A 109,050-nucleotide genomic window follows, 5' to 3' on the forward strand; every position below is an offset into this window, starting at 1 on the left:
CTCAGCAACTTTGACCTGAACCCCCCAAAATGGGGTAGATCACTGTCAGTTTTTAACTCTGTGAGTAGATCGCAGCCTCTTGGGAGTTGGCCACCCCTGCCATAGAGCATATCCATCATGGCTGGTAGCCATTGATCACTCTTTTCTTCATGAAATATTACCCACAACATGCTAACAGTGTTGACTGTACAACTAATGCAAAAGATGAATGGAATATCCAACTACAAAAGATTTAGAAGAAGAATAAACAACAGGAAGAATGGTTGTAATCCTCCAGAAGGTCTTTGTTGCGGTTTTACTCATCTTTGGAAGACATTACATTATTCAAAACAAAACAAAACAAAACAAAACAAAACACATTTGCAGCAGAACTTTTTGAGATGGCAAGAGGTGTATTTGGCTTGTTACCCAGCTAATGATATTGATTAGAGAATCTTCATGTTCTAAAAATAGCTTTCTAGAGCACTGTGAAATGATATGGAAACCAGCAAGCCAAATGGTATGAGAAGGTGTAGAAAGTTTTTCCGGAAGAGGACCAAGTTGTTGTTGTTGTTGTTGTTATCAATTTAGAGAGGGAGCAACACTGAAAATATTGGCCCCCATATTGCTACTGAGAAAGCCAATCCCAGCCCTCACTCCAAATCCTCAATTTCATTGTCAAAACAGACTTCCAGTTCATGGCTTTGGGTTTTAAGAAATCTCAACATTTACCCAAGTCACAAACTTCACAATAGTGAGAACCTTTATCTCCAATGAGTCCAAATGAGTTATTCAAAAATTCTAGCCCTTAAGCTGTTCTTGCCCACCTTTCAAACTGAAATTAATGTTCCTGATCCAACTGCAATTATGGACGTCATGTATAACACATAATGGCTTCCAAGTATGGATGCACATTCTTATTCTGCTCAGAAGGTACATTTAGCCATCTCAGTAGGATTTGGGTGGGCATTATGTCAAAGGCAGCTTCCATGTCTGGATCTCCCTTGGGGGAGTGGGGCAGGGATATTTTCTGCATGATCTTGGAAGCTGTGGGCCTGACCTTGGAAGATGTTAAGGCAGAGGTGAGTAAACAGTGGCCCCAGGCCAGATGTGGTCCTGGGACCTCTACATCTGGTCTGCAGGTTCCTGCCTTACCCTACCCCCAGCCACTACAATTAGACTTCAAAACGGTTTTCTATAGTTAACATTTGATTATTTTCCACCTTAATTTGCATTTGGGATTATCTCATCTAATGTGAGTAGCTTAAGCCTCAGAATCCATCTAAAAGACTACAATTATTTTTTTGTCATTTACACAGTGGCATATCTACATATATCAATTAACAATTTTCTCAGATCCGCAGGGAAGAAACCAGATGTTATTTGAACTAGAGAAAGGGAAATACTAACACCTTATCAAAGCCTGGCAATAAAAAAAGAGAAATGATGGGAAAGCATGAAACAAACATTTATAACCCCATCAATTCAAAAGTAATTAATTTCTTCCAAACATAGGCACCCATAGACATTCCTTAGAGATTTTGGTTGTTTAAACCTATGAGGCCATCTGACCCTTAAAAAGGGGGGTGAGGGAACCTGTGGCCCTCCAGATATTGTTGGATTTCAACTCTCATCAGCCTCTATCAGCATGGCTAATGGCCAAGAATGGTGGGAGTTGTAACACAACAACATCTAGAGAGCCAGTTTCTCCAACACATTTGGTAATGCTATAGGACAGCTCATAAACATAAACAGCTCAGCTATTTTAGGAAGGATGCCTGTGAACTATATATATATATATATATATATATATATATATATGCTTTCGTAGATTTTCACGGGTACAGGAATGCAGGTTTTGGTGTCCTCGGGTGTCTTCCCGTGTAAAAGTTGGGGTGTCTAGGCGACGTTTCGACGAGGTCTCACTCGTCATCTTCAGGCTGGTGCTTTCGGCTTCTTGTTACTGGAACAGAGCAGGATCTCAGTGTTTGAGTTCCTATAAATACTGTTGAGGAGGTGTGGTGTATAGCCTCCAATGTTCTGGGCAGAGAGGAGGTTCCCAGGCTAGTGTGCCTTTTCTTCTTTTGTTCCTTAATTACTTGAGGGATATCTTGAGTGATTTCTTGAGTGATTTCCTGAATCCCTAGGACACACTATCTACCGGAAAAAAACACACACCAACCGCTACTTACATGCACAATCACACCACCACCCTGCACAAATAAACTCCGTAGCCAAGACTCTCATCTCCAGAACCAAACGCCTGGCTGACGAAGACCACTTGACAACTGAGTTACAGAATCTCTCAAATGTGTTAATTGCCAATGGATACCAGCAAAACAGGGTTACGAAGCTAATCCAAAAAGAAACACCCCCCCCGGACTTCCGGGTTGGCGCCATCGCCGAATGGCGGACTCCCTCCGAGCTCCGGAGGGAGTCTGCTCGGCAGGGGCTGGGTCCTACCGCAACGGCGATGCGGGGACCCTTAGAAACCACGGCCACGGAGGCCGTGGACATGGAGACTCGGCTTGCACCGTTAGCGCCCTCCCGACTCGTGAAGGAGCCTTTTTAAAGGCTACGGATCGGGTGCCGGGGAGAAGCGTGGTGCCTTGAGTCCTCTGCTTCCCCTGCTGAGCGCAGCCGCATGCCATCCGGCGGAGAGCGCTGACTTCTTCCATTGAAAATTCGGACTTTTCAACAATAACCCGTGAGTAAATCTGGAAATCGGGTTCAAAAGGAGGAAAAAAGAAATTTTTTTTTCGAATTGGATACGAGCGGGGGGGATTCAAAAAGGAAGTCAGTCCCCTCCCTACTGTAAATTGTCTAAAACAAAGACGGGGAAACCAAGACCCAAAAAGGCTTGCATTGCTGATAAAAATTACAATTCCACGATGGGGAACTACAAGAACTGTGCTGGAGGAGGAACTGGAGAAGGGAAACACAACCCCCCCCCCTGGGAACCGGGGCGATTGAAGAGAGAGCCTGGTGAAAGGAGTCGGAGAGTTCGACAGTTTTCAAAATAGCTGTCAAAGTCGGAAAGTGGAGTGGATTTTATTATGAGAACTTGGCTGGTTAAATTTGCTTCAATTTGCTACAATTTGTTAAAATCTGGATACAAAATGGCGAATATGGATAACAACTTGACTTTTGGACTAGAGGAAACAAAGTTATAACAATCCCCCTCGAGGAGCTTCGGGACATTACAAGGACTGGGAAAGTGGAAAAACACCAATGGAATTTTACAGAACTGGTTACCTTCTGGGAAAGCTGCAAAACGGAAACAACATCTCGTCTGCAGGGTGTTTTCTGTAGACAATAGACTTTTCTATTGAAGAAAGGAAGGGACTGAACGTAAGGTTTTGCCCCTGAACAACAACCATCCCTGCAGACTTACCAAACTTGCGAATTACAACGTTTAAGCAGCGGAACAAAAGGAAATTAGACTACAAACCGGAAAGAACAACGGAGGGAGTTTTACTACAGTTTTCTTAAAGACTGAAGTTAAAGCTTTGGAGAATAATAATAATAATAATAATTTTGATTATCAAAAAATTTATTTCTAATTTTAAAAAAAAAAGGGAAAGCCAGCTGGAGTTGGGGAAAAGTTGTGATTTATGGCCTTAAGAATTCCAGGCAGATACTAGGGGTTGATGGTCAGGGGGAAATTAAACCGGGGACAGGGGGGGGAGAACTAAAACTCCAAAGGCTTGCCAACTTTGTTCTTTTTTGTTGAATTGGTCTTTCTTTTTTATTATTCATTATATCTCTTATTTTTTACCTTTTCTATTGTTATTATCTGGGGTGCTTTTTTTATCAAAAATGGAAATTGTGGAATGAAAGGGGGTGGGTCCTGGGGAAAGAACATCGGGTTGTTTATTATTATTAAGGGTAAAACAAATTAAGCTTTAACTTGAAAGGGGAATTTGTGTGGCCAACAATGTGAAATGGGAATATGGTGGGGGTGGGGGAAGGGGGGAGTCCCATAAGTGATTATGTATTTTTTGAAAAATTTTAATAAATATTATTTAAAAAAAAAAAAACAAAAAGAAACACCCCCCAAAAACCAAGACACAGAAGAAAACAATGGCATAGCCCTCCTTCCTTATATCAAGGGCACTACAGATAAAATTAGCAAAATCCTCCATAAACACAATATCAAAACAGCCTTTTGCACCAACCAAAAAATAGCCAATATCCTCAGAAACCCCAAGGATAAAATTCAGTTGGAAAACCAAGGGGTCTATGAAATACCCTGCAAAGTCTGCCCAGCCACGTACATTGGACAAACAAACAGACGAATAAATGCACGGATCGCAGAACACAAGAATGCCGTCAAAAAAGAAGAAAAAACTTCCTCTCTTTTCCAACACATGAAAGAAACAGGACACGAAATTAATTTTGCAGATTCCAAATTGCTCTTTAACATGGAACATCACCACAAGAGAATAATCATGGAAGCCATCGAGATAGAGAAACACCCTCACAACATGAACAAGCGTGACGACACATCCCGCTTGCCAGACATCTGGAAATTAGCCCTCCCCACAAAATCTGACACCAGATCCAGAGGCACACAGAACGCCATCACCAATCAACCACACCAGACCCAAACCCAGACCCTCTCCACAGATAAATTACAGACACCATCCAGTAGCCAAACCAGGGTGGCACCTCCGGATGCTGCACCCCCCTGCAATCCCTACACAGATCTGACTGGCACAGGCCACAAAACCACAGCTCGCCCCTATACACGAAGCCAAGCCAGAGCACAACCAAGTGCAGTACAGCCATCTTCTCAGAAAAACTCTTCACAAAGTTCAAGAGTTCAAGACACGAAGGCTTTAGCAACTAATCCACACCTAATGACCCACCTAAGTGGGATTCAGGAAATCACTCAAGAAATCACTCAAGATATCCCTCAAGTAATTAAGGAACAAAAGAAGAAAAGGCACACTAGCCTGGGAACCTCCTCTCTGCCCAGAACATTGGAGGCTATACACCACACCTCCTCAACAGTATTTATAGGAACTCAAACACTGAGATCCTGCTCTGTTCCAGTAACAAGAAGCCGAAAGCACCAGCCTGAAGATGACGAGTGAGACCTCGTCGAAACGTCGCCTAGACACCCCAACTTTTACACGGGAAGACACCCGAGGACACCAAAACCTGCATATATATATATATATATATACTTTATAGCTCATTGAAACCACAAAGAGAGGGCTGCACTTAATCCCTCAGGGTCTGAGCCAATTGCTAATTTACAGAGGTGTGTACATCCTATCTCATCATCATCCATTGTTCCCTTGCAGTTGAAACAATAGACTACCTCAATAATAATAATAACAACAACAACAGTCCCTTTAGTTAGATGTTACTTTCAGCCACTCCCATCATTCATGTAAGACATCAATCTGCACCAGCAGCAGCATTTATGAGTGTGAAGCTGATGGGTCTCAGAGAAGTTCTAAGGTGCGTCTTCCAGATTCTCAAGTTGATTGCTCTCATTACTGTAGAAAGGGGCCAACTGTAACTTGAAAACTGTCATGAAGAGAAGTCTGCTTGCTCACCTGCCTTGACAAATGCTGCTTTCAGTGTAGTTTAACCTAAGCAGATCTAAAAGGATGAAATCCTAGGGACTTCACTTGCCATTTGAATTTAGAAAAGTAGGATGACTAAGCATGTTGTAGAATCAGGCTTCACAAAACCAATACTGAGTTCAACAGTTGCTTATATATCAGACAGCCCTGGGTTTGTTTTTACTTTTCATGTCAGGCCCTGCACCAGGAGGAATAGGGTCTGAAGACTCATGCAGCTAAGCAGACGTATAGGGCTGATCTGAAATTGTCCAGTTTGTGAGAATTGATAGAAGAGAGCATTTTGGTCCATTTTCAAGAGGCCCAAAATTGAGGGTGAGTTGGAAACACATCGCCTGCCTCTGGCACTCCTTTGGTAGCAGCCACTGTTTCTCCCCAAATTCCCCAGGAGTGACGCTACATTATTAAGCAGTATCACTCCCTGTCTTTGAAGATATTTTTTATTTTTAAAAAAATGGTCACCAACTCACAGCCACCATAAGGAACACCCTAATGTTGCCATGCTATCACTAAAATGTGCCAGGGAAGGTCCCACCACCACCACACACAAAAAGAACTGAGTTATATTAGCAGCACTAGTGGAAATGCAATCGGTCAATAAACAGAGTCAGTGGGCAATTTCAATTTGCATTCTCGTCCACTAGATAACGCATGTAAATAGGCAATGGCTGGGCATTCCCCGCTCAGAAAGAAGTGGCAGGTTCCTGCGGGAGCAGGCCATTTTGTTGTCCCTCTGCTCCAGGAATGAATGGATTCTCCAATTATATTCAATGCAAAGAAGAAATACCTGCCTCCCGCCCGGCAGAGGCTGGCTGAAAGATGGCAAGGCCAGAGCAGCAGACACTTAGGGCATCCTTGGATGATGGACATTTTGGGCTCACTAAAGCCCTTTGATATTTAATTAATTCTCACCTAGCAGCACTAGCATCCCCCAGTGCACACTCTCCTTGTAAGAGAAAGCTGGTAGCGAAGTAACATTTAACAGCTGGCATTTTAAAGAGGGTGTTTTTGTTAAACTTTTTTTTGCATATCTGATGTTCAAAGAATGAAAGTCTGAAGGATCAGGTCTTTAAAACATCAGATCTGTGCGATTAGAGCTCTTAAGTCTAGCCACTATTTCCCTCTCAAGGTTATCACAGAAACTGCATGTCTTAAGAGAATGTAATTCCCAGTATCTGATCGTAAAGTGAAGGGCAACCGACTGAGCAAGCTTTCATGGCTGTCTCGGTTCAACAAATCCATAGCCTGCAAGGGTGGGAAGAGTTGTTTTTCTAGCCTTTTTTCAGTTTCTGAAGCAACATCTTTCATGATAAAGGTCACGCAAGGCTTTTAATCTATGAATTTATCCAGCATTGATCTTTGTCACTGCTTCAATGGCCTCCTAGACCAGCTGATTCCAGGGCAGCCTTTGAGAAAAATGTCAGCCACAGGTAAGTTTCTCGCAGCCTCTCCTCTCGCTCTGGACACTCCCACCCCAAGTTTTGCATCTGGTCCCAACTCCCCAGCACCTCCTTTCATTATGCACTTTAATCACATCCTTATGATCAAGCTACGCAGCATTCAATGTGTCTCTTTAAAAAAAATCTCACAAGGGAAATCAGGTTTGGTATTGTGGGTGTACAAAGCTCCCCAATTGTCTCAATGACCACCACCTCCCCACATTTGCTACAGGAGCAAATTCCCGGTAAAAACTCTTCATTGGTGAGGGGTGCGTGTTCAAAAGCCCAGTGCATTGTAGATTAAGGTTACCAATTTTTTTCAAAGAACCTGAGGACACTTTTTTGTTTTGTAAAGAGGGGGGGGGGGAATTGTTGTTGTTATTATTATTAAATTAAGAAGTAATCTCTTCTGTGGTCTACTCTGTTGCATGGCCTTCCTCTGGGCCCCGGCCTGCTCTCTTGGAGTGCTAGCTGCCGTGGAGTAGGATCGGGCTGGACCTGGGCTCAGCCATGTGTCCTTGCCCTCCTGATGCTCCCCTACCTCTCCTTCTCAGCGATGGCGGCAGTGGCACAGCAAGGTCGGGGCTCCCCTTTTTTTCCTCCTTCCTCTTTCTCTCTTCCTTCTCATTCTCCTCTCCTCCTTCTCCCTGCATCAGCTCCAGGGTTTTCCTGGCCCCGGAGTGCCGCTGGGCAGTCAGCCAGGTGCTCTCACTCCCGGCTCGATTTGGGTCACGGGGGGGGGGGTCAGCAGTTCCCCCCAGTTGACGCGCCAGGCGTCCCCAATTTCCCTCGGCAGTGGTGGTGGAAGTCTCAGCAGCCCAGAGCCAGCCTGGTAGTGCAGTTGGCTCTGGCTGGCTTCAGGAGCTGCTCGCTGCCGTGGCGCCCGCCATTTTGCCTCGCCAGAAGTCCCCATATGATGTGTCTTGTGCCGTTGAACCAATCACACAACATACTTTCCCTACTAATAAATCTACAACACTTAAAATATAAATCGAGGGACATTAAATGAAATCCGGGGACATTCCGGGGACGGATTTTGTCCAGGGACAAATTTGTAAATCCAGGGACTGTCCCCAGAAAACAGGGACATCCGGTAACCATATCGTAGATGGGGCCCACTCCATGCTTTCCCTAGAATGTCAAGGCATGATTACAGAAACTATTCCTGGTTATATTATCTTCATAAACTAAGTTTGGGTGGATTGTACAGAAGGAGGGAGATGTAGTGTGTTGCACTAGGTTTGGTGGGATTTGAAGAACCAAGGCTGTTGGTGACAGTCTTTGAAGGCTATGCAAAAAATTCATGATATGCAAGTTTGCACATGTATTCCAACCAACCCTTCATTTCAACACCTTTCCCCTCACTCTATTTCTTACACAAGCAAACACACCCAAGATCGCATTAATTTTCTCACATCCTCTTCCTTTGTTTTGAGGTCTGAAGCTATTTGTGCTCTCCATATTCAATCATCAAAGATATGGCAATGAGTATAAAATGTGTAGTAATAATTATCTTGTTTGTTGTTGGCTTTGAAACCAAAAGAGGTTTTGCTTAGGTTCTGAGGAAGGGAGGAAGAGAAACTAAAATGAATGAGAAAGAAAAGTAACACTTACAGGAAGATAGTCGACAAAGCATGTGATTTAACAGTTGCACAATATGATGTTATTAATGGCACTTAAAGCTATAAGTACTTAAAAATTTTGATCATATTTTTTATCATCGCCTTCATCATCCACTTGGAATTTTGGGAGGTTGTCTGTCTCTCATACCTAAACCCTAACCACCAATAGGGACACAGAGCCCTGAGCTTTGAAAGTTGCCCTGCCCCATGACTTTACATTGTATATGCACTTATGCCTACTGTTTTAAAAAATTCAACTTCTGCTACAGAGAAGAGCAAAATGTTTGACGTCATGCAAAGGCTTCGCTCTCCGCCTTCATTGTATTACAGCATTACAACTGGAGCTCCGTCAGTAATACAAAGTGTGGATGCGAACATTTTAAAACAAGGGGCTCACTGTTTAACTGAACCAAGCGCAAGGTTATTCCTCGCTTAAACAATGCAGATCCTGAAATTTTGAAGGTTCTCCAGTGTATGATTATCAGTTTATCACAGGAATTTCTTCCAAGGGCAGGGAAAAACACCCATACCCACCCATACCCCAATTTTCCCCTTTTAAAATTTCCATTTGTTATGTGCTGTTTTTGTGTGTTTTCTTTTCTTTTTTCTGGGGGGGAAATATCCTGCTGTTAGCTTCATCAGTGTTTCAGCAGTGTCCAGGCAACTTCCTTGTGCATGGGCATTTATTTATTTATTTTTGGATTACTGAAGCTAATTCATCCATTTTTGTATGTGTGTGTATATATATATATTTGAAATACAAAATGGGAGAACAATCATATTTGGATCCTATGCCAAATCATAAACACTGCCTTATTTTAAAGTTATTTTGCCTTTCCATAAAAAAAAAAGAAAAAAAGAATTCAGCAGTGACAGAAGCAAGGAACTTGTCGTCCATTGAAAAAGTAAAAGCCTTCTTTCCTCACTTCCCGAAATGCTCTTCTAAGAGGTCTGTCTTTGCTCCCAAACATTCCCGCTGTGTTATTTGCCTTTCCAGCTGTATTACCCTGGTGTTTGGATGCTCCTCCATGGCTGTCATTGTCAATATTCCAACTGCAGACGCCATTTCCCAGTGTGATTTCTTTTGGCAGAGCAAACTTCGGTTGTTATGGCACAGTGAAATATCCCAGGATGTTATGGAACCAGACTGAATTAGGAGTCTGTATAAGGCACATGTCTTCTTGATACATATATCCATCTGTATATATATCTTGTACGTATATAAAAGACTAACATTGGTTCGTGAGAGTCAAGGGTCATTGTTTTTGTTGGTTTTCACATTTAATTCCTGTCTTCAAGTAATGCTTTGTTTTCGTGTTCCCTTTCTTTGGTTTCGCTGGGGATCATCCCATTCTCAAGGCCCATGTGTTGCTCAATGCAGTCGGTGAGAACGGCGGTGCTGGAATGTTCCGAGTGACACCCTTTTTCGGAATCTTCCTCCTTCTTCTCCTCATCCAAGGAGTAGTTCCGGAACGTCTCGTAGATTTTGCGCACGTCTTCCGGGATGCTCTTCTTCAGGTCTTTGTTTTTCCTCTTGGTCAGCTTGGAGGAAGAGCCGAACTTGTTGATGATGTTGTCCTCGGAGGCCCCCTGCCCATGCTTGCTCAACTGTTCCGTCCCTTTAAGGCGCAGGTTGTTAGGCCTGTTGTTGATGCTTTCCTGAGATGAAGCCTTGAAGTGGCCACTGTCCAAGGCAGCAAAGACGCAGCGTTTCTCCGGAGAGAGCATATCCAGCGAGTGGGCTCTCTGGTCCAGCCCCAGCCGCCTGCGCTCCATGCTCCGAATCGTCGCTGCTCTCTGGAGCTTGTCGTGGATTTCCACGCTCAGACGCCGCCGCGTTTCCCTGAACTCCGCAGTCACGTTGGCTTTCCATTCAGCCGCATGGGCTTTTATTTCACCAACCTGTGAAAAAAGTCAAGAACAAAGAGCTGAAAAAACCACAGTATTGTTTTTTTAAGGGTGGGTTGTTGTTTGGTACTTAGAAAGTCTTGCAAGTATAGTTCAAGAGGTGCAGAGAGGGGAAGCGACGCTAGTTAGAATTATTCACTTGGTTTCCAAATGGCTCTTGTCTACTTCCTACTATATTGCATTCATGCCATTTAAACCACACGGGAGGCGATGCTGGCCAAATGTCTTCTTTCACACAAGCTATTCAAGGCATAAGAGCTCCCTTTGAGACCCGTTGTGGCAAAGCTGTGACATTCAGCTTCATACAAAATACACCATTTTGACGTACAACACCAGGCTTTTGTGTGTGGTTCCCCCCGCCCATACACACACACCATGAGGTGGATTTCCAGGAAACCAGAAGGTCTCTGCATTGTGTTAATAAGTATGCACCCACCCTTCTGTTTCCCCCATGTCATTAGCTTTGATCATCAAAGTGCTTTCAGATTCAATCAATCCCTGGTCCTGTTTCATTCACCCTATAGGATCAATACCACAGCTCCATAAAGTGCCACCAGAAAGAAAGGAATTTAAATAAAGGTGCTTCTTTTCTGTGCCCTAACCAGTGGCGGAGCTACCTGCTCCGGCACCGGGAGTGGCGTACATTCGAGGTGTGGCTGGCACATGTCCCAGGGGGTGTGATGCATGTCTCAGGGGGGTGCATCTCAGGGGGCATGGCGCGTGTCTCAGGGAGCGTGGCGTGAGTCTCAGGGGGCGGGGGGCGACAGGTTGTGCAGCAAGCGTCCCGGGGGTGTGCAGCGAGCACCGAGTGTCCTGGGGGTGGGGGCAGCCACAATGTCACCCCTCCCAGGATGGCACCCGGGGGGACCACTACCACCCTGACTCCAACTTCGTCCGCCAGTAGCCCCAACTATGACTGAGGCTAGACTGGGCGAGAGCCTTCTATGAGATGACACCTAAACTTTGGGGTTCTCTTCCAAAGAAGGCCTGACAGGCTCCCTCTCTATTTGCCCTCCCTTGTTTTGTCTCAGATAGGCTTAGAATTTGCCTGCTTAGCAATTTCTAACACATGATCTGGTTGTTTTTAATGCATTCCATCTGTGCTGTGAGTGTCTTTGTTTTATCGATGCTTTTGCTAAGATATTATAACTATCATCACACGGCATGATCTGAAAGCACGCAAGGCTACCACTTTGCTAAAGCTAAGGAGGCCTGGCTCTGGTTGGTGCTTGAATGGTACATGTGTCCATCACATGTATGGCAACCTGGATTCTATGATGGAAGAAATGCAGGATATACGAGCAACATCATGGAAGAGGTGTTTCTTTGACCAAGCTGAAACTGCCAAGCTCCCGTGTTATTTTTGCTATTGCCAGGAGGTGTAGGGTCACTAATGCAATCTTGCTATATTTATAACACTGAAAATGTTGTGGGTTTTGTGTATGTCGTTATATTTGCCATTATGCCGTTTTTTTATTATGTTATTATGATATTGTTCTAACGACGGTAGATTTTGAGATGCCTTCCCGTTTTCTTTGATGTAAGCCACTTTGAGCCCGATTCTTTTTGGGGAAAGGCAGCATACCAATAAAACTGTGATGGTGATAAGGGTATTGATGATGGCATCCATCTGTCTCGAGAGACAATGGAGTTTGCCTCCGGAGGTGGACTCAAACCGCTGCATTTGCAGCACCAACGTGACCTTTCAGGAGCACGAGCCTCAGTAGAGTGGATGGAGGTCCTGGGCTGCCCCAAATGACAAGACCTTCCTCTCAGTCCTGCTAATGCAGGCCAAAGGGAAGCAGAGTGATATGTTTGGCACCAGCTTGGCTGCAGGAGTTGCCAGAATAATAATAATAATAATAATAATAATAATAATAATAATAATAATAAATTTTATTTATATCCCGCCCTCCCCAGCAGACGCCGGGCTCAGGGCGGCTAACAACAATTAAATAATCAAACAATCAAATAATCCAACATTCTAAAAACATTCCATTATAAAAATTAATTAAAATCAAATTAATGGCAACCATTAAGCAAAATTCTGTGCAGGTTGCCAGAGGAGGGAGTCAGGCTGGGCCCTGACCAAAGGCCTGGTGGAACAACTCTGTCTTGCAGGCTCTGCGGAAAGATGTCAGGTCCCGCAGGGCCCTAGTCTCTTGTGACAGAGCATTCCACCAGATTGGAGCCACAGCCGAGAAAGCCCTGGCTCTAGTTGAGGCCAGCCTAACCAATATGCCAACCAACCTTCCCCCCCCCCCCCACTTTATTCTGTATCTGGCCTCCTTATTTACTTCTTATAAGCTGTTTCCTTTATGAATAATTATTAAGATTTTTCTATAACTTAAATATCTACAAGGAAGTCTTTTATTTGGTTGTTTGTATTGTTGTATGTTATGCTTATTGTATGTTATGTTCACATTTAATGAGGGTGGATTTCTGTATTGGGGGGTTTACGTTATGTTTTAAATAAAATTTCCAATAAAAATTGAAAACAAGATGCCATCCAACCATCTTAGGGACTCCAGATTTGGGTAGGACTTACTCTTCAGCCTTTTCTTCTCCGTGATAAGGGTAAAAACAAAAAAAATGTTTTGTTTAATATTTTATACAAACCATTTTGAACACTTTTTTTTAACAGTGGAAGGTGGGGTACAAGTCTTCTAAAAGAGACTTGATGAACTAAAAAGGGCAAATTAAAGCCAGCACTTAACTGGCAAAGGAAAACCCACCAGGGTCAATCATTTGCCTGTAGTTACCTCCTCTTTAGTCTTCTTCGAAATAACTCGCAACCAATCTCCAATCATACTGAGGACAGCAGCAAAGTATGCAAGGCCCACGAGGATCCAGAACCATACTAAGGGCTTATACCACTCCCGGTAAGGAATTTCGGCATTTCCTCCTGAGGTGGGGGGAAAAACAGAGAAAAGCAAAGTGTTTGGTTTCACCCAGGAATTTAAATGCAGAAATATCAAAGGGTGAAACCATGTTTTGTCACTGTTAAGTTATCGGCCCACTTTTTATATTATTATTTTTTGCAATGATATTCCTGCATTGCAGGGGGTTGGACTAGATGCCCTTTGGGTCCCTTCTAACTCTAATATTCTATAAGCATTGCAAATGACTGTTTACAAAGTGTTAGCTTGTCACAGTGTGCAAATTGCTGCTTGATAAATTTACATTGTCCTGTGAAGGTTCAATGAGTTCTTAACCATACCTGATGCAGGATGGCAGACTTACAATAATAATATCCAAAGTACCGTATTTTTTGCTCTATAAGACTCACTTTTTCCCTCCTAAAAAAGTAAGGGGAAATGTGTGTGCGTCTTATGGAGCGAATGCAGGCTGCGCAGCTATCCCAGAAGCCAGAACAGCAAGAGGAATTGCTGCTTTCACTGCGCAGCGATCCCTCTTGCTGCTCTGGCTTCTGAGATTCAGAATATTTTTTCCCTTGTTTTCCTCCTCCAAAAACTAGGTGCGTCTTGTGGTCTGGTGCGTCTTATAGAGCGAAAAAAATATGGTATTCTTATTCAGAAATACACCCAGTTCAGTTCTGAAACCTTCGCTTTAGGAACGAAGCCTTCAATTGGTATGCTAGTGGCTCCTTTTTTGAGTCAATAGTGTTACTGAAACTGGACCTTCAACCACTCATTTCCTGAAACAATTTCCTTCATGCCAATGGCTTTAAAACAGCAGCACGAATCTGTCCTTTAAAATCAAGCTGTAGTAACCTCTGTCCCAGCAGCCAGCACTCGGCAGGGATTAGAATATCAAATTAATTGTTGCAAATCCGTAACTGAAATTGGAACTTTCATTTGTTTATTTCCTCTTTTCTTGTTCATAACTTTTTTAAAACAATAATGATCATATTAGAGCAAGCTCTGTTTCAAACTAATTGGGGTGGCAACTGGCAACCATATGCCAGGTCATTATGCAAGGGGTTTTTTCTCCTTCAAAGTTTAAAGTTCAGGAATGCAAATGTTGAATCCAGTTTAGAGTTTGAAATGTTTTTGCTGTATTCCAAGGCAGATTTCAAACATAATCAACTTGCAGTGCTGAAGTGCAACTTTCCATGCCTGTTCAGAAGCCCAAATAACATTATAGTGAATGTTTATTAGATTGCACCCTAAATTTCCCCCTTTTCCATGTAGCTAAATATTGACAGATTGGCAAAGGCTCACTTGAGATCAATGGTGAAGTTAGGGACCACAGCTCGATGGTAGAGCATCTTCTCTGCATGCAGAAGGTCCCCAATTCTATCCCTGGCATCTCCAAGTAGATCTGAGTGAGATTCTTCAGACTCCTACCTGAAACCCTGGAGAGCTACTGCCAGTCAGTGTAGACAGCGTAGAGCTCAATGAACCAATGATCTGACTCAGTATAAGGCAGATTCCTATGTTCATAAGCCTGGACTTAAATAGCCCTATGGAGCTCAGTCCTCACACCACAATATACAGTATACAATATATTTGTATTAAAAAGGTAAAGGGACCCCTGACCATTAGGTCCAGTCGTGGCCGACTCTGGGGTTGCAACGCTCATCTCACTTTACTGGCCAAGGGAGCCGGTGTACAGCTTATGGGTCATGTGGCCAGCAAGACTAACCGCTTCTGGCGAACCAGAGCAGAGCATGGAAATGCCATTTGCCTTCCCGCCGGAGCGGTACCTATTTATCTACTTGTACTTTGGCGTGCTTTCGAACTGCTAGGTTGGCAGGAGCAGGGACCGAGCAACGGGAGCTCACCCCGTCGCAGGGATTTGAACTGCCGACCTTCTGATTGGCAAGCCCTAGACTCTGTGGTTTAACCCACAGCACCACCTGCGTCCCATATATTTGTATTACCTTACTTCAAAACGAAGCAATTTCCTGGGAACCTCCTGTTCATTCAAGGCCCTTGGCTTCTGCTCAATAACATTTATGCATGTAGATGCGTCCCCCTCCCCTGTAATATGGTTCAGTCCATACCTCTCTCTCACTCCCCCTGAGCATTTCCACTCTTGCAGGCTGTTAGCAATCTGATCCATTTCAATGAAGCCTTAAAGTGCATTCTGCCCAGCCTGTCTAGGAGCGGGCTTGCAATGATTGAAGACTCATATAAAAACCAAAGCATACAATTGCTGGCAGGGATCCAAATATTGTTTTCTCTCAACGTACGCCATACGTGCTGCCCTCACTTTATGCCTTTCCCAGTATAACAAAGGGCAAGCGGTTGTGCTCTTTGTTGCTACGCGGCTGTGAGGTTATTCTGATAGCATGTGCCCCGGTGGGAATTTGCCATAAAGCAAGATAACGGCCATCTAAGCACAGAGTTAAGGAGGGAGCGTGGCAGAGGTGCCGCTTCATCCTGTGCTACTTTCTTTCATCAATCGGTGCAACCTCAATCTATCAACAGTTACAGTTCCAAACACACACAAATTACCGTATTTTTCGCTCTATAGGACACACTTTTTCCCCTCCAAAAATTAAGGGGAAATGTGTGTGCGTCCTATAGAGTGAATGCAGGCTACTTGGCTTCAGCGATAGCAACACGAAGCCTCTGGAGGCTTCGCATTGCTATCGCTGAAGCCTTCGGAGCGCAGCGCGAGTTCCCGCTGTGCTCCGCAGGCTTCAGGTTCCTTTCGCTGAAGCCAGGCGATCAGGACTCTCCTGGCTTCAGCAGAGAGGGAGAGCTGCACAGCACCCCTTCAGTGAAGCAGGAGGAGAAATGGAAGGGGCTCCGTTTCTCCTGCCGCTTCGCTGAAGGGGCGCTGAGCAGAGAGGGGGAGATTTTTTTTTTTCTTGTTCTCCGCCTCTAAAACAAGGTGTGTCCTATGGTCCGGTGCATCCTATAGAGCGAAAAATATGGGAATAAGCACAGAGAGAGCCATTTTAGTGTAAATCAACCAACGGCCACTAATCTGTGTCTCTGTGGTAATGTGTCGTTTATATTTTACAAACTGCTCTTTCAAGATCAAAGGGGAGATAGCCTGACAGGCTGTCAATACAGAGCAATGGGAAGGTCCAGGCAACTGACGCGTTATTGGATGGCAATTTCTATTAGCACACAGTGGTGCATTGATGGAACTTGTCATACGGCAATTCTTCTCAGGAGTTAGTCTCCTGAAAAAAAGCTGCCAATAGGAAGAAAGCTCCTAGCTGATAGCATTCAACATGTTACTGGATTGTTAATGGATGATCTAGATCTGCCCAGTGCCCTATGATTCACTACCAGCTCCATCCTTACAAATTCCGTATTCTATTCCATTCATAAATCTCAGAAGAAACCATTGAGACTCGCTACACTGATAATATAGGGAAACATGGATAAACTCAGTTCTATTCAAGTTTTTTGGGTAAACATTCCAGGGGCCAATAACTAGATCTCTGCTCTTATCACCTCTCCATCAATCAGCTCCCCACCCCAGAGAGAGAGAGAGAGAGAGAGAGAGATAAACTGCATGCGCACACATTTCGCTTCTCCAAGGGATCTGAGTAAATAGCGTTGAATGAGGAAGCGGACAAAGTGTCATCCTCACTCAGTTCTATGGGTGTGGTATTCAACACTAGCTGTACTCAGAGAAGGCCCACTAAAGTTAATGAGCATGGTTAACTTAGGTTCATTCATTTTAATTGGTCTATTACTGTGAGTGGGGCTTGGTTGAATACAACCCTATGTGCTTTTCGGATATGAGAAAGCTAACCAATTTTATCAACTCATCACCAAGGGAGCAGCAAGGGGTGTGGGCCCAGAGGTTCTGTGGATACTGGAGCAGACCTACAGGGCACCACTGTCCCCATGGGCACCATGTTGCCAACCTCCCTGGAATATAGGATTGCAGCCTTATCTACCCAGAATTTAGTGCATTTCATAGAAAGCAAAATGATCAATTGCCTACATCCTTTCGTTTTAACACAGGGCTTCATCTTCATTTCAAAGCACTTGTTAAACACTGATAATATTGATACAACTGAACCCAGCAATGTTGGAAGAAGAAGAGATAAAAAGAGCCATTTCACAATGATTCCCCGCTGTATATCCTTCATTCATGGCCTTCTTGAGAAAGCACACTGAAATGAATGGAATTTGTGGCAGCAATGACTGGTGGACTGCAACCAAAGATTGCAATATTATAAGAAGAGCTTGTCTGGATGAGATCAAATGCCCACCTTGTCCCTCGTTTGGCATCAAGTAATGGCCAACCAGATGCCTGCAAGAAACCCACAATTAAGGCACGAAGGTAATACCGCCCCCTACTGTTGCCTCCTCCTGCCAACTGATATGAAGCACATTATGTTAAGAGATTCTACAGAAAAACATGGAGTCAAAGCATCTTCTCTTCATCATGACAACGGGGGGGGGAGGGCACTCCCTCTTCTCTTTGACCTCCAGTCCAAAATGGTACATTTGCTTTTTGGTAATTGACAGGAACAGATATTTATGGCTCCGAATTGTAGTGTTCTCATCCCACCAAGTACATAACATCTGCACTACACACCTCATTAGTCTTTCACTTCCAATGTCAGGTTTCTATAATGGGATGGATCCAGCGCCAAGAATTCTATTAAAGATAGAGAACATAATTCTGCAAGCTAGTGCTTAAGAAGCTGTTGTCCATTTGCTTTGGTATGTGTGTGTGTGTATCCCTTTTTTCAAAGACTGTAAAACAGCTTTTTGGACAGCTATCATTTATACTTCTGATCTTACTTCCACTTTTGAATTTAAGTGTTTCTAAAAAATTGATGTTGTCCTCAGGAAGGCTGTTTTTATTAGGAAGAAATATGTGTGAAATAGAAAAACTGCTTTCACTTTTATGCATGGTTTGGACGCTGCTGATTCCCAGCAGGGGATACCACACACACCACTATTTTGTCAAATGACTTGCAGCTGTTCACTCATTTCTTCAGCAGGACATCTGCATTCTGAAAAGTTCCCTCTTCCAGATAATTTCCTTTCTTCCTCTACTAACCGCTGCACTTCTTTACTCTACCCCAAGACAAAACAAAGAAAGAAAGAAACAATTCCCTTTCCCCTCCAGGTTCCAATCAAACTGAAGATGCATGGATGGGTTGGGCTATACGTGCACCATCCTTTTAAAATGCTAAAATCCTACCAAACATGGGGAGACTTAATCTATTCCATCTCCCTCTCCTCCTGGTGGGATTTAAGTTTAGACTTTTCTTTTGAAACTGGTTCTGTTTGTGCAGCCCTAACTACTGAATCAGGAAACAGAGCTGCTGTTAGGTGCTTGGGAGATTTGCATCTGGGGCTCAGACTGAAGGGCCCAGGCATTGTACTCCTCATGCCAAATAGGCAGCTTGTGGGCTGAAGGAGTTTGTCCTGGTGTTTTCTGTTCTGAAACGCCACCATTATAATGGCCAGAAAGGGCACTGGTAACCTGAGGAACCAATGAAGGCTAGGAATTGCCATATTTCAAAAAGTGAAAATCCAGACACAAAAGTTGTTGAGCCTTTTTTTGCTCAGCCTTGGGATCTGCCCACTAGCCCATCCATGACCATATCACTTCCCTCTGGCCCTTGACTCTTGTTGATCAGACTCTTTGCCTGATCCAGTGTCTGACCTCCAACCTGATTACCCTCAACTGAATTAAAAAGGTAAAGGTACCCCTGCCCGTTCGGGCCAGTCTTGCCAGACTCTAGGGTTGTGCGCTCATCTCACTCTAGAGGCCGGGAGCCAGCGCTGTTAGCAGACACTTCCGGGTCACGTGGCCAGCGTGACAAGCTGCATCTGGCGAGCCAGCGCAGCACACAGAACGCCGTTTACCTTCCCACTAGTAAGCGGTCCCTATTTATCTACTTGCACCCGAAGGTACTTTCGAACTGCTAGGTTGGCAGGCGCTGGGACCGAGCGACGGGAGCGCACCCCGCCGCAGGGATTCGAACCGCCGACCTTTCGATTGGCAAGTCCTAGGCGCTGAGGCTTTAACCCACAGCGCCACCCGTGTCCCCGTGTCAACTGGATTGCATTACAGTTAAATTTAAGGGGAGGAAATCAAAACAAATTCTGCAAAGTACTGTCTATTTCCAAACACCAGTAGCAGAGTAGAACTTCTTCCCCCAGAATGTACCACCAGGCCAAATTACATGCCTCACCTGCCACAAAATCACCAAAGCCAACTGTGGTCAGAGTGACAACCACAAAGTAAAAGGAGTCCAGAACTGACCAGTCTTCAATATATTTGAAACTGACTGCAGGAATAGTGACAAAGACGATGCAACCAGCCAGGATGAAGAGGATGGTTGAAATCACCCGGATCTTGGTCTGACTCACTTGTTTCTTCTGCAAAAGACAACAAAATGGAATCAAAACTTTATTTGCGATTGTTAATGCACTGCTTCCTGAAACCAAGAGAAAATGAATCATTTGCCTGGGAGCACTTCAAAGCAGTCTACAGAAAGATAAGGCAATAAAAATCAAGTACTGGTAAATTTTATGGCATTGCAATTTAATGCTAAATGTACAAATGCAACACAGGCCTGTGGCCCAGATACTCCTAACTGGTCCTGCTAGCGGAAGCCCATGCAAAGAATTCCACTAGTGCTATGTCAGTCTGCATTTCTTAGTGCATAAAGTATTGGCTGATGCGTAGAGATCTTTCGTATTCTGATTAATACAAGAGGATTCTAGAAGCTACTAGAAGGTTCTCTGAGTGAGAGAAGCAGGCAGAAGCTTCATGATTGTTTGGGTTATACCTTCTGGGAAGCTGGTTTGAACTAGTTCCCTTATCTCTTCCAATTAAGGTCATGCTGACTATAAATATAGGCCAGAAGGAGCCTGGGCCTTACTTTCTCTTTATATCTCTTCCTTCTGGCATGATGTTCTATACATAGTATGCTTAGTGTTAAGTTTTAGTCTTGGTACAAGTTTTTGTAAGTGCTACAACTGGATTTTTTATGGACTGTGCCAATCATGAATGTACAGTGGTACCTCAGGTTAAGTACTTAATTCGTTCCAGAGGTCTGTTCTTAACCTGAAACTGTTCTTAACCTAAAGCACCACTTTAGCTAATGGGGCCTCCCGCTGCCGCCGGGCCACCAGAGCACAATTTCTGTTCTCATCCTGAAGCAAAGTTCTTAACCTGAAGCGTATGTAACCTGAAGCGTATGTAACCTAAGGTACCACTGTATTTGGATTTGTAACCATTAAGCTCATTTGCCTTCAGCACAAGTAAAGCTCTGCTGGATGAAATACAATTGCCTCTGGTCTATTTTTGGGAATTCTGCTGCATGTTGAAGGTTTTCCTCCACACGTATGACTGTGCCATGGTGAGGTATAAAGGAGTGGGAAGAAAGATTACAGTATAGCTACCTTAATGGGAGAGATTTAACACATATTGTCAATTTTCTCATTGAAATCAAGGAAATATTGAAGTGCCTCACATTGGCTGGCTCATGGCCTAGTTCCCACTGAGGTGGTGAAATAGTGCCTTGGCTGTACCACTTGTCTCCGGGGTGATGGATCGTGAGATGGAATTGTCCAGAAATAAGAGAAATATCCTACACATAGACAACTAGAGAGGTAGAGTTCCAGGCAAGAGAAGGGATGGAAGAACATTCAATTATATGAGCCCATATGTCAGTGATTTACCACATATTCTGAAGGCACATGAGGCCACCACCTTGCTGAATCTAAGCAGGTCTGGGTCCAGTCAGTGCCTGGATGGTAATTCCACAAACTGCCTTGAGTTCCACAGAAGAAAGGTAGGTTACCAATGAAATTCAAAACAAAAACATCCCACCTCAGTGAGAATTAGGCCTGTTCCTCTCATGCTTCCCAACTGGTTTTTTTCAAACCAGGAATGTGCTTTTATGCAGAGCTGTGATCTCATTTCAGATTAGATCACCTAGAAAGTAAATAGGGTTTCAGAAAACTCTCTCTACCTCATTCCCTATGGAAATGCCAGCTGGAAATTGGCAGTTACCAATCCCACCTGCCAACGAGCATCTCCATTGCTCTGGACTGAAGAAGCTGAAACTGCATTTCCTCAGCTCTGAAAAGGTCACCTGAATGTGAAATGTTGCAGTCAATCGCCAGGTAGCAGCTTGGAAGGGGGGGGCGGAATAATAATCCCAGAGGTCTCAGCAACACAATTTTGCTTCTAAGACAGCAAGTTATTATTCCCTCCTGTAATTTTCCTGGTTATATGTCTGCTCTGTGTCTATCTTTGAAGGAATCAAATGAACAAGGGAAACATAACCCAATAAAAAAACAGCCCATCAAATCCACGACGTGTGATATATCTGTATCTATAGTTCTCTCCAGGCTTTCCTTTAAAATAGTAATTAACACATAGGGGTGAAGCACGTGAACGTAAGCAGGTACTCGCTTGGCGTTAATAAGGATCAGGCAGACTCGGCAATGGAGAATAAGAAGGTGAAGTTTATTGCCTGGCAATAAGGACCCAGTTTGGAATCTCTTCCAAAAGGAACTGGGACCCCGATTGACAGAAATCCAGAGGTCTTTATACCTGAGCAGATCACAGCAAATCATAGATCATGAGACAACCATGAGGCAGTCACGATATTGCCAGCGAAAATTAGCCAATTAGCAAGCTTCTTGCCATGCTTCCAGCTCCTGGTCAAGCACTGGTCAAGCACAGAGTTCTAGTTCTGCTTTCCGTTGCTTGCAGTGACACTCTGTCTAACCTCTCCCCTAGTTAAGACAGGACAGGGAGTTTTGGAGATTTTGTAGTTTAGCTCTTCCTGTTCTGTGGATTAAATTAGCCTGTATCTGAGGGGATTTTGTACCAGTATCTCTGATTCACGTCTCCCCCTTGTCCAGGGTACACGGATGTTTGTAGGGGAAAGGTCGGCGCCTAATTTTGATGTTTCAAGCAGTTTGCAGTTAGCTAAGGCACAGCTTCCCTTTGATTAAAAATGGATTATAAAATACTGTAAACCCTGATTATGTGTGAGCATATATGAATATACTGATTACTGATAACTGATTATATGAATAGCATAAGGGTAGCCCTTCTTCCTTGCCTCAGGGGAAGCAATGGGGGAAATGCAGTAATTCCACAAACCCCTCTGTCACGAAAGGAGACTGCAGTGGGCAGTTTTTTGTACTGACTGCAGTTCCCTGTAGGGTTGTGCCTTGAATTCAGACAAATCCCAAATCAAGAACTTTGGACAGATCTGGGGCTCTTCCAAGCCAAAGCAGGATATCTCCAAAGCCACCCCAAGTGTTGCTGTTTTTGAAACCTTGGTAGTTGGAAACCCAGGTTGATCTATTGCAAATCATCTACCAGTAGATCCCAGTCTACCTTCTGCCTACCCTTCTTCCAAGCTCCCCTCCAAAGCAGACCCTCATTTTGGAGGTAGTCACTGTCTGCGCAGTGCACCTAACCTGCTAAAAACATGAATAGCAAAGCATGCAAGAAGGAGCCTTAGTTTGACAGGGATCTTACTGCTGACAGGTATAGAAGTGCTCATGATTTATTTTACCCCCTGCTGTGTCCAACTCTGGTTTCTGCTCATCCAAAGAAACACATAATGCAGTATAAGCACTAAAATATGAAGCAACTGCAATCCCATAAAATCGACCATGCTTCCAAAAGACTGCAGTTGCTAAATCCAAATATGTATTATTGATGGTTTGCATTCTTTACAAAAGCAACCTCTCAGCCCCCTTTTGTTTTTCTCCGAGAGATGCCAACGCCGTATGGGGTGCACAAATCTTCTGAGGTAATGGACTGCAGCTTTTCATTTTAGTTGCTGGCATGAACAACATCAGGTGAGTCATAGACTCAACTAAACAACCACACCATTCTCAATTATTGCACACACACATGCATGCTAATAGTGGGCAGTCTCCTGTAGTTCAATGTTTAGAGAAGGGTCTAACTGAAAAGAACTATGTTTAACTATCTGTCTTGTGTTTCTACCTTTTTATTTACTTCAGGGGCTGTCACCACTTTTGTGGCAATCACACAGGGCCCCCGGACATTTGACGGTCTATTGACCCGGTGCCACCACTGTGATTGCTTTCTTTGCTGCCACCAACCCATTTCTCCTCATGGGTAATCACGGAGTCCAGACAGTTGTTAACATTAACAAATAATCAAGTTTATTTATAGGCATGAACAAGCTTATGGTTTCAGTTAATTTTTCTTAGCAGTTTCTAATCTTAGTTCCTTAACTGTACTATGCGTTCCTAACAACTTCAAACTGATTATTCCAACTATCTATCTGACTCTACCTAACAATTCCTCTCACTCCCTCACCACACAACTCGTCCAACTCACAGACTTATATCCTCTCTCTTCCTTCCTCAACTCCCAACTCTCAACTCTCAACTGACTTTCACACAACACCCACTCTCACTCTAACTCCTCCTATCAGTTTCTCTGGCCAATCATATCACACTCATTTTAACCCTTTCCTTATGACCCACCTAGGAGGCAAATGCCACAGCTACCTTCGTAAAAAACAAAGCACTTTACATGCATAGCTGTCAATTTTTTCCTTTTTTTAGGGGGAATTCCCTCATTCCGAATAGGATTCCTCGCAAGAAAAGGGAAAAGTTGACAGCTATGTTTACATGTGTTATAACACAGTGACACCAGATAGCACTGTGGAGTCCCGTCTTTCACCACTGGGATTTCCCTTTTATTATTCTGTTAAATGCGTTGATCCAGCCCAGGTGAAAATCATTCAGCACCCAACATGAATACATTTTAATCTGCAGGAGGCCGCTTCATTTAAGGGAAAGCAAATGATGGGAAGGGGCTGAAAACTAACATTGTGCATTGATCTTGATTAGAAATAACCATGCTGGAAAAATGAATGAAGTCTTTTTTTCATTTCACCTTTACAGATGTTAGGCATTTTTAAAGTGCTGGTTTTTCAGCATTCTTTTGTTTCTACTTACCATGGTGATTTTGTGCAAAATGCAAGGAATGGAAAGGGGGATAATGATCATTGGTCCAGTTAGGCTGTGATTTAGCTAGCATATAGCTCTGGTGTTTGAAAAATGTGAATAAATCTTTACCCTTGATCTGAGAGGTAGCCTCAATATCAAACTGTCCTTTTCACATAGAGCGGCCCAGATAACGCAAGCGGTGCAGTAAACTCTTAATCGCGCATTCAATACTTGCTTGTTTCCCAGCTCCATGTGATGGGAATAATTGGTTTGGACTCATAAAACCATTGCAGTGAGATTTAACGTGGAGTGTTTAAACACCACATTTAGTGGGGAGCCATGCAGCTAAATCCCCATATCACACTGACTTTAAAAGCAAAACAAAACCCACGTGTCTTTGAAACAGCAGCACCCTACCTTTCTAAAGCAACAAGAGCAGATTCTTAAGAGTTGAAGTCACAACAGTTTGCAACATCTCCATAGCTAATATTCTAGAGGAGCCTGCACAGTATAATGCAGTTCACACTGCTAAAAAATATCAGGTAAGGAAATCATCAGGAAAGCAGAATGGAATGTTGTCTGAATGCAGCCGAAATGATGTGGTGGTCTCACCACTCATATAAGCATGAAATTGCTATGCACAAGTGGTACTAATCGTGATAGTATATGAAGTTGTATTTTACTAATAATTGTGTCCAGTGAGCTGCACTTTTGGAGCATCTTCCAAAGCTTACATATTCAGCTGTCAGCTCCCCACAGGAACAGAACAAGACAAGGGAATTCCTGACTCCACCCAGTGCAATCTAAAATAAATAACAACTCTATCCACATACAGTGTTCAGCTTCTTACACTGCCATATGCCTGAGCCTTTTGCCCAGGCATGGAGCCCTTTTACACTTAAGCCATGAAGCAGCTCATTAACCATAATTTCCTCTTTCATCAAAAACATGAAGCCATAATAATAATAATAAGAACAAGAATAAGAATAAGAATTTATTATTTCTACCCTGCCCATCTGGCTGGATTTCCCCAGCCACTCTGGGCTGCTTCCAACAGAATATTAAAAGCACAATAAAAGATCAAACATTAAAAACTTCCCTAAACAGGGCTGCCTTCAGATGTCTTCTAAAAGTCAGATAGTTCATTATTTCCTTGACATCTGCTGGGAGGGCGTTCCACAGGATGGGAACCACTACCGAGAAGGCCCTCTGCTTGGTTCCCTGTAACCTCACTTCTCGCAGGGAGGGAACCACCAGAAGGCCCTTGGAGGTTTGTTTACCAGCCATGGAAAAAGCCAGGATATTAATCCACAGTTTGAAATTGGTTCACTGATCTGTTTTATTTATGGTTGGCAACCATAGTTTTCCTGGTTTTAACGAAAGAGGAAACCATGGTTAATTATATAGTTTCACTGTAGTTCAAACAAAGGGGTTCTGTGTATAGGCAAACAGTTCATGGATATCACAGCTTAAGAAGCGCAATTCATTCCTGTTTGGATGAAACAGGAAACCATGGTTAAGTAGGTAGCACACAGGAAAGGAATGAAGAGTGTCCATGTTTGTTTGTACAAAACTGTCAGTTTCTAAATTATTTTAATGTTTTCTTTTTTATTATTGTAACCTGCTCTGGGAACTTAGGGTAAACAGCAGAATACTACTACTACTACTACTAATAATAATAATAATAATAGCTTAAACTGAAATATGATAACCAGAACTACCCCTCTGCCTCCAACTTGTTTCCATCCTTTGAAACCTGAACTGATCATTTTGGTAAACTAAGGAAGTTAAGAGGGAAATAACACATTCATACAGGGCAGTCAAACAAAGCACTGCTTTGAGGGCTATTTATACCCACAGCATAATACTGTTGAAATTGAATTCAGTTTGATTTTAACCTGCAGCATGCTTTATATCCCACCCCACCCCCAAGAGGCCCTGAGGCTTAAGGCAGTTTTTGATTCAGTTAAGTTTCTAATAAGAATGTAAAGCCGAGATTGGCCAGAATTCTTATCTGAAAATACAAACACCTCCCTTTGATTTTCCATTCCATATTAACATTCCCATAAATCAGGCATGGCCAAACTTGGCCCTCCAGCTGTTTTGGGACTACAGTTCGCATCATCCCTGATCACTGGTCCTGTTAGCTAGGGATGATGGGAGTTGTAGTCCCAAAACAGCTGGAGGGCCAAGTTTGGCCATGCCTGTCATAAACGGTACGAGAGAGACTCAAACATAATTGAAACGTCATATATCAAAATGTTTGCAGCATGAGAGCAGAATACATCTGGACATCACCTTGAAGTGGTTAACTTATTATCTCAGCAGTTCTGAAGCCTGTGTGCAATCAGAACATTCGAAGCTGTTTGCAAAATGTGGTGTAACCAAATTTAGCCCTTTCAAATTCAGTTCAGCTAAAGCTAAACTATAGTTTTATTCCTGTGGGAGAAATTACCCTTCTCCTTTTCCCAGTTATGCTCCAGGAGAACTGCTAAAAGTACTGTTGCTGCAGCGAGCAACCGAACTGCTCACAGAAGAAATAGGTTGGGAAGAGTTCCAAGTTGTGGAGCACATCCCATCGGCACAGAAAGAACAACCCTTCTCACACGCACACATCATCAGCCAGCAGAGTTAGAGCAAGGTTTGTGTCCAAGTCAGTTCCACCGCAGAGCGGTGGAACAAGTTAGAGGACACGGAAGCAGGAATGCAGTTTTTTGTTGTTTGAGTGCAAGAGAGAGACTTTGTGCAGACCACTAGAATGAATGGAAGGTTGCCTGGATGTTAACGGCCCAGAGATGGAAAGAGGACAATGTCCTTACCACAGAAGAATGGCAGATTAAGTTGATGGACTGTGTCAAAATGGCAAAAATGACCGGAAGAATCAGAAATCAGGAAGACCAAAATTTTAATAAGGAATGGGGAAAATGCATACCTGTAATTTATCTTTAAAAACCATTGTAAACAGCTAAAATCATTAGTAGGATTGGAATAACACTTGCAGTTTCATGTTGAATTTTGGATATGACGAAGATGAAAAAGATTTGGATTATTATAAAAGGTGTGGGAGGAAATGGTTAACGAAAGGAAGCACAAAGGGGAGGAGGGACGTTCAGGAGATTCTGTGGAATCTTGTTTTTATGTTGGTTGTTGGATAATTGATTGTAAAATTTTAAACCGAAAAACTAAATATTTCTTTATTTAAAAAAATAGAATGAAAGAAAGGAAGAAAAAATCCTTTAGTACACTGATTTCCCTTAGGGTCAAACAGGAAACATCAAAAGGAGAAGACTATAAGCTACAGCTAGCACAAAAGCAATTTCTACATACTTAGAGCTTTACAGAAACACGGTTGATTTAGTTGGAGCTCAGTAGGGGAGATTCTTCAAGTCCCAGTCAAGATTAACTTCACAGAAACTAGAGTTTTGCTCTTTTCATGGGTCCTCTAGCTTAAGGCAGGGGGTGCTGCAGTTCATCCCAGTACCTGATCTGGAGACTCACTTCCTCCCAGCAACCCCAACCCACAGGCAAATTCCTTCTGCAGACTTAGAAAAATATCCTAATAGAGGATATGATTAATATTAATTTGCATATGGTTCTGGAGACAGTCCCATGGGATCTGAGAGCTGTGCCAAAAGGAGGAAAGAGGAAGTGTATTCATCTGCAGATCTCAAAGTATTGTAGGTTTTAAAAGCATTTATAAATTATCTATAGTGATAGCCTGGCAGACTGAAAAGCCCACTGCCTTGGAGTCCAGCAGAGATAAGTGGAAGGGGGTAGATCCTGGCAAAACATAGCACTGATAACCTGTTGTCACAGATACTCTTTCAACCCGAAAAGTCCAACTTGGGTTGCATAAGAAAAATCACTCAAAGAAAAGCAGTTTTAACTCCTCACTCCTAAGAAGAAAAGAGCCTTGAGAGATCATGTTTCCTAGTGGTTCGACATCCTTTATAATGAGATGAGCATGGGGGAACATAATTTGGATGCCCTCCACCATGAACCTCCTATCCTGTATCTGTGAGGATAGAATGTATAAGGGGAAGCTCACAGAACCAGTTCCTTTGTCAAGGCAATGGCTTTGGCTGGCTACTTACAGTAAGTGCCTTGATTTAGCCTATCCAAAGAAGCTGCCCTGTGCCATAGAAACAAATGAGTGGGCCTTCCCTCACTTAGCTGCTACACAGAACAAGAGTGTTTTGTTGTTGTTTTGTTTTTGGTGTGTGTGTACAGATATATATCTTGCTGTCTGCTGGATTTCAGGGCTTCCCTGGAAACCAAATGGGGAAGCAAAATCCATTGGGGTGTTGATACTACGAGTCCCTCCATTTAATGCTGAGGTTGTATATGTGTGTCAATAAAACCATATACAGTCGTACCTTGGATCCCGGACGCCTTGGTACTCAGACATTTTGGCTCCCAAACGCCGCAAACCCAGAAGTGAGTGTTCCAGTTTGTGAACATTCTTTGGAAGCTGAACGTCCAACGGGGCTTACGGGGCTTCCTGCAGGCAATCAGAAGCCGCACTTTGGTTTCCAAACATGTTGGAAGTCGAACAGACTTCCGGAACGGATTCCGTTCGACTTCCAAGGTACAACTGTATCTTAAAGACGCAACAGTCACCACTGACCTTCATTCCAAGGAAACAAAAATTGGGTAAGCACAGGAACCCAGGAGTCTCTCACTACTCGGAGACTCATGTGGTACATAGCAATAATCTGGCACCAGATCCCAGGTACCACTCAGGATTAAAGCAAGCATTGTCTCTCTATTTTTCGTTCATGTGACTGTTAAGAAACAATCATTTGCTGCATCCAGACATTTTGTCATATGTTGTTTTGTATATATCAAGGCCACAATCCTATACATGCCTAACTGGGAGTAAGTCCCACTGAACTCATTGGGGTTTATTTCCAAGTTGACATTATGGGGCTGAGCTGTTAGAAGTCATATTTTGTTGTGTGTATGGTTATTTTTAACAGTCAATGGTCTGGTTTGCACATGATGCAAAGATATGGTTTGTTTAACAAACCACAAGTTAATGAGAACTGAACCATGCATTTTTCTACAGGCAGCCAAACCGTGGCTTGTTTCTCCAAAGTTTTGTTTCTCTACCAATTGTTCTTGCCTCATGCCTTTGTAGCTTGGTGAGCCTCTGGGGTGGGACAGTCACACAACCCATGATTAAAGAAGAGTGCAAGTTTGCACATATACACCAAGCCATAGTTAAAACAAAGCAAGGCTTATAAACCAAAAACAAACCATGTCTTCAGAGCTTGGTTTCTTGGTAGCATACAAATCACTGGACAGGGTTTGGAGTATCAAACAAGCCATAGTTCAATACACTGTATTTGAATAAACCATGATTTAGCATTACGTGCAAACCAGGTCAATGCAAGGGTAGCTCATTATGTATGTTATGTAAGTCCTCTTTAAAGCATGTACTTGTTTGCTTTCATGAGATTTTTCTTCCATGTAAGGTGGGCTTTTTCTTTTTTTTAACAACCAAGCAGTATATCAGATTTGTTAAATAAATAAAATAAAATTAATATAACACCAGTATTGGATCTTTCTACAAGTTTTATACCCAGGGATCTATTTTATACAAGTTTTATATCAAGGGATTTTTCAATATAGGCTTTCTAACCAGATATTTTCACAGGGCCACCAGTTCTGATATGACCACTATATCTATTTTCTCTTCTAGTCTACAAGCACTCCAAATTCATTCATCTCCTGATATATATATATCAGTGATTATGAAAATGAATGAATTTGGAGAGGTATAAAAAACCCATTTCCCCAAAATTTCAAGGCATATTTATGACGCAAGAAGTGTTTTTAATACCTAATTCTCACTGCGTCTTGCCACTCAAAATCTTCTAACCATATGTATGACCTGTCATTAGGGTTCAAGACTAAAAAGAGATAAAACCATTTCAATCTTACTCGAAAAACCTTTTCCACTCGTGCGATGCTCTTTCCAAAGATGGTCCCAAGCTGGTCACCAATGCCGGCGAGCAGAAAGCCAAAGAGTGGAATCCCAAAGATGGCATACAAAATACAGAAAATTTTTCCACCTTCTGTGCTTGGGGCAATGTTTCCATACCCTGTTGAGAGAGAGAGAGAGAGAGAGAGAGAGAGAGAGAGAGAGAGAATCACCATCATCTCTCATATCAGTATCTGAAGAGTCATTGAGGAAATGAAAAAGGGAGAGATGCAAAATAACAAAGAAGGTATACAAAGAAAGAGGAATTTCCCACTTCCATTGCCCCACATCTGCTCATGAGGTTATATCCAGTTACACTGCACATGTGGAATGAGTTCCTCAAATGCCACAGAACCTCCCCTCCCTCTCTTCCAACCATGCACCCCCAGATCTGCTCTAGGAATTTCTCCAAGCCTCTGGAGCACATTTGTGGGTGGTGCAAGAGCTGTAAAGCTGGAAGAACCTCTGTTGCATTCACAAAAATCATTCTGCACATGCAATGATTTACTTGGAGTTTTTAGTATCTCACTTGCTTTGTGTTGCCAGAAAGAGAATAAAAATGGGGTGTGGAGAGCATTGCATACACCTTGCCTTAATTTATATACCCTGTGGGGCTGAACTTGATGTGAATCTATAAACAAAGCATACTTGTTAGCACTCTATTTCTTTTGTTGCCATTGTTAACTTTATTGAAAGCTTTTTTGAACCTATTCAACATGTACCACATATCAAAATACTTAACGAAAACAAAAGGAGTGGTGGTTGAGTCCTCACTGACAAAGTAGAACTGAGATACGGATAAGAGTTCTTGGCAGGCAGATACTGGCATCTGATGTTGATGATCATGTGGAGATTGTTCCAGCGTATTTTAAAGATGTCTGGGTGGTATTCAACCAAGTTTTACTCACAGCAGAAATTGAAATTAATGGATCTAACTTAGTCATGTTAATTAATTACAATGGATTCTACTTCAATAAATGCCAGCTTATGTTAGCAACTCCTCAAAAGGAATAATGCCACTGGAACATCACAAGAAGAGCCTGATGGATCACGTCAATAGCCCATCAAATCCAGCATCCTGTTCTGACAGTGGCTAACCAGGGACTCAGTTATACAGCTGCAAATGAAACGTTTTAGGCAGGCATAGGCAAACTCAGCCCTCCAGATGTTTTGAGACTACAATTCCTTCCCATCATCCCAGACCACTGGTCCTGTTAGCTAGGGAAGATGGGAGCTGTAGTCCCAAAACATCCGGGGGGCTGAGTTTGCCTATGCCTGGTTTTAGGTGTGTCTTAAGTGCAATATACAATGTGACACTAGATGGCAATGGTGAGCCTTATGGAAAATTCGATGTATTTTTAAAAATGCTTTTCAGAACGGTTTTTATATGTGTGTAGATTCCACCCAGGTACTTGTGGAAGACCCACAAGCAGGATTCAAGCAAAAGAGCACTCTCCCCTTGTGTGGTTTCCAGCATCTGGAATTCAGAAGTATTACTGCCTCCAACTATGGAGTCAGGACATAGCCATCATGCTAAGAAGCAGGATGACACAATGCTGTCTTGCCATAAAATAAAAGTGAAGTGATACCTGATTACTGATTATCTGACTGCCTTTTCACACATTGCACACAAAAAACCCACTAGTCACCAAGTGTACTCAACAGGGAGCCAAAGCTAGTCCAAATTCTCTTATTGCCTATCAACAATACACATTTTCAAACACAAATTTCTCAGGTTCAAACTTCCCATTTTTAATTGTACTCTTTTTAATAATAATAATAATAATATAATAAAACCAACCCAAAAATAATTTTGCAGCCATTACCAACTGAACCTTTAACCATTCCCTGGGTAAGAAGAAATTGTAGCAAATTCTTTTTAAATAAGAGTAATGGAAATGAATACGAAGGGCTCCCAACTGATTTCTGCACAGAGATAGAAGCGGACCGTTGACGCAAATAAAAGGAACCTTACCGTTGTTCCTTTCTCTTCCTCACTGAACTGCACATCCGCCGAAGCCCTTTTAGAAGCTATTAGCACTTTGCTCAAAGTGCATTATCCTCACCTGAATGACACTGAAGTGTGTGGTTGTGCAGCATTTTGTGATTGTTTGAACTGTCAACATGCTGAAACATCCCTTTACTTAACCCACATGTAAAGAAATCTCTGGTTAAATGAATGGGAGAAGCAGCATGGTTCATTCACAGGCCTTGGACATACTGCAGGTATTGGGTATGTTGACCCTGACTTGCAAACCTCTCTGATCTCATCTGAGGTTACATTGGGTTTGTGCCCACCAAAAGAAGCTGCACAATACCCAAAAGCAAGAGTCCTGTTCCAAATATGAAGTGCTTATTCACAGGTACTTATTTACTAGATTTAATCCAGCCCTTTCCCCCGAAGGCAACCAGGGAAGCAAACAAGATGAAGATTTTTTAAAGCAATCAAATATATTCACAGTGGGGGGGAATCAAGGTGGCCAGGAATTTGGAACAGAGGAATCTACCTTCTATTGAGTTAGAAGGTAAAATAAGGTAAAGGACCCCTGAACGGTTAAGTCCAGTCAAAGGTGACTATGGGGTTGCAGCGTTCATCTCGCTTTCAGGCCAAGGGAGCCGGTGTTCGTCCACAGACATTTTTCCAGGTCATGTAGCCAGCATAACTAAGCCACTCTGCTGCAACAGGACACCATGACGGATGCCAGAGCGCATGCAAATGCTGCATACCTTCCTGCCACAGTGGTACCTATTTATCTACTTGCACTGGCGTGCTTTCAGACTTCTAGGTTGGCAGGAGCTGGGAAAGAGCACCAGGAGCTCACCCCATCGTGTGGATTCAAACCACTGACCTTCTGATCAGCAAGCCCAAGAGGCTCAGTGGTTTAGACCACAGGACCACCCGCGTCCCTATTACCTTTACATATTGAGTTAGATCACTGGTCCACCTAGCTCAGTGCCATCTACACTGACTGGCAATGGCTCTCTTGGGCTTCATAGAGGATACAATCCCAGCTAGAAGCAGCTTGCCAGCTGGAGTTGAGCCAGTCTGGTAGCTTCCTGGTAGGTAGCGCAAATGCACCAGCGGGGTGCAATCCAGCATTCCTGCAGATGTAGATGCACCGTGCCAACCTCCTGACTTCCCTACCCTCTCCCTTCCTGTAAGCAACAGCTACTGACCTGCCAGGAAACCAGCACAGCAGTTCCTTCTTACCTGACAAGCCACTTCCTTTCTCAGCCCCATGTAAAGATGCCAGGGACTGAACATGGGACTTACTGCATGCTCTACCACTCAACTGTGGTCCTTCCCCAATTGCTGGCTGAAATGACTCCAGCCTCTCAATTGAATCACAGTCCTCATTCACTGGCACTGGTGGATTCACTGGGGTACTTGGAAATCTGCCTGAGTGGGGTGAGTGGGGGAGCGCAGTTCTAAGAGACAGGGTCCTTTTATGCTGGTTCAAGCACAGCTACCCCGACCGAGGAAACATGTAAGGATAGCATCTATGTGCCAATGAATGGGGGATCCATTTCAGGGAAGAGCCTGGCAGTGGCGTAGCGTGGGGGATGCAGGGGGGGGCTGGCCGCACCAGGCGCAACATCTGGGGGTTAGGGTTAGGGGGCGCAAATCCACGGGTTAGGGGGTGCAAATTACTTGCCTTGCCCCGGGTGCTGACAACCCACGCTACGCCACTGGAGCCTGGAGCCCTCCCAGCCAGCAGATCTAATTTGAGATGTGAACTGCAATGTCTATTCAGACATCACACAAAACACACAGGACAAACATTTCCTCAATCAAGCCAAAATACAGTTCTGATTGATAATGCCCACCAGGAACTGGTGCAATCAGAGGGAGCTATTGCCAGGATCTAGCCACAGGAGCGAGATTGTGTGAACCCATCTATACATTGTGCTCATCTCTATAAGAAGTACTTTGGGATAGCAGGCCACTGCCTGGTCCTCCATTTAAATGGGATTCACAGCAGCTCGGGAGTTAATTGCCCTGAAAACCTGCAGACCCCGTCATTTCCACCATTTCTTCATGGAACTGAGTTCCTAATGAAACCTATCATTTGATTAATCTGAAACGCGTTTTTGTCAGCACGGCAGGATACAAGACTTTTGCTAAAGGAAAGCCAAAGGAAAGCCATGCTTTGTCATGCTACTGCATACGGCCTTTGCAAATTGACTCCTGATGGGAGTGTGACTCAACAGAGTAATCACATTTTCAGGCTGGAGTTCTGAATTACGTCCGGTCTTTATCTCATATTATACCTAGTGAAATGTCCAGTTCTTACACATACCGCTCTCCCCACATTTCCCAGTTTATGTGAATCTTCAAGAGATTATCTGACATTCTTACACACAAACACCCTTTTTAAAGCACTTATTTTCATGCATTGTCCAAGGACTTTGACTTTCAAGATATGTCCCCTAACTTTTAGATTAAAGCAACATCAGTCCTGCCATGATAGGAACAACTGCAGATTTTAAACTTGCCTATTGTCTCACAGATAACTCATGGAGTTTTTTCTTGGATTAAGGACACCCTTGTGCAAATTAATTGAAATGAAACAATTGAAACAATGAACTTAGTAGTACAAAAGTCACATATACATGTACAAAAGTCACATATACGTACATTAGTAACGGATATGTCCTCCGCTATCTTTAAGAAGCATTTGAACACAGTTTGTCATGGAGTCTACTAGTTTTGAACAGTCACTGTTGTTTTTCGGATCCCTGTACCACACTTGAATCAGTGCCTGAATGAGCTTCTCCATAGTCATACAGTCTACAGCACAGAGGCGACTTTTGCGTGTAGCCCACAAATTCTCAATGCGATTTATGTCCAGGGAATTCCCTGGCCAATCAAGTACCTGTATTTGATGCTCTGTCATGAATTTCTTCACCACTTTTGATGTGTGACAGGGGGCTAGGTCCTGCTGCAATATCCCAGTACCGTCAGGATACCTCTTTTCCAGCTTTGGAATAACACTCTTTCGTAGAACTTCAATATATTGTGGTGAGCACATCATTCCTTCTATTGGCTGCAGGCTTCTGACACCATAATGATCAACTGACTATTTGTGTTTGTTTTGAGTACAGGATTACGAGTAAGACACAAAACATGCTTTGTTTCAATTAATTTGCACAAGGGTGTATTTAATTTCCAAACTCTTGTTTACAACGAAGGCCAAGGAAAATGTGATGCGATTTACACAATCAATGCTACACAAATGGTGGGCAAGTTTTAAGCAAACTGAAGGTATGGGCATTCTGATCTGCATCAGGAACCTGGAATGTGGGGAGGGGACTTTAATCATTTGCCATTTGCATCCCACTGCAGTCCTCAGACTCACCTACATTCATAAAGACAAAGCGCTTTATATGCGTTATAATACTGCGACACCAGATGGCGCTGTGGAGTCCCATTTTTCGCCAATGGGATTTCCTTGTATGAAGTTTACAACGCATTTAACTGAATCGCTTTTTTGATGCGTCTAGATCCAGCCCTCATCAGGATCACCACACACACACACACACTGTCTGCAGTGAATTGGAACTACTTCCCAATGCAAATAGCTTCCAATATTTGCAATTTACTTTTTAAAAGCCCAGGGCCTTCTCCAGTGCTTTCATTAACAGAGGTACATTTAACAACAACAAAAAGGAGCTTTCGTAGCAGTGGTTCTTCAGGTATGGAATGCCTTGCCTAGAAAGAGGTTCACCTGGTGACTACACTGCAATTCAGACAAATTTATTCATCCAGACATTTTAATTTCTTGCAATAAGGATTTGGAACAACATTGACTTGATAGTGCTATGCAAGGGGCTTCACAAGGCCTCTCTTTCAGAGTGCTTTTGCCAAGGGCTTCCTGAGCTCTGAAAATCAGTTGACTGTTGGGTTTTGCAAAGCATCATATCGCATAGCACTTTGCAAGGGGCTTCACAAGACTTGGCACTCAGCTGACTGTTGGGGCTTGCAAAGGCTTTACTGGTGCTGCCGATCAGCTGACTGGCTGTGCCTGTAAACCCCCTTTTGGTTGTGTCAGATCTCTTCACCTGCCCCACATGTGACATCATATACGATGACAGGTGGGTGTCAGTTAGCCAATGGCTTGTTGGGTCAAATGGGGAGGCCTATTTAGATTTGCAGGTTGGAGGTTTCCCATTCTCTCAAATATATATATTCTAGTTACCCATAGATGCAGACAATCTAATCCAACAGATGTTCATTGATATCAATGTAGACAGACTTCATTGCTTCATTATCTGTTGTGCTGGGCTTCCTCAACTCACCCCTTTTCATTGAAACAAGAGGCAGAAATGAAAAGTATAGCTACAGCACCAAAGTTCAGACCATTTTACTGCCTACTCCATTAAAATCCATTTCATTTCAGCGGTTTGCAGCCTGGCAATAAAAATGCACTTTCACATTGGAAACATGCAGCCATGTACAGAGATCAGACCAAGAATGAATTATTCAGACCCAGAAACAAGCAAAACAAAGGATAAGCTTCTTAGATTAGATCTGTCATGCACCCTGCAAAAGACTGTAGGACCCCTGTGTCCCTCCATCACTCTCTCCTCTCTCACATACACACTTCTTAAATGGATTAGTTGCCAGCATTTCCCTTCAACACTACATCTGGAAGGATACTACATCATGGCGTAGTAGTAGCAGAGAGGCACTGTGGGGCAAAATGAGCCAATGATTGCTTTGATGTCCTCAGAAGTGTTTGATCCAGGAAGCACAGCCCTAACTCTGAATAGGTGTTGCCCTCAGTGATGTCAGTAACCATCACAACATTAAATTCCCTAGATTCTCTCTGATTGGATTGAACTGGCTCACCCATGTGAGTCAAACAGGAAAGAGAAAGCAGCCCTAACAAGGGGTGGAGGGGTGGACTCTGGCAGAATATCAGCAGCTAGGAGAAAGAATATGACTAGAACAGAGCCTGATCCATCAGGGCTCCTCTTATGTCCTTATCAGAGTAGAAACCTGATCATGTAGCATCCCAGCTCCTCAGAAGGTCTGTATGCATAGAGATCTACTTGCATAGGATTCCCCTTGTTGGGAATGTTGCATGACTATACACAGCAAGATCAGCCATGCAGCTCTTCGCCCAATTAATAGGTGGCCCCTATCCTCACATATAGTGCTGCAGTTCATTCACATATTGACCCAGAAGCTGAGCTTCCTATGAACTTGATCTCCTATCATTTCAATATTAATTTTAATTGAGATACTTATATTTTTATTTTACTCCCGTTAAAGACCACCTCATAACCCAGAGCCAAAACAGAGAGCACCATCTGCGTTAACATCAGTAGCACAATTGTAAGATGACAAGAGTTTGGATTACGATCTATGCTATTATTTTCTGTTTGTTCTCTCTCACTCTTGTCATTGTTAAGTTCAGAATGCAGGATGAAGTTTCAGCCCCTGGAGAAATGCACTCTGCTCATTCTTCCAAGAACCAAGAACCTGCAATTCGCACTCTGGTTTTCAATTTCTGCAGCTACCTACAATTCAATAAACATATACCTACAGATGTGTGAATTGTTAACTCAAACCTTGGCTTAGCTGTCGTCCTGTGCTGACCTAGGAAGCTCAGGAAGGGAGAAAAGCAGGTGCAAGCTCCTTGCCAGGAAGAAGAAGAAGAAGAAAAGTTTGGATTTGATATCCCACTTTATCACTACTCTAAGGAGTCTCAAAGCAGCTAACAATCTCCTTTCCCTTCCTCCCCCACAACAAACACTCTGTGAGATGAGTGAGGCTGAGAGACTTCAGAGAAGTGTGACTAGCCCAAGGTCACCCAGCAGCTGCATGTGGAGGAGTGGAGACACGAACCCGGTTCACCAAATTAGGAGTCTACCGCTCTTAACCACTACACCACACTGGCTCTCAAGGAGCTAGTACATTTTCTTGGATGTGCAAATCAAGACATGGTTAGGGAGATTCCAATAATAAGACCGGAGGGGGGAAGAGCAGCTCTTTAGGACCCCAAGGAGTTCCTATTGCCATGTGTCCAAACAACTCTCTTATCAATCACAGCTTTGCCTTCACTCATTAGCTAAAATACTGACAGCCAAGAGTAGCCAGCAAGCTCACGTCACTTAAATTGCTTAGAAAGCTATCTCCACATTTTGCTTCATAACTTTCTTTCTAGGAGGAGCAGACTGCTGCTTTAAAAAAGAAAGAAACCTAAGTATCGGGGTGCCTGCCTAGGGGGCACCAATGAAGACCTTTGTGGGTGCCATGGTGCCCAGGGGCACTGGATTGTTGATCTCTCTCTCTGTGTTTGTGTGTGTGGTCTGTGAGCAGAATCAAAACAGAAAGACAGCTTGTGGTGGGGCTGTGCTGCCTGCCCCTATTTTCCATGCAGAAACTGATAGGGATTGTTTGTCTACATGATAAAAAGGTAAAGGGACCCCTGACCATTAGGTCCAGTCGTGGCCGACTCTGGGGTTGCGGCACTCATCTCGCTTTATTGGCCGAGAGAGCCGGCGTACAGCTTCCAGGTCATGTGGCCAGCATGACTAAACTGCTTCTGGCAGACCAGAGCAGCGCACAGAAACGCCATTTACCAGAGCGGTACCTATTTATCTACTTGCACTTTGACATGCTTCCGAACTGCTAGGTGGGCAGGAGCAGGGACCGAGCAATGGGAACTCACCCCGTCGCAGGGATTCGAACCGCCAACCTTCTGATCGGCAAGTCCTAGGCTCTGTGGTTTAACCCACAGCGCCACCCGCATCCCTTTGCCTACATGAACAACCCTACAAAACCCCCTCTCTTTTCCATCTCTGCCTCCACCTTAAATACTATATAAATGCATACCTATAGTTGTAATGACGGTTCCAGCAAAGAAAAAGGCACTTCCGAGGTCCCAGTGACTGCTGCTGTTAACGGGATCTCCGACAGGATTGACTCCGGCACTGGTAGCATTAATGAGCCTCTGGAAAAAAATATCAACAGTAAAATTAACTCACAGAATACTTTATTGTAAAATATAGCACAGCTGGAACTGGACTTCAATGGAAGCTTAGGAACTAGGAAACTGCTTCTATCAGGTCAGACCTATTGTCCATTCTACCTCTGCTTTAACTGACAGTGGCTCTTCATTAGAGGTACTTCCCATCACCCAGGACCTTCACAACGCAGTGCATGTGTACTGCCACTGAGCTATGCCCCTCTCACCTGTTATCCAAAGCACACTGAGGAAATGTGCAGCATAGAGATCTGAACGGATACACTCAGAAAGCACAGTAATGCCTTCATCTCATTCATATCTAATCACCACCATCACCACAAACCATTTAAATCACCACAAAACATTTGTACAGCATTGCAGGCACTTGATGCCCATCATCTCAACAGCCCAGTAAAACAAGCCAGCATTACTACTGCAGATGGAGAAGAGAGGGTTGAACCAGACATGCTGAAGACCACAGGTAAAGTGCTTACCTGCCTAAGCATTCAATGTGTATCCTGCCATGTTTAAATGCATTTATTGTGTTCATCTTCCTAGTTGCATAGAGCAGTGGTAGCCAATGTGGCAACCCTCTAAATATTGTGGAATACAACTTCCATCATCCCTGACCATTGACCATGTCATGAATGCAACCTGGGATCAGAGAGGGAAAGCACAGGGACCATGGCATTGGTACCAGTTGTCGAAATCTATTAAATTCATTTATTCAAGAGCTCTCAGTCACACTCGATGGCCCTTGTGGTCTATTCCAACTCTATGATTCTATGAAATAGAAATTTAAATTGCCACCGACTGCTTGAGGACATTTTAAAGCACATTAACCACCTGGAACAGGGAAGCAATGGCAGAACAATTCCCACACTTCCCCAAAAGTTTGTTCCAAATAAGGGCCTGGGCCACACCCCCTGGGCCAGTTGGAAAAGGCCCTGGAAGGGAGCAGGCCCTGCAGTCCTCCCCACAGCCGATGGTCCCACAATGTGGAGAGCCAGGGGGAGGGGGGGAGATCTCTGTGTGCAGCATGGCTCGTGTTGGTCAAAAATATCCAACGCCTCAAATGATTTAATTACCTCTGGTTATTTATTTATCTTTGAATGTTTAATTACCCTAAAATCTAGATACTTAAACAGGGAAAAGAGAAGATGGGGAATGTAAACAGCATAGCTAAAATATAGAGGAAGGGAACTAGGATGTCTATCTACTAGGTTCCCAGTGGTGTCACGGAAAAATGTGTTTGCTACATAGCAGAATCTCAGAGTGCAGAGAGCATTCTGTTTATTTACCCAGAAGAGCATAAATCAGCTTAATTGACACCTCAGTGTGACAGGCAGGCCATGGCACGCTGTCACCTCAACTGGTGTTACTTGTGCCAGAGGATGCGTCGCCTTCTCCATTCCAGAAGCAGCACACTATGCGGCATGACCCAGAGTACGAGAACCACATCTGTGGTTCGCCCAGCCTAACGCGTTTGCTCGGCCAAAGGTGTGCAGTGCACCTCCAGGAACGAGTTGCCTGACAGCAGCGCACCCCAGACAAAGGCTGCTTTGGCATTCTGCTTGCGACGTGACAGCATTTTCACTTCATGAATTTAGGGCAGCTTTAGTTCAATCTCTAAGGACGGACTCCATCAAAGTATGGGGGTGGTTTCTGTCTTCCTCAAATAAGAACGCGGGGGGGGGGGGAGCTTTACAACCAAATGGACCAGTGTGCTCTTGTTGAACAGGGAACCTTTTTCAGCCCACGGGCTGCATTTTCTCATGCACAACCTTCCCGGGGTGGGTGGAGTCAAAGACAAGTGTGTGTGGAGCCATAAAAGGTAAAGGGACCCCTGACCATTAGGCCCAGTCGTGGCCGACTCTGGGGTTGCGGTGCTCATCTCGCTTTATTGGTCGAGGGAGCTGGCGTACAGCTTCCGGGTCATGTGGCCAGCATGACTAAGCCACTTTTGGTGAACCAGAGCAGCACACGGAAACGCCGTTTACCTTCCTGCCGGAGCGGTACCTATTTATCTACTTGCACTTTGACGTGCTTTCGAACTGCTAGGTTGGCAGGAGCAGGGACTGAGCAACGGGAGCTCACCCCGTCGCGGGGATTCGAACCGCCAACCTTCTGATCGGCAAATCCTAGGCTCTGTGGTTTAGCCCACAGCGCCACCTGCGTCCCGTGTGGAGCCATGGATGTGGCCTTTGCTTTTGCATGAAAGGCTACATTCCAGGCATCAGAGGTTTCTACAACCCTACCCCCATCGTTCCATCTCCCAAGCAAGAGGCATTATCACAGTTCAAAGTCACATTCCAACCAGAGTCAATTGGGGGGTTCAGAAAGTGTGCAGGGGGAGCAGAGGGGGGCAGCCCCATTGCACATGTAGAAGTCCTTGTGCAGGGCTTCCACATATGGGGCTCCTGAGAATAATCCTACCCTGAATACTGGGGGTGGCCTGGGGGGGAGTCCCGAGGGATAGACAGAGTGGTTTGAAGGGTTTCCAGCCTGAGGCTCCCATCTGTTGTCTGATTTGATCTTTTCTACAAAAGTACTGTGGGGTTGTTGTTGTTGTTTTTAATTATTCCTCTGAAACAGACTTTGTGTGTATTACTCACTGTGCAAATGGCTCTGTGAAGAAAACATGATGTAAGAAACAAGCTCACAAAGGCATCTGAATAGCTACAAACCTAGTGGTACAAAAAAGGGGGGTGCTACACCAGAAAAATCAACTGGTTTTTGTTGATAATTAAATGTTTCTTGTAAGCCACTTAGAGGTTTTATTACAAGGAGGAGATATACAAATCTTTTTAAGTGAAAACATATTAACACATGCAGGAAGGGAGGCAAGTCTCAAACTGATACTACACCAGAAAGTTGGTTCTTGAAGAATAAAAGAGAACCCTAACACATTTCTCTTTAAAAAAATTACACAGGACAATAGAGGCTTGTGTTCTTTATCTTTAAGGAGAACTAACTCCTATACCAGGAGTCTGCAACCTTTAAGACAAAAAGAGCCACTTGGACCCATTTCTGAAGGGGAAAAAAACTGGGAGCCGCAAAACTCGTCATTGTAAAAATAACTTTTTTGTCACTTTTTTATTATTTCTTTGTTTGACCCCTCAGAATTACTCCTCCTCATAGAAATAAACATTAAATTAACAAGTTACCTTTTTGTGTGTGTGTGTGTGTTCTTCATTCCCCTTCAAAACAGTGACCAGCGTACATGCCCCCTTTCAGTGCAGTGAGCAGCGTACATGCCCCTTACAATGTAGCGGGCGGGCGGGAAGGTGATGTCAGGACAGTGCGTGACTAACGCACGCACCGCCCCATGCGACGTCACAGCCAGTACAGCACCCGCCACAGTGGGGAGTGTCGGGGCACACAATGCGCCTCCTCCCCTTGCTAGTATCTGCCCCGGAGCCGCATCAAAGGTGTAAAAGAGCCACATGCGACTCCAGAGCCGCGGGTTGCAGACCCCTGTCCTATACAGAAAAAAGTCGCACTGAGATAAACGTGACTTAGGTGATTTCATGTGGATGCAGGGCTGTCTTAAGCATATGCGGCACCGGGGTGCAAAGATCCGCCCGGTGCCCCCCCCCCCGCCAAATTGCCCAATCCCAGGTGTGCAGGAGGGTGGAGCCGACTGGCCGCCTCAGCGTCTCGCTGGCTCGATTGCCCCCAAATTTGCGGTGCAGAGCCGCCGGCAGCAGAAGAGCCTGCCATGGCGCTCTGACGAACGGGTGGGCTCTTCCCTGACTCAACTCTCAGTCCCTGGACTCTTGGCCTGGAGCCCCTGAGAGCCCGGCGCCCAGGTGCCCCACACCCCTAGCACCTATGGGTAAGATGGCCCTGTATGGATGTTTATTGTTGAATCAGTATCATGCATGCAAGTTTTTTTGTCATGTCCACACAACATTGTTATCATCAAAATGCCAGCTCATATTCCCACTCCAAGAAGACCAACCCTTTTCTGGTATCTCAGCGACCCATTTACAATATTAAACACCCATTTAGAAGACCCTTACTCCCAATGAAGTGTGTACAGGATTGCAAGATACTTTCTTTGAACTTTCTCTAATTTTGTGTAGGAGAAATGTTGGGGGGGGGCTTAAATGGAGGAAGATGACAAAAGGAGCCTAATTGGCTATGATTACAGACAGTGACTGATTTGTAAGTCTAAATGAAACCCCAAATTGAATGAAATGAAACCCCATTTTTCTTGCTAATAGACTCCTGGCTAATCCATAAATATTCTGTCAAACACAGAGCAGGTCACCAGCTTGAAGGTCTAAGAGAAGATGGAAAGGGGCTGCAGAATTACGATAATCAAGAAGCTTTTTAATAAAGTTATAGTCCTAGACACTGAGACTGAAAACATGTGCAGAATAAGATCAGTGATCCATTTAGCTCAGCATTTTCTACACTGACTAACACATGTTCTCAGCGATTTCAGAAAGGAGTCCTTTCCAGCCCTACCCAGAGATGTTAGGAATTGAACCTTTTGTGTGCAAAGCATGTCTTCTTCATCTTCTTCTTTGGCGATCACTCGTAGCCAAGTAAGATTGTCTTCCACAAACACAGTTTTAACAGTTGAGTCCATAAGTGACTGTGGAGGCCAATTCTGGATCCACACATCCTTCCACAGTGGGGACATAGGCAAAGCATGTACCCTACCACTGAACTATGACTCTAGGCATGGGTCCACAATTCCCGTCTACCTGCACGAACTTCCCTCAATGACCATTCCCTCAATGACCTTAGGCCCAATAGTTCTTCCTCAGGGGCAGAGGGGAGGAATCAAAGAACCAACCAGAACAAAACATGAAAAGTACCTTTGAAATTTGCACTCCATTCATTAAACTTTGGTCCCTTTTTATGGATTCCACCCCGCCCAAGTCCAGAACATGCTGGGGGAAGGGTTGACAACCTTTTTGGGTGAATGGCTGCATTTGCAAACCAGGAGGAAAGGCAGGGGGAAGGGACCCTGTGAGTACCAGGGGAGATCTCTTTAAGTGCATGTGCATCCACTGGTGACACTTTGGTAACCCTTGCTCTGGAGCAGGCTTCCTCAACCTCGGCCCTCCAGATGTTTTGAGACTACAATTCCCATAATCCTTGACCACTTGTCCTGCTAGCTAGGGATCATGGGAGTTGTAGGCCAAAAACATCTGGAGGGCCGAGGATGAGGAAGTCTGCTATGGAGCATACGTGGAAGATGAAAAAGACAAGCTCTCTTCATGCACGACCCCTGCCAAAAACAGGCAACAGACCAAGAGCTCAAATGAATGGATTCCAAAATCCATTCTACCCTTTTGAATTATTTGGTAGATCACCACTTTCCCCCGCTTTTGGGAGACTGCATTGCAACAGACATGATTTAAGTTCCTATCTTGTTCTCTGGAATCATTGTCTTCATGAAAAATAAATTAGCTCCTAGCCACACTCTGTAAGAACATCTTTAAAAGAGTGAATGAAGTGTAAACAGCACTACGGGCCTGCAGAAGGCTTGGTCAATGGCTGTCAGGTGGCATATTCATCGCACAAAGTGATATTCCCTGGTGGCCAATTAATTGCCTGAGTTACTGCCATTGGTGAGGAGGGGGGAAGGAATAGGTCATGACCCATCTCAATCCTGCATAATTTTGCCAGCTAATTTCACTGGACATCATAACTCTGTTAAACTGCGGTGTGTGTTTTTTATTTCTTTTGTGGTTGTTTTTAGTACATACTTGTAGTGATATAACTTACTGTTTTCCCAATTGCTCTTGTTTATTGTGTTTTATGGCCGACTGTAAACTAACCTGGAAAAATTTAATTGGAGGGCAGTATAAAAACACATTCAATAAAATGAAATAACGAAAGCATGAGTCTGTATGATGTGTGGTGATCTGTAAATTGCTTTCAATTCAGAAGATTCCAAATAGCCAACAGTAACCAAGAAGAGCACAGGCAGGATAAAACCGAACAGAAACAAAACTAAGAGAGTGACAGCACCTCACAGGAATGATCTACCCAAAAATGACATGTTAAAATTTTTATATTACTTCTGCAAGGAGCTTGGACTTGTGGAACTTCCATAACTGAGGGACACACTCTACATGAATACAAAGATGCAGTCCTCTTGGTTATCTTAGGCAGGGTGGAGAAATATATTTCATCCAAGGCATTTGGGGCTTGACAAGTTAAAGCCCATGGCTGCAATTGCTATCATCAGAAAGTAACAAGAAGCCAGTGTTGATTCTTGATCACTAGTACAATATGAGATCCACAGGTGTTAGACGGCAGAATTTTACATTCTACTATTACGCAAATTTATGAGGAATCCTAAAAGGCAGCCCCAGAAAAATATATTACCATGGTCTACCAGGAAATTTACAAAGGCATGGATGATTAAACTGCACAAGATTAGTTTGATATTGTCCATTTCACAGTATGTAGAATACTAGGTTATTTAAGTATCTGAATGGGGAATTAATTCATCCTATTTTGATTCACTTACTTACTTATAATTCAATAATTCTTATATCCAAAATAGCTTGTGAGAAAAATCTAGCCTCTTAAAAAACCCTATCCTGCTTTGCTGAGCGAGTATCCCAACTGTAAGATGTAAGATGTAAGTGCGGGTGGCGCTGTGGTCTAAACCACTGAGCCTCTTGGACTTGTCGATTGGAAGGTCAGCGGTTCAAATCCCTGCAATGCAGTGAGCTCTCGTTGCTCTGTCCCAGCTCCTGCCAACCTAGCAGTTCAAAAGCCCACCAGTGCAAGTAGATAAATAGGTACTGCTGCGGCAGGATGGTAAAGGGTGTTTCCGTGCGCTCTGGCTTCCATCACAGTGTTTCGTTGTGCCAGAAGCGGTTTAGTCATACTGGCCACATGACCCGGAAAGCTGTCTGTGAAGAAACACCTGCTCCCTCGGCCTGAAAGCGAGATGAGAGTCGCAACCCCATAGTTGCCTTTGACTGGACTCAACCGTCCATGGGTCCTTTACCTTTACCTTACCTGTAAGATGCTACTTTTAAGTGAGGCAAAATATTTGTGGAAATAATAGGGGCAGGGGTCCTACTTTTCGTGTAAGAAATGTGAAAAAAAATGTGAAAGAGTCTTTCTCTCCCTGCCACCAATTGCCCTACCCAAATTCTAGCAAACTAGCAAGAAATCCTGTTATAGTAAATGTGCTGTTGATTATAATTTCCAAACATTTAGTAAATGTGTAACAGGCTCTAATGCTGATCACACTCAAATTTGTAGAGTATGTTCAAAGGCTGTGCCAGCAGCAGATGGTGGTGGGGCTGCTTTGCCCACCTGACCTCCATCCGGCTGAGTCACTGCAACACACTGAGATGGAGAGGAGGTTTGCAAAGTGCAAATGCGCCATCAGGAATGCCAGATTGGCTCCACCAGTCAGTTTACACCGCACAAACTTCACTATGCCATCCGCTGTTAAGCTATGGTCTTTCTCTACCCAACCTCTTATGAATGCAAGGCAGCCCTTTTGGTAGCGGTACCTTCTATTTCAGATCACCTCTCTTCTGAATTAAAGCAGACACTGACTGGCATTCTGACAACTGCTATTTATTTATTCTCTCCAGCCCTTGCTAGACATGGATACCAGTTGTTCATAAGAGCCTGATGTGCCCGTTTTGGCATAAAGTTGACTGTTATTTCATTTATTCTGCTTATAAATATTAATGCCTTTTTGTACACCACCTTTTGGTGTTTACATGGAAGGCAATATAGAAATAGTTTAAACACAATGAACTGCGTCCCTGAAATTTGCTCTTTCGCTTTTACATTCCTAAGTCTGAAATATAATTTCTTTCACAGGTTTTTCTGTTTTGCCCAGGTGATCCACACAAACTCATACTGGGAGCCAACAGCTGTCAGTCAACACTCTGATTTTTCAGTTACTATTGTTCCTTTTTTTCTGCATTTCCTTCATTTCACAAATTGCTTTCCAGCAATGAAATCAGCAATGTGTCCATGCAGTGATTACTGCGCCACGCAAGGACCAAATGACAGCACCATGCTCCCTGTGTCGCGCAGCACAGAGCCTCAGGTGTAATTACTTTAGAAAAGAGACACTGGCGATTTCATTAGGGAGGCTAGGATCAAACTGGCCCCACCAAAGCACAAACACTCCTGGCAGAATACATTAGCATTAGACAGCTCAATCTAAAAACCAAGAGTTACTGTGAGAAGCAAATAAAGGCAAAGGATTTATAAGAAGCTTTGCCCTGAACAAAGCAGTCCACTTACTCCCCCAAAGTCCACATTTCCTAGTTGGTTTATACTAGAGATCTATATATAAACTGGCCAATCCACTCGACTGGTGCTGGAGAAGACTCTTGAGAGTCCCATGGACTGCAAGAAGATCAAACGCATCCATTCTGAAGGAAATCAGCCCTGAGTGCTCACTGGAAGGACAGATCGTGAAGCTGAGGCTCCAATACTTTGGCCACCTCATGAGAAGAAAAGACTCACTGGAAAAGACCCAGATGTTGGGAAAGATGGAGGCCACAAGGAGAAGGGGACGACAGAGGACGAGATGGTTGGACAGTGTTCTCGAAACTACCAACATGAATCTGACCAAACTGCGGGTGGCAGTGGAAGACAGAAGTGCCTGGCGTGCTCTGGTCCATGGGGTCACAAAGAGTCGGACACAACTAAACGACTAAACAACAACAACAATCCACTCGAATTAATGTGTGAAAGTACTGCCACTATAGCGCAGTTGATCTCACTGGTCTGGCGTTCCCTCAGCTTACAGAACTGCTATAATTTATGCATAAAGATGAAATTCATTTGGTTTGCTTTTTAATATGAGCCTTCCAAATTCGCAGGGAGTTCTTAGTATGGGCCCTTCTCTGATGCCTTCAGTAGGCCATCTAGACTTTTTTGGCCAGGTTTCTTAGTGAATTTTAACCTTGTGTGCGTGGACCTATTATGTTGTTATTCTGGCTTCTTAGTATGTCCTGTTTTTTAAACTGCAAATTATTTTATTATGTTTAAAACCCAACATGCTTCCATCCTGGAACCCAAGATGTAGTTCCCATGCAGTCATCCGCCCAGCCTCAGTCACTGACCATACCTGGACATACTTAGCTTCAGCAAGATGGTGGCCTTGTGTGCATTCAGACTGTACCCTGGGACTTATAATGAGGTTGGAATTGTAATCTGCCATGGCTGGGGCTGATGGGAGTAGTACTCTGGTTCTAAGTAAGGAGGCAAGCAAGTGGGGGCTGGCTGAGGGGTGCCCCATTCGCCCTAATGGAGAAGCCTCCGCTGACTGAAATCGTTCCTGCCACACACTGAATCTGTTCCATGGGAGCATTCATTTGCAGAATAAAAGGAATCAGGCACGTCAGAGTCAGAATCAGAGTCGCGAACCAAGTATCCAACAGAACAGGTCCTGATCCTAGGGCCTTCTGGTGGTTCCCTCACTGCGAGAAGTGAAGCCACAGGGAACCAGGCAGAGGGCCTTCTCAGTAGTGGCACCCCCTGTGGAACACCCTCCCTCCAGATGTCAGGGAGATAAAGAACTACACAACTTTTAGAAGACATCTGAAGGCAGCCCTGTTTAGGGAAGTTTTTAATGTTTGATGTTTTGTCACTTCTTATTCTTATTATTATTATTATTATGACCATCATCATCATCATTATTATGCCACCCAGAGTGGCTGGGGCAACCCAGACAAATGGGCAGGGTATAAATAAATTATTATTATTATTATTATTATTATTATTATTATTATTATTACATTGCAAGTAAGTCTCACTTTAATTTGAATTGTTCTTGGCTATGTGCAGCTCTGAAGGCATCTAAGGCAGCCGTGTCCAAGGAAGATGCTCCACTGGCTCCCCATCATTCTGCACACAATTTCTTTTTTTACAGGCAGGTCAACACTTGCTGCAATGCAGTAAGATCCTGTGCCAGCTGTAGGGAAGCATCATTTTTTAAAATCCACATGGAGGTATGAGAGGATAGTGCTTTAACCCTTTAGCAACAGTACTCTTTAAAAAAAGCCACCCTTCACCTTCTGACCTTCTGACCTCTTTACTTACAACCAACGCTTTGGGGGCAGTTTATGTTTAAAATATGTGCTTCTGTTGAGGTATGTTTACCCATTTCCCGGCACCTAAGCAAAAAAATCTAAGAGAAGATTTCCTTTACCGGCAAAAATCCATTCCAATACTGTGCACTTGCTGGCCGTAAGCCATTTGATACGATAAGCAGCTAAACCTATTTAATTTACTTTTCAGAAACGATTCCCGTTCGAGCCAACAAAACGCCTAAGGACAAAAGTGAATTCCCCTGAGGAGAAGCTTGCTTAGAATACCTGGCTCGTACACTGACAAAGCCGGCCCGCTCATTAGCACCGAGATCATTCATTACCTCAACTGAGGTTAAAGGAGAGGAATGAAAAGGAACAAAAATGCTCCACGCCTGGGCAAAAGCAGACCGACCAGCACACAGCACAGGAGGCAACAATCCATGACAAAAGGGAGAGAGAAAACCCAGCTGCTTCTCAGGAGAAAAAAGGGTCGGGGCAAGAGTCTCCAGCCTTTGCAGGCCCAGAACTTACCTTTCACTTAACCTTCATTGTTTGTGCGCGTGTGTGTGTCTCCCTGCATGCACATTTTCATGACATCTCCCTAACTGTTAAGTTCCACATTATAGATGAGCTTTCAGACGGCATAAAAGCCACTTCTGGAACTATAGTGGGATACAGTGCAAGCTTAGTACTCATTTCCAGAAATAATCCATAACAGGGTTAAACCACAGAGCCTAGGACTTGCCGATCAGAAGTTCGGCGGTTCAAATCCCCGCGACGGGGTGAGCTCCTGTTGCTCGGTCCCAGCTCCTATCCACCTAGCAGTTCGAAAGCACGTCAAAGTGCAAGTAGGTAAATAGGTACCGCTCCGGCAGGAAGGTAAATGGCATTTCTGTGCACTGCTCTGGTTCTCCAGAAGTGGCTTAGTCATGCTGGCCACATGACCCAGAAGCTGTACGCCGGCTCCCTCGGCCAATAAAGCAAGATGAGTGCCGCAACCCCAGAGTCGGCCACAACTGGACCTAATGGTCAGGGGTCCCTTTACCTTTTAACAGCTGGAGAAACATAATGAAAATGGAATGAAGCAACATGTCAATGCAGCCTGTGTCTTATCCCTTTCTCTTCCTCAACTGCTCTTCTCCCACCTCTTCTCTCTTTCTCTGTCTCGGTTTCTCTCTCCCCCTCCCCCCATCTTTCATTATTTCCACTTATATTTCTTGCTTTCTCTCTTTCTGAAAAATTACGTTGGTGCAATTGATGGAGGTCAACTTAAAGTAAGGTGTTGTGCAGTTTGGACTTACAACCCACCAGCAGAACATCAGTGACAAACCCCTGGAACACACACTCCACTTCTGCATTAGCAGCATTCGCAGGTCATGGAAACCCAAGGCAAATGGTTTAACATGAACCCGTAGGTGGCTTTTCTGCTTTGCTCTTCCCCTAGCACAAGAGGGGTGTCAATTTATATTTTATCAGGTAACTTCATTTCTTTCTTTATTACATTTCTAGCCTACCTTTTCTCCAAGGAGCTCCTCCCCATTTTATCCTCAAAACAACCCTCTATGGCAGGCTAGGCTGAGAGACTGTGACTGGCCCAAGGAGAACACAAATGGGGGAGATTCAAGCATGGGGGGGGCATAAGAAAAGGATGGGGAGCCCACTAATGCTCAACTCGAAAACTGGCTTTTTTTATATATACAGTGGTACCTCGGGTTAAGAACTTAATTCGTACCGGAGGTCCGTACTTAACCTGAAACTGTTCTTAACCTGAAGCACCACTTTAGCTAATGGGTCCTCCTGCTGCTGCCATGCCGCTGGAGCACGATTTCTGTTCTCATTCTGAGGTAAAGTTCTTAACCCGAGGTACTCTTTCTGGGTTAGCGGAGTCTGTAACCTTAAGCATCTGTGACCTGAAGCGTCTGTAACCCGAGGTACCACTGTATTCTACAGGCTTCTGAACTCCCAAAATGCTCTAAAAATGGCCAGTTGGCAACCATAATGGCTTGATGACCTACTTTGCACAAGCAAAGCCAGAACTGACCTTTCAGGGAATAAATATTTCATTGAGAATGGACAGAACTGCCGGGTTTCATGCCACTGACTTTTGGCAGAGAGCAGAATGTCTTCCCCCCTCTCCTACACAACTCGGGAATGGATTGGAATGGCCCTGATCCAGCGAGGGGAAGGTAATAAAAACACCATTGCATTAGAGACATATGTGTGCGCGCGCGCTCACTGAGTTGTGAGGCATGGCGACTCAAACTTCCTCATAAGGAAGCTGTGCCTGGAGGGAGAACTGTGAGGGGAGAGATGCTCTCTTCCACCTGCCTTACTCCAACCTCTAGTCTCTGCTTCTCAATTTCTATTGCATTATTTTATGTACTGTGGCTTGCAGTTGTTTTATTGATTATAGTTTAGAAATTATTTATCGTAACTGTTAAGGGTGAATTTCTGTTTAACTTTTATATGCTGATATTATTCTTTTATACGATTCTAATGATTGCTGAATGTTACTTTTTTGATGTAGTTGCTTATTTTAAAGTTAGGTTTTATTATCACATTTTTGTATTGCATTCGATTGTTATAAGATGTACATTTTTTGTTTCTTCAGCTTATAAACCACCTTAAGTATTGTAAGATAGAAAGACAGTATACAAATTAAAAATGATGATGATGAAACTAAATCATTCCTTTCACTACAGTCAGGTTAAGTTAGGCTGAGAGGCAATGATTAGCGCAAGGTCATCCAGTGAGCTTCATAGTTGAGCAGAGACATAAACCCAGGTCGCTCTGGTCCAAGTGCAAGCCTCCATCCACTACTATGACACACTGTTGTGTGATAAAATGGGGAAGAAGAGAGCCCTGTGTGCTACCTTGAGCTCCTTGGAGGAAAGGTGGGGTAAAAATGTAATAAATAAGTGCATAGTGGGGCACTGAACCCATCCATAGCCTACCTTACCTCAAAGTTTATTTTATTTGTACAAAGGTGTCTTAAAATTAAAAGAGCTCAAGTTCCTAGAGTGTTATAACAATCCCCCTTCACAGGGTTTTTTGGGAACTGTAGTCCTGTGAGGGGAATGGGAGCCTCCTAATAACTCTCAGCACTACGTGACTACAGCTCCCATAATTTTTTGGGAGTGGGGAAGCCATAGTGCTTTAAATGTTTTGTATGAATGTAGCCTGAGCCAGAGATCACAGTCCACATGCTAGTAGGGAGAAGTAAAACGAACATAATCTGCTCATGCAGGATAAAGCATGCATACTGCAACATGCAAAAGAGGTCAGTGAATTTCCAAAATCTTCATTTTCTTTGAAATTCAACTAAAACCCCCTCTAATTTCTAATTAACAACCCCTTGTTTTGATCAAGCACGCTATCAAGAATACCTCTTTCATACAACTATACAGGACTAATGAGCAGTCCTGCAGCCAGTTCCTTGATGTCTGTAAAAAGAAATATCGCTATGAATGAAAGCGCCACATTAAAAGCAACAATACCAAGTCCTTTGTTTTCCCCCCACACAACACAAACAGCATGAGCAGCAACAGAGCCGCCTCCCACCCCCCGCCTGCCCCACGTTTACTGACAGGAAAGAAAACCCATTAAACTGTACAGACAAGAATCAGGTCTCCAAGGCCACTCATATACTCTGGACCCCTGCTTAGTTTGACAAAGAAAGGCTCTGGAAATAAAGTCACCTTTCAACCGAGACCTGCAGCAAGATGAAATCTATTTCATACAGACCAACACACAGCTGTCGGGTGATAACAGTTTGTGATCGCTACCCCATGCATTGAATTCAGATGGAGGGATTAGACTGGAAACCTCCACCTATTATCATTGGTTGGTCTCTGTGTGGGGTTTTTAAATCCCTGTTTGAAGTCACCTTAAAGGCTGACTTCTGATGCAAGAATGCACGCTGTTTCAGGATCCTTGCAAATGAAGTCACATACAAAGTTGATAGGACAGCTGCTCCAAAGCTTATATATGGCAGAAGTGTGTTTTTTGGTTGGGATTTTATTAATTGCTGGCCATCCTGTCAACCCATTTCCTGCTCTCTTTGGCTTCAAACCTGCCGGCTTGCAAGACAGCCAACTTGTACTGCCAAGAGGTTTATTGGTTTAAGTACAACTTCACACTTTATTGGTGTTGTGCTTTAATCTGTGTGCTTGCCAGTTCTAGAATGCTCTTCCTTAGCCAAGTGGATCTGGCTATGGATGCTCAGCCGATCAGCTGCTGTCTCCAACAACCTGCCCCAACTTTGCTGGCTTGCAAAACATCTGGCTGGGGGGGGGGTCCCTTTCCTTCCTAACCCATTAACATTCTTCCTTAACCGTGAGTAGTCAGAGACCACGGAGGCGGTGCTGAATTCCTCCTACTAATAAAAACAGAGTCAACTGGATGTCATTGTTGTTCATGTTCATATGCTGGCCTTCCTCCCAAACACGCAAACAACAAAACGGCTAAAAGCAATGTCAATACAGATGCAAACTAGGCAAGATCTCTGCATAAAAGGCTTATTGGGAGAGGAAGGTCTTCAGCAGAAAAAAAAGACAGCAGAGACTAATTCCTGTCTAAGGAATTCCAAAATGTAGCTGCCACAGCACTAAAGGCCATGTCTTTTGTATTTCTTCTTTCTAATCCCATGTGTTCCCTAAAGCAAGGATGGGCCTGTGAGTCGTCAGTCTGGGGCCAGATGAAACCCATGGAGGACTCCTCTCCTTGCCTCTTCCCCACCACACGTCACTTGGCATGAATAGAAGGGGAGGGCTGAAGCTGGGGAGGGAAAGGCAGTGGAAGCTGGTTCCTTAGGGCAAATGAGGAACTGCACCACCAACCTCATCCTGTTCCCAGCCAGCCCCCACCTGGCTCCCTTCTTACTTACAACCAGTCCAGAAGGTACCATGGCCTGTAAGCTTCCTTCTCCTTGGTTTCACGGTTGCCTTTGTGGAACTCAACAAGGAGGAGGATGGGGACGAAGATGAACTAATTGGCTCTGTCTGTTAACATCTCTGGCGCCACCTACTGTTGGCCTCCCTGCCCTAACAGGCTCACCACTGGGGAAATATAACTCCACCTCCTTATGTGCTAGACCACCCCAACAAAATCAGCTGCCTGCACCACAATTAGGCTTAGGGGAAAAGGTTGTTTCAAGTGCACTTGCTGTGTGGTGGAGAGGTGCTCTTTGCATCTGGGGAGGACTGCTGGGAAAGGTGTGTATGTGTATGAGAGAGAGTGAGAGAGCGCCCTTGATGGGGGCTCTGGCCACACCCAATTTTGCTTTGGTTCTGCCTACCACTGCCCACCAAGGCTAGCCATGAGGGAGTGTGGCCCTCATCCTGCAAAAAACTTCCTACTCTTCTAAAAGGTCAATGAGCAATATATTACTGCCGTGTTACAATAGTGCATTCAGAGAGCCCGTATGGTACAGTGCTCAGAGTGTTAGACTATGACTTGGGTTGCCAGGGTTCGAATCCCCACTCAGCCATGAAGCTCACTGGGCGACTTTGGGCCTGTCACCATCTCTCAGCCTAACCTACCTGACAGATTGTTGTGAAGATAAAAATGGGGGGGGAGAGCCATGTATACTATCTTGAACTCCTCACACCTCAAGTAAAACCACACTTTGAGCATGACACATTCTCATTAACCATAATTTTAACAAGCCACAGTTTTCGGCTTCAGGCATGACAGAAACCCGCACTTCACCTAAAACCAAAGGCAGATGCTTTTGATTTCATTCCCATGATCTTAAAACTGAAGAAAATGGGGGGGAGGAGCACCCAAGCCCGATGCTTGCCATAGTTCATTTACATCATTTCCCATAACTTCAAATCTAGAACGCAGTGTCAGTGAGTTTCATTAGTATGTTCCTTCTAGTTTTCTCACCTTAATCAATTCCTCCAACTCCTGTTGAGATACGCATTTGTTCTCCAGAAGGAAATCTGCCTTGTCGTTGGCTGTTCTGTCCTTCTGCCTGCTTTCTTCTGGCTGCTCCAGGGCACGAAACACAAGTCCCCCGGTGACCAGGTAGGCCACAACCACAAAGAAGATGGCCACCACCGTTTTCCACTTCATGACTGTCTGCAAACCCTGTGATGGGGCTTCCATGCTGGCGATCACAGTTGTCCGGGGGGAGGAAATAGAGAGTCGTGGCCCCGGATTGTGTGTCTTGGTTTTATTGCTTTCAGGTTCACACGCCAAGGGAACAGCTGCTGGAACAGTCACTAAAACAAAACAAAAAAGCAAATGAGGTTAAAACCTCTGCTTGATAACAAGAGTTTTGGTTTTCTTTTAGATTTACAGTTTTGAGGCCCTCCTGACTGCATTGCGACCTATCAAAACTTCAGCTGGCTGGGATTCAGAGGGGACCCTACTTTGTTGCAGCACCCATTCTATGGATTGAGTTCCCTATGGAGATCAGGCAAGCACCAACAATGGAATGTTTTCACAGATTTAAAGATCTTTCTGTTTACCTTGGAATTTCCTTGCTGTTGATAATGAATTCTGGCTGCTGCAGTTGCTGGAATTGTTGATATTTGTTTTAATGGCTTTTATGCCTACAGTGAACCATTTTTGGGATTCATAAATGAAAAGTGGTATATAAGTTTTTTAAACAAGCAAATAAATAAAATTATTATAACCAGGATATTGTGCAACCTGAAACGGAGAAACAAATGGCACCACTGTCCCCCACAACAAAGTCAAGGCACAAAGCACTTATCCAATATTAGTCCTATTCAGAGCAGACCCATTAAAATGAATGGACATTACTAATTTGGCTCCATTAGTTTCAATGGGTTGATTACAATCTATAATACCTCAAACTGGTCAAGCCATTCTGGTACCTAAAGCAGAAAATCCCACAAGCATATCTCCTGCTCCCTGGCACAAAGAATACACTAATGATTTCCATGATTTTTCTGTGTATAAGACGCCCCCATGTATTTTGGGGGATTCCAAATTAAGAAATCACCCCTCAGCACTACCCGTGTATAAGACGAGCCCCAATTTTAAACCTAATTTTTTGGTTAAAAAACCTAGTCTTGTTCAGAGGAAAAATATGGTAGTTTATTTGTTTATGTGTGTGTGTTTGGGAGCATTTATACCCTGCCTACTAACTGAAGTCTATAAATAAGTTGCTGTCTTTTCATGGCAATCAAAATCAGCTGCCTGAGGTGACTGCCTCACTCTGCCTAATAGGGCCAGCCCTGGTATGGATTAAAACCCTATAACAATGATCCTAGACTTCTGCCCAGTAACTGCTGTTTTTAAAAGTGGAACTTGGCATGAATTTTTATTATGCTTTTTATGAGCTTAAGACGACTTGCTGTTCTATATTCCTACAACACCAGATCTTGCCATCAAGCATTCCCATCCCTTTCTGTCCACTTGACACACATGGAGCTATCCAAGGTGCTGAACTGCAATCTATACCTTGCCCTTGCCTTGCAGTGATTGCCTAAACTGGAACTCTGATCTTAGATCACGACTCTGCTACTGATGAGGCCGTCCCTCAAAACAGAACATAGTGGCATACGTTTTTTGAGGTTCATTTCATCAGATGTACAAAGCGTTGTTCCAAGTTAGCAGGCAAATACATGCACATGGTGAGGGGTTGGGGTCATAAGAAGCAAGGTCAGAGGGAAATGAAATGCTAAGGAACAAAACAAAAAAATACCTTGTGACCAATATGATCAAGTTTAAGGCTGCAATCCTGTACACACTTACCTAAGAGTAAGCCCTATTGAACTAAATGAGACTTACATCTGAGTAGACAAGTATAAGAATGCAGTGTGCTATTACAGTGACTGTTCACAAGTGTTAACAGGGGTCAGCAAACTTTTCCAGCAGGGGGCCAGTCCACTGTCCCTCAGACCTGGTGGGGGGCCGGACTATTTTTTTTGGGGGGGGTGAATGAATTCCTATGCCCCACAAATAACCCAGAGATGCATTTTAAATAAAAGGACAAATTCTACTCATGTAAAAACACACTGATTCCCGGACCATCAGGTGGATTGAAAAGGTGATTGGGCCGGATCCGGCCCCCAGGGCCTTAGTTTGCCTACCCATGGTTAACAATAACACAAACATCCTGGCATTAGCAAGCTCAATTATACAGGTAAAGGTAAAGGTAAAGGTACCCCTGCCCGTACGGGCCAGTCTTGCCAGACTCTAGGGTTGTGCGCTCATCTCACTCTAGAGGCCGGGAGCCAGCGCTGTCCGCAGACACTTCCGGGTCACGTGGCCAGCGTGACAAGCTGCATCTGGTGACCCAGCGCAGCACACGGAACGCTGTTTACCTTCCCGCTACCATATACAGGTAGATGGTTAAAATAAGGGTCAAACTGCAAGCAACTTTTATAAAAGGGGAAATTGAACTGGAAAAGTGGCACCCTGAACTGTTTCTTCATTAAAATCCCACCACATACACCAAGGAAATCAGCCCTGCTTGGAAGGTGGTAGGGATATAGATACCATGAGTCACATTGTCTTTCACACAGATTATGAGATTATTAACTCGTTAATATTTAGCAGAATAATGATGCAGAGGGCCAGGAGGGCCATAATAAGTTTACTATCAGAGGCTTGGAATAAGAGTCTGTGATCTGGGGCCAAAACTTCCTAAGCAACTCTTGTTCCACCCTTGTAGTTTAATGGCGGGAAGTGAGGGAGCGGTGAATTAGTTCAAGTATCTGTCATAAACGCACTAAAGCCTCAGGCAAGCAGCTATTCTCTCAACCCTCAAAGCTAAAATACTTACCTACCCTGCAGAAGTGTTATAAGAATTGCTGCGATAACACATGCAATAGTCTTTCTGTATTTGTATTAATATTTTAACAAAGTTTTCCTCAGAGTAGAGCCGTTGAACTGAATGGCTCTAACTTAGTCAGGCTCATTAATTTCAATGAGGCTACTATGAGGAAGACATAGTTGAATTGCACCCGTTATTATTATTTCTCAATCGGTAAGCAGGAGAACTAAATAATTACTCAGTTTAGATGTATAAAGCCAGGAATCCTGCAAATGTTACCTCTGCCTATTTTTCTGATTTTCAGAACAATGCATAAAGATGTACAGAGTGTTCAAAAGGTCACTCTACACCTATGGACATTTACTTACAGTATAGTGTAGAGTGACTTTTTGAACACCCTGTACACATAGGACCATGCAACAGGAATGAATCTCTTGGCAGAACCAATCTCTTGGCGAACAGGAGTGGTGCCATTCACTTCAATGGGAGTTGGGTTGCATCAAGAACACTCACAGGTGTTTCTCATTCACATCAGTATGTCGGGATTGAGGCGCCGACCTGAAGTCATTAGTAACTGTGTTTGATCATTTATAAATTGCACAGTCTCCAGAAGGATCATATTATTTCAAGACTTTGAGAGAAATGGTGTCAAAAGTCAAAGGTTAATCTGCACATGTTAGACAGCATTTCCGATAAATGGTGTATTAGAATTCCCTGAAGTGTGACATCATCTTTCAGAGAACCTGCCTTAATGCCTCCCAGGAAAGCAAAGGGGTTATTTTTGCCTTTTCTCTTTGCATCTTATAAAAGGAGCAGTGTGGTCAGGTATTCTATTTATACAGTTCTGTCTCCTTTGAAAATAAATTCCTATTCACTGCAAGTTTGGGTGAACTATCATAACAAACATTGTATGTTATGTGCCCTAGCCCAACTATACCCAGGGTAGTGTTACACGTTTCATCAGCCCCAGCCAGCTTGGTCAGAGATGATAGGGGTTATAGTCTAAAACCTTTGGAGGATATCATCATGTCAGCTTCCCATTGCCCTTTGCGCCTTCTAACCAAGCACATTTTATTGAGAGCCAGTGTGGTGTAGTGGTTGAGAGCGGTAGTCTCATAATCTGGGGAACCGGGTTCGCATCTCCGCTCCTCCTCATGCAGCTGCTGGGTGACCTTGGGCTAGTCACACTTCTCTCAAGTCTCTCAGCCCCACTCTCCCCACAGAGTGTTTGTTGTGGGGGAGGAAGGGAAAGGAGAATGTTAGCCGCTTTGAGACTCCTGAAAGGGAGTGAAAGGCGGGATATCAAATCCAAACTCTTCTTCCTCTTCTTCTTCAAAACTCTAGGATGTGTGGGGTGGGTGTAGTGGTTAGAGTGCTGTAGAAAATCCAGGAAACCAGAGTTCAAATCCTCACTTAGCCATGAAGCTCACAGGGTAACCTTGAGCCAGTCACAGTCTCACAGTCCAACCTACCTCACAAGGTTGTTTTGAGGATAAAATGGGGGGGGGGACTGTGTGCAACACTTCATGCTCCTTCAAGAAAAAGTGGGGTATAAATGCAGATATCAATCACCAAGTTTATAGGAAGCAAGGCAGAAAGATCCTGAAAACTTTTCAATGTACAATTAATAATGCAAAATGCAATCCATTCACAAAGGCTGTTAAACTCTGAAAAATGATTAAAAGCGTCAATAAATTTACTAAGCTATTCCCATAACCTGATCCTAATAGCAATCAACTTCACTGGCATTTGATAATTTTGGGTACAATCTAGCTACCAGCACCAGCAAAAATTGACATTTTGAGCACTACACCTACACTGATGCTAGCGAGAGTTTTAAATATGCACACACCATTTTTAGTCGGCTCTAGTCAAAGTGTGGGCCTAAATGGTAAATAGAATAGCTGAACAAATTGGAGGAGGGGGGCTGTCCTGGGGCTTGCAAGGCTGCAGCAACGCCTCTTTTCCCTTAAATTATAATGATTTCTTCTTAACTTTCTTTTGAACCCTTACCCTAGAGCCTCAGCTGCATGGGGCTTCTTGCTGCCATGCTTTGCTTTGGCTGCACATACAGCAACTTGGACCCAGGAGTGATGATGACATTCCATAGCTTTGGGGAGGAACTGAACAGAAACAAAAAAACCATGGCTGCCACCAGGAAAGTTAGGAAGCTGACCAAGTTGGACCCTCTAGCACAGAACTGTCTACACCAGGCATGGCCAAACTTGGCTCTCCAGCTGTTCTGGGACTACAACTCCCATCATCCCTAGCTAACAGGACCAGTGGTCAGGGATGATGGGAATTGTAGTCCCAAAACAGATGGAGGACCAAGTTTGGCCATGCCTGGTCTACACTGAGCAAAAGTGGCTTTCAGGGTTTCAGGCTGGGTTCTCTCCCACCCCTAACTAAATCAGTGTCAGAAACTCAGATATATAAGCTAGGTGCCAATTGGCTCCTTAAACGAATGTTACAGTCATGAAAATGGAATGTCTAGTTGTCAATTTGGGGCAAGACGGCTCTAATGACTTATTTTTCAAACGATGGACTGCCTGTGATTGATTCTTAGTTAAACATCTGGCTAGTTCATATGACAACCTTGAGCTAGATTAAGAGCTTTGAGAACTTAAAAAAGAAAAGTCACTTGATCCAGGGACAGTCCACATATATATTGGCCTATTCTGACCTCTTTTTCTTAATGGTGACTGCATTCTGATGGTACAGATAAAATATAACTGATAGAATTCTACAGGATGGAGTATCAGTGTGTGAAACCAGCCCAGATCCAATGATCCCCAGGCACGCACCTCTGGATGGTGGAGATGTCATGTGCCAGCCTGGCGCCCAGGCATCTTCACCTGGTCACAAGTGGTTGAAAGCCAGGTGCAAAATGCACCTGGCGCCTGGCTAATTTCAAACACTGCTGGAGATACTAGAGATTGAACCTGCATGCATGCCAAGCAGATGTGCTACAATGGCCCTTCCTACATCCACCAGCCGAAGCCACTTCCTCATCCCTGCATCAAAACATCTGAAAAGGGCTACCACAAATAATATGCCTGCTTCCAACCTACATTCAAACTGTCTAGAGCCTTCAAGAGGCATCTTCAGAGTCTGCTTTCCCTAGCATGACACGTTTTCTTGTGCCTGTTTGTTAACTTGTCACGAAAGAGGTTTTAATCTCTCTCATTAAAAGCAATGACAAATCTCAGTTTATGCAACATGCACATTAAATTGGCAGATCCTTGTGCCTCATAGGGGACTTGCCAGTGTTGTGACACAGCCCTTTCCCCCGCGAGATGGTGCCATTTGGGAAAGGTATGTTCCTGTTTGTTTGGAGAGGGCACAGTATAGAAACATTAAGGAACCATTAACAAGCTGCCTTAAATGTCAGCATTTGCTTCTTTATACGTCCAGCTCATTCTAGTTTTAATATTTACGAATGGATTCTTAGCACAAAGTCACCCAAGGCGATGAATAATAAAGAAGGTAAAATAATGCAGTCATAAAAGCAATCACATTTAAAAATGTACTTCACACACACATACAAGATGGTACTAAAAACACTACCACAGAAATTGCAATGTCTGCATCAATTAAAGACCACTAAATGCTGGAGTCAGTGAATGGTCAGAGAGCATCTGAAAGCTACACCATTACGGAAGATAAGCAGTTCTGGATCTGTGGACTGGCAACATCTGGAAACGTCATATAAGGATAAGATATTGGGTAAAGGTAAAGGGACCCCTGACCATTAGGTCCAGTCGTGGCCGACTCTGGGGTTGTGGCGCTCATCTCGCTTTATTGGCCGAGGGAGCTGGCGTACAGCTTCCAGGTCATGTGGCCAGCATGACTAAGCTGCTTCTGGCGAACAAGAGCAGCACACGGAAACGGCGTTTATCTTCCTGCCGGAGTGGTACCTATTTATCTACTTGCACTTTGACGTGCTTTCAAACTGCTAGGTTGGCAGGAGCTGGGACCGAGCAACGGGAGCTCACCCCGTTGCAGGGATTCGAACTGCCGACCTTCCGATCAGCAAGTCCTAGGCTCTGTGGTTTAACCCACAGCGTCACCCACGTCCTTATGTTGGGTGGTGACCAACTAATGTGTCTTGTCAGCACAAGCATTTAAACATTTGCAATGGAAGTTTCTCCTCCTCTCCTCCCTGCCCGTGCCCCCTAAATCTGTACAAGAGGTTCTTCTAATATGCCAGAGCAGATTTGGGGAAGGCGCAGGGGGAGGAGCGTGAAGGAAAGTTAAGCTGTGCTAGCATAAATCCTTTCACTGATGGTATGTGTTGGCTGGATACTTACGTAATAAATATTATTTCAAAATCCCAAATTCTAGTAGTATAAGCTAGTGGCACAACTGCAGCTTCCATGCCCACATGCAGAAATCACTTTACACCAGGAATCGAGAACTTGTCATCCTCCAGACATTGCTGGACTCCAGCTCCCATCAGTCCCAGGCAGCTTGGCCAATGGTCCTGAAAGAGGACAGCTGTATTCCAGCAACATCTGGCAAGTCAAAGGTTCCCCATCCCTGATTTACACCACAGTCCTCTCCAAGAGTTACAAGCAGCAACATTTGTAGAAAAGGGCTCTAGGGTTGTACCAAAAGAATAAGTCTTCACTACATTCTATCATTCAAATAAGCAGGGGGTGCATGTAAACTGAATAACACCTTACTACTTCATCCAAAGGAAAGGGGAGATCATTTACTGTAACATTGGATAATAAAAGCTGCATTCAATATTTTCAGCACCAAAATAAGTTCAAAGATAGTCATACAATAATAGAATTATAGAGCTGGAAGGCTTTGCACGCTTGTAGTATGCCCCACTAAATACAGTGGGACTTACTTCTGAGCAGCAGACATCAGCAACCTTGCAAGCTATCTTTCCATTATCTGTGGGCTGCGGTGATTTCACAGGAATATAAATGTTTACATATAAAGATGATATACCTCTGACAAGTTAACAGCTATATTATGAAAATTGGGCACTAAAAATGTATCCGTTACATATTGTCTGAGGGGAATGGGTGAGAGGTGTCATACAATTGGAAGAGGACCAGATGGTCTAAATGTCAGTCCAGCTCTAATTCAATTTATGCCATCCTTTTAGGTACCTAATTTAATCTGAAGGTAACATGAACTCCAGTTTTAACCTTCCATAGGAGCAGCTCCTAACAAGACCTAACCTCTTCCAAATATCCTTTGTTATGAGTCTACAATTATGCATCAGTACACAGCTGTGGTAACTCACACTCTGCCTGCTGCTTTCATCCTACTCACCAGATGAGGCATGCAAAATATATCCAGGAATTCTTTTCTTTGAAATGCTCAATTGTTGATAGCGAAGAAAAAGGTGGTTGGCTACATTAATAAACACCGAAAGGTACTAATCTATTGAAATCTTTACTGTCAGTCAGTTAGGGCTAGCTACTTGCTCTTCAATTCACAGGGCATAGAATGACAACATGAAGGGCAATGCACATTTCTTTTCTTTTCTTGCTCAATTTGCTTTATGTTGACAAATTGAACCTGCCGCACGCCACTTCAGCAGTGGCTTCCACAGGCATGCTCTGCAGTTGTGAAACAGGATTCAGCAGAATTGTTCCTCATTAACCTAGAATAAGCTCTCCGGGAAAAAGAAAGAACAGAGCAGAATAGCCATGTGAACTGCTCCCCTGCTTAGTCAGCGGTAGCCAGCACAATGCTTTCCAGATATTGTAGGACCACAAGTGCCAGGAGTCCTGGCCACCATGGTCAGTGATCAGGGTGGATGGGAGTTGGCTACCCTTGCCCTTAGTCAACAGCTGGGACTGTCAGGGTAAAAAAAACAGGAGCTCCTGGCTCTGTGCATAGCTGTCATGTGTGGTGAATATAAGGGGAACAAGTTGAAGCATCATTGTTGATGAGGGGTAGCTCTTAGCTTGTTTTCAGGCTCTGCCCCACTAACTAAACTCCTTGCTCTCAGCTCCTGACTCTAACCTCACAGCTGCCCATGGCTCAGATCTGACAGTTTAAAAAAAGGCAATTAATTACTCAAAGGAGTGGGTTCCCCTCTGTTCCCCCCCATCCCCACAACACACACACACACCCTTTCAACTTCAAGCTTACTATTGACTTCTCCAGAGTCAATAATTTCTCACAAGGAGCCTGAATTTAGGTGTTGTGATCAGTGTATATCAGGCATCCCCAAACTCGGCCCTCCAGATGTTTTGGGACTACAGTTCCCATCATCCCTGACCACTGGTCCTGTTAGCTAGGGATGGTGGGAGTTGTAGTCCCAAAACATCTGGAGGGCTGAGTTTGGGGATGCCTGGTGTATCTTATGCACACTGGAACAAACCAGTACGACTTTTGTGAATACCCACTGAAGTCAACCCATTGAAGGAAACTACAGGCTTGACCAGAGCCTATGGTTTGCTGTCTTCTGGCCCATGTTGTGCTCTGTGCCAGCCTTTGCTAACCTGGTGCCCTCCAGTTGTTTTTGGACCACAAAAACTGGGGCCAAAAATACCTGGAGAGCACCAGGTTGGTGGAGGCTATTCTATGCAGGGCCTCCTTGATAGACCCAGTCATAAAGAGGAAGCCAATGCCAGAACAGTAATGCCCATCCATGCCAACAGATGCTACCTCCCAGGGGAAATTCATATGAGCCCGGTGGCATATTTATTGCTCACTGTGTTCCTGTAAATTGACACTGGGGCAACAGTGCCTGCTAGCATGGCGAACCCAAGAAGCAAGGAGAGTATTTTAGAGCATCTGAACAGGACCTTGCTGTTCTAAGACGTAAAGAAAGAATGGCTTGCCAAACCAGAAGAGGCGTCCGCCAAAGGTCCAGGAATAGAAATTTATTCCAATGAACTGTGGAGATTAAGAAAGTGAGCAATGGCACACTCCAACAGAAAACAACCTTACTGCACAACCCTGATCCATAGTGACCCCAAGCGTCCTCTAGCCCAACGCCCTGCAATGCAGGAATCTAAACTAAAGCATCCATGACAGAAGAAGAAGAAGAAGAGTTTGAATTTGATATCCCGCCTTTCACTCCCCTTCAGGAGTCTCAAAGCGGCTAACATTCTCCTTTCCCTTCCTCCCCCACAACAAACACTCTGTGAGGTGAGTGGGGCTGAGAGACTTCAGAGAAGTGTGACTGGCCCAAGGTCACCCAGCAGCTGCATGTGGAGGAGCGGAGACGCGAACCCAGTTCCCCAGATTACGAGACTACCGCTCTTAACCACTACACCACACTGGCTCTCAGGTGGCCATCCAGCCAACCTCTGCTTAAAAACATCCTAAGAAGGAGAATCCACAACCTTCCAAGGGAGATCATTCCACTGTTGAACAGCTCTTCCTGTTACTTACTGACCATGGCTACTCAGAAGTGCTACTGATTTCCATCAGGCTTACCCCAAGGTAAGTGGGGTTAGGATTGCAGTCTTCATCACTAAATCAACACAGCCCTTTTGGCAAGGGCTTAACAGCCAGCACTTTACAAGATAGATGCTAGTGTTCTAGTCATGCTCTCTTACCTAGAAGCCATTCCCCCACATTCCAGATTTCTGGAAGCTCTTTGTGGTTATTTATCGGTGAGATAAAGGTACTTGATACAGAATCCAAGGTTCCTCTTTTTTAATCATTATTTCATACTTATCAGGCTGAACCTTGACAGCTGATGACAGAACAAGTCCCCAGAACAATTTCCTGCCTTTGGCATAACTGCATTGCAGACTGAGCTATTGGGGGGGGGGCTTTATCTTCCACCATGGCAGAATTGCCATTATAGCAGTTGCAGAACACTGAAGAGAGGTTGTAAGAGAAACTGCTAAGGGAACAGCTGCATCCGTTTCCCTAAAGTGGATTCTGTAATGCAGTGCACAGAGTTGCTGACTTCAGCAACATTTCAGCAAGCTGCAGCAACCGCTGCTGGTGGTGTCAATGAATTTGGGGAGGGGGGATGGAGCGGTAGCAGAGGCAAGCAGGCCAGAATAAAGGCATAAACTATGGTTGACATCAAATGCTGTTGACCAGCAACAGGGAGAAATTTTGCTTCTTTGAGGCGACACTGGAATTGCTTTTCACTTTGATGCAACTTCAAAAGCAGCCCATGCCTTCAGCTTGGAGCTCAGAGTACCACAACTCAAAGTCCTGGTGTTGACCTTTAAGGTCTGGGAAACCTTTTCCAGCCCAAGGGCCATGTTCCCTTGTAAGCAGCCTTCCGAAGGTTGCGTCCCAGTGGTGTGTGGAGTCCGAGGCAAAAGTAGATGGAGTACAGTGGTACCTCAGGTTACGTACTTAATTCGTACCGGAGGTCCGTTCTTAACCTGAAACTGTTCTTAACCTGAAGCACCACCTTAGCTAATGGGGCCTCCAGCTGCTGCCGCACCACCGGAGCACGATTTCTGTTCTCAACCTGAAGCAAAGTTCTTAACCTGAAGCACTATTTCTGGGTTAGTGGAGTCTGTAACCTGAAGCATATGTAACCTGAAGCGTATGTAACCCAAGGTACCACTGTACTGCATGCCATGGGCCAAGCTTCACCTGCTTAACAGCAGCCTGAAGAGGGAAGTGGGGTGACTCCACCTGCAACTGATCAGCCTGCGCAGAGGAGAAGGCACTGATGAGAACCAGCTGGCTCTGGCCTTCTTCAACGGAGCTCTCAGCAGCAGTCAGATGCTGGAAACAACGCCTGTGGTCCCGGGCCAAACCTTGCTGCTTCCTGCTCTCCATCCAGACCATTGGCTCTGTGATCATCTGGATTCCCTGGCCTCCGGACTGCCTGACTTTGAATGCGAGTTCTGCTCTCAGGCAAGACTTCCTTGGAGACTCCAAGCCCCTGCTTACTCAGCAATAGGTCTTGGATGGGGCTAACACACTGCATTGGCCAGTAGGATACATTTGAGCCACAGGAAGTCCACGGTTTCTACATCACAGCTCACAGCCACCCGACTCTCTCTAACCTCTGACCAAGCATGCAAGGAAGCATTATCAGAATATGGGGATACATTCCAGACATGCAAAAGCACTTGAGGAGGATACAGAGCAGGACTAGTGAGGGGTGAGGAACAGAGCTATGGCCTAGGGAGAGGTTTAGCCTGGATGCTGGGCTTTAGTCTGATCCCACAGGGCTTTTATTATAACCTTGATGCTTCGTTCTTGTTATATATGGTCTCAGGAGATCTTATGATGCCACATACCATGAGGAATGAAGCTTGGTTGTCATCCTAGCAGATCTTTTCCCCCAAAAAACCCCAACAACCCTTAAACTGTCACATTAAAGCAATTCTGAAGTGGCAATTGTCAGATATTACCAGCTAGAGTCTAATAACAGGATTCCTGATAGTCTTTGAAAAATCAACATTGTTCTATTCCATCAACCTATAATTGGAATCCAAGTAATTAATAGCTCTTAGGCCGAAGCAACTCCTAATTAGTTTGGAATTTAGTATAAAGAGTAAATTTTAAAAGCCTCTAATTTTGTAGATGTTTTGTCCGCTGCTTTTGTAGAAAACAGTCGTCCAGACAATGAAATAAAGCAGGGAGATCACACTTCACGGCCAGTCATACAGATGGTTCACAAGTGGGAAATTGTGCATTAAAAAGCATGTTTGATATGATGGGGTAAGAGCCAATTGTATGTTTAAACGCCATCAATTTGTTGATAGTCCTTTCAAATGATTATCATTAATACGGGCTAGTCTGGCTGGTGCTGAATAGAGTTGCAGTCCAACGAAATTTGAAGGGCATCAGTTTAGGGAAGGCTGACCCAGTTGATAAGGACCAATTTGGATGCTACAACAGCCTACCTGTCACATCAAGCATCTTCCATGAATCCGACACAGGCAAAAATGCAACACTGAGCTATGAAAGACAGTCCGAACTTTCATTTGCCCCTACTGCAACCAAGGTCAGATTGCTCAGGGGCGGGAGTTTCACAAGTGCTCTGCAGTAATGAGAGCAGTGAAACTACAGGAAGGAGTCCCAAGGCTAGCTTTTCAGCACTGAACAAATTCCCACACAAAATCTCAGGGCTGAGATAAACATCACAGGCATAAGCAGCTGTCCTTTCTCCCTTCCCTTACGCTGCACCTCTTTCCTGATTGGACAAGTTCTGCAAGTCTTGAAAAGGACTACGACACCCTGGAGAGCGCTCTGTGAAGACCTAAAATATTTTAGAGGGGGTTGGGGGAGATTTCCTTTTAACCTTCAGGAAATGATATCTGCTGTCATTACATGAAGTTATTGTGCCTCTGATTTCTCTTGCACCACACCTCATTCCATGCACAGCTAAAGGCCAAATGGCACATCATGTTAAATGCACTGTCACATTTAACTATAGTTTTAAACTGGAGCCTGTGTGGGGTAGCGAGTAGAGTTTTGGACTAGGACCTGGGAGGCCACCACCACCATCATCATCATATTTAATTAATTAATTTGTATACCACCCTTCATCCATTTTATCTCAGGGCAATTCACAACATAAAAAAACACAAGATAAAGAACGCAAAATACATAATAAAAACAAAAAAACCAATAACCTCACTCTCCTTCACCTGCTCCCACAAACATATTTAAAAGGGTGTTGGATGAAGCTCAGTGGGCCAGCAGCTCCCAGCCTAACTTAACAACAGGTTTGTTGTAGGGATTAAATGAGGAGTGATGGGAGAACCACCTTGAGAGACAGGGGTGGAATATAAATTCAATAAATAAATAAATAGCAATTGCTGCCTGGTTGGGATGGAGGCTGATCATGAATCAGGACTCTGGATCCTGATCAAGACTCCCAACTCTAGCCTGATTCTAAGAAAAATCACACACACACAAACACATTAAATATCTGCAATCAGTTCCTTTAACTCAACCTGTAGTTTGGAACCTAATCCTGTCTGTGGTCCAATCAGCACCTGCAAGCTGCCAGTGTTTGGACAAGGCTGATGAGCAATATAGATTTCTGTCTGCTTGTCTTTATACTTGGCTCCTTCCAAATCTTCTCATTTGTTGCCTTCCTTCATTATATCTTTCTTAAGACCATGAGGGCGGCCTCGCTGGATCAAATCAACAGTCTATCAAACCCAGCAACCAGTTTCAAACCAATCACATGCCTAGTATGGGAAACCCAAGTACAGGGCACAAATACAGTTGCCCTCTTCCTACTGTTGGTCTCAGGCAACTGGCTTTCACTGCCATGCTGCCATCATGACTTATCCTCAGTGAATTTGTCTAACCGCCTTGAAGAGCTCTATATGGGACGCGGGTGGCGCTGTGGGTTAAACCACAGAGCCTAGGACTTGCTGATCAGAAGGTCGGCGGTTCGAATCCCCACGACTGGGTGAGCTCCCATTGCTCATTCCTTGCTCCTGCCAACCTAGCAGTTCGAAAGCATGTCAAAGTGCAAGTAGATAAATAGGTACTTCTCCGGCGTTTTGTGCGCTGCTCTGGTTCGCCAGAAGCAGCTTCTTCATGCTGGCCACATGACCTGGAAGCTGTACGCCGGCTCCCTCGGCCAATAAAGCGAGATGAGCGCCGCAACCCCAGAGTCGGTCACGACTGGACCTAATGGTCAGGGGTCCCTTTACCTTTATATATATATTTATATATATTACATATATATATATTATATATATATATTACACCATCTAAAGTTTTAAAGCCTCTGGATGAATATTTGGAGACTATGCAGTTCAAACAGCCTCTACTATTTGCAGATTCACGTTCAGTGTGAATAATTGTCATGTGGGCCATCTAAAGCAACAGGCAATGAACTAGCTTTGGCAACATCTGACACTGGTTGGAAATAAGTGAAAACACCAACTGGTCCATGACTGTCTGAATGAAGTAATGCCAGTTCAAATGACTGAACTTATAGTACAAACACAGCAAATGAGGCTATGGGTTTTTTTTTAAAAAAAGTTATATTATTCAAGCACATCTATGTGCACTTAACAGGATGAAGTCACACAAATATTTAATAATAATAAAAATAGTAATTTATCTATATTCCGCCCTCCCCAGCCAGGGGCGGGCTCAGGGTGGCTAACACAAAATATAAATTACAATAAAATGTAATAGAAAAAAACAACAACAGTTAATTAAAATATGGCTTAAAATGCAGCTTAAAATGCAACCTCATTTTAGTAGTAGCCCATAAATCAAGACCATAAAGGGAGGAAATATCAGATATTCACCTGAGTCAGCTATCCATGCTGGTCCTACATTGCTGGGCCAGCAAGAAAGCCAAGGGAAAATTTATATACCAAATCCCATATAAGGGGTCACAGTGAGTCTAATCCGAAGGCCAGGCAGAACAGCTTCATCTTGCAGGCCCTGTGGAAAGATGTCAAATTCCACAGGGCCCTGGTATCTTGTGACAGAGTGTTCCATCACATTGGGGCCAGTGCTGAAAAGGCCCTGGCCCTTGTTGAAACCAATCTAACCTCTTTGAGGCTTGAGACCTCCAAAGTGTTGTTATTTATGGACCTTAAGGTCCTCCGCGGGGCATACCAGCAGAGGCGGTCCCATAGGTATAAGGGTCCTAGACCGCATAGGGCTTTAAAGGTCAAAACCAGCACCTTAAACCTGACCCTGTACTCCACCAGGAGCCAGTGCAGCTGGTAAAGCACTGGATGAATGTGATCCCGCAGCAAGGACCCTGTAAGGAGCCTCGCAATGGCATTCTGCACCCGCTGGAGTTTCTGGGTCACATGGATCACTGTGGCCAGATCAGGGCGAGAAAGGTAAGGGACCAACTGCTTGATACAGCGGAGGTGGAAAAACGCCACCTTTGCTGTGGCTGCAACCTGCGCCTCCATAGAAAGGGAGGCATCAAAGGTTACACCCAATCCCTTGACAGAAGGCACTGGCACTAATTGAGCCCCCGCAAGAGATGGGAGTTGGCCCCCCAACCCCATGTCATCCCGACCCAGCCAGAGGACCTCGGTCTTCGAATATTTTAACTTCAACCGGCTCCCATGCAGCCATCCAGCCACAGCTTCCAAGCATCTGGTCAGTGTGTTCAGGGCCGAGTCAGGGCAGCCATCCATCAACAGATAAAGCTGGGTATCATCAGCATATTGATGACAACCCAGCCCAAAACTACAGACAATCTGGGCAAGGGGGTGCATAAAGATATTGAAAAGCATCGGGGAAAGGATTGCGCCCTGCGGCACTCCACACACCAAGGAGTGCCGCGACGGCAACTCCTTCCCTAGCGCCACCCTAGTTTAGAAGAAACACCCCAGAGTCCTTACCGCCATGAGCTCACCCTGGTTACATGTTCATGAAGAGCTTCAAAATGATGACATTTCCCTTTTCTGATTGTTGAAATAGTCACCAGATGTTCCAACCAAAACCCATGACATTTACCTTACCTTTCTGCCTGTGTCTATTTAGATTGCAAGCATGTGCAGAGTGCCTCTAACACTTGCTCTGCTAGTTTCACTGTCCACTAGTTCATTTCGCCACTTTATTGCTCCAGCCTAATACACCAGTGTATCAGATTTCCACAAGACCCTGCATCCCTGATGTGTCTTTTTTCCAATTTAGTTAAGTACAGTCAGTAATGTTTGCCACCTGTGAAAGTTTGCCTTCTCTGTTTCTGCCAGCAGCTATGACTAGTAATAACTTTGAAATCATTCAGATATCAGACTCTGCTATCTTAAATCAATAATGGGGGTCTCAGGGTCCCCGTTTGTCACAAAAAGGTCACATTCCTGTCCTCTAACCATGATTACACACATAGCCTTATGAATGCTTCAAGTCTTCTGAAACGTGATGAAACTTATTGAATTGTGGGCTTAGAATTTTCCTTCGTTTCTTCCTCATGCAAGTGCTCCACACATCATACTCTACATAGTACTCATATTTTGAAATGTTTGGTGATAGATAAGTGACCCCCCCCCCAAAAAAAGGATCAGCAAAAAAAGAAGAGGCTTTAGCAATAGGTGCAGAAACATACAGAATGAATGTCTTACCAGGACGTCTGCACATCCATTACAGGGAATAATCAAAACACGTTTCTTGGGTCCAATTCCATGTGTTCCTCTACTGTTTTAGGTAAGCACAATATTCATAGAATCATAGAATCATAGAGTTGGAAGAGACCACAAGGGCCATCGAGTCCAACCCCCTGCCAAGCAGGAAACACCATCAGAGCACTCCTGACATATGGTTGTCAAGCCTCTGCTTAAAGACCTCCAAAGAAGGAGACTCCACCACACTCCTTGGCAGCAAATTCCACTGTCGAACAGCTCTTACTGTCAGGAAGTTCTTCCTAATGTTTAGGTGGAATCTTTTTTCTTGTAGTTTGGATCCATTGCTCCGTGTCCGCTTCTCTGGAGCAGCAGAAAACAACCTTTCTCCCTCCTCTATGTGACATCCTTTTATATATTTGAACATGGCTATCATATCCCCCCTTAACCTCCTCTTCTCCAGGCTAAACATGCCCAGCTCCCTTAGCCGTTCCTCATAAGGCATCGTTTCCAGGCCTTTGACCATTTTGGTTGCCCTCCTCTGGACACGTTCCAGTTTGTCAGTGTCCTTCTTGAACTGTGGTGCCCAGAACTGGACACAGTACTCCAGGTGAGGTCTGACCAAAGCAGAATACAGTGCCACTATAACTTCCCTTGATCTAGATGCTATACTCCTATTGATGCAGCCCAGAATTTCATTGGCTTTTTTAGCTGCCGCGTCACACTGTTGGCTCATGTCAAGTTTGTGGTCAACCAAGACTCCTAGATCCTTTTCACATGTACTGCTCTCAAGCCAGGTGTCACCCATCTTGTATTTGTGCCTCTCATTTTTTTTGCCCAAGTGCAATACTTTACATTTCTCCCTGTTAAAATTCATCTTGTTTGTTTTGGCCCAGTTCTCTAATCTGTCAAGGTCGTTTTGAAGTGTGATCCTGTCCTCTGGGGTGTTAGCCACCCCTCCCAGTTTGGTGTCATCTGCAAATTTGATCAGGATGCCCTTGAGTCCATCATCCAAGTCGTTGATAAAGATGTTGAATAAGACCGGGCCCAAGACAGAACCCTGTGGCACCCCACTAGTCACTCTTCTCCGGGATGAAGAGGAACCATTGATGAGCACCCTTTGGGTCCGGTCAGTCAGCCAGTTACAAATCCACTGAGTGGTAGCATAGTCAAGACCGCATTTTACCAGCTTCTTTACAAGAATATCATGGGGCACCTTGTCAAATGCCTTGCTGAAATCAAGGTAGGCTACATCCACTGCATTCCCTTCATCTACCAGGCTTGTAATTCTGTCAAAAAATGAGATCAGGTTCGTCTGACATGACTTATTTTTCAGAAATCCATGCTGACTATTGGTGATCACAGCATTCCTTTCTAGGTGCTCACAGATTGTTTGCTTAATGATCTGCTCCAGAATCTTCCCTGGTATTGATGTCAGACTGACTGGGCGATAATTATTTGGGTCCTCTCTTTTCCCCTTTTTGAAAATAGGGACAACATTTGCCCTCCTTCAAGCAGCTTTGTTTAAATAACACGCTTTAATGTACTTTGCATCCCGAGATGTATGTTTGTTTAAAAGCATTTCTAAACAGCTTAATATTTTTTAAAAATCACCAAGCGCTATACAAAAAGACAACCTAAAAACATTAAAGCTGTATCATAAAAACAGAGATACATCTTGAAACACAGTTAAGAATTATAAAAACAGACAATAGCTGAAATTAAGTAATAACAGGGTTCAATTTTATGGGCCAGGGAAAGTCTGGGCAAAAAGATGTATTTACAAGTCACCTGAAGCCGTGATTGCTTTCTGTAAATTTGAACTTTAAAACTGAGAATCATGTCATAAACATACTAAAATATCTCAGCGCTCAAGAGACATAGTACATTATGTTGTGTTGCATATTTGCAACCCTCTGAAAACAGGTGTTCTAGCTTGAAACTTAGGACTGCATCCTGAACTTAAGCACCACATTTCATTGCCATAGCCCAATGGTCAAGGAAGTTATTGAGTTACAAACAAGTAGAGTCCAACATTTCTCAAGACTCCTCTTTTGTGCCTTTCCACTTAGGCAACTGATTCTCCCTTCAAACATAAAAGGTAAAGGGACCCCTGACCATTAGGTCCAGTCATGACCAACTCTGGGGTTGTGGCGCTCATCTCGCTTTACTGGCCGAGGGAGCCGGCGTACAGCTTCCGGGTCATGTGGCCAGCATGACTAAGCCGCTTCTGGCGAACCAGAGCAGCACACGGAAATGCCGTTTACCTTCCTGCCGGAGCGGTACCTATTGATCTACTTGCACTCTGACGGGCTTTCGAACTACTACATTGGCAGGAGCAGGGACCAAGCAACGGGAGCTCACCCCGTCGCGGGGATTCAAACCGCCAACCTTCTGATCAGCAAGTCTTAGGCTCTGTGGTTTAACCCACAGTGCCACCCTTCAAACATACTGGATCCATAAAACTAGCCTAATGCCAATTATATTTATCATAAACTGGATACAGTGGAGTAATGGTTAAGATTTTTCATTCCACCTTTTTGTGTGAACCTATCACCACACCCTGCCCTTCCCTGCCACTCCCCTCCCCAATCTCAGTCCTGCCCTCTTGGTTTTTGCCCATTCAGAGCCACATCGGACACAACAAGCCACAGCATTTTGACTTCTAAACAAAGGAGGCACATACTGATCGCACCTACAGAGAACATCTTTTGCAGCAACACAATGAATCTGCCATATCATGAGTACACATCAACCCACACAGAGTAGTTTATATGTGGCTTGGGTTTCATGGGCAGTGCCATTTGAGCGGCTTCTTGTTTATCCTGCTCCCCACTCCCCATATATATTGGGGGGGGGGGTGTTCCAGTCACTGCAATCAGAATAAAATCATTCACATGGTTAATTTGTTTTTTCACCCCAAGGGCATTTCAGAAGGTGCCTTCTATATAAAGACAATTGATGGCAGCCATTCTTACATCCACAGTGAAAAGGATGGCGAAAGCTTCTCCAAATAACTCCAAAGTGTAACACCTGCAGCTTCCTGCTGACCCAAACATCAATTACATGACCTCTGAAGCTTTCTTTAAAAAAACGTTTTCATGTTCTGCGCATTTATGGTGAAACTGAATCCGTCTTGTATGCTCTCTTTAAAGCACAGATTTAAACCCCCTCCCAAAGGGGAATATAATTAAATTTCCTTCCTCACATTACTCAAGGAAAATAAAGCATACCCACTTTTTTTAAGGTCCTGTTCCAGAGATCTCCTTATAGCAAACTGCATAGTTTCCTATTTATCTTCCTAGGAAAGAGAAGGGCTGAGTCAGTTCTTCGGGGATATGAACTCTGCGGCTGCAGCAAATCTCATTGTTTTATACCTGTTGCGTGAAACAGCAAGCAGGTCCTGTGGGGTTGCGTTGCTATAGTAGTGCTAATTGTTGCTTCACCACAACAAAGCATCTTTATCAGATTTACCCAACCCATTTTTTTAGGGACAGCTCCATGCTTTCAGCAGGAAAGGTAGAAAAAGAAGGTGAGGGGTCACATCTAGCCCCGTGACTGTGAAGTACAGAAAATCATGGAATCAGTTCCCGATCCTTTTCCACTAATATAGATTTCAATCACTCTGTTGCTGCTCCACTAAAGGACAGTGAGCAATACATGGACTTTGTCAAAGGGCTCCACCAAAGTCTCAGCTTTCTGCTACTATCGTTGTTCTTTTATTATTTATTTCATTTATGAATGACTTCCTGTGAAGCATTATCCTAGAAAAAAGTGGTATGTGGGGTGCCACAGGGTTCTGTCCTGCAGTGGCGTAGCATGGGGGGCGCAGGGGGGGCGGCCGCACCGGGCGCAACATCTGGGGGTCAGGGTTAGGGGGCGCAAATCCACAGGTTAGGGGGCGCAAATTACTTGCCTTGCCCCGGGTGCTGACAACCGACGCTACGCCACTGCTGTCCTGGGCCCATTATTGCTCAACATCTTCATAAAAGACTTGGATGAAGGGATTAAGGGGGGTGCTCGTCCAATTTGTAGATGACACTATTTCTCAAGGACTGATTTGCTGAAGGGTAGGCATCTCTGACTGCATGGTAAGGAAGCTGTTTTATTATGAGCTCCCCAAACTATAAAGAAGTCACCATGAATCTTGGAGGAAGTTAAAGTAGAAGCAGCTAACCATGCGTTTTTCATTAGTCCCTCTGATAATGCCAGTGACCTGAGCATCTTTTCAGGCTTGCAGATGAATGTGTGGACCCCAACATTGCCTGTAACAAACTGCCAATTTAGTGGCTCAATTGTGACAGCCTGAATTGGTGGTTGCGATACTGAGGAACTACTGGCTGACTGGCTATTGATCGCAATGAGACCAATGTGGTTTGAATAAAGGCTTCGTCAATGTTTAGTTATATGCAGCTGCTGTAAAAATAAATCAACAACAATATTATGCTAAATTATGACTGCAAGCATCATGCAGCAGTGTCGCCTTAGCACATTCTGTACATCTCTACAGGGAAATAAGTATATATGAGAGTATCTTCTAATTCATAGTAAATCAAGGCGTGTCCAATGGCATGTGATTTCTCACTCTCCCCTCCTTCTGTAGAAGAGACACAAAAGTGGCAATGCATGGAAATGAGAGACTATTCAGGGACTATCCATAAATCAATGAATGGACCTCTCTCATCCATATGTGGCAACAGTATAAAGTGTGATATTTATCATTTAAACTGCAGCCCAGGATTAACACAGTTTAACCACCAACAGTTCCCAAGAGTCCTTCCCTGTCAACTAGCCTCAATATCACCTGTGAGAGTCTCTCTCTCTCTCTCTCTCTGTCTCCCATTCTTCTTATAATCAAGCTCTGGCTATTTTCTTTTTTTAACTTACATTTCCATTTAAAACAAAAACAAAAAAAAACTATGCTTGATTGTAAATCCTTACCAAGGCTTATTTATTTATGTATTATTCTATTTAACAAAATGTATATATTATTTATTTATCTTAGGTCAACAATTTGCATTCTACTTAAACACAGTCATCTCTAAGCAGTGAACAGAAGATTTAATACAATAAGACTGAAAAAGAGTTAAAACTATAAAATCAGTTTTTAACGCCTGCCGGAATATACCGCTTTCTCAAATGAAAGACCTCTAAACAGTTTACAAAAGACAATCTAAGATATTCCTTAAAAGCACCAATAAAAGTGAATATTAAAAACAAATTACATTAAGATGGTTAAAATAGAGAACAAAACCAGTCATTTAAAAGTTATTATACTTACTGAAATCAAGTTAAAATTGTATGCTAAAATTACATGCCTCCTAAAATTACAAACCTAGATAGGTAGGCTGGGGGGGGGGGGTTGTTCCATCTTCTACATACAGCACTTGGCACTGATGTGGTTCAGAAGTGATAAATCTTGTCCAGGTTAAGGGCCACATTTCCTTCTGGGCAACGTTCCAGGGGCCACATGCTGGTGGCAGGCAGGGTCAGATTTCCTACACACAATTACACATAACAGGGAAAGTGTTTTGGGTGAATATGGCAGGTCTCCACAATTCATTGGAATCCTGCTTTGGTTTTGTATGCTTGGTCAAAGTGAGAGCATTTGGGTCAAAATTAAGGGAGAGAAGAATAACAGTGACCTCATTGTGGGAGTTTACTATAGATCCCCAAGCCAAACGGAGGACATAGATGATGCCTTCCTGGAACAGATGGCCAAGCATGCAAAAGGAAGGGAGATAGTAGTAATGGGGGACTTCAATTACCCGGATATTTGTTGGATGTCAAACTCAGCCAAGAGCATAAGGTCAAACAGATTTCTCACTGGCCTTGCAGACAACTTCATTGTCCAGAAAGTGGGAGAAGCAACAAGAGGAACAGCCATTTTAGATCTGGTCCTAACCAATGTCGATGACCTGGTTAATGGGGTAGAAGTGGAAGGATCATTAGGCGCAAGTGATCATGCTCTTCTGAAGTTTACTATACAACGGAAAGGAGCAGCCAAGCATACTAGGACTCAATTTCTTGACTTTAAGAAAGCCGACTTCATAAAACTTAGGGAAGTGCTGGGTGAGATCCCATGGACAGTAATACTAAAAGGAAAGGGAGTTCATGATGGCTGGGAGTTTGTTAAGAGGGAGATAGTAAAAGCACAACTTCAGGCAATACCAATGAGACGGAAACATGGAAGGTGCCTAAAGAAGCCAGGGTGGCTATCTAAAGAACTTTTAACTGAGTTAAGATTAAAAAAGGATGTGTACAAAAAATGGAAAAGGGGGGAAACCACCAAAGAGGAATTCAAACAAATAGCCAGCACGTGTAGACACAAAGTCAGAAAAGCTAAAGCACAGAATGAACTCAGGCTTGCTAGAGAGGTTAAAAGCAACAAAAAAGGCTTCTATGGGTATGTTCGTAGCAAAAGGAAGAACAAAGAAACAGTGGGGTCACTCAGAGGAGAAGATGGTGAAATGCAAACAGGGGACACAGAAAGGGCTGAACTCCTCAATGCCTTCTTTGCCTCAGTCTTCTCCGATAAAGAAAACAATGCCCGACCTGAAGAATTTGGAGGAAATGATTCAGCAGAGGAAACACAGCCCAGAATAACTAAGGAGATAGTACAAGAATACTTGGCTAGTTTAGATGTATTCAAGTCTCCAGGGCCAGATGAACTGCATCCAAGAGTATTAAAAGAACTGGCAGATGTGATCTCAGAACCACTGGCAGTCATCTTTGAGAATTCCTGGAGAACAGGCGAAGTCCCGGCAGACTGGAGGAGGGCAAATGTTGTCCCTATTTTCAAAAAGGGGAAAAGAGAGGACCCAAATAATTACCGCCCAGTCAGTCTAACATCAATACCAGGGAAGATTCTGGAGCAGATCATTAAGCAAACAATCTGTGAGCACCTAGAAAGGAATGCTGTGATCACCAATAGTCAGCATGGATTTCTGAAAAATAAGTCATGTCAGACTAACCTGATCTCATTTTTTGACAGAATTACAAGCCTGGTAGATGAAGGGAACGCAGTGGATGTAGTCTACCTTGATTTCAGCAAGGCATTTGACAAGGTGCCCCATGATATTCTTGTAAAGAAGCTGGTAAAATGCGGTCTTGACTATGCTACCACTCAGTGGATTTGTAACTGGCTGACTGACCGGACGCAAAGGGTGCTCATCAATGGTTCCTCTTCATCCTGGAGAAGAGTGACTAGTGGGGTGCCACAGGGTTCTGTCTTGGGCCCGGTCTTATTCAACATCTTTATCAACGACTTGGATGATGGACTCAAGGGCATCCTGATCAAATTTGCAGATGACACCAAACTGGGAGGGGTGGCTAACACCCCAGAAGACAGGATCACACTTCAAAACGATCTTGACAGATTAGAGAACTGGGCCAAAACAAACAAGATGAATTTTAACAGGGAGAAATGTAAAGTATTGCACTTGGGCAAAAAAAATGAGAGGCACAAATACAAGATGGGTGACACCTGGCTTGAGAGCAGTACATGTGAAAAGGATCTAGGAGTCTTGGTTGACCACAAACTTAACATGAGCCAACAGTGTGACGCGGCAGCTAAAAAAGCCAATGCAATTCTGGGCTGCATCAATAGGAGTATAGCATCTAGATCAAGGGAAGTTATAGTGCCACTGTATTCTGCTCTGGTCAGACCTCACCTGGAGTACTGTGTCCAGTTCTGGGCACCACAGTTCAAGAAGGACACTGACAAACTAGAACGTGTACAGAGGAGGGCAACCAAAATGGTCAAAGGCCTGGAAACGATGCCTTATGAGGATCGGCTAAGGGAGCTGGGCATGTTTAGCCTGGAGAAGAGGAGGTTAAGGGGTGATATGATAGCCATGTTCAAATATATAAAAGGATGTCACATAGAGGAGGGAGAAAGGTTGTTTTCTGCTGCTCCAGAGAAGCGGACACGGAGCAATGGATACAAACTACAAGAAAGAAGATTCCACCTAAACATTAGGAAGAACTTCCTGACAGTAAGAGCTGTTCGACAGTGGAATTTGCTGCCAAGGAGTGTGGTGGAGTCTCCTTCTTTGGAGGTCTTTAAGCAGAGGCTTGACAACCATATGTCAGGAGTGCTCTGATGGTGTTTCCTGCTTGGCAGGGGGTTGGACTCGATGACCCTTGTGGTCTCTTCCAACTCTATGATTCTATGATTCTATGATTCTATGATTTATGGTGTCTCTGCTGCCTCACTGCCCTCTATTCTTTCATAGGCCACAAATTCTCCTCAAACTCTTCACACAGTAGTTTCACTGGGTGGTTTTGTGTTTTGGGGGGGTTGGGCTTTTTTTGAGAATCTGAGAATTTCTACCCCTGCTAAAGAAATTTAAGGGTAGGTGGGTGGGTGTGTAGTTTCTCATAAGCTATAGACCTCTGTGGAGATGTGTCAGGTTCCATTTAAGGCTGTCTATATCTTGTATCTCAAAAAGCCTGTCAAAAGCAAAAGGCAATACATCATAAAGATCCAAGCTCAGTTGGTGAGAAACTCTAGAGGTGTTCAGATCTCACAAAGTTCTCTTTTAAGGCTGAAGAGCTTGCGCACATTCTCCCCAACAAAGACAGGCCCAAATGACTAGTGTTACCGTGGCAACTGTGGAGAGCTTGCGCTCTCTCTCAGGCTACACAACTATAACGCTACAGAAGTTCAAAACACTGAGCCGCAGATAAGCACCGTAAAATTAGTCCCGCAAAGTTTGCTAATGATTCTCCAGCATCTCTGCCAATCTATCTAGTTTTTCCTCATTACTTCATCGTCTTACGTTCCCGCTGATTCCATTCAAGTGAATTGAGCAGCTCTGCAATTACTATCAGTGCTTGTCTTATACACGGTGCTCTCGGGGCCATGTCACTTATCACTCAGAGCATGTGTGCTCAACAGGGAGCTCAACAGAACTTGCCATTTCTAAGTTTTGCAAGTTCCAAACCTACATAGTGCATTGTTCACACTTGTGCAAAGAAAGCAGGGAACAAAGCTGTGTTTGGAACAGTCCTAGGTCCTTCCATGAGAATGGTTGAGTTTCCCTCTAGGTATAGATTCAATCTGTCAACAACTACTCTGCAGAGTGATAATTCAAACAAATGGGAGCTACTGTCCCAATGACAGCTACTGAGTGTAAGAGTTTGAAATACTCTTGTGAAAAGGATCTAGGAGTCTTGGTTGACCACAAACTTGACATGAGCCAACAGTGTGACGCGGCAGCTAAAAAAAGCCAATGCAATTCTGGGCTGCATCAATAAGAGTATAGCATCAAGATCAAGGGAAGTAATAGTGCTACTGTATTCTGCTCTGGTCAGACCTCACCTGGAGTACTGTGTCCAGTTCTGGGCACCACAGTTCAAGAAGGACACTGACAAACTGGAACGGGTCCAGAGGAGGGCAACCAAAATGGTCAAAGGCCTGGAAACGATGCCTTATGAGGAACGGCTAAGGGAGCTGGGCATGTTTAGCCTGGAGAAGAGGAGGTTAAGGGGGGATATGATAGCCATGTTCAAATATATAAAAGGATGTCACATAGAGGAGGGAGAAAGGTTGTTTTCTGCTGCTCCATAGAAGCGGACACGGAGCAATGGATCCAAACTACAAGAAAGAAGATTCCACCTAAACATTAGGAAGAACTTCCTGACAGTAAGAGCTGTTTGACAGTGGAATTTGCTGCCAAGGAGTGTGGTGGAGTCTCCTTCTTTGGAGGTCTTTAAGCAGAGGCTTGACAACCATATGTCAGGAGTGGTCTGATGGTGTTTCCTGCTTGGCAGGGGGTTGGACTCGATGACCCTTGTGGTCTCTTCCAACTCTATGATTCTATGATTCTATGAAATATTGGATATATTTGTGGATTAAAAACTTCAAGCAAACATCATTCATCGCATTAAAAGCTAGGGTGATCGGAACTCAACCCAGGAGTCAGGCACACATTTAGTCACTTGCCAATCACAAGGCACACATCTTAGAGACATTTCATAACACATACACTCAGAAAAGTAATGTAGGTAGAAATCCAGAGAACTGGCAGACTTTTGAAGTTGTTTTTAGCACTGTAGTTACCTTGCAATGCATGCAATCCATGTCAGACGTGAAATCACTTAACAGTTGGCAATTATGTTTATCATTGCCCACCCCCCATTCTTCAGATAATGATTATTACCCCACAATTTATAGCCATGAACACTAAAATGCACATAAACAAACAAATAAGCAATCTGCCAGACCTCTTAGATTGGATTCAGGGTCAGGGTTACAGTATTCTATTCTTGCAAATACTCATCCAATTTCTCACATATAAGGGATCCATGAAGTTTGAAATTCTAAGTGTCTATCTTAGAAATTGTGCAAGGTTATGGTACCAAGTGAAACCATCCCCTACATTTCGCCATATAATGTAATTATTTACCATATTTCTATACCGCTTTTCAGCCATAATGTTCTGTGAACCGTCCTGCGATTTCCGGGTATTGGGAGGTATATAAATTCAATAAATAATAATATTAATGGTTCTAAAAGCAGTTCACATTTTAAAAAAAACAACAGACTGATAGGTGGATGATACTGCCCACCACAGGTCCAGAATACCAGTTCCTTTCAATGGTATTAAGAGAACTATATTATATCACCCCTACCTCAATATAAGGCATTAAAATACATTGTGAATAAGTCATTCAGTAATTCAGGCGTCCCCCCCACACACACCTTAAAAAAGAAGGATAAACCAATGGAGTTGTGTGTTGAAAGTTTCTTATTGGTTTCATTTGTTTATTTTATTAATTCTTTGAGTGAAATCCAAGATTTTCCTTCTGTTCACAGAAGGGACTGATATCTAGAAGCCTTCCACTTCTGGAGGAAGGAGAGAAGGGGTGGCTCAAGACATTTTGGCACCTGAGGCTGACCCCAAAATGGTGCTCCTGTCCGCACCAAAGAAGGGATCAGGGAAGTTCTTCATCAGAAACAAGGAGAGATCCACATTGAGATCTGCTGCCCTGGTAGAATCTGCCGCCTGAGATCACCTCACCTTGCCTCAAGAGAGGCTGGCCCTGAAGTAGACAGCAGCAGCAAAGGTGAATTTTCTCCAATTCACCTTTGCCTGTCACACTCTGTTCCAGAGGGTCACTCACTGCCTCACTCCAGCAGTTTTTTTAGTGGGCAGAGATGGCTACAAATGGAAAAAGGAACTGCCAAAAACTGCCTCCTCACCCACACCCTTCCTCCTTTGAGAGCATCTCGTGAGCAGAGTTCCTCTCATGGGAACTTTGGATCCAACCCCTTGTACACTGAATTATCTTTGATGCACCCAAGGCAAATGTGTAATGGAGAGAGAGGTCATCTGCGTTGTTTTAATGCAAGCTAGGAGCATTTGCAAAGAATGTGTTTGCTATGAGAGGGAAACTGCACATTGAAATCAAGCCACCAGAACCTTCTGAAAGCAAATCGTCCAATAATGACATCAAGACAGGACCATGTGCTCAAGAGATCTCATATTCCCAGATCCTGCTATGCTCACAATCTGGGGAGAAGGGGTACTCCCTGCTGAAGGATAGGTTACCAGTGGCAGCTTGGAACTTTCAGTCTGAATTGGCCCATGTTTCCAACTAGAGGGATCCCTAGTGGAGAAAACAGAGGGTATAATTCAAGATAATGTAGTTATTATTTTTATTTATTAATTACAATTATATTCTGCCTTTCCTTCATTGAACTTAAAGAAATCTAAATGGTGCCTCCCATTTTATCCTCACAACAACACTGTGAGGTAGGTGACCGGCCCCCAATCACCCATTCATATTCAAGTGGGAATTTGAATCTGTGTCTCCCCAGTCTTAATTCAGCACTCTAAGCTCTATACCAGGCTGACTCTCAAGAGTAGTGAGATATATGAATACAATACCATATTATTACTATATGACCGTATGATGTTGTTGTTGTTACTATTATTATTCATTTGCTACTAATATTTGCTAATAATGAAAATAACAACCTTAATATTTATAGCCTACCTTTCCTCCCATTGTGGAATCTGAGGTGGCAAACATGTCTCCCAGGCAGCCTCCCATCCAGCTACTGACCATACTCAGACCTGCTTAGCATCAGCAAAATGGCGCCATCATCTCCTTTCACACCATGCACAGTACCAGGTCACAGAACCAATGCTCTAATGCCCTACAAATTCACTTCAGGCACATTGTGGTCATCATGGGTGAGACTGAGGGTGACAAACAGGTGGTAAGGACCCAAGGCACTGGACTGGCTCAGGTGGCAGCAGACCTTTCAATCTCACAACAGCACTTTTGGGCAAATGTATGGAACAGTGGCTCCCATGATGTTAAAAGTACAGCCAAAGTTGTTCTAGCCCTAGTGTCTGCAACATAGCTGAAGTTTAATCTATCCTTCTACTTGGCATTACTTTGTGACTAATACGTGATGTCAGCACAGTAGCACATCACCCAGGAGAAACAAATCCCAGCATTTGAACTAACTGGCTGGCTGTCATTTGAAGATTTGAACATCTCAGGCCAATTGGTGAACTGGAGCCAGTCACCTGTTTGGAACGAAAAATCACGTCCTTCACAGCTGATTAAATTTCTGGCTCTGGCCACATGTATAAGCATCACTGCCCATCCTCACCACAGTAATCATGCAATGCCCAATTTATTTATTTTTAGACTGGAGAAACATCAAACTTTAAAAAAAATTAATGAATTGCATGACAGCCATTCTCCCAGCTGTCACACAATAAAGATTTCAGAATCGTCATCATTTTCATGATGGCAATAAATCATTCTCTGAAAGGTAGAGGCAAGCACACTTCTTCTGCACGTATCCTTGGTGAAATCCAAGTGTCTGGGATATTTCCATAATTCAGTTGTCATGCTATTAAAGACATAGCCATGCATGAAGTCAGCACTGAATTGGATATTTCTCCCCAGTACATGCACATTTTAGAGCACAAAGAATGAGGTGAGCAGGGAAAGGAAGGAGCTGAACCAAGTCCTTTGGAAAACATATAAATCTGACATGCATCGCCAACACTGAACTGTTAGAATATTTCTATTCAAGTTTATGGACATGCATTTTCAACTGGTTCCAAAACCTAAACCTAAACCTTACACCCAGATAAATATGTACCACACTCCCAAGAAGAAGAATAAACCAAAAGGATGCTGTTGGGCATTTATTTCACAATCAATACATGCTACAGATTGCTGGAAACAAGCATTTGTGTGTACCCCTGTGCTCTAAACAACTCCGACTGTTGTACAGAAAGCCACAGCAGTGACACGTACACGAGCCTTGTGTGCTATACCATCACCCACCCAAACAGTCTTCTCACAACACAACCTCCGCTTAAACACAGAGTTAATCCACCCACCCACCAAGGCAGGAGTGCTAACACAGTTGTTAACAGGGTGACGACCCAACAGCTGAAGGTCTTGTCAAGCTTTGTTATTTACCATGCCTTTATGACTGCAATCCCAACAGGAGTCTTACCACATTCACTTTTTATCCCACCCACCAAGCTGCTAAGAGACATTTGACATTGAGGGCACCAAAGTGGACAGCGGATGCTCACTCTCAGCCTCCACCGCCCCTTTTACGGGAGACAATGATCCCCAGAAGCAACAAAGGAATCTCGCAAACAAAACATAAGGATCTCCAGGACCTTATCCAACCAAGACAAGTTTTCATCCAGAAGACTAAAATAGTGTACGGGGGGGAGGGGGTGATAATTGGAGGGTGGGGGAGCGAGAAGCAATATCACGTTTGCTTTTCTGGTTCTTGGGTTTTGTTTTGTTTTTCAGTTGGACAAGTTTCTCTCCCTCCCACTCTGCACTCCAGAAAGATCACAGCAATGTTGACCATCTTCCAAGACGGGAGTCAGCAGGGAGAGGAGGGTCAATAACAAAGCCTGCGGTCCAAATCACAGCCAAAGCCGTCTCCTTTCTCCCATTCATTAGGTAGGAGGAATAACAATCGCAGTTAGGAAGATGGGCAACGAAGATAATTTAAAACACAAACAAGAAACGAGTGAGAAAGCAACACCAACCTTGAGGATCCCAGTTCACCTGTTTCCTTGGAGTCTCAATTGGAAATTTCATCGCTTCCTTTGCACCAGGATGGGGAAAAGGCTAAATGAAATCCTAACCTTTAGCTGGCTCGGCGCTGCAACCAAACAAACAAATTAATTTCAGATCAGGGGGAGTCTGCGCCGCTGGGAGCGTGTGTGTAAGGAGGGAGAGAGAACTAGTGGTTGCCAGGCAAAGCTAAGCTACACGTGAAAACAAGGCAGAGTGGGCTTTGCACTGGAGAGCAAGTGGCAAAGGAAGCAGCCGTGGAATGAGCTTTGGTACAATTTGAGAGGGAGTCGAAATCGCCTGCTGGAGAAAGGAGGAAGTCAGATCCAAGGCGCTGCCTGGTTTTATACGCGCTCCAGCAGCAGTTGGCTGGTCTTCTCACCCGTCCCTTTTTTTTGCAGATGCTCCTTTGGGCGCTGCTGAGCGTGCCCACTGCAGCATTACACGCTGGGCTGGCGCACACGTGAATGCATCGTCCAGCCAGATGCAGATCTCAGGCTGCCAGGGAAGCTCGCCAGCCAGTCACTCAGTCAAGCCTCGCCTGAGAGCCAGACAGCCACTGCCGCTGCTTCCGCCCTGCGAATGCATTTGGAGAAGGCGTTCGAGCAACCCATCACCGTCCCTGCACCGCCACCAAACTCAGCAGCCACCGAGAGGCGAGCCCAGCTCGAGATGTGCGCGTGGCAGCGGGGGGGGGGGGGGGAGAAGACACCAGGAGAGAGCAGACGATGGAGAGAGGAGGGGGGGGGGAAGTCACCCACTGCTGGCTGGTGGGAGCTGCAGCCGCATGGCTGGTGGGAGGGTGGGGGAGATCATCCCATCTGAATGCAGCAACGGCAAGCGGCGGCGGCGGCAGGAGGCGCAAGCTAGACGGAGAAGGAAGCGCAGACTCTCCTCGAACAGCTGATCTCAAACTTCAGTGGGGGCACCTTGCCTTGGAAGAGGGGTGTGTGTGCTCCGAGGGAGGAGTGGGGGAGAGAGGGGGGTCGGCTATACGTGGTAGGGAAAGGGGGCGGGGGTTGAGCTCCGGGTGGGGTGGGGGCGCGGGTGGGGGCTGGCTACTTACTGGCTCCCTTCCTCGCCTGGAGGAGGAGATTGCAATGCAGTGTTGTTAGGTGGAGTTTTGCAGCGGATGCGCGCTTGGCTGGGTAGTAGGAGCGGCGGAGGCGGCAGGAGCACATGGCTGGGGGGGGGGGACGCGCCAACAAGAGCTGCAGAGGGAGCCCCTGCAAAAGGAAAAAAGGAAACATTGGAGCGGGGGGGCGGGAGAGGGAGAGCGAACTGGCGGGAGAAGTTTTGCCAGGCACCACGAGGGAGCCAGCGAGGCGGGTGCTTTTGGATCGCGCCAAGGACTTCCCCCGTTGGCGCAAAAAGGCGAATCCAACGCTGAGCGCTGGCGAAGCAGCTGTGCGTGTGAAACGTCGCGGGGTTCAGTCTGCAAGCAGGCCTTGGAAGGACTCCCACCCTCTGTAGAGCCGTGGTCACATACCCTCCAACATTTCTCTGATGAAAATAGAGACGTCCTAAGGAAAAGCAGGACATTTCAGGATCAAATCAGAAACCAGGACGGCTTCTGTAAATCCCGGGTTGTCCCTGGAAAATAAGGAAACTTGAAGGGTCTGTGAAGCTTAGGTTCCTGGATTGCAGTCGAGGGACCCAGGAGTTTCAGCTCCGTGGATGCCCACGTTAGAAATATGCATATTGTTTTTAATTGTCTTTTTATTGCTTTTTTATTTCTCTGATGGCATTTTATTGCGTTACGACTTGAATCCCATAGAGTTCCATTAAAAAGCCTACAACATCTAGCACAGTGCATTGCCATTGCTACGGCAAGCAGAAATATCGTTAAGCGGTCGGCCAAGACCCACAGCAATTTTCTAGTGGTCCATGGAGGGAAACGTTGGGGAGCTGTTGGGGTAGAGACAATACTGAGTTAGATGGAGCAGTTTGAGCATCATCAATGTCATGGTCTGGCTGGGTGCAGAGGAGTGGTGGGAGGTGCCAATTGGGGAACCCCCCCAAGGGAACCCCCAGGGGAAGAAGGCTCAGAGCTAGGGGGTTGGTGGTGGGGCTACAGTGAGAGTTCAGAGGAAGCACAGTTGGGGGAGGAAGTGTGGGAAGCTGAAGAGGCAACAGGGTTTAGTGAGCGGGAAGAGGCTGTGGCAGAGGGCAGTCCAGACTCGGAGGCAGGAGAGGAGGAGGGCCAGGAGACAGAGGGGGGCCAGGAGACAGAGTCCACCTGCTGCTGCAACCAACTACCCTTTTTCCTGGTGTCCCAGACACACAGAGAAATGAAGAGAATGGAGCAACAGAGACAAGAGGATGGAGCTTTAGGCTGCTGCAGGTGGGAAGCTGAGGACCTTTAGTCCTTGCCACTGCTGCATTGGGGTAATACCTACTGGGAAGAGTTGCTGTGATCACTAGGCCTGCGCTGTTTCAGTTCCTTTTAATAAAGAGTTAACTGCACTGACCCCGGGTGTTTCATTTCTGACCTGTCCCTGACTCTGGCTCCCGAGAATCAGGCAGCTTCCTTCTTAGGAGGTGCAACTTCAGAGTTTGTCACTGACGGGGTGCATTAGGGTCCATTAGGGTGAAAGGAGGAGCAGAGGTGGAGCATGGTGGGTGCGGCCCGCCCCAGGTGTCATCCCTGAGGGAGGGGTGACAAAATCCCCCCCCCGGCAGATCGACGCTGTGGCGCCGTGCACCCCCCCAGCAGATTGATGTTGCACACACCCTGGGTGGATCTACACTGCACCGATCAAGCACCCCCTGGGTGGATTGAGGCCGCACCAATTGTGCGCACCACGGGCGGATCAATGCTACGCCGATCTCAAACACCCTGGGTGCATTGCATGTGGCCTTTCCAGGTGCCTGAGCGGCTAGTTCCACCGATGAGGAGGAGCACTGCCCCTCAACCAGCCCCTGCTCACCTGCCTTCTTTCTTACAATAAGTCAGTGGTGGCTCTGTCTGTCATTGGCTCAGGCTCCACCTACCAGGACCGAATTTGGTCATCTTTTGTAATATGGCACCCTGTGCAAGGCCAAAATCTGGCATTCTCAAATGGATCTTCTCAGCTATAGACCTTATCAATTTTGCGTCCCCTTAGCTCAGTGCTCTCTGTGGGGGAATCACCCACACTGCCCTAAATCCAGCTCTGCACTGTAGTTCCACCCTTCCTTCCATCCTGTCAGTGCCAATGGGCAGCCACCGCCTCTGTATTTAATGGGAAATGTGCATAGAATTGCAACCTCCGTGGTTGCAGACCACCTGTGTTTGATTATTTCCCCTCCACATCGCATAAGAAGAATGTTCCTTTCTGAAGCAAAAGCCATGCACAGTTATATTAAGGCCATTCGAACACGTTTTCTGCATTAAACACCACAAAATGGCCAGTGCAAGACTCATCGCAGATAAACAGCAAATTAACCAACACACTTGCCCGTGGTTTGCCAGCACAAGTCCAATGTGAGGTAAATACTATCCAAGCAAGGCATGCATTGTGACTAGATCCGGAAATGGGGAATTTACAGCCTTCCAGATTTTGTTAGACTACAACTCCCTTGACCCTTGACCTTTGGCATCAGCTGACTGGGGCTGACGGGAGTTGGGGTTCAACGCCATCTGAAGGGCCAAAGTTTTCCCATTCCTGGACTAGAGGATGGTAGCTTTTACTATGTTTTGAAGTGACTGTTCGTGGAGAAAGACAAAGAACAACACTTTGGTATTCCTTTCTGCAACTGAAAAGAAGTATGGAAATTTTGTAACATATGAATGAGTAAAAAAAAAGCATTCCTTGAAAGTAGGCAGGTACCAGTTCACCCTTTTCCTGATAAATATCCTTCTAGTATAATTATTTTTAAGGGGGAAATTTCTTCATCAGATTTTTCTTTATGCTGAAAGGAAATTTCTCTCAACTTCGGAGCACTGGATTCTTTGCTGTTCATACACATGCACACAGCTTGCATTGCTACAGCTGTTGTTTGCTAGTTCTGCCCTGTTCCTCCCACTCCGGGGTTGACTTCTGGTCAAAGACAGGTTGGCACCAGAGGACCCCCCAGGGAGGATCGGCTGGTTCTGGAGACGGCGGAATCACAGCAGCCTTGCACACTTGACTACACTCACCCAGACAGAAAAACGAGACAATCTTCAACTCTGTTGAGACTTGGAATTAGCAGTGTGGCTGCTTAGCCCAGTCAGTGATTTGGGTGTTGCTTTTAGACTTTGTATATGAGGTTTATTTTTGCCTTTCACATAGTGAATATGCACATTGTCATTGTTTAGATGCTTTTGTTCTAAGCAGCTTACAGAACAAGCGTACAAATGCCCACCAATATTTTATATAAAAGAGCAGATACAGCTCAACCCCGTCACAAAAGCATGGTGCAATAAAAGGTTCAAAAGCATGGGTGAATAAAAATTGGGTTTTTTGCCAGGTGCCTAAAAACAGATAGTGATGGTGCCAGATGTGCCTCCCTGCGGGGACCATTCCACAAATGGGGAGCCACCAGTGAGAAGGTCAGGTCTCATGTCACCATACTCTGTACCTCCCTCGGTGGAAACACACAGGGTAGAGTTTCAGATGCAGGGATGCCAGCTCCTGGGGCTTGAGCCCTTTTGGTGGCCCCTATATTTTGGGGGTAGGGGCTGCTCCCCCAATGTCCCAAAACCACAGAGCCAAAGCGCAGAGCTGAGTGTGGCATCCCTCCATTGGCTGGCTCCTCCTCCTCTTTCTGCCATGGAGGGGAAGGAGCATTGGAGCAGCCTTCCACTGGTGGCAGCACAAGAGGAGGCACAGGAGAAGCCACCAGCCTTTGAGCTGTATGGCCCCCATGTTTGGTTCCACCCCTGGCTCCTCCTTATGTCCTTATGTCTCGCATGCAAAGTCGGGACGTCAGCCCTCACAAGCGGGCGCCTCTTCTTGGATGAACACTGGGTCAAGGTTGGTTCATGGGGGGCGGGGGTTTGAACCACCCACAGGCCCAAGTCACTTGAGCGATCAAAGTATCTGGAATGCTGTTTTGCCACATACCTGCCTTAAGGGCCAGATCACCACACCTAGTCCATTCAATTTATGCAGTAGATGATGAAAAAGATGATTACACACACTGAAATAAGTCCAGAAGGTGATCATGAAAATGGGCTCCTTCTTAAAACACACTGCATAAGCATCTGTGCACGGCAGCAGCGCTTTTGATGCTCAGGTTGTACCATATCAGTGGCAAACTGATTGAATTGTTCATCATGAGCCCAAATCGCTTTCAAGCATGCCACTGCTCAGTCCATATAAACCATGATTTATGTTTGCCATGAACTGTCTCTCACATTATTGTTGGTGTTTTGATAGTTGAGCAACAGCATTTCATACTGGTCTCTTTTGGTGCTGTTCTGACAATGTTTTATGCTGTGTTTTTTATGACATTTCTGTCAAGATTGTTTTATTGACTTGTTTTGTATTTGATTTGATGCTATAAGCCACTCAGAAGACTTTGGCCTATGAGCAGTCCAGAAAATGTATAATATCGGGGGAATCACTGAGTTGTGCAGTGCACAGAGTTCTACATCTGCAATGGGAGATCAGAGCGCAGGAGGGAGAGAGTCCCACTGTACAAGCAAAAGTCTCTTGCATGAGCAGAACATCGTTGGAAATATTCCATTACGTTTCCTCCAAAGTGTTCCTTAAAAAAAACTGCCAGTACATCTTGTCCCAGAGCCTTTGGAATCATCCCAAAGTTTGTACATTGCTATTGGAACAGAAAGAGGGGGAAATAATGGTGGCACCATTTAATTTGGCATTACTTTGGTATGTGCAAGGAAGAGAGTTTCCATGAATGACAGTTAAGTTGTGGCAAGAAGCACATAACAAGTTTGCATGAAGTTTTGTCAGTTTGCATTCCATCTTTCTCCCTAATTTTGACACCCCCGTGGAGCTCAGTTGCTGTCGATATAGTAGGGAAAGGAGTTGCCAGGAGGCACACAGACATGGCAGGAATGATAATGAGCTTGTTCTGTCAGACTTGGATTTAACGTGATTGTTGCTGCTATGGGACCAGGACAAAGACTTGATTTCCTCTGAATGGAAGAAAATCCCATTGAAGTCTGAAGAGGCTTTGGGATTCCAAGTGATACAAGTTCAGCAACCAACCCTGAATGGAAAACAGAATGAGATTAGGCTGTGCTTTACAGTCATGTTAACAATAACACTGATTGTAATCGGGGGAGCTTAGATTGTTTGAAGTTATCTTTTCCTAAACCTACATTGAGGGAGGTACATTCCAAACCCGGACCTTCTCCAGATTACAGTGAGGCCTCGAAAGAGTTTTTGTAAAATCACCTTTGACATACACCCCCCCCCATGCTTGTAGAAAGTGCCTTACTGGTCTTTCTGGAAAAGAAAACCCTCTCCTTCCTGACAACATGGCTGCTTAAGAAGTAGAGCAGTCTTGGCCTGTATATTTTTTTATTTTTATTATTATTATTATTATTATTATTATTATTATTACCCAACCATCACCAGCAGGTCCCAGTTGCAGTAATTTTAAATTCAGAAGTAAAAACAGTTAAAAGAAATTACAATCACGGGAATATGTCCTGATATTTTGGTGTTTCCCACCAAACCAGCTGTGATCTGAATTGAGAAAAAGCAATGGCCTCGCTGCATTTTAAGCCAATCATGTGTACACAGCCTTGGTTTCACTGAAACAAGTCCCAGCAGCTTCAAGCACATTGCTTTAGTTGCAGCACTAACAACAAAGTACATCAGACCTATAGACCTTGGGGGACCCAAAGAGAATCATAGCAAGCTGCCTCATATACCAAGCCAGACCAGTGGTCAATCTCGCTCACTACTGTCTACACCTGGGAATTGTGGAAGCTTCTTCCAGCCTGAGGATTGCATTCTTTCTTGGCCTACCATCTGGGGGGTTTGCATGTCAGTGGTGGGCGGGACCAAGAGAAGAGGGGGCGGGGCTGCCATTTTCTCCCTCCCTGCTTCACTCTTAACAAAGATCTCTCCCACTTTTGTCAAGTAGGCTTGAAAACAGCCTTCAACAAAAGGGTTTAATTGCAGCACACGGATGTTTTCCACTTTGGGGTCATAGTGCACAGAGAAGGGGAGATTAATGCTTCCTCCCCCATGTGATTCCCCCTGAAAATGCACTGTTGCACTGCAGCAACAGAAGGCTGTTTTCAAACCAAATTGTGTGGCATGGGGGAGGGTCACAGCACAAAAGGGCGGTGGGATGAACCTCTCTTCAGCTGTGACAGCCCACGCCACAGTTGACTCTTGAATAAAATCACCTATTGGTTGCAACAGGAGGTTTTTTACAACCTGAAAACCCAAAGGGAGGTGCAATGCAGGCCAGATGGAGAGGTCCTAGCCTAATGCACTGGCCTGGATTGTGTGTTCTCAGACTTCTATTTATTGGTGGAATGGGAAAGGGGAGGTGCGACACCAGCCCCTGCAATTGGGCAGTATAAAACTTCTGGATTGACAAGCCCTGGAAGCCTGACTTTATGTTGCTGCCTGGTCAACAGAGCAATGCCTTTTTCCTGCAGACAGATTAACTCAATGGTAGAGAGCATATGCTTTGCATGGGAAAGGTCCAGTGTTCAGTCCCTGGCAATACCATCTAAAATTACTGAGTAGGAGGTGTGGGTGAAATACACTCTACCCAGTTCCCTAGACAGCCTCTTCCAGTCAGTGTTGTGGGCCGCTCAGCTCTGTCAGGTTTGGCAACCTCAGGCAGATCAGGAAGAGGAGAAAGAAGGGGCAGTTGTGGGACTGGAAGGCTGGCACCTGGGAATGGAGGAGAGAGGTCCTCCCCTTGTGATTCTAGATGTCAGGGAGAAACAAATCTGTCTGCTTCCTCCTCTGCCCCTCTGGAAGAGCACTGAGGCTCATCAGGGAGGCAGGAGGACTTTGACCAGCTGAACAGGTGGAACAGATGGTGGAGGAGCTGGAGACAGAGGGGCAGGACATAGTCTTGTTGCCAAGAACTAGATGGCATCTTCATGGGTGGGATTAGATGCACCATCCAGATGGAGGACATGGACATGTGCACAGCAGACTCATAGGGCGAGAGAGTCCCATGAGTGTGCTCTCCTTGTCTCATCTTTAAAGGCTTGGCATGAGGAACATGTCACCTCTTGGGATATCTTTGTAGTGCCCGTTCAGTTATGAACCTCTTGCCTTGCTTATATTCAGTTATGTACAACAACAACAAAAAGTACAGAATTAGCCGGGATAGGCACAAACAGAAATCCCTCCAGGAAATATAGCCAAGCCAATCTGGACTTCTGGACTTCTTGCTTGCTGCTGAGCCTGTACAGTGGTACCTCGGGTTACAGACACTTCAGGTTACAGTCGCTTCAGGTTACAGATGCTTCAGATTACAGACTCCGCTAACCCAGAAATAGTACCTTGGGTTAAGAACTTTGCTTCAGGATGAGAACAGAAATCGCACTGCGGCGGGGCAGCAGCGGCGGGAGGCCCCATTAGCTAAAGTGGTACCTCAGGTTAAGAACAGTTTCAGGTTAAGACCTCTGGAACGAATTAAGTTCTTAACCTGAGGTACCACTGTACTGCTATCAGCCTGAATAAAGACCTTTCCCTTACCTTCCAGTAAAAGTCGCTGCTGTCATGTTTTGAGACGGGAGTCTGGCAGTCAAGGTAGACTTTGATAAGTTAGATGGACAAATAATTTAACTTGGTGTGAAGCAGCTCCCTATATTCCTGCCAATTCCAGCTCCCGTTTCTCAAGCTTTCAGATCCAGCCACTGACCTCAGCAGAAGAAAACATCATTCAGATGCAGATTTGGATAAGATTACAAGAAGTGCTACAGAGACACCTAATGAAATCACACATTGCCAGGAATTAACATTGATGTTTTTATTGCTGCATTGTAAATTTGTAATCCGTGGTGACGTATTTTATGTACTTAAAAGTTATACACGCTATCCCAAGCCCACATTCCCAGCATGTTTGCGCTCCTGTCTCAGTGACGTCTATACTGGCTTGGTCATGTACACAGAATGGAAGATGGCAGGATCCTCAAGGACATTCTTTATGGGGAGCAGACTTCTGGCACCAGGCCAATTGGCAGATCAACTCTGCATTACAAAGATTTCTGCAAATGTGACACAAAGGCTGGCAACATCAACCCTGCTATGTAGGAATCCCTTGCAGATGACCACAGTGTTTGGAGACAGATGGTCAAGTTGTGTATCCTATAGCAGTGACCAGAGGAGAAATGACCACCTGCAGGAGCGCAGAGAGAAGAAACACCATGGTGCATCTGCAACAGCACATCTGAATACCTTCATCTGCCCACAGTTGCAACAAAACATGTCTCTCGCACATTGGTCTCTACAGCCACAGCAGGCGCTGCAACAGCTTGACGTCAGCTCCAAAGGCGCACTCCTCCATTGTCTCCCGAGACAGATGAATGCCAGCAGTATTACTATAGTTCTTTAAAATCATGGTTAATTCAGTGGTTCTGCTCTGAGTATGCCTAGCAATGGATATCACCCCAGTGACGCTTTGATTACATCCTTGAAAGAAAATGTAATCTTGTGTTCTTCCTAGAATTGAGTGTGGCCATCCTTGGTCTCTTTTGGTTCTACTCCTGGGAGCTCCTTTCAGGTTTTCCAGTGTCCCTTTCAGTTCCACCTCTGTCTGCCAAAACTAGTCTCCTGTCATAAATTATAAATCAATAACACTATAGAAACAACACATTATTCTAGTATAAGGTTGCAGTGATAGGTAATTTTTGGCATTGTGATCAATTAAATCTGATCCCTTTCTTTTTTAAAGCTGCAAACACATTATTTGTTACACGTTTAAATTTAACCTGATGTGAATGACCAGATCTCACACTCTAAACTGTAATGGTTGTCACTCTTCTGTTCCATTTGGAATGGTTTTGTCCATTTTTATAATTGTATATCCCTGGGACCTTATAGTGATGGGAAGGTAAGAAGTCTTATAAATAAATAAAATAAATGTCATGGATATTGTTATTCATATCATCACATTAGGTCATAGCTAATCTTATGAGTTGTCCAGACCTTTGTTTTATACTGGAATTAAAAAAATACTTCAGTGCTGCCGTGGCTGCAGTGGTGTCTACAGTGTTTTCAAGGCTAATTTTCTAAGTGCCAGGAGTTTCATCTCCCATATTAATGGGACTACTCACAATTCATTATTTATGAACAGAGCATTATGTCAAGAGTGCCAAAAAAAGTTGTCTTGACATCCTCCAAATGGCTTAAGCAGCTCATGACAAGCCAGTAGTATTCCCTTTGCATGTTGAAGCTACCCAGGGTCAGAAAAGTGCAGTGCAGCTGATAAATGCTATCGGCAAATCTTGCTGAATTATTTCTACACCTTTAAACTGTAGTTACCACTCGGTTTAATTGTGTGGTGGTGTTACTAATGAAATATAAAAATATTCCACCAAGCAATAATTCCTGTTCCGCTTTGTACCTGTCATTGCGGTGTTTGATGGAGGAGGCTCAAATTAGACTGAAAGCACCAATTGATCAATCGGTGTTGTATTGATTAACTGATGGTAGGTTTCAATGTGGGTTTTTCTTTGTGGCTGTCAGACTGCTGACTTTACTGTGAATACTTAAAGGGCAGAGCTACATTAAGGACTTAAACAGGTTGACATAGCATCCTCTCTCCTCATGGTACCTTCAGAACTACTTGCGGGTGAGGAAGAACTGTAATTCATTAAGGGTGTCGGGAATGGTAGCTTTGTAAGGGGTAAACTACAGTGTACAGATCCTTCTGGCAACTCCTGCAACCAAGCTGGAGCCAAATCTATTGCTCTGCTTTGGACCACATCAGTGAGGCCGAGAGGGTATATTTTTGTCTGGGCAGCCCAGGACCTCCATACACACTACCCAGGCTCGCACCCTGGAGAGGTCACTAACGCAGCAAGAACAATGTGGGAGACAGCAGTTACGAGTTATCAGTCTCTGCAGCCACAGTAGGCTCTGTGATGGGTGCCAACCACTACAGTTCCCATTATTCTTTGGAGGAAGTCATGTGCTTTAAATGTGTGGCCTATGAGAACAGCATGCTGGACTAGATAAACCATTGTCTTAATCCAGCAGGCTCTTCTCATGTTCTTATGCTTGCCTTGCATACCCATAAGTACCCTACGACCCCCAGGTGTCATGGAGAACACTATGCTATTGTAGGTATTAAAATCCAGGTGCCACTCCAGTTGACCTGTACATTGAATGTGTTATCCTTTGCCTCGGGCAGCGGAGTGTCTTGGGCCTGCAGTGCTGCCCTCTGCTTCTGAACATCCCAAGACTGAGGGCTAATTGTCATCCTAACCACAGTGGCAAGAACTAAATCAAACTGGCAGCCTAAAAGACACATTCTTTGCAATATTCAACTTTGAAGGTCATCATATTGCATTATTACTAATAAATGCTATTTACAGTAGTATTATATGATAGTTTGTGTGTGTCTGTGTGTGTGTTAAGGTGTATGCCCTATGCTGGTGTAACGTTTCAGTTATTTACCATGAAATTGCTGCAGTAATGATCTGAACACAAAAACCTGATCTGTAGATGTTCTACAGATGTTAGCTGTCCCTGGAGAATCAAGAGATAACGTTTTTCGGAAGTGCAAAACTTGTTCCTTGGCCTGTGAATCCCTTCACGTTCTTTCCTTAAAAAGTTCATCCAGACCGCCTACAAATTTCAGAGCAGCTTAGTAAATGGAGGAGGTAGCTTCTAACTCAGCATTTCAGCTTCTCCTTCCAGTTCATTAATTCCATGAGCATTATGAAAGAAATCCAATATAGGTAAATCAAATTGACAAGCAATATAGTGAGATGTATTTCAGGACCTTGGACAGCTATTTGCATAATTCTCCATTGTGGCGATCCCTGTATCCAAAATAATTGTTAATATGAATAAGCAATTTCATATTAATACCAGTAATAATATAATGGCATCAGTAATAATGTTCAGAATCTTGCCTATAATAACCACACTGGTGACAGCCTCTGAAATTACATTGAGATGTCAAATTTACTAGTCAGGTGAATGGTCTCAAGAATGAATCTCATGTCTGAACAACCAGTGAAAATATGTAGATGCCAGAACTTGCTTCTTTTAGCAACTAGAATCAGATTTCAGAAACGTGGATGATTCAAAGTTACACAAATTAGACTTGATTAATGTACACATTGATTGACAGCTGAATGTCTGAATTCACTGCATTAAAAAGCTTGGCCTGATGTGACACAACAGGACAGAGAGAGATTTATATTTGTGCACATATGGTATTGTCAGTATTGGCACTGATTAACTTGCATTTGTGTGGAACAAGCCCTTAGAGTATGCAAGGTGTGTGTATCACACAATTACACAATGCATTTTCATTATCTTATGGAAAATGCAAAGCTTGAAAGGCTTGTGCATCTTGCCACTTTATCCTTTGTGGATAAAATTAAAAGTCTATCTAGTCTAGGATCCTGCCTCCCATCAGTGACCAACCAGGTGCCTCTGGATAGTATACAAGTAGAAACTTGAAGACTATATTCTTTCCTCATGGCTTCCTCCCAGCAGCTGGTATTTAATTGGATACTAACTCTGATCCCACATATCCATCATGGCAAATAATCACCGGATTTGTCTAATTTCCTTTAAAAAACATGTGATCTAGTGGCCATCACCACATCTGGTGGAAATGAATTCCACAGAGTAATTATGCAATGTGCAAAGAAGTACGCAGAAGGATAGCTGCACTCAGCATTGTTCTTTTGCCTATTGGGATTCACTGAGTGGCAAAATGTCTCCCCCCCCCCAAAAAAAAGACCTGTTTACCACAAACAGAAGGTGCAGTTTTGCATTCCACCTGAAGCATCAATATGGATTGAATGTTGGACTGCAAGGTTTTGAATGACCAGACCCCATGCAGAATGTCTATTAGTATAATAATAAAAGTATCATTTAAAATCCATCAGGATTATCTCTTCCCATATGTACCTACTAGAGCCCAGAGACCATCAATGGAAGTCCTTCTCCTAATGCCTTTGCAAGTTGAGATTCAGTAGCTGGACACAGAGAAAGGACTTTCTGAGCAGTGGTTCCTCAGTTATGGAATGCCCTCCTCAGAGCAGCTCAACAGGAACCCACTTTAATGTCCTTTTGGCACCAGGCAAAGAGTTTCTTTTACTTTCATGGGCCATTGCTTCTATTTTCTGCTATTATGCTGTGTTTCAACCCTGTGGAACATGCTATGCCAGGGGTGAGGAACCTGTGGTCCTTCAGATGTTTCTGGACTGCATCATCCCCAGTCAGAGATGATGGAAATCCAACAATATCTGGAGTTCCATGGATTCCCTATCCCTTTGTTAGGCTTTGTGTTAATTTCTACTAGTTATGCTCTTTAGACTTCTTGGATTTAAAATTATTCTTTTTAGTGTTAGTGTTGCTATATAGAATTTGATGGGTGTGGATTTTTGTGGTTTTAACCTGTATTATTCTTTGTGAATCACCCTGGGGACAATTATTGTTGGGCAACTGATACATTGGATGGATGGATGGATGGATAGATAGATAATAGGATAGATATCAGGAGCCAACTTGCATTTTTACATTTCCAGGCACATAGCAAATGCATCCTGGCATTGGTTTCTTCACAACTTTCATATACAGAAAATTGGAAAGCTAGTTAGCTAGATTTGTGTCTTTCTCTTCTGCCATCAGGCAGGAGAGAGAAAACATAGCACTAAGTATATTAAGCTTCCCCCCCAAATATAAAAACTGGCACCTATGACAAAAGCAGTACCGATGGTATTTGCCATCTTAATAAGTTTAACTTTCTGGGTGAGAACATAATGAGAAAGCAATTGCTTCTGTGGAATGAACAAGGGGATGCAGCACTTTGTCACTCATGGCAAGGCTGTCACTACAACTAAATCGGCTGTCAGGCTCTGGGGTGTGTGTTGCAGCCATGAACAACTGGTGTTTCAAGCTGGTGTTTCAAGGCATTCTATAGATTCCCAATGCATACCGCTGGGAAAGGTGTGGCATAACACAATTTACAGGCAAATTTTAATAGAGACATGATCTTTCATATTATTTCATAACCTGATCTACCTCGCCATGATCCAACTGCCTAGAACAGATCTCTGTAAGGTGGATATTATTATTAAGTGATGGAGATGTGCATAAAGTAACATATCTTTTCTAGGAACTGAGATGGCAGAGGATAGCAAAAAAGGAGGTCTGTGAGTCAGGATGCAACCAGGAGCAGGGTGATAGGACTTGGCTGCTATGAACAAGGCATGTGCAGCATATTGGGGTTTTATCATGCATGCTTTCCATTGGAATTGCTCGCAAAACCCAGCTGGATCTTGAACTTGCAGAAGGTGCTACCTGCATGTGTCCCCCCCCCCCATCATAATGGCTAGAAATTTGGGGTTAGAAACGGAAATTGCATTTGTTTAAAGATAAAAGACTCTGAATCAAATTTGGCACCAGATTCCTGAATCTACAGCATGTAAACAGAAGTACAGAAATTGGTTTGCTTTAATAATACTCCAGTTATAGACAGATTTTTAAAAATGATATAAGATGGCTAAACTAGACCATGATGTGGATAATTTTCTGTCATTTTGCATTATGAGCAGCCTTGTGAAACCATTTAGGAATGATGACTAAAGCTGGATGCTTCCTTCCTGTAGTTGTTTAATTGATAAAGTCTTGAGAAGGAACTGACTTTCATGAAATACTGAACATTTTCTCTAGAAAAATCAGTCCTTACAAATTATATTCTGATGGGAGAATATTGCATTACTCAACTTCTTCAAAACTCTATGTTAACAATTAGAGCTCTAAAGCCATTTTCAGCCTCCCATATAACTGCTTTGCGCTCAGTAGAATTGAAATAATAACCTATGATTAAGCCTGACATTTGTGTCAATATAAACATCATTAAGAAGCATCGCATTGCAATTGTCGCTTCAGTTCCTGCTCCTAATATCATACAAGTGTGTAGATATATGATTTATTTGCTTGACCAGAAGCAATAACAAAGTAGCAAAATGTAACATTTACTACTAAATGTTAGAGTTAACCGTTGAAATACAAGCCTGTCCATTGCTCAAAATACAGCCTTCAACTTCGATGGTTCTCTTGTCATAGTGGAACCATCCATCACATCACTTTTAAAATACAATTGGTGCTGTTTTCCTATAGCTTTTGTTGTATCATCCAGTTACCAGCATTAGCAAAAAGGGAATCTGTTTCCTGTAAATCCATCCAATGTTTCATGACTATTGAGAAGATGGAAACGTTTACCAAGAGACTCTTCAGTTGCAGGGCAATGGCATTTTTAAAAGAGCCAAACTCCCTGTTACTTCTTCTTCTTCTTCATCGCCACAAATACAGCTATGGGAATTATAGGGCATTTCCCTTGACACATAAGCACACCCATCTAAAACAGCAGATGTTTGCTGTCATCAAGGCAAGTGCTTTAGCCAGTAGATGTTTGCTCTGGTTGCTTCCACAAGTGTGCTGAAATTGTTTCATTGCATAGCAGGCACAACAGTGGAATAGGTCACCACAGTTAAAGCCTGTTGGATTAAAGCAAAAGTGGGGAACCTCAAGCCATTCAGTTGTTCCTGGATTTCAACTCCCATTAGCCCTAGTCAGGATGACAGGATTTGTGGTCCAACAATTTCCTAGAGGGCCACAACTTCCCTGTCTCTGGTATAAAGTCTGACCAGCCTCATATATTCTATGAACCGCCCTGGGATCTTTTGATGAAGGGCAATAAATAAATAAAATGAATAAATGCAACTCATCCCTAACAGAGTATATGTGCACATAGTAATAATAAGCAGCTCCGCTCTGGGAACCAGCAATAGAATGGCCACTTGGCATTGGTTGGCCAAGACTATTGTACACCAAACCACAGCTCAAGGCAGATATTCTAACGCAGGAGTGGGGAACCTGTGCCCTCCCAATGTTACTAGGCTACAACTCTCATGCCCCCCCCTGCTGGGGCTGATGGGAGCTGTAGTCCAGCAACTTCTCAAGGGCCACAAGTTTCCTACCTGTGTCATATGGGAATGTTGAAAACTGGCTCTTTCTACTTCTAGAAATCACCAAGGCTGAAATCCGACCTAGACACACTTCCCCAAGATTAAACCCCAATGTACTTAGTTGGGTTTACTTCTGAATATATAGGATTGTGCTTTCAAGTGTCCTGGTTTAAGCACATATACCACCAGTGCTGAGCTACGGGCCTTTCTTTTTCTTTGACATCTAGTTTTCTATACACAGGTATTTATATATATGTTATTTTTGTGTGTCAAGGAAAATTCAGCCAGGTGAATTCTCACCTGCAGTCTAAAGTGGCACTGGCTGGAAACAGATTTACCATTTCAGCTGCTGTTTGGGAGAACAAGGGCTTAGTTTAGCCTCCAGGAAGCATGCATCTTACATCGTGGTCTATTTTTGTCTCTACCATCCTATTCATTAATCAGGGGTAAGTAGTGGGAGACAGCTGGCCTCCCGTTGTTGCCATTTGTTTCTTATTCATGAATAGGAGGAGGAGGAAATCCAGCTGTTGCAAACATTAGGCTCATAACAGTGTCACTGTCTATGGCATCTTTACAGCTGTGGGTGCTGCCATGGGAACTGACTCACAGTTTTCTTCTAGCTCATAATAGGCTTGCTATATATTGATATTCCAGAACGTCAGACTGCCTGGTAGTGCAGCTAGCCCTAAACTCAGTAAAGCACACATTATTTCATTGTCTGTAGACCCTTATTTCTTTTATGTTCACTGAACTTTTCAATCACCACTAAACCTGGAAGCTGAAAATACTTTTTCAGATACAACAAGGTCAGTTGTGCCATTTACTGCAGAGAATGCCACAGGATATGGAGTCTAATGGATTGAGAGTAGTTTGACCTTCCTTACAAAATCATAAAGCAAGTTTTTATCCCAAGCTTTATGAAGTCTGAAACTACAGCGCTGCTGCTTGCTATAAAGAGAAAGCCCAGCTCAGCCAAGGGATGAAAACTCTTCACTTAGCAAACTATCAACTTTCACCGTGCATTCACAACTGCCCTACACTTACAAAACCGGAGTTCAAAGACATGTTCCAACCTGGCAAAAATACTTGGGTGAAAAGCAGAACCAGTGATGGGTATGGCCTTGGAAGAGGGGGTGGGATGCCTGGGACTGAAGACTGGGAAAACAACACCTATCAGACTGAGAAAAAGCTGGATATTAAGACAGCGAGATGTTATCCCGGAGTGCATGCTTTGAATATTTTAATAATTGTCACATACATTATCAGCTGACAGAGAATCAGAAGACCCTCTTTTTCTTTATGTCTCTTCTTAGCTTGTTTTTCTATTATCTTTAATTCTCTCTCTGTTAAGTCTATATCTATGCTTTGATTTTTGAAGTTTCCTATCTTGGATTGATGGAGATACACACAGGAAGGTGATAGACAGAAAAAAGAAAGGCCCTGCGTGAGGGGCGGGGTAGAGAGGATCTCCCAGAGTGGATGGCTGGAGGAAGAAGGGGAAGCTCCCAGATGAGACCTGGGAAAGTTCACTCTTCTGCATGTGGAATAACAAGATAAAATTGTGATAGCGGGCCTGGTATTTATTTTTCTTCTTCTCTATTTTTTCCTCTTGCTTATTCTTGCTTCTTTCCTATTTATCTTCTTTAGATTAGTTTGGCTTTTAGTGTATTTTATGTTGAAAACTCTTAATAAAATTGACTTTAAAAGAAAATATATGGAAGAGAGGGTGGTCTGGGCATAATTCCAAGAGCCAGACAGAGATGCCCCCAGAGCTGCATTTGTCCCCAGGCTTGAGGTCCCTCCACCCTATGCAAATCTATTTCTTCTTTACACATGTACCTCTGATTGGGGACAATCAGGTTGTGTATCCACAGCAGTGGCAAGAGGAGTGACCACTGAGAGGAGTGCAGAAAGAAGAAACGTCATGGTGCACAAATCTATGCCATCATATGCCCAAGCTGCAGCAAAACATGTCTCTCTACAGCCACAAAAGGTGCTGCGACTCCCCAGTGTTTTGACATCACTCCTGAAGGCACACTCCTCCAATTGTCTCCTGAGGCAGATGACTGCCAACCAAAATCTCTGGAAATTATAACCCATCCCCCTTTTAATGCCCTTGATTCAATACTGAAAAAATATCCCAGGGTCCACCCAGAACTGATGCCTAGTTCCAGCTCTTCACTTGGCAGAAGTTCGGCAAGAAGTTCCACCTAAACATTAGGAAGAACTTCCTGACAGTAAGAGCCGTTCGACAGTGGAATTTGCTGCCAAGGAGTGTGGTGGAGTCTCCTTCTTTGGAGGTCTTTAAGCAGAGGCTTGACAACCATATGTCAGGAGTGCTCTGATGGTGTTTCCTGCTTGGCAGGGGGTTGGACTCGATGGCCCTTGTGGTCTCTTCCAACTCTATGATTCTATGAAAAGTTTCAGAGACCTGAAAGCCCATTACCAGCTCCTCCAAAGTTGGAGTTTCCTGGTATAAGATCCTTTTCGCAGCGTAATCCCCTCCCCTATTTTTTTAATAGCTCTTAACCTGCCCTAACTCTAAGCCACCCCTAGGGTCTGTCCATGTAATGCTTTTGCTACTTCACAGTAGCACACATGACTTCACAGCTGCACCATGAGAGCTTCTGCTTTTCAGCTGCCCACATGCTGCACTGAACCACTGGGAACTCTTGGTCCCATCTGAATCTTCAACCAAGAGTCTCCTGGCAATTAGACCATCTGCGTTCCAGGTTCAAGCAGACAGGGCACGCATACAGAAGCATTCGCAGCACCTGCCTCACAAACTATGGAATTCACCCTGGAGATTTTCCAAAGCCAATGTTTCAGAATGTCTCAAAGCATGTAACAAGTTTCATGAATTTTGGGCTTCACAATCCCCACCCCCGAATTTGGAAATAAATTCCATTAGAGTCAGTGGGGATTATTTCCCGTTCTGCATAAACACAGCTAAAAAAAGAGAGGCTATAAATCTGTTTTACATTGTCACAAAACTTCTTTTTTTAAACTAATTTGAGCCATTACTTTTGTTATTTTAGCCTGCCATTTAACGCATATAGCCATACTTTGGGAATATGCATCTTCTTGATCGTTAATTATCGCAAAGGGGCATTTGCATATGTCACATTAGGCTGGTGTCACCTGGCAGAGGAAGTAAAGATTCAGAATTTATGGCCTGGATGACTAAAGTCAGATTCTCAACTTCTTGACTCTTCCAGTTAACGCTGCTAATTAGTGTCTGTGTTCTTTAATGCCTGGCATTTCAAATTGAAACGGCGAGAATAAAACAGCTCTTAGCAGTGATAAAGTATAGCTACAATTTGTCATGTCCTTAATTCCACTCCAAAAAGTTTATAGGAGGAAATGGGTGAAGAGAAAATAGTGCAGTTTAGGTAGAAATACAGAAGCGGGTTTTCTTACACATCAACCACCAATTTTAACTAACCCATAGGGCCCTTCCCCATACCTTATCATCCCCTACAGAGGCCCTATACTGGGTGCCTCTGACAAATGAAGTGAAGTGGGTCACCAAGAGGGAGATGTTGGTGAGATTTTTATTTTATTAATAGTGTTTTTATGTTTTTTTTAAAAAAATTGTTTCATCATTTTTTCAATACAAACATCAACCGCAAAAGACACATACAACAAAAACCATAACAATAACACAATTTTACAATTCAGATTAGAATACACTGATATACCTACAACTACACCCTTTTTAACAATATTTTCCCACCTCTCTCTTCTCCCCCTACTTCCCACCACTATCCACCTTATCGCTTAAATATTCGTTCCAGATTTCTTCATATTTATCCATTCTTATTTTGCGCCGACATGCATTTCGTTCATGTGTAGCTAATCTGTCCATATTATCAATCCATGTGCCCAATGGAATCTTTTCAGCTCTTCCAATTCATCAAAACAAGATTTTTTGCTTCTAATGTAGCATGGTACATCCATATTTATTTATTTATTTGACCCCTTGAAATCTCCCATGTTTTGGATTTTTGTCATTTACTTTAATCCAGTCTTTATGTTATGAGGTGGCACAGAAACATCATATATAAGGGAGCAGGAATTAAATTATGAAATTATGCGCTTTCAATTCTGGCTAAACAGTGCAAGAAATAAGAACATGTGGTTTTTAAAGATATCCCAGAGAACTGTCAATCTACATCTGAATGTCTTTAGGTATCATAAAAGCTAGCCCAGTTCCTAGGTTACACTTTTTTCCATCCATGACGTTTGGTGTTATTTGCATGGTTACATTCACAAACATATTATTAGAATGCATCATTCATGCAATTTGTGCAAAGATTATCATGATAGTCAAGGTTAGGTTTCTAAAATAACTGAGTTCACAGGCTCGTCAGTGAATAAGTTGCCCAAATAACACAGTCAACTAAATGCTTTTTTAAAACATGTGTGCAGTGTACACACAGAGATTAATCCAAAAGCAATTCCATGCATGCACTACATTGGAAACCAACCTTGAAAGGTGTTGTGTAAAAGACAAAAGAGGCTATTCAAGCCAACGGCAATCTGCTAAAAATTGTAGAAAATGTATTGGCACCATTGGGCCAGAATTCTGGAACAAGGGCAATTTTAATAAACTGCAGCGGACAAGAAAGAAAAGCAATAGAAATTGTTGCATAGGGTGTTGCCTGGTAACAAGGGAATAGCTGTGATGCTTTTGAAATGTTTATTTGCTCAGTGGGAGACTGTCCCCAACCCTTTAAAAAAATATGTATTCTGTGAATGAAACCACCAACTTTTGTGGGAAACTGGAAGCCCAATACATCAAGTGACGGTTGGGGCAGATTCATCCACAGAATTCTTCCATTGGGAAAAATGAACTTTCAGAGTACAAAAAGGTGAAATAGTAAGCTGTTGCTGCAGACAGAAATCTGGCATAGTAAAGGTGCTAGAAACTTAAAATGCATGTTTCTGCATTTTATTTGGCTGCCCCTGTCTGAGTACAATAACTAATGCAAGAACTGTCTATAGGATGTTAAGAGAATTATATACAATTCAGCCAATGCAATCCAAATTTGGTTCATCAACAGACACTATTTACAGGACCGGCCCAGCATGGAGCTAATGTACTTAAACTCATTGAAGTGTCTACTACGAATTTTTAAAAAATAAAATCTAGTTTTTGACATTAGATCTGGAGAAACATGCCCAAATGCCTTGTAAATATTGAACATTTTAAAAGACAGCAGTATCTTATAAAGAATGAAAATTAGTAGAATGTGCTGCCATTTGTAAACGCTCTTCAAATCATTGTGAAAATTATGCTACTGACACATTTGTGATGCTACTGCTAGCATGCAGCCAAAGCCAAGTTATAAATGGCAGACAGGTAGCGCTTTCAGATGGCAACATTTTTTCCAGAACAGAATTCCACATTTTCTTTCTCATTTCCAATGCATTGCTCTTTAAATAAACACCACTGTTGGTTGGTTTACTACGTAGTGTTCATGAAACATGGTCACACTGATTTTCTGGTTAGTTCTGAATTCTCCAAACGCAAGACCTGTTTTGTATATATATTGTGTCAAGGTTCACTGAACGCTCCCCCCTGCCCATGTCCACCAATGTACCCAAGGTACACTACTGAGGGGAATGGAACCTACTGCATGGAATCAGCATGTGCTTCTGATAACAATGAATGGATACATTTAACTTTTATGCTTAACAAAGAATGTTGCACACTAGGAAGTAAATAAATACAGTGGTACCTCGGGTTACATACGCTTCAGGTTACAGACTCTGCTAACCCAGAAATAGTACATTGGGTTAAGAACTTTGCTTCAGGACGAGAACAGAAATCGCACGGCGGCGGCACAGCAGCAGCAGGAGGCCCCGTTAGCTAAAGTGGTCTTCAGATTAAGAACAGTTTTAGGTTAAGAACGGACCCCCGGAACGAATTATGTACGTAACCAGAGGTACCACTGTATGGGTTTGTTACACAGAAATGAAAGAGGCAGAGTATAGGGGTGCTGCTTTGGGTAGCTAAGGTGACAAATACTGTATGCAGGTAGCAAATGATCACTAAGCACATATAAATAAATACCGTAGTTCTAAAAAATATCTCCAAAGCTCCCAAGCTTAAGGAAAGTAAGCATAGCAAAGTTCCATCCCACTTACACTAAAAGAAAAGGAAGGAAATGAGGGGTATACTGTCTGACCCATCACACTAGTTCTCTCTCCCCCCCCCCCCGTCCTATTCTCAGTAATGGGAGGGGGGACAGGGCACATTGGGCAACAGGGGGGATCGCAGAGCGGAGGTGGTGGGGAAGGCTGTAGGGTGGTAGGGCCTCCCCTCCCTGGTAAATGTGCATAGGCTAGCATAGAAAACAACCTTAGGTGTTATGTACAGTACTGAGTTGAATAGGATCCAAAAGGCAGCGGTCTGATTGGTCCTAGAACAATAGGATTCAGAATGCAGCAGTCTGATTGGTCCTCAGGAGCCACCCAATCCAGCTCCAGGTGGAAGTGAATCCACAATCAGATTGGCCTACAGATGAATCCTGGAATTAGCCAATCAGGTGGGGCCCATTGTGTAAATAATGTACTGTATATAAAGCAGACATTCTGGGGCAACTTCTATTCCTCCTCACCACTATGAGCTGAATAAAGAGCATGAAATCCACTCTCGACTCCGAGTATATTTCATTAGGTGAAGCCAGACCCTCGCTCCACGTAGCTCAGTGCTGTTTACAATGCCAGG

General features: G+C 44.0%; 1 protein-coding gene and 1 long non-coding RNA gene across 2 annotated transcripts; both read right to left on the reverse strand.

The window, feature by feature from the left end:
• Positions 1–7,827: 7,827 nt before the first annotated feature.
• Positions 7,828–88,371, reverse strand: KCNK10 (potassium two pore domain channel subfamily K member 10). The gene is made up of 8 exons (XM_083448313.1): positions 87,303–88,371; positions 86,209–86,324; positions 55,316–55,653; positions 39,242–39,359; positions 30,357–30,517; positions 19,640–19,826; positions 13,308–13,450; positions 7,828–10,539 (listed from the first exon to the last, which is right to left on the reverse strand). The coding sequence occupies exons 2-8, from the start codon at positions 86,258–86,260 to the stop codon at positions 9,919–9,921; spliced, it is 1,620 nt and encodes a 539-aa protein (XP_083304439.1). The 5' UTR covers positions 86,261–86,324; positions 87,303–88,371; the 3' UTR covers positions 7,828–9,918.
• Positions 83,626–84,523, reverse strand: LOC310681426. The gene is made up of 2 exons (XR_014513268.1): positions 84,161–84,523; positions 83,626–83,770 (listed from the first exon to the last, which is right to left on the reverse strand). It is a non-coding gene; the product is annotated as an uncharacterized lncRNA (long non-coding RNA).
• Positions 88,372–109,050: the final 20,679 nt, after the last annotated feature.

This window comes from Podarcis tiliguerta (genome assembly GCF_965153285.1).
Source record: "Podarcis tiliguerta genome assembly, chromosome: 1".
NCBI classification, from domain to species: domain Eukaryota; kingdom Metazoa; phylum Chordata; class Lepidosauria; order Squamata; family Lacertidae; genus Podarcis; species Podarcis tiliguerta.

What these genes read in the sequence shown, in the direction of transcription:
- KCNK10 (XM_083448313.1), bottom strand. Translation starts at nt 86,260, where the DNA reads ATGAAATTTCCAATTGAGACTCCAAGGAAACAGGTGAACTGGGATCCT. An exon ending in AACCGTCATTACAACTATAG is followed by an intron (nt 30,518 to 39,241) that starts GTATGCATTTAT and finishes CTCTCTCAACAG; the next exon opens with GGTATGGAAACATTGCCCCA. An exon ending in GAGTGGAAAAGGTTTTTCGA is followed by an intron (nt 19,827 to 30,356) that starts GTAAGATTGAAA and finishes TGTCTTTTGCAG; the next exon opens with AAGAAACAAGTGAGTCAGAC.